The sequence below is a fragment of the Malania oleifera genome, chromosome 1 (assembly GCF_029873635.1).
Source record: "Malania oleifera isolate guangnan ecotype guangnan chromosome 1, ASM2987363v1, whole genome shotgun sequence".
Lineage (NCBI taxonomy): Eukaryota > Viridiplantae > Streptophyta > Magnoliopsida > Santalales > Ximeniaceae > Malania > Malania oleifera.
This window is the reverse complement of record NC_080417.1, coordinates 72714261-72858439: the sequence shown is the minus strand read 5'-3', so window position 1 is coordinate 72858439 and position 144179 is coordinate 72714261. Positions and strand designations below refer to the sequence as shown.

At 36.2% G+C, this 144179-nt stretch overlaps 1 protein-coding gene across 1 annotated transcript; it reads left to right on the top strand.

Annotated features, from left to right (window-relative positions):
• The first annotated feature begins 31295 nt into the window (after positions 1-31295).
• LOC131143450 (uncharacterized) lies at positions 31296-78993 on the top strand. Its single transcript, XM_058091753.1, has 19 exons — positions 31296-31652; positions 39587-39739; positions 40230-40408; positions 52989-53096; positions 56973-57143; positions 57222-57767; positions 57863-57937; positions 58037-58165; positions 58232-58306; positions 58402-58611; positions 58821-58973; positions 59058-59272; positions 59418-59535; positions 59655-60067; positions 76725-76830; positions 76913-77053; positions 77137-77262; positions 77368-77482; positions 78376-78993. The coding sequence occupies exons 1-19, from the start codon at positions 31454-31456 to the stop codon at positions 78726-78728; spliced, it is 3585 nt and encodes a 1194-aa protein (XP_057947736.1). The 5' UTR covers positions 31296-31453; the 3' UTR covers positions 78729-78993.
• Positions 78994-144179: the final 65186 nt, after the last annotated feature.

Genomic DNA, 144179 nt, shown 5'->3' with positions numbered 1-144179 from the left:
TGAGGAATTACCGAGAGGGCTATTTCAGGGCCTAAAATTTGTCGACGAAGGTTATGAGTTCATCGACGAACTCCCTTCCTGACCTTGTCGACGAAGTGACGTGTCTCTTCGACGAAGGCAAGTGTATAAGTATGCCAAATTCGGATTTCAGCGCAGAAAATTGGCATGCATCCTCTTCCTCTCTCTAGAATTTGTCCCCTCCACCTTCTCTCTAAGTTTCTGGCTTGGGTTTTCACCGGTTCGACAATCTAAAGCTGCCACTCTACTCCTAGGAAGTTTCTCTTCATTGCTACAGGAGTGGCTCGTTGGTTAGGCTAACTTGAGAACCATACCAAAATTTGGGTAAGTTAATTTCAGTATTATTGGGTATTTGGTGTTTCTATACTGAGGAGGATATGTTAGGAAAGGAAATACTTAAGTTTTGTTGGGGAAAATGTTAATTTCAAGGTGTTGTGCTGGGAACACTACAGGTGTAAGAATCGGGGGTTTTGTGGGCTTCTCAGTAAGCCAAGTTCCATGAAATTATTTATTATTTTACAACATTAAATTTTAGGAAAATATGTATATTATATAATTATGTTTGGTAAATACTGTTATGAACAGGAATATGATTTAAATATGTTTAATCAGAAAGTATGATTTTTGAATAAATTTTACATTTAGGAGATTACCCTAATTATGTGTGGCATGAGTTTATTTTTCATATAATTGTGTATATCAAAATAGAATGTTTTTCCCAGATCAAGCATGATATGATATTTTTCATGGCAATTATAAAATAGTACAGGAATCATGATTTTACATATTAAACAGTACAGAAAAATAATGTTCATTATATTATGTTATGCCAGCGCAGATGCCGTGATTCACGTTATATTATGCCGAAATAGATGCCGTGTTTCATGTTATGTTATGCCGGCACAGATGCCGAGCTTTATGTTGGCATAGATGCCATAATCAAGTACGATCAGACATAATTTATGAAATATGTACATGACAGTTATTATTATGAAATACAAAACAACTATGTTCAGTATATGGAACTTATCATATGATATCAAAGCCCGGCTGACATGGTTTAGTATAGTTTCAAGAGCACGGTATTGTAGCTATATGTTCAGAATTATGATAGTGCTATCACACGACCAGTAGTGTAGGAGATGGCAGTCGATGTGGCTTCAGTGTAGAGTGGAGTAGTCCCCCTGGTAGTCCGGGACCAGTTAGGGGCGGGCCCATCGTACTTATAGACTTATGTTTGATCTAACATGGTCGGTCAACCATTGCTAGGTCCCGCCTTCGGGTTGCACAACCTAGTCATGTGGGGGTAAGACATGACATTAGCTAGCTATCCATCCTGGGTATTATTTCAGTATTCTACAGTTATATAAGATGATTTTCATGTATATAAATCAAGTATGTCTTATTATGATATGACAATCATGTTTTACACAGCTCTACTATAGACATATTTTACCAAATATGCTTATTATACTGTTTATATGTATAACACGAAAATGCTCATAACGTCACACACTAATATTAGTTTATTTCCCTTACTGAGAGGTGTCTCACCCTAGCTATATAAACATTCCAAAAAATCTAGGTAAAGGAGCAGATAGAGCTACGCGACAGTGAAGTCCGACCGAGCTAACCTGTTAGAAGGGTGAGTTGTAGAGCTAGGGTTGGATTTATTTTTGGGAAGTGACCCTAGGCTACCTTTGGTCTTTTTAGTGGATGATTGTATGTATATAATAGTTTTAGTAAGACTCTGGTATTTTGGTTGGTTGTATGGTATGTTGTAATTTACGTTTCCTGTTGCTTAGGTATTTGAGTTGTATTTTGGGTATCCCTGGTACCCATGGGTCCAGGTTGATTATGTTATACAATTGTATAGGATTATTATGTTAAATATTATTAAAAAAATAAAATATATGGCAATTAGGCAGGTCGTTACAGTTTGGCATCAGAGCTTAGGTTGTTAGGTTCTGTATACTCTAGAGTGCAGCGGAAACAATACTAAAGTATAGGAAAAGGATTTAAGATTTTGTTTTGCAGTTTAGAGATAAGACTTCCGTGGTGGTTTCTATGTCTTTCCTAGGGTGACGATTTCAGGAAAGCCATAATAAACTATTGCCGAATTGTCTTTCTAAAGTGTAGGACTGGATCTTGAAATAAGATAAGGATGTCAAGATAAGGGATTTTGGTTAGGTGCATAAGTTATAAGGATAGGGTCCCTAAGTCATGTTTATTGTCTTTTCAAGATGGACCCTGGAGGAGGTAGCGCCCATGTGAGCGGTAGTAACGATGCAAGGCCCTCGAGTGTAGGCGAGGCTGATTTTGATGTTGTATTACGCAGTGTGGCTCAGCAGGTTATGATTGAGATCACTAGGAGCTCTAGAGAGCAGGGTGGTCCATCTGCAGGTCATGGGTGCACGATAGAGAAATTTACCAAGATGAATCCTCCGGCATTTTTAGGAGGAGTTGATCCTACAGCTGCCGAGAATTGGATACAAGAGATCGAGAAGGTTTTGGCAGTATTGCAGTGCATAGAGGAGCAGAGGGTCCTCTTCGCCACGTATAAACTGATATGGGAAGCCGAGAGGTGATGGACTGCGGTGAAACTTCTAGAGCAGCAGAGGACGGCGCCGATAGTTATGACATAGGACCGGTTCAAAGAATTATTCTTTGACAAATATTTTCCAGCCACTGTCAAAAAAAGCTAAAGTAGAAGAGTTCCTGAATTTAAAGCAAGGACAGTAGTCAATCCAGTAGTACGTGGCGAGGTTTTATCGAGTTGTCCCGTTTCGCCCCGTATATTGTTCCTGATGAAGTATAGAAAGCAAGACAATTTGAAAGGGGATTGAGATGGGAGATCTACAGGTAAGTTATGGTGTTGAAAATACAAGACTTTGCTGAGTTAGTGGATAGAGCAGCTTTGGCTGAGGCCGGTGAGCGATTGGGTGTAGAGGAACAGGGACAAAAGAAGAGCTCCACACTTTCATTCTTTCAACAGGGTTTTTGTCAAGGTCAGTGGAGGAGAGGAAACTGCGGCAGGGGTCAGAGGTAGAAAACTGGGGGTCGTGAGGTTCAGGGTACTCAAACCTACCCTGTATGTTAGATATGTGGAAGGAGGCATGAGGGGGAGTGCTGAGCCGAGAGAGGTGTATGTTATCTTTGTGGAGGATCAGGGCATCTGGCACGAGATTGTCCTACACCTATTGGTATTGCTTCTGCTCCCAGGAAGTTCAGGGGAGGTTACCAAGCACCTTGTGGAGGTTAGTAGAGGAATGTAACCCCGACAAGAATTTATGCTCTGACGCCAGGAGACACTAAGACTACCACAAACGTAGTGACAAGTACCCTTACTGTATTATCATGCCCTGCTATTATTTTATTTGATTTGGGTGCTACTCATTCCTTTGTGTCTACGAATTTTATTAAATTATCTTAAGGCAAGACCCAGTTATTAGATGTAGAAATTCCAGTAGCTTCACCTTGCTGGTTTAGGAATAAAGTGTCGTAGGGTGCTCAGGGGCTATCCTGTAGAAATACAGGGGAGGGTGCTACCTACCAATCTAATTGTACTAGATATGCATGGGTTCAATGTAATACTGGTTATGGATTGGCTAGCATATAACTATGCTAATATTGACTGTTATATGAAAGAAGTAATTTTCAGACCACCAGACAAGCAGGAATTTAGGTTTGTGGGGTCGCAGGTGTGTTCCTCGCCTCAGTTAGTGTTAGCTATGCAAGTGAGAAGGCTACTCCTGGATGGTTGTTAGGGGTTTATGGCTTTCGTAAAGGGGGTGTTAGGAAATGAGTTGAAGCTTAACAATATACCAATGGTTAAGGAGTTTCCAGATGTTTTCCTAGAAGAATTGCCAGGATTGCCTCCTTACCACAAGGTAGATTTCCCTATTGATCTACTTCCTAAGATGACACCGATCTCTAAAGTTCCTTACAGAATGGCTCTAGAAGAGTTGGGAGAGCTAAAGGTTCAGTTGCAAGATTTGCTGGATAAGGGTTTTAATAGGCCCAGTGTATCACCGTGGGGAGCTCTAGTGTTATTTGTAAACAAGAAGGATGGGTCTATAAGGATGTGTATAGATTACAGGGAAATTAATAATGTGACAATCGAGAATAGGTATCCTCTACCCTTTATAAACGATCTATTTGGTCAGCTTCAAGATACACGAGTCTATTCCAAGATTGATCTCAGATCAGGCTATTACCAGGTGAAAGTAAAAGCAGAAGATGTTTCGAAGACAGCCTTCAGGACCAGGTATGGACATTATGAATTCCTTGTTATGCCTTTTGGTTTAACGAATGCTCCTACAGTATTCATGGATTTGATGAATAGAATCTTTCATCAGTATTTAGACCGGTTTGTTGTAATTTTCATTGATGATATACTGATCTATTCGAGGAGTTTTGAGGAGCATGAGGCATACTTATGGCTGGTACTTCAGATGCTCAAAGAAAAGAGATTGTATGCCAAGTTCAGTAAATGTGAATTTTGATTGGAGAAAGTGGCATTTTTAGGGCATGTCATATCAGGGGATGGAATTTTTGTGGATCCCAGGAAGATTGAAGTAGTAATGAATTGGGCCAAGCCAAAGAACATTCAGGAAATCAAGAGTTTCTTGGGGCTGACAGGTTATTATCGTCGGTTTGTTGAGGGATTCTCAGCATTATCAAGGCCTCTAATGCATCTGGCCAGGAAGAATGTCAAGTTTGAATGGGATGACAGCTGTGAACAGAGCTTCCATGAACTGAAGAAAAGGCTCGTCACTGCACCAGTGTTGATCATCTCATCAGGGGGGTGATGGTTATATTATCTAGAGTGATGCATCCTTGAAAGGGCTTGGTTGTATATTAATGCAGCATGGTAGGATTGTAGCTTATGAATCTCGACAGTTGAAAGAGTATGAAAAGAACTACCCTACCCACGATCTAGAATTGGCTGCAGTAGTAAACAGGTTAAAGATTTGGTGGCATTACTTATATGGTGAGAAATGCGAGATATTCTCTACTCACAAAAGTTTGAAATACTTTTTCACTCAAAAAGAGCTGAACATGAGACAGAGAAGGTGGTTAGAACTTATTAAAGATTACGACTGCACTATTAGTTACCACTCAGGGAAAGCAAACGTGGTACTTGGTGCTCTAAGCAAGAAATCAGTGGGACCAGCACTGGCAGTTATGGAGGTTTAGCATCTAACCCAGATGGATCTGGAGAGACTCGGTGTAGAGTTGGTAGAGAGTGATCCATAGGAATTTACTGCCAACCTAGTATTATAACCTATTCTGCAGGAAAGGATTAAGACTGCTCAGAGGGATAACGCAGAACTAGCAGAGCTAATAGCTAAGGTGCAGGATGGATAGGGAGAGGAATTAAGTATTTATAATGACAGGGCTTTGAGGTTCCGATCCAAGTTGTGCGTGCTTGTAGATATGGACATCAGGAGGACAATCTTAGAGGAAGCTCATAGGTCCTTGTATACGGTTCATCCAAGTAGTACTAAGATGTATAGGGATCTGCGAGAGTCTTATTGGTGGAGCGACATGAAGAGGGAAATTGTCGAGTTCGTACAGCAGTGTCTGATGTGCTAGTAGGTAAAAGCTTAGCACCAGAGGCTGGCGGGCCAGTTGCAACCACTTTATATCCTAGAGTGAAAGTGGGATCATGTATCTATGGACTTTGTGATGGTTTTTCCACTAGCACCGCATGGTCAGAATGCTATTTGGGTGGTCGTTGATAGATTGACGAAGACCGCTCACTTCATTCCTATTAAAGTTAACTACTCCATGGACAGACTGGTAGAATTATATATTTGGGAGATTGTAAGATCACATGGAGTGCCAATGTCTATTGTATCAGACCGAGACCCACGATTCACGTCACCATTTTGGAGGAGCATGTAGGAAGCTCTGGGGTCTCAGTTATCTTTCAACACGGCGTTTCATCCTCAGAAGGACGACCAGATTGAGAGGGTGATTCAGATATTAGAAGATATGTTGTGGGTGTGCGTGCTAGATTTTGGGGGTAGTTGGGCCTAGTATATGATGCTGGTAGAATTTGCATACAATAACAGTTATCAGGCTAGCATTGACATGATGCCTTATGAGGCGCTCTATGGTAGGAGATGTCGATCTCCTCTTTACTGGGATGAGATTGGAAAAAGGTGAGTTTTGGGACCAAAAATTGTGCAGCAGGCATACAATAAGGTTTGGCTCATCAGAGACAGGATCAGTGCAGCTCAGAGTTGGCAAAAAAGTTACGCCAATACGCGCTGCAGGGAATTGGAATTTGAAGTTGGGAACCATGCATTTTTGAAGATAGTGCCATTGAAGGGAGTTATGAGATTTGGGAGGAAGGGTAAGTTAAGTCCTAGGTTCATTAGCCTTTTCGAGATTCTTGAAAGAGTAGGGTCAATTGCCTACTAGCTGGCTTTACCACCAACATTATTTAGAATTCATGACGTATTTCACATTTCCATGTTAAAGAAATACGTCCTAGATTCCTCCCATATCATCAGTGATGCCGAGTTAGAACTTAGTGATACTTTGGCTTATGAGGAAACTTCAATGCAGATTCTGGATTGGAAGGAACAGGAATTACGCATAAAGGGATTCCACTAGTAAAAATCTTGTTGAAGAATCACGCAGTGGAAGAAGTTTCTTGGGAGCTCGAGGAAGGGATACAACAGAAATACCCGCATTTGTTCAGCGGGGAATAGCAGTAATCAGGAAGAGATACAAGTAGATATGTAAGTTTCTTTTATGCAGGTTAGTCAGTATATGTAATAATTTTCAGCTGTAGGTAGTATTTTGGTTTTGGGAGAATTTTATTTTATGTGTTTGTAATCTCCTAGAACTCTGAATGTAATCACGGTATTCCTCCGCCACAAGTGAGGGTAAGTAATAAAATAAATAGCCCATTTTTTTTTAAGGGATGGTGAATTGCTCAAATAGTAAATTTTGAGGTCAAAATTTTTTATAAGGAGGGGATAATGTAAAGACCTGAAGAATTATAGTATTTAAATAATAAAATAAAGGAGAGGAAAAAGAAATTGTAAAGGGGGTCACAGCAGGATCTCGTCGACGAACGCTTCGGGTTCATCGACTGGGACACGTATCTCGTCGATGAGGAATTACCAAGAGGACTATTTCAGGGCCTGAAATTTGTCGATGAAGGTTATGAGTTCATCGAAGAACTTCTTTCTTGACCTCGTTGACAAAGTGACGTGTCTCGTTGATGAAGGCAGGTGTATAAGTATGACAAATTTGGATTTTAGTGCAGAAAATTTGCATGCATCCTCTTCCTCTCTCTAGAATCCGTCCCCTCTACCTTTTCTCTAAGTTTCTGGCTCAGGTTTTCACCAATTCGACGATCCAAAGCCGCCACGCTACTCCTAGGAAGTTTCTCTTCATTTTTGCAGGAGTGGATCGTTGGTTAGGCTAACTTGGGAACCATCCCAAAATTTAGGTAAGTAAGTTAAGTTGAGTGTTATTGGGTATTTGGTGTTTCTAGACTGAGGAGGATATGTTAGGAAAGAAAATACTGAAGTTTTGTTGGGAAAAATGTTAATTTCAGGGTGTTGTGTTGGGAACACTGCAGGTGTAAGAATCAGGGGTTTTGTGGGCTTCTTAAAGCCAGGTAAGGGGATAAATTAAGTTAGAATCTTCCATGAAATTATTTATTATTTTACAATATTAAATTTCAACAAAATATGTATTTATATAATTATGTTTAGGAAATATTGTTATGAATAGGAAGATGATTTAAACATGTTTAATCAGAAAATATGAATTTGGAATAGACTTTACATTCAGGAGATTACCCTAATTCAATGTGGCATGAGTTTACTTTCCATATAATTGTGTATATCAGAATAGAATATTTTTCCCAGATCAAGCATGATATGATAGTTTTCATGGCAATTATAAAATAGTACAGGAATCATGATTTTACGTATTAAACAGTACAGAAAAATTATGTTCATTATATTATGTTATGCCGGCGCAGATGCCATGATTCATGTTATGTTATGCCAGCGCAGATTCGTGTTTCATGTCATGTTATGCAGCGCACAGATGTTGAGGTTCATGTTGGCATAGATGCCATAATCAAGTATGATCAGAAAAAATTTATGAAATATGTACATGACAATTATTATTATGAAATACGAAACAGCTATGTTCAGTATATGGAACATATTATATGTTATCAAAAGCAGGATGACCGTGCTTCGTGAAAGCCTAAACCAACTCATCCGGGTTTTGGTAACATATAGTAACTCTCAAATAATGATACATATTTTAACATGTAAAACCACGGCTCTTACACCGACATACTATATCATGTAAAAAAAAATCACGGCCCTTATGCCGGCATATTATATCATGTAAAAATCACGACCCTTATGCCGGCATGTTGTATCATGTAAAAATCACAGCCCTTACGCTGGCATATTTTAACATACATAGTTTTGAAATCCCTATACTGTTTTAATACGATACTTTAAACATAGTTCCTGCATCGTTTTCATGATTTTCCTAAAAACTAAGTAAAACATGCCTATTCTGGGAAAATCCCAATATTCTAAGATAATACAATTTCATGAAAATTATACTCATGCCACGCAAATATGGATAATTTTTTTAAGCATAAAAACCTGATCTAAAATCATATTCCCTGATAAATAACATTAAATTCATTTTCCTGTTCAACAATAGTATTCTCAAACACTGTGCTAATACGTACATAATTTCTGAAAATAAATGTTGTAATATGGTAAATAATTTCATGAAAATTTCTGACTTAATTTATCCCCTTACTTGACTTATTAAAAAACCCACAAATTACTCCAAAATTATACCCGTGGTGTTCCCAGCTCAAAACCCTGAAATTTACATTTCCCCCAACAAAACTTCAGTATAAACCCATCTAATACCTTTCTTCAGTCCAAATATACCAAATTCCTTAATAAATATTAAAATAATCAACTTACCCAAATTTTGCGATGGTGCCCAAGTTGGCCTAACCAACAAATCACTCCAGCAGATTTGTAAAGAATCTTCCCAGGAGTAACGTGGCAGCTTCGGATAGTCGAACCGGCGAAGAACGGAGCCGGAATCGAAGAAAGAAGATGAGAAAGACATAGGAGAGAGAGAGAGAGAGAGGGTTTCTAAAAATTTTCTCACAGGAAAAATGAATTCTTGGCATTTTATAGAATTGTTGTCCATGTGACCTCGTCGATGAGTCACATTTCCTTATCGACGAGTCCAAGCGATAGTCTCGTTGATGAGTTTCAGGCTCTGGAAGAAGTTCTCTATGTAATTTCTCCTCGATGAGGCACGAGTTCCCATCAACGAGCCGAAGGCCCTGCTCGTCGATGAGCACTTCTTCACTCGTCAACGAGACCCTGCTGAAATCCCTTTTGAAAAATTATTTTCTCCCTTTTCTTTTATTATTTAATTAATATAATTCTTTGGGTCTCTACATTCTCCCCTCCTTATAAAAATTTCATCCTTGAAATTTACTATCTGTATTGACACCATCCTTTAAAGAAAATGGACTACTTATTTTATTACTTACCCTCACTTGTGATGGAGGAATACCGTGGTTACATTCAGGGTCTTGGGAGATTACAAATACATAAACTAAAATTCTCCCAAAACCAAAATACTACCTATTCTATAACCTACAATACTACTCATACATATATCATCTTGCTTTTCATAACCTTAAACCATACTACATTTACTTTACTTGTATACCTAGTGCTGATCTTCACTAAATAAGTGTGGGTATTTCTGTCACATCTGCTCCTCAAGCTCCCATAAGACTTCCTCTTCTGCATGATTTCTCCACAAAACTTTTACTAAAGGAATTTTCTTACTGCACAATTCATGTTCTTTTTTGTCCAAAACCTGCACTGGTATTTCTTCATAAGCCAGTGAATCTCTGAGTTCTAACTCTGCATAACTGACCACGTGGGATGGATCTGGGACGTATTTCCTTAGCATGGAAATATGAAATACATCATGCATTCTAGACAAAACTGGTGGTAAAGCTAGCCGGTAGGTAACTGATCCCACTCTTTCAAGTACCTCGCAAGGGCCAATGTACCTAGGGCTCAACTTACCCTTCCTACCAAATCTCATAACTCCCTTCAATGGCACTATCTTCAAAAACACATAGTCCCTAACTTCAAATTCTAAATTTCGGCGGTGAGTATCGGCGTAGCTCTTCTACCGACTCTAAGCTGCACATATTTTTTCTTTAATGAGTCGAACTTTGTCGTAGGCTTGCTACACTATTTCTGGTACCAAAACTCGCCTCTCACCTATCTCATCCTAGTATAGAGGAGAACGATACCTCCTACCATAGAGCGCCTCATAAGGTGCCATGCCGATGTTGGCCAGATAGCTGTTATTGTATGCAAACTCTACCAGCAACATATATTGAGTCCAACTACCCCCAAAATCCAGCCCACATGCCCGCAACATATCTTCTAATATTCGAATCACCCTCTCAGTCTGGTCATCCATCTGAGGATGAAATGTTGTGTTGAAAGATAATTGAGACCCCAAAACCTCCTGCAAGCTCCTCCAAAATCATGACATGAAACGTGGGTCTTGATCTGATACTATAGACACTGGCACACCATGTGATCATACTACCTCCTGAATGTATAATTTTGTCAGTCTGTCCATGGAGTAGTTGACTTTAATAGGAATGAAGTGAGCGGTCTTCGTCAATTGATCAACGATCACCCAAATAGCATTCTAACCATGCGGCGCCTGCGATAAACCCATCACGAAATCCATAGATACATGATCCCACATCCACTCTGGGATGTAAAGTGGCTGCAACTAGCCCGTCGACCTCTGGTTCCGCCTTTACCTGCTGGCACGTCAGACACTGCTGCACAAACTCAGCAATTTCTCTCTTCATGTTGTTCCACCAGTAAGACTCTCGCAGATCCCTATATATTTTAGTACTACCTGGATGAACCATGTACAAGGACCTATGAGCCTCCTCTAAGATCATCCTCTTGATGTCCAAATTGCAGGAACGCACAACCTAGAACGGAATCCCAGGGCCCCATCATCAGAAATACTGAATTCCTCTCCCTGTCCATCCTGCACCTTAGCTATTAGTTCTACTAATTCTACATCATCTCTCTGAGCGGTCTTAATCCTTTCCTGTAGAATAAGCTGCACCACTAGTTTGGCAATAAATGCCTAAGGATCACTCTCTACCAACTCTTCACCGAGTCTCTCCAGATCCATTTAGATCAAATGCTGAACCTCCATAGCTACTAGTGTTGGTCCCACTGATTTCCTACTTAGAGCATTAGCTACCACGTTTGCTTTCCCTAGGATGTAACTGATAGTGTAGTCATAATCTTTAATAAGTTCCAACCACCTCCTTTGTCTCATGATCAACTCCTTTTGAGTGAAAAAGTACTTCAAACTTCTATGATTAGAGAATATCTCACATCTATCACCGTATAAGTAATGCCTCCAAATATGTAACGCGTGTACCACTACAACCAATTCCAGATCGTGGGTAGGGTAGCTCTTTTCATACTCTTTCAATTTTCAGGAGGTATAAGCTACAATCCTACCATACTGGATTAATACACAGTCGAGCCCTTTCAAAGACGCGTCACTGTAAATTACATAACCATCACCCCCTGATGGAATGATCAACACTGGTGCAGTGATAAGCCTCTACTTTAGTTCCTGGAAGCTCTGCTCGCAATCATTATCCCATTCAAACTTGACATTCTTCTTGGTCAGACGCATGAGGCCTTGATAAAGCTGAAAACCTTACAACAAATCGACGGTAATAACCCACCAGTCCTAAGAAACTCCTAATTTCCTGAACCTTCTTTGGCCTAGCCTAATTCAACATTGCCTCAATCTTGCTAGGTTCCATTGAAATACCATCCCCTGAAATAACATGCCCTAGAAACGACACTTTCTCTAGCCAAAATTCACATTTACTAAACTTGGCATACAATTTCTTTTCCCTGAGCATCTGAAGTACTAGCCGTAAGTGCGTCTCGTGCTCCTCAAAGCTCCTCGAGTAGATCAGTATGTCATCAATGAAAACAACAACGAATTGGTCTAAATACTGATGAAAAACTTTATTCATTAAGTCCATGGACACAACAGGAGCATTCGTCTGCCCAAAAGGCATAACAAGGAATTCATAATGCCCATACCTGGTCCTGAAGGTTTTCTTTGAGACGTCTTCTACTTTAACTTTCACATAGTGATAGCCTGATCTGAGGTCAATCTTGGAATAGACCCGTGTACCCTAAAACTGATCAAATAAATTGTCTATATGGGGTAGACGATACTTGTTCTTAATGGTTACCTTGTTTATTTCCCTATAATCAATACACATCCTCATAGACCCGTCTTTCTTCTTTACGAATAACACTGGCGCTCTCCAGGGTGAAACACTAGGTCTGATAAACCTTTTATTCAATAAATCCTACAACTGATCCTTTAATTCTCTCGATTCTACTGGAGCCATTCAGTAAGGAGCTTTAGAAATTGTTGTCATCCCCAGAAGTAGATCAATAGTGAAATCTACCTCACGGTCGAGAGGCATCCCAGGTAGATCTTCTAGTAAAACGTCGGGAAATTCCTTCACCAGTTGTGTATAACCCAACTTCAATTCATTTTTTGACACCTCCTTTACAAAAGTCATACACCCTTGACAACTGTCTAGGAGTAATCTTCTCGTCTGCATGGCTGACACTAACTGTGGCGGGGAACTCACCTACAATCCCACAAATATGAATTCTTGCTTTCTTGGTGGTTTGAAAATCACCTCTTTCAGATGACAGTCAATATTAACATAGTTAGTTGTAACCAATCCATACCTAGTATTACATCAAATCTATGCATGTTAAGCAAAATAACGTCAGCTGATAATAATCTCCGTTGAATTTCTATCGGATAACCCCCTAAGCACCCTACAACATTGCACCCCTGACCCTATCGGAGTAGCAACCGACAACACTACATCTAATAACTGGGTCTCGTTTCTAGACAATTTAATATAGGTTGCAGACACAAAAGAGTTGGTGGCACCTGAATCAAATAAAACAATTACTTGATATGATAAAACATTAAAGGTACCTGTCATGACGTCGCCTGCAGTCTCAGCATCTCCAGGCGTCAAAGCATAGACCTTTGCCAGAGCTACATTCCTCTGCTGGCCTGCACGAGGCGCCTGATAGCCTCCTTGGAAAGGTCTGGGAGCAGGAGTGGTACTAGGTGGTGTAAGGCAATCTTGCACTAGGTAACCCTGCCTACCACAGCGATAGCAGATGACTATTCCCACTCAACATTCTCCCAAGTGTCTCTTTCCACAAGTTTGACAAACAGGGAAATTCTGCACCGCCTGAAACTCACGACCTCTAGTCTACTACCTTTGTCATGTACCATAGTTTCCTTTCCTCCATTGACCCTGCCTAGATCCATGCTGGAAGCCTGAAGGCGTAGATCTCTTCTTCTGTCCCTACTCTTCTACATCCATGCGCTCACTAGCCTCAGCCAATGCTGCTCTATCAACCAACCCAGCAAAATCATGTATCTTCAACACTACCACCTGCTTGTATATTCCATGCCTCAATCCTCTTTCAAACTATCTCGCCTTCTTTATTTCATCAAGAACAACATAAGGGATAAGGAATACTGCTGGACTGACTGTTGTCCCTACTTCAGATTCAGGAACTCTTCCACTTTGGCCTCTCTGATAGTGGTTGGAAAATATCTATCAAAGAATAATTCTTTAAATCGGTCCTATGTCATAGCTATCGACATCATCCTCTACTGCTCTAGGAGTTTCATAGTAGTCCATCACCTCTCAGCCTCCCCTGTCAACTTATAGGTGGCAAAGGGGACCCTCTACTCCTCCGTACACTACAATACTGCCAACACCTTTTCAATCTCCTGCATCCAATTTTCGACGACTGCAGGATCAGCACCTCCTAAAAATGCTAAAGGATTCATCTTAGTGAATTTCTCTATCATGCACCCATGCCCTGTAGACGGGCCTCCTCGCTCCTTGGAGCTCCAAGCGATCTCAGCCGTAACCTGCTGAGCTACACTGTGTAGTACTGCATCTAAATCAGCCCATCCTGCACTCGAGGGCCCTATACCATCACTACCGCTTGCATGGGCACTACCTCCTCCAGGTTCCATCCTAAAAAGGCAATAAATATGACTTAGGGACCCTAGCCTTATAACTTACGCATCTAACCAAAATCCCCTATATTGACATCCTTATCTTATTTCAAGATCCAATCTTACACTTTAGAAACACAACCCAACAATAGTTTACTATGGATTTCTTGAAATCGACATTCTAGGAAAGACACAGAAACCACAATGGAAGTCCTACCTCCAAACTGTAGAATAAAACCTCAAATCCTTTTCCTAAACTTTGATATTGTTTTCCACTGCACTCTAGAGTCTACAGAACCTAGCAACCTAGGCTCTGATACCAAACTGTAACAACCTACCTATTTTACAATAAAACTTTTTTTATAATAACATTTAATATAATAATCGTGATATCCAACTCAACTGATAAAACATAATCAACCTGAACCCATGAGTACTAAGGATACACCTGAAATGCAACTTTGATACCTAAGCAGCGAAAAACGTAAAATCATATACAAATCAATCATCCAACCAACACAATACCAGAGTTTTACCAAAACTGTTATATACATATATACATCCCAAAAAACCAAAAAGTGCCCCAAGGTTATAACCTAAAAATCCATCAGACCCTAGCATAACGATTTACCCTTCTAACAGGGTAGAAAAGTTGACCTCTAACGCTGCGGAGCTCTGTCCGCTCTTCTATCTGGGTTCCTTGAAATGTTTATATAGTTGGGGTGAGACACCTCTCAGTAAGGGAAATAAACTAACATCAGGGTGTGCCCACATGAGTATTTTCGTGTTATACATATAACAGTATATAAATCATATTTAGCAACACTATCTGTATCATAACTGAATAAAACATAATTTATCATAACATGGTATAACATATTGAGTTTCTATAGATAAAATCATCTTATATAACTGTACATGAAATAACCCCCTGGATGGATAGCTGGCTGGTGTCATGTCTTACCCCCATATAAATAGATTGTGCGGCCCGAAGGCAGGACCTAGTAATGGCTGGCCAACCACGCTAGATCAACATAAGTCTATAAGTATGATGGGTCTACCCCTCCTGGTCCGGATTACTAGAGGGACGCCTGCACTACCATAAAACCACATCCACTACCGTTCTCCCACAGTCCCTTACGACATGTGGTGGCACTAACATATACATAATCGTGAACATATAGTTACGGTACCGTGCTTCGTGAAAGTCTAAACCGGTTATGATAACATATAGTAACTCTCAAATAATGATACATAGTTGTTTCATAATAATATTTGGCATGATAATATTTCCATGAATTTTTGCATAACATATCATGTAATCACGGCCCTTGCGCCGGCATATTTTAACATGTAAAACCACGGCCCTTATGCCGGTATGGTATATCATGTAAAAAAATGACGACTCTTACGTCGGCATATTATATCATATAAAAATCACGGCTCTTACGCTGGCATGTTATATCATGTAAATATCACGGCCCTTACACCGGCATGTTATATCATGTAAAAATCACGGCCCTTATGTCGGCATATTTTAACATACATAGTTTTGAAATCCCTATATTGTTTTAATACCATACTTTAAACATAGTTCCTGTATCGTTTTCATGATTTTCCTAAAAACTAAGTAAAACATGCTTATTCTAGGAAAATCCCAATATTCTGATATAATACAATTTCATGAAAATTATATTCATGCCACACAAATATGGATAATGTTTTTAAGCATAAAAACCTGATCTGAAATCATATTCCCTGATAAATAACATTAAATTCATTTTCTTGTGTAACGACAGTATTCCCAAACACTGTGCTAATACATACATAATTTCTGAAAATAAATGTTGTAATATGGTAAACAATTTCAGGAAAATTTTGGACTTAATTTATCCCCTTACCCGGCTTATTGAAAAGCCTACAAATTACTCCAAAATTATACTCGTGGTGTTCCCAACTCAACACCCAGAAATTTACATTTTCCCCAACAAAACTTCAATATAAACCCATCTAATACCTTTCCTCAATCCATAAATACCAAATTCCTTAATAAATATTAAAATAATCAACTTACCCAAATTTTGGGATGGTACCCAAGTTGGCTTAACCAACAAATCACTCCGGCAGATTTGTAGAGAATCTTCTCAGGAGTAATGTGGCAGCTTCGGATCATCGAACCGGCGAAAAACAGAGCCGAAATCGAAGAGAGAAGGTGAGAGAGACGTAGGGGAGAGAGAGAGAGAGGGTTTCTGAAAATTTTCTCATAGGAAAAATGAATTCTTGGCCTTTTATAGAATTGTTGTCCACATGGCCTCATCGACGAGTCACATTTCCTCATCGACGAGTCCAAGCGATAGTCTCGTCGATGAACACCTTCTTCTCTTCAACGAGTTTCAGGCTTTGGAAGAAGTTCTCTCTGTAATTTCTCGTCGATGAGGCACGAGTTCCCATCGATGAACCGAAGGCCCTACTCGTCGATGAGCACTTCTTTACTCGTCGACGAGACCCTACTAAAATCACTTTTGAAAAATCATTTTCTCTCATTTCTTTTATTATTTAATTGCTATAATTTTTTGGGTCTCCACACCATTAATAGGGCTTTTTTTGATTAAGGTGCTAGTGTGAACATCCTTTTGTACTCAATTTACAAGCAATTTAACTTAGAAGAGTTGAAGCCCACCCCGGTCACCTTGTGTTTCGTCGACCGATTAGTGAAAAAACCATAGGGTGTGATTGAGGACATATTGGTCAAAGTGGAAAAGTTCTACTATCTTGTTGATTTCATTATCTTGGATATGAAACCTTCCAACCTAGACAAGACTCCAATCCCTATCCAATTAGGATGACCTTTCTTAGCTACAGCTAATGCCTGCATTCAATGCATGATAGGGATTATAGACATGTCCTTTGGAAACATGCAGCTTTGGTTGAACATATTCCATGCTTCCCAACATCCACCCAATGTTGTCCAAGCTATGGACGTTGACATGATTGATAAATATGTTGAGGAAGCGACTCCCTCAATTTTGTAGAGGGACCCTTTAAAGGATACACTTCAGCCAGAGAGCCCCTCTATATCTAACTTGGAGGACCCATACGAGTAAATCGTTTCCATTCATCATTTGGCCTCCAGTTTAGAGGGATAGTTGTGGGTATGCAAGATGTGGTTTAATTAGGAAATGAGGGAGGACACTTTTAGCTTCTAACCAGGGTGAGTTCGACATGAGCTTTCATGCATCTAGCTAAAGACGGTAAACTTAGTGCTTCTAGGAGGCAACCTGAGTATTTTTATTTTCTTTTTGAGTCCCTAGATTGTACATATTAGAGTAAAATGGGGTTTAGAGTCTTAATAATAGGTTATAGGATAGTTGCGGGTATGACTAAGGTGCGACCAACATGCAGAGGTACGACCTGATCGGGCCATGAAAGTTTTTTGAATTCCCAAAGTACTGAGGAGTTCGACTAGGGGCGTGACCATCACTTCATTTGCGTGACCTGGTCTAGGCACTGAACTCTTCTAAACTTACAAATTACTGAGAGTTTTGACTATGTCCGTGACCAACACTAAGCTAAGCATGACCTGGGTGGAAGAGCAGATTTTTTCGGAATAAGTTGGGGTGCAACCAGGCGCAACCGGCACTCTGCTGGTGAGACTTGGCTAAAGCAATTAAAGGTTACGTTTAAAACCCTTTCTCTCACAAAGATTGAATCACTCTCACCACTGTTCTCTTAGTCTTCCCTCATCGAACCTCCCTCCGACCTAATCGCCCGACCTCCCTCACCACCATTGGGCCCCCGGCAACCCTCTAGCTGTTAGATTTGGCTCTGGTGATCTTCTTTTTGCGCGGAGCCCTAGTTGGTAACCTAGGGTTTTCCACCATTCGCTGTCTTTGTAGTTGTACCTCTTCGTCTTCTCCATTTTCCTATCTCTCCACTTTCAGAGAAGATGCGTCTCCGTTCAGGGTCCCAGACTGATGAGAAGCAAGGCTAGTCACCACGGTCCACAGCTAGGCAACAAAGGGCCTAAAACCCATAGAGGGGAGAGTTTTCGTTAAGGGGGCAAGTCACCTCAGGGGAGTAGCAACAACCGCTAAGAGAAAATAGAGCATTAGGGGTGAATCATGAAGAGAACCGATTACCCTAGGCGGGTTTTGAAGCGCCACGCACTACAGTGCAAACACCGGATGTTACCCCTAGGCATCCAAATGTCATGCGCCCTCCATAGTCATTCAGTTCCACTTGGACAACTACGCCACTGCCACTTCTAACTCCTAAAATCCATGGCTTGATGGTGGCGTTGGTATAAGTGGTGGCAGCTGAGGTGGCAACCTCCTCTGGCCCTGACAATTCTCCTAAAAATCCTTACCCTATTTCTGATTCTGATTCTAAGTCGTACTACGATAGGAGACTTGGGATCCCTTTTGTGGCACTCTTTTTGCATATGTACTGTGCTTAGGCATACTTTGGTTGTTTCTTTTCTTTTTTTTTTTCTTTTCAGTTGTATTCCTTTTGGTATGTATCACCAGGTTTTTGAAAGGGATGTACCTATGCTTTGACTTATTTTTCATATACATTGTACTGCATTTTTATATAAATGTAAATACATGGTGCTTTTGTGCTTTTGCCTTGTCTTTTGTGCTCCAGTGCATCAATGTATGTTATTTCTATTTCTGCATTTTATGTGTTTCTTACTGAACATTGATTGACTTCCTTGCACCATGTTGTGTTTCCTTCCCATGCATTCTAGGTTCTTTCTTTCCACACTGTAGTAGGGACACTGAAGTTTTAAGTTGGGGGTAGAGGAAGGAACACTACATGGCATATTTCAAGCACAAAAATGACACAATTTTCAAAGTTTTTAGTGACATTACCTGAGTTATGTCATGTTAACACTAATTATACCCTTTACATACCTTTATATTACCTATATGCTACATGCATAGGCTTATCATTTATATGACCTAGTTATGCTCACTAACAATGTAGTGAGCTGCTTATGTGTAGTTTCGCATAATATAGAAAATACATTACTTTTCTCACTCTATGAGGATTGACTAATGATTCATTCATGTTAATATGGCTGTGTAAGTTCTTTTATTCACATGATACTTCACGAGGCTAGGACGCACTTTCACATGATTTGTAGCACTTAGGGTTCCTTAAGAGCACCGAGAGAACAACTGTGGCGACTATGACACCTTGTGAGATACTGTTGATCCTTTCGTTTATTTCTTAAGGTTTTGATGTCAAACTCTGAGTTCATGGAACTCAACTTTCCTTTTCTGGATTTTCTTTGCCCACTAATCTCGGTTATTGATTTTCTAGCATAGAGGTGATATCTAGTGGGGAGATACAAAACCTAGGTCTTGTAGCCTACTCAAGACGTGAATAATTAAGCCACTCCTAGATATAGACTTGTTTCATGGACTCCTTTTCAAGCCTAATTTTCTTTCAGAGATATGAAGACGTAAAAGTTGTGAAAATTGTCCTAGCTGACCATGACAAAAAATGCATAAAAGAATTATCAAAAGGAAGAAAAAAGAAATGAAAAATACATAGAATACCTGCTCCAAATGCCAAAGGGTCGAGCTAGGGACACAACACACATATTCATGCAAGTATGAAAATTCTTTAGTAGTTTGATGCATAAGATGTACTCACGCCTAGTCTATGAATAGGTCAATTTAGGGTGGTCTTGGTTCGATGTGGCGAGTAGATGAGAAGACGCTAGAGTGAAGGACTCGACACCTCATTAATAGGCTGGATCCCATTCTTATGAGACTAGTTCACTCCATGCTTAGCATCAGTTCTTCAAAATATGTGGGATGTTTGATCGTAACATTCTTCCTCACATAAGAGAGTGAACCCATTTTCTTGAATATTTTGTGGGTATACCAGTGAGGCTGAGTCAAGACAACCGTTCTGTAGGTGACCAAGGGTATGTTGAGTGTAACGAATCATTCACCTCACACATGCCTTGTGATGTGGCCTATCCATACATGAATTTACATGATGATATTAACTCTGAATTGCAATTGCTGGTTGATTCTCTATGAGTTATGCTTTTCATGATGGTTGTACACTGTTGAGACTTGCATGGGTAATTTGTTGCGGAGTTGTGTGTATGATGAAGTTATGAATGGAGGAGCCTACATGTAATTAGTTTATATTCCTGTATGTAAAATGGCATAATTGTGTTACATGCAATCTTATCTAATGTTCACTGAGATTGGTGTTTGTGGGTATCTCCCTGGAAACCTTCACGAGACTACAACTCGTCCACTAGGGTCAACCTAGGGATTTAAAGCCTTATTGCATATGGTAAATGCAAACGTGTTTCACGCGAAAGAGGAGGTAGATAAAATTTTGTAGTTTTCTTAGTTTTTGCTTTGCTCGAGGACTAGCAAAGTGTAAGTTGGGGATTATGATGAGTCCCTAAAATGCACTATTTTAGGGCCCCATTTACCATTGTTTTGTCTTTTTTTATCTTGTATATACCCTTTGTTAACATAGTTCTGAGTTAGGCAAGGTTTATGAGTGTTTTAGGAAAAATAGGTTAAAACCGAGGACATAAGCATTACGAGTAGCCAAGGGAGTAATTGGAGTGCACAAAGCTCAAATCAACTACTCAGCCAAACCCCCAAAGCCTTAATGTATCAAAATAGAAGAAGACATTGTTCGACCATGTGGTGCGACCAAAAACATAAGGGGCGACCAGGTCACACGCTGTAGACTCCAAGGTTTAGACCGAAGAAGAAATGCTGCAAGGTTCGACCAAGTGATTGACCAAGTGACCTTTAGGGGCGACCAAGTCGAGATACTGAAGCTGACTGAGCCAGAGATATTGAGAGTCTCAAACAACTGCTTGACCAAGGAGACCTTAAGGGGCGACCAAGTCGAGTTCCAGTACTACTAGTAGAGGTGGAAATCCCTTTACTGTGAATATTAAAGGAGGCAGAAATTTAATAGGATGAGTGGGTTTAGAGTCAAATGGATCACTTAAACCTCATTGATGAGAAGGGGATGCAAGTTATATGCCATGGACAACTCTTTCAGCAGAGAATTACAGAATTGTCTAAGCATGCAATAAGAAAGTATGCCCTCCACACTTCAGGGATGGTAATTTGGTGTTAAAGAGAATCTCGGCTAACCAGAATGACCCTAGGGGCAAGTTCATGCCCAATTATGAAGGGTTATATGTCATAAAAAAATGTTTTTTTTTAGGGAAGATATTATTTTTTCAGAGATGGACGAAGAGACATTTCATCAATTGATCAACTTGGAGATCATCAAGAATTTTTACGCATAGTAATTTTGATTTTTGTGATTAGAATTGACCATTCAATGTAAAATAACAATCAATGACGGATGACCATGTTTGATTAGCCACTTCCCTTTATGTTGACCTTAGTAAAGATTTTACCTAGTGTTAGCCATTCGAGCCTAAGTATAGTTTGTTTCAATGGTCCTAAATCAATTATTTTTCTTTGCTTTAATTATATGACTTGGCTTTTTGTGATTATGCTCTAACTGGAAAAAATGGAATCCTAGGATGATAAGAGACCTTTTCAAATATCTAGTATGAAAACATCACATTACTTATCGCTATTGAGCATAAAATTTTTTTCATGAAACCTAATCTAATTATCACTGAAGATCATAACGTCTTGTGCAAAAGAACCCTTCCACAGTAGGGTAGTTTTGTTTTGAAAAAAAAAAGGGAAAATAGGTGAGAATGGAAATTTTTTAAAAAAGGAAAAGGTTGTGAAAACAAATTATCAAAATAAAGAATAACCCAAAAGTTGAAAATAGAATGCAAGAAAAGTTAGACATCCTAAATGTCCTAAGTAAATGGAACCGAAAGTGATCTTTGACCATCCAAACAACTTCTAACATTCATTTTTGAACATACTATATCATTTCTTGATTTACCACCAAACCTTGGTGCCGTTACAACTAAAAAAAAAAGTTCTCTTAGATGAGATTTATCATATTTTCTAGTTGAATCAATGATGAACTTCGCGAAGACTTGATCCTCATACGGGGTACATAGGCAACTTATTACTCAAACGTCAGGTTTTGTCAAAACTGCCAAAGTTAAATAGAATCAAATAAATAAAAAAAAGGAAGGTTTTGAGCCTATTGAACCATTTTTAAGAGTGTTTTAAAACTCGTGGCCACATTTTGTCCTAAAAGAAAGTTCATCCTAAGATTGTTGTTTTTTGTATAAGTTTTGTTCTACTCACAAGGTCCTTTACACACTACCTTTTTGGCATAACTAAGTTGGACCGGCATCCAATGTTGCCCTACCAAGGCCAACTAGGGACAATGTCGGAAGGAAGGCTAAAAGGCGTTATCGACATACTAGTAGAAGAAATGGAGGAAAGACAGGAAAAATGAATTGTACCAATACTAGGGTAGTTTTTAGATGAGGAAGATTATTGATTGCATCTCGTTCAATTGCAAAGGTTATCCTGAGATTGGACTGTCATCTTAGCTAAATCATGTGCTCTCCTAACATGATAAATAGGTTCTCCCACATGCAACGTTTGGATAGTTATAGGTCATTTTGGAAATAATCATGGGTAGTCATTAGGATTTGGTTTTTGAAATATTTATGTGTAGTTACAGGGGCATTTTAAGTTAAAAACCATATCAAGAAAGGGGAATCCCCTTTTGATTTCCAGAGGCACTCCACTTTTTAATAAGGGGATCAAATAGGAGTTGGATTAGGCAAATTGGATTTAGTTCGAATTAATGGATTTCTATTTATTTTGCTAGGTCTACAATTAAGGGTGGTTTTAATGGATTTACTAGTAGTTGGTCTTTTTGGGAAAAAAAATAGCAAAAGCTGAAATAAGGCCTTTTCCATCTATTTCTAATTGGGGGGCCATTAGGGGGCATGACACCTTTTAATTGTGGAACTAGTATGCGGAGGAACAATTCCAGAAGTATTTCTATTTGCTAATATCTTTTTTATGTAAAGAATTACTTGGAAGCAACCATTTTTTATTGGAATTGAACCCCCCAATAGAATGTTTTCAAGTATGACTAATAAGCCACAAACTCTAGAATGAGAACTTTATTATATGTTTAAGGGAAGCTATAGATATGAATTTATAAAGATTTGAATAAAATGTAATATAAAATTGTATAAAATTTTATCTAAATTTACTCAAATTAAAATTTAAAACTCAAATTCATACTAACAAATGTAGCGTTATAAAAAAAATTGTTAACACTATTCAAAGGATAACTATTTTAGAGTGGGAAACTTTAAGCTTCTTCTTTAGGACTCCATCCACAATTGTGACAGCACAATAGAAGAGAGGAAGGAAATGTTATAAAATATAAAACATAAGTAGCTAGCCCTTAATCATTTACACTTTATGTAACAAGAAAAAAAAAAAAAAAACATTAGCCTCCTTGGGAAAAAAAATCAGTAGAAGATAAAATCTAAACTTCCATCACCACCCACAAAAGTTTGCAACACAAATATTTAAGTCAAATTATGACTTTTCTTCATCAATTTAGGGAGCTCCTTCATCATGGGACAAATGAAACTAGGTTTTTATTTTGAGGATAAGAGCACAATGTCATGTCGGATCACTGGAGATTTAGAAGATGAAGCCTACCGATGTAGGCTGAAGAGACAAATCATTTTTCAAAATTGGCCTTCCGTCTGTTTTGTGAACAAGGTATTATAGCAATACTTTTTTTTTAAGTATCTTTTTTTTTTTAAGTATCTTTTATAACTCATGTTTGGTTATACTTAAGATCAATAGTATTTGGATAATTACTTTTATTATAGGGTATTGTTAGCCCTAGTGGCTAAGGTTCTTCATTCTAACTTGTTTTGATGATAATAACCCATTAATGGTTCTTAGGTTAGCTAATATTTTTTGTCAAGTTTAATTCAAATAAACAGGACAATACCAAGGCAAGCATAAGGGTCAAACGTATATCAAAGAAGCAACGAGCAAAGGGTTATAACCAAAGCACATCATGGAACACCCAAAGCACAACCAACCGGAGCATATGTAACGCCACAAACCCTTAAACCCAGGTCCAGCGCATTATACTTGATAAAATCCCTGATAATCCATAATCAACGTATACGTAGCGGAAAACATAAATATAATCTCCACAAATATAATACCAGAGTTTTCTAAAATCTATCTACACACGGTAATAAACCATGCTTCCACCTGTATTCAACATATATACATATTTCTAAAAAAACATCCAATATTCACAATCATTCCTTTCTTATCATTCTTAAAACATAAGACATAAAATATAAAATATTAACATTCCCAAAAACATCATTAAAATATTTATACCCTTTTTCTTATATCTCCCAAAAATACTATAAAACCTTGAGCTCTCTAAGCTCAATCTCAAGGAGGTCCTGAAAAAAAATACATTTATATTTGGGTGAGACACGTCTCAATAAGGGAAGAAACCATATATTAAACATAGCGTGTAGCTAACATGAGGTATATAACAACATAATATTTAACATATAAAAATCGTTAACACAATTTTTGAAAACCATTCTCTGAACCTAATCAAACACATGCAAAAGATTTAACCCATGAGATTACTCGAGGATAGGGGTGATTACCTGCCCATACAAGTAGTACCCCTCTGCTCTGATATTTAGGTAACTCTAAGGTCACTAATAAAGCATACCAGGGCACTCACCTTACTCAGTAAGTCCTCAAGTGTTAAATTGATCTCGTACTCAAATCGTTCAACAATAGCTTACCGACAAAGGCCTTAAAGATAGGAAAATCTACCCGCCCATACAAGTAGGTTCCCTCTGCCCTAGTACGTTATGCAGCTACTGCCACATCTGAAGCTACTAGTGCACTCGCCTTACTCAGCAAGCCCTCAGGCGAAGAGTGCGCCTCGCCCAAACGTAACATGTTCTACATACATAAATACTTCTAATATCATAATACATTATTCTTTTCTATCATTATTCAATCATACACATTCGTTCATGTTCATAGCTTAAACATTGCATTTCATTTCACTTTAAGTGACTCTTTCCCATTTTACATTATTCAAATTTCACATTTCATTTCCATTCCATTCATTTCCCTTTTCATTTCATACCCAGCATCTTTCAGCTATTTTACCCAGCATCTTTCAGCTATTTTACCCAACATTTTTCAGCTGTCATACATTTACCTAGCATCTTTTAGCTGTTTTACCCAGTATTTTTCAGCTGTTATACATTTACCCAGCATCTTTCAGCTGTTTTACCCAGCATTTTTCAGCTGTTACACATTTACTCAGCATCTTTCAACTGTTTTATCCAGCATTTTTCAGCTGTTTACCCAATATTTTTCAGCTGTTTACATGGTTGCATTAACACACACAAGCAGCATAGTCCATATCATGTTTTATTCACAATGCATTACTTACTTAACCTGCATCTCATACATTTAACATATATTTGCACAGAATCTCATGCCACACAGCTTAGCAATAAAATTCATACATTGCCTGTAAAATAAGCCAACTAACATTTAATGTTTATATACTAAAAATACCTTTCATTTCTTACATAATTATCCTGAAAATATTTTTTCACTTTCATCAGTTCATTTTCGTATATACATATCTAATAAACAACCCTAAACTCAAAAAAATATAATTTAAACAATTGGCATTTTACCCATACCGAAACATATACACATATATATAACAAAATTTATTTTTCAATTAAATTCATAAAAATTCTGGTTTAATATATATATTTTTTCCCTTACCTGATTTCTTGAACTACGCCAACAGGGACCCCAAAAAGATGTCTGCGGCGCTCACCCAGACCCTGAAATTAAAAATTCTAGTTCCATGTAATTAACCCCGAATAAAATATTATTTTAATATTTTCTAGACCCATAAATTCTAAATAAATAAATATACCCTTAAATATAGTCAAATTACCAAATTTTCCAAATCCCACTCTTGCTTTGGAGTAGGGCCTAAAAAACCTTATTGAAAAATTACCTACGCCAAAATGACGACAACGATGACTAGGACCCTGTGATGGTATTTAATTGTCAATTCAACGGCAAATTTAACAATAAATTGAGAAATTAGAGGAAATATACTTTTCCTCAAGAATGGTGCCTACGCCGCTCCCACGAAAAATCCGCTCTAATAGAAATGTCGGTGGCGGAGTTAGGAATCCAATGACACCTTCCATTTCCCGATCGATCGAATATCTGTCGAGAAATGAGGGGAGAGAGAGAGAGGCGGAGACGGAGAGTGTACGAAGCTTTCAGGGTGGTCACTCTCCTCTGCGCTTTGGATAGATCCAGAGTTCTTCTTCTTCTTCTTCTTTTTTTATACTTACTTTACATATAATATAATAATATATTTTATTATTATTATATATATATATATATATATATATATATATACATACATATATACTTTGACCATTATATATATATGTATATCATATTATTTATTCAATATATCAGATTTAATAATACTTAATTAATTAATTAATCCATAATAATAAATTTTTTAAAAATTTTTATTTATTTATTTATTTATTTCAATAATGATTAATTAATTAATAATTAGTCTTAATTTTTTTTTTCATACTATTTCTTTTTATTTTTACTTTTATTTAATACATTAATTTAATAATGTTTAACTAATTAATTGATTAATAATTTTAATTTATTAATTTTTTAAATTTTAAATTTTTTTCACAGGTTATTACAGCATATATAAAAGCTTGTATTCTTTACATGTTTGTTGGGTTGTGTGGGAGGTAGGAATTATGTTGTAACTCTTGTGCGTGTGATGTGTATAAGAATACCTTGCAAAAGCTGAGCAGTTGCATATGCATTTAGTTCATATTAGTTTAAAACATTAAAACCGAGTTTAACACATGCATACCGAGTCACATAATTGCATAAGATGTCAAAATGAACTTTCAAACATGATTTATCAATCAAGACATCTTATACATGGTCAAAATTAGTTTTGGACGAGGTTGGATTTTAATTAGAACAAACACACTTTATTTAAACTTGTCCTAGGACATTTAAAGACCTTTTTGTGTAGTAAAACATAGTGACTCGTCGACAAGAACAGGGGGCTCGTCGACTAGTGTAGGCACTTGTCGACTAGTAGATATTGAGACCACTTGAGATTGCAGAGGTGACTCGTTGACGAGAACAGGGAACTCATCGACTAGTATAAGAAGGTGACTCGTTGACTAATGCAGGGGGCTCGTCGACGAAGAGATACCGAGACCTGTCTGAAACTTGCAGAGAAAACTTGTCGATGACAACATGGCACTTGTTGAATGGTGCATGTGAGTGAGTCATCGACTAGTCCACGAACTCATCAATGAGTGGCCTCAAGCAGACTGTAATAAATGCGCGATAATGGTTATTTTTTGTCTTGTCTCTTCTCCATTAATGTTCGATGGCCTGCCAGCGACATGCTCGTCTTCTTGGCCATAAATATACTTCATTAGCATTCATTAGGTATATTGATTGAGCATTGGTTGTTAAGATTTTTATTTGATGCATTCATTGTTAGGGTTCATATTGCTCAAAGCTCTCTTGCACTCTATTCTTGTTATACATCATTTGCAATAGAGAGTAGTGTGAGGTTTACACTTGTAATATTAGCTTAGAAAGGAGTGTCTCATATTGTATCTACTTGCTTTTGAACTATTATATTTGAAGGTTCGTGGTGAATCGTAGGAAGGTCGTTCTTGGTGAACACCTTGGTGTAGCTCATGGTGAGCAGCTGGGATTGATTCTCATATTGTAAAGATTTCTCTGTTTTGAAGGGAGATCATATAGTGGATTCAGGAATCCTTGAGTTTGACTCAAGGCATGGACGTAGGCTTGCAGTCGAACCACATTAACATCGCCATGTCAAGTTTTCTCTTCTTATCTTTACTTTGCTTGCTTGTGTTTTATTTGCTTTGATATTTATACTGTGAAATAATCTTCTTGTTTCTTACCAAAGAATTTTTGTAATTGTAGAAAAATTCAATATCTACGAAAAGCCTCTATTCATCCCCCTCTAGATGCACATCCAGACCGACAAATGATATTATATGATTATTTTTAAACATATTTTAAAATTATAAATATTAATATTTTTAATTAATAATTTCATTAATATATATTTTAATTATTTATGATTTAAATTTAAACATTTTCTATTAAAAATAATATAAAATTATTATTTTAATGAATAATAATCTTATTATTAATGCATATTTATAACATATTACTATCATATTAAATAATGATAAAAATAATATTATTAATTAAATCTAAAATTTTAATTTATTTAATATAAATATAAATTTATAAATATTTCTTATTCTTTTGGTTTGTAATAACTAATATGTATTTTAAATATATTTTAAAAATATTAATATTTTTATAATTAAAAATTAAATGATAATTACATTATTTTTAATTAAAATTTAAAATTTTCTATTCGCTAAAAAAATGTAATAATATATATTAATTAACAATAATCTTGTTATTAATGTATATTTGTAATATATGATTATCATGTTAATTTATATTAAAAATAGTACTAATAGTTAAATTAAAAATTTTATTTTATTTTATTTATTGATAATTTCAATTTATAGATGACTTTTTTTTTATTAAAGAATTTAATTATATTTATTAATAATTAATAGGTTATAATACATAGTAAAATAATATATGATTAATTTTTAATTAACAACCTATTAATAATTATGTTAAATTTTATTTTTAATTAATATTTAAATATTTTTATTGAATAAAAATAATATAATATTATTTTTTGATTAATAATAATCTTATTTTTGATTTATATTTATAACATTTGATTATCATATTAACTTATGTTAAAATAATTTTATTAATTAAATTTGTATTTTTAATTTTTAATATTAATTTAAATTAATATATGATATTTTTCTTCTTCATTTCAGAATTGAACTATGATTTATTAATAATTAATATATTATATAATACATAATAAAATAATATATGACTATCTTCCAATGTATTTTTTAAATTATAAAATTATCACTAAAATTTTTTATATTTACAAAATTGACGTCGCTTATGAACACTCCCACTAATAAGTCATGGAATTTTTTTAAAATTCACTTAAATAATTTTAAAAAATTAGTTATGAAAAACACTCTTTGTAATAAGTGTTTATTTTAATACAAGTCCAACGTCACTTTTTTATTTTTTTAATATTCATTTTAAGTGATAAATACTATGAGCTATTAGCACTTTATTAATAAGTACTTCCAAGGCTTAAATGGTTCGACGGCTCGTTCCCCCAAGTATTCTCTTTTATCCAATTTTTGGTCATTTGTACCCGTGTAAGCTCAAGGAATCGAAGCACCATGGGTATCTGCACTGCTGCATAGCGCTGAAACCTTACACCTTAGAGTCTTCACTGGGGTGGTCATGAACATAACTTTTTCGAGTTTTTTCCTGATTTGTCTTTATTTTAAAATAATATATAAATAATACCCTATTCGAAAAAAGTGGTTGCTCAACTCAACACAATTAATTAATCTTGAATAAATTACTTAAAATATTTTTTACTCTACTATCAACTAATAATGTGTACCTTTCCACTACATATGATAGTGAGTAAAGAATTAAAATTTAAATAAACTAATTTAACATTGTTTCTAAACAAAATTTATGTATAATTAACTATCTATCAATCCATAAATGTATCTTGTTTAAAAAAGAGTCCAATAAATATATATCTTATATAGTGTCACTCATTATAGTAAATATGTTATTTGCTTTTTTTTTTTTTGTACAAAAAATGATTCTTATAATATTATTTTTATTTCAAGTTTTCTATTTTTATATAATTAATAAATGTCTATTTTCTATTTTTTTCTAAATTTGATCACATTTTTGACAATTAAAAATTTACTTTAAATACTCAGGTGAGTGTTTTAAACATATTTTATTATTTAATTAAATCCATAATAAATAAGAATCTTATTGTATGTAATTCAACCTAATCAAGAAGTAAGACTATTTTTCAATAATCAAGAGATTGATTTAAATGGGTACTATTCTCATTATCAATTATAAATTTAATCTATAGTAAATAACGTAAAAAATATTATTTTGAAAGAATTACGTAGCTAATTACTGAATTATTAATTTAAATTGATTATTACTATCATATTTTACTCAACTAATCATTTGTTGTAAATAATTTAATAAATTAACTTAAATTATTTTGAATAATAATATAATTTTACTAAAAAGAAGTTAAAAGTTGAGAGTTGAACTCTTGCTTATGGTGTGGAATTTGGGTTCACAATTTTTTTTTTAAATTGAAATATATTTAACATTAACTCTTTGACGTTCAAGAAGGAAAGCAAAATTTCTATTTGTTCTTATCTTTACAAATTTCTTTAGATTAGGTTAATTAAATTTTGATAAAAAATTTAAAAGTTAAACAATTTAGTTTAATTCAAATTATTTAATAAAATTATTATTAATTCAAAAGGTAAAAATAAAAAGTAATCAAATCACGAACATGCTCGTCTTTTTAGTGCCAGATTCGGTGAATGCTCGTATGCTACTCTATCGTCATAATTTTAAAACTTTAAATGTTAATTAATTTGAATTTAACTAAATATAGTAATTACATATTTTTCGTACATAATTATTTTAAATTTAACAATCTTGTCAAAAATTTTACCGGCCCACAAATCTTTCTTAATTATAAAAAAAAATTGAATGCACAGTAAATCTCGCTAGACTAAGCAACAAGATTTGTCACGAGCAGCTCAAATGACAATTTTAAATGACATCCATTCGATTGAGTGATACATGACAAATCTCACTACTTGGTCTAGTGAGATTTGCTGTAACACGTGCAAATCTCGCTGCTTGGTTCAGCGAGATTTATTTAAATTTCGCTACTTAATAGCGGGATTACGAGTCATTTCGGAAAATATTTTTCAGGTATTATTTAATATATTATTTTAAAATAAAGGCAAATCAGGAAAAAAAACTCGAACTTTCTCCCCAGTCCTATATTTTCTGATATCTTCCCGAATTGCAGATTTCTAAATAACATTCAGTGTCGCGGCGAAGAGCCTAAGAGATTCGAGATCCGAGTACACCATTGATCTGCGCCAGCCGTTTGGCCCTTAGTCACCGCGTGATCGGCGATGGACGTGGAGAGATCATCCCTGTGCAATTGCGTGGTGAACTTCCTCCTGGAGGAGAACTACCTGCTGTCGGCCTTCGAGCTGCTTCACGAGCTTCTAGACGACGGTCGTGATGCGCAGGCCATTAGGCTGAAGGAGTTCTTCTCCGATCAATCTCACTTCCCGTCAGACCAAATTTCTCGCTTCAATTCTCTACGAGGTTGCTCTCTCTCTCTCTCTCTCTGCTCGCGTGTAGACAAGTGCCCTGTGCCTGGATTGAATATTTGAAGTTTGTGGTCTGATGTATGATTGATACGTGGTTGATTATCTACAAAATTGGTTCATATTAATTTGTGAGGCACTATTTTGTCTGAAATTTACTTCTACTTTTCTTGCAGAAGAAAATGTAAACTTTAAATTTTAGTTCTATCAAATGCGCGTGGTTCTCGGTTGCATGATAATTCACTTGCTGTGTCTTTTCGGAGGCAGTAGCTGTGTCCTGTAGGAGTTGTACTGACTGATTAAGTTCTTCATATTTCCGATTCGGATTTGAGATATTGCGCATCATTGCAGACCCGCAGCCAATGTCAGCGTAATCCTAGTGAAATTAGAGATGCAGCGAAATGATAGCCGTTTTTAAGTGAATGTAGGTTCAAAGAAATATGTAAGTTTTTATGCACGGTTGAAAGGGATCATTAAGTTTATATGATCCTTGGCCATTTTATGAAAACATCTGAACCAAAACAGTATTTTTCATGTCTTTCAACGTAGCATTTGAAGTTAGACAATTAACTTCTTAATTTTGAGTCTTACAAAAATATGCTTGTTTCCTTTTAAGTTTTGCAGATTAGCAATAGCGAAAAAAGGCTTTAGGGGATTTCATATTTTTGAGCTATTATGCATGAGGAGAGGTATTAGTTGTGCATAGAAACAGCCTCTTCGAAGATAGCATGCATCATGCTCTTCCCTGACCCAATATGTGCACTGAATGTTACATTTACTTATGCATGCTATGTGAGGGATTATCTTAGAATTTCCCCTTGGACGATGTTTGATGAAAATAAAATATCATTTCATTTTGATTAGAATCTTGCTGCTTGTTTATTAATGGACCTGTGAATCTTTTTGAAATAAAATCAGTCAATGGCTGCAAGCATAAATAATTGGATTGACATGCTTTCGTGGACAAATCAAAGAAAAAAGAACATGTGTACCATAACATTTGTACTAGGGTGGTTTTAATGTTATAAGATCCACTAATGAGAAATTGGGAGAATGGGAGGATCTAGAATTACCTCAAGCATGAGGGGTTTTGATACTTTTGTTAGGGAGTGTGATGTATGGGATATTCCACTTTGGAATGCCTAGTTTACTTGGTTCACAGATTTCATTATGTTAGTGGCTATTAGGATTGATAGGTTTTTGTTTACCACTAAATGGGAAAATACATTTCTCACCCTTACTCAAGAAGTACTCCATAGGGTGCTTTTTGATCATTGCCCTTTGTGATGTGAACCTCAATCGACACGTGCAATCATGGTCCTCTTATTTGGACATTGTGAAGCTATGTGACCTATTCCCAAACAATGAAAACACTTAATATCACGATTACGAGTTTGGGATTCGGTTTTACCTTTGTTGACAATGGGAACTTCATCTCTCCTTTTTGGTGGTTCGGTTTTGGACTTTAAAACAACCCCTTTGTCGTTCCTCCAATTTGACCTCCATTAAGTAGCGGAGCCCGGATTTTGAAATGACTGAGTTCCTTTCCTTTTAAGTTGCCGTTCCACCTTTATTGCCATGTGCACCATGTCGTCTAACTCCACGTAGTGTTGCAACTCCACCACGTTGGCAATGTCCCGATTCAACCCATTCAAAAACCTCGCCATGGTAGCTTCTCTATCCTCCTCTACATTAGCCCGAATCATATCATGGCAATCTCCATCTCCTTGTAGTAGTCATCCATGCTCCTATAGCCTTGAGTAAGACTTTGTAATTTATGATACAAGTCCCTATAGTAGTGACTAGGGACAAACTGCCTCCTTATGATGACCTTCATTTCCTCCCACGTCTCAATAGACCTCTCATGGTTTCTCCTCATGTTCGCCACAAGTTGATCCCACAATATAATAGCACAGTCAGTAAACTCAATGACAACGAGTTTTACCTTTTTCTCCTTGGAGTAGTTGTGACACTCAAAAATCAACTCTACCTTCTTCTCCCATTCCAAGTACGCTTCAGGATCGTTTTTCCCTTGAAACGATGGTATCTTCATTTTGATGTTTCCTAGGTTTTTGTCAGTCTCCTCTTGCCATCTCAGATCTCTTCGAAAATCTCTACCACACCTTTTTCTCCTTGGCATGAACCTGCCCTCACCATTCAATGAAGCTTGATCCTCTTCATCTTCGAACTCATCCTCGTGGTCTTTATTAGAATCATCCACGTGCGCACGCCTTTCTTGCCTTCTAGCATTAGGGACGCCCCTCGTGCCAAGTCGCAATAACAGTGTCTTGCGTATCCATTCGATTCTGAATCTCATTAAACGCCACGTTCATGCGTTCAAATTGTTGTTGCATTGCCTGCAACATGAAAGATGACTCCTCCCTTCCTTCTTTGTTTGATGTGTCACCCTTGGAAGACATGTTTTGAAACCATAGAGAAATGTTAAAAATAATTCCTCGCAACACTTCCTCACGTGTTTGCACTCAAATTATGTCACTCACACTTGTGTTTCACTCTTACATTGGCTTTTTCCCGATATTAGTCTCGCACCCTCTTGCCTTTTTCCACTCGTAGTTTCCCCTTTTTAGATCCTTATTAAACTAATATACTTGATCAAGGAATTCAACTTGTAGTATTTAAACCAATACCGACGGCAAGAAAATATTATAGAAACAACGAATCAAAGGAAGAGGACAAAAATCAAATTTTTTTGAGAGAACTAAAACCACTAAAATCACGATTCGAGAAAAAAAATTAACTTTGATAAGTGCGGTGAATGATAGTATCTGTTGCTTCAGTATCACCTTTTTTTATTTTTTTATTTTTTAACTTTTTTTTTTCTTTTAACTTGCTGAACATTACAAGAACAAGGAATAATGAACACAAATTGAACAAGATAGGATGATAACAAGAAACAAAAGATAAAAGGATAATAAACCTGATTTTAGAGCCTAAGCTCTAATACCAAATGATGCGAATCTTAATTGACACTCGTTGAGACCCAACAATCAATATTGGAATACTTGCCTAAGAAAGCTAAAATTCAGATTTTGATAGAAAACTCCGACCCAACGTTTATAAATAAAACGCGAACCGAAGGTATAAAGTAACAAACCTCGACTCAATGATTATAATTGAATCACGAACCGAAGGTATAAAATTTGAATGCCACGATGAATCCTTGATAAGTTCACAAGTTCTTTGAAGAACAAGTGAAGGAAACTGAAAACTTGCTACTGAAAACTTGCTATGGAGAAAACTTTATCGAGTTCCACTTCTGTAGAATGTGGCTACAAATCTATTTATAAACCCCTCCATTTAACCCTAAACGCCTATAACTAATAAACATAAAATAGGCCCACACGCCTATACTTATTGAAATAAAAAGTCTACACTAAACCACTAGGCTATGCCACCCCCCTCAGCTTGTATCACATGGATTAAAGCCGGTTCTTCTTCTTTCAAGCCCATCTTGAATGTTGGGGTCTTGCTCGATAAATTTGAATCAAACATATTTGTAAGATAATGTTAAACATATTCAGTTAATAAAAAATGAAATTCATAAATCATTTGAATATTATTTATTATACAAATAATGATAATTTAGACATGAATGATTAAATAAAATGTTGCTATAGGTTTATTTTTTCATATATTTTCAAAAGTTCTTGTAATAATTTTTTGTTTTGATAAAATAAATAAAATAAATAAAGAGGGAAATTTCACTTAACCCCTAAATCTGTCATTTGAATTCCGAGGAAATTTGATTGTATAGTTAAAATTTTGACAAATTTCACTAAACTTTTGAGATTTCAATAAATTTAAGATGATTCATTAAGATTTCGATGAAAATTATGCAAGATGGAAATCAACTGCAATTTTGATTTCGAGGGTGACAAAAACTAAAAATTTCGACCGAAATTTTGACAATTTCGTGGAAATTTAAGACCATGATTCCATCGAGAAAAAAAAAGAAGGTATTTTCAAGGAACTAGGTGCAATTGATAGATTGGCTGAGGGGGTACCTCTTTTGGAAGGCATTAGTGGTAGACAAGTCCAAGTGTCTAATGAGTTTGAACAAGTTGTTTTTAGGGAAGAGATGAGTTGGAAGCAGAAACCTAGAATGAATTGGGTTAGGAATGGGGATTGTAAGTTTGTAACTCTAGGCTTTTCCATAGGGCTGGAACTGGTAGGAGGACGAACTTATTAAAGAACTTGATAATGATAGGGAGAAGTTATTAGGGATCTTGATCGTATTGCTGGCCTGATTACTAAATTTTACAGGAACCTCTATTTAGAGGAGGATGAGGGTAGAATTATGCTTGAGGGGCTAGATTGGTGTCCTAGAAAATTGCTTTGTTAGAGAGACCTTTTGAGGAAGAGGAGATTAAAAGCTCGGTTTTGAGATGGATATAGAAATGGCTCTTGGGCTAGATGGCTTTTTTATGGCTTTCTTTCTTGATACTTGGGAAACCTTGAAGGGAGTCCTCAAAATTTTTCTTGAATTCTTTGACAATGGGCTGGTAGGGAGGAGTTTGAATTCTAATTTTATTAACCTTGGTGCCCAAAAAGGATTTTGGTTAAAGTCAAGGACCTTAGACCTATTAGCTTGGTAACTAGTGTTTATGAGGACCAAGGTGTTATCTAAGAGGTTGGCTACAGTTCTAGAGGACAATATCTCTTTTAGGCGGAATGCTTTTATAGATGACTGACAAATCCTAGATGCTACCTTATAGCTAATGAGGCAGTTGAAGATGTTGTCTGAAGGAATAAGGGGGATCTTTTGTTGAAATCGGATTTTGAGAAAGCTTAGGATAGGATGAACTGGAGTTTCTTGGACAAGGTTTTATGGCTAGAAATGGTTTTGGCTTGAGGTGAATGAAATAGATTAGAGGGTTTTTATATTCTGTGCTCTTTTCTATCTTAGTAAACAGCAAGGCTAAGTCTTGGTTTCGTGCTTCTAGAGGACTAAGACAAGGAGATCCTCTTTCTCCCTTTCTCTTTATTATTGTTGTTGATGTCTTGAGTGGGATGATTGAGAGAGGTGTAGATAGAGGGTTGGTGGAGGGGATAAAGGTAGGTCAATGAGAATTGCATCATTTTGCATCATCAGTTCGCAGCTGATACTGTTCTCTTCCTATCGGATAACATGGGCTGGTTCTCTAATCTATTGACTATGTTTCAGGTGTTTGAGAAACTGTCCGGCTGAAAATTAATTTCTCTAAGAGCAGTCTGGTGAGTTTGGGTGTTAATATGGATCCTTTTGCTAGGCTAGCTGTTTATGCTGTTTTGGTTTGGCCTATTACTTATTTAGGTGTCCTCCAAGGTGGTCATTCCAATGCAGACTCTTCGGGGACCTTGTCTTTTTAAAGAGTGGCATCGTCCCTTTGTATTACCTCTATCTTTGTAGAATGCCTGCAAGATTGGTGTGTAGGCTTGAGAATTTAATGAGGGATTTCTTATGGTTGAGTCATGAGTGGGGGTAATGGTAGTAGAGTTCTTCTTGTAGGTTGGGGGACTGGTTGTAGGCCTAAAAGGGAGGGGGGCTTGGGTCTTAGTAACTTGGTGTCCAAAGGCATCTATTTGGTGGGGAAATGATTTTGGCGCTTTCCGTTAGAACCTAATTCCCTTTGGCATAAGGTAATTCACAGTAAATTTGGAATATTACAAAATGGGTGGGATGCTGGAAGTGGGAGGAATTAACATTACTTATTTGAGTCCTTGGAAGTTTTGTATCTCATATTGATGATTATTTCCTCCCTAAAGTCTAGTTTACAGCAGCTGGTAATGGTAAACATATTTGCTTTTGGGAGGATCATTGGGCGGGGGAGATGCCTTTGGCTAGTACATTCACTTGTCTTTTTTCTCCTGCTTGACTCGTGATTAATGCATATATATATAGTGTCCTTTGATTTAGAAGGCTGGAGCTCCCTAAAATAGAAAAGCTTCTATTTGGATTGCGATACTTGACGGAATTAATACCAATGATTTTCTTTGGAGGAGAAGACCTAATAGGCCTGCCCCCTGATGTTTGTGCCATTTGTTTGACGAATGAAGAGACTTGTGCATTCCTGTACATTGTCCTTTCACATTGGCTATTTGGGACAAATTATGTGGTATATTTGGTGAAAACTGGGTCTGTCCATGCTCTTTGAATGTCTTCTGTTACATTTAGGTGTTTTTGCTAATTAAGGAATAGGAAAGCTTTATGATGATGCACTGTTATGGCTATTATTTGCTGTGTTTGGTTGGAGAGGAATGCTAAAATATTCAAAGTTGTTGCTATTGCTAACAATTTGCTTTGGAGTACAGTGGGACTGTGGCCGTCCGCGAATGGTTTTTTTTTTTTTTGGTCATGTTTCTTGGGAACACCTGCTGCAGGATTGGTTGGCTCTGCTTCATTGAGATGGTTTTCAGTTTAGGCTGTGATCTTTGTAACTAGTGTCAACTGATGTTAAGGGAGGATTTCTTATTCTCCATGTTTTTTATTTCCTTTTCTTTTCTACTGTTTTTTTTTCTAGCTGACATTCTTCTCTTTTTCAATACATTTCTTTGTTTATAAAAAAAAAAACAAAAATGTGCTAGTGTGCACGTTCTATTAGTTGGGCATCTCACAGAATGAGAAGAATGCCAAGGAATGACCATATTTTATTAATAAAATATGGATTGTATGAAGTACTTATATATAAACTTCTTCTATTATTGTGGTGTATCCTGCAAATGCAATACTTCTTTGTTTATTAAAAAGAAAAAAAAATTGTGCTAGTGTGCACATTCAATTACTTGGGCATCTCACAAAATGTGAAGAATGCCAAAGAAGTACCATATTTTATTAATAAAATGTGGATTGTATGAAATACTTATATATAAACTTCTTCTATTATTGTGGTGTGTCCTGCAAATGCAATATCCAACATGCAAAGCTTTCAATTCCGTTCCCAAGACTTGCTTTTGTCTTAAAATAAATCTTGGAATGCTATCTCTGTTCAGATAGCATGTATTAGTGAAATAAATGTACTGATATCATTGTCATTTATTTCTATTGATGTGAAGGGAGGATTTCTTATTATCCATGTTTTTATCTCGTTTATTTTCTTTTCTTCATCTTTTTTTTTTTTTTTTTCTTTCCTGATTTACATTCTTCTCCCTTTCAATACATTTCTTTGTTTATAAAAAAAAAAAAAAAAAAAAATTTGTGCTAGTGTGCACGTTCTATTACTTGGGCATCTCACAAAATGAGAAGAATGCCAAGGAAGTACAATATTTATTAATAAAATGTGGATTGTATGAAATATTTTTATATAAACTTCTTCTATTATTGTGGTGTATCCTGCAAATGCAATACCCAATACCCCATTTTGTTAATAAAATGGGGAAAGTATGAAATACTTATAAACTTATTCTATTATTGTGGTGTACCCTGCAAATGCAATACCCCAGACTTGTTTTTGTCTTAAAATAAATCTTGGAATGCTATCACTGTTCAGACAATATGTTTCAGAACAATGTACTGACATCATTGTCATTTATACAAATGCTTAAAATACAATATTGGATTGCAGAAAAATGAGCCAATGAATCAACAGTGATCTCTTGGTTAATTTAATGGATCTAATTTGTAAATTTTTTTCATGCACGTGAAGTCTAGTCCAATCATATTATGTTTTACATTCTTCTTCTTGTTCCATGGACCGTAATAAAGCACATCCTTGGTAATGTTGGTTCTCAGTATTTGATGGCAATGTAGCAGTTAGCAATTCCCTGCATAGTTTTCATCTTTTCCTTCTTTTGCTTAGTGAATTTGTTGCTCTGAACTTGCTCTGCAAAATGCAAATTGCCAGCTGTTCCTTTTTTTTTTTTTTTTTTCCCAGCCCATGCTAAGTATCCTGTTGTAAATATTAATATGACTTCCTTTTCATTCATGGAAACCAGTTGCGGACCCTCAGAGTTTGCTAGAGGAGAAAGAATCAATAGAAGAAAAAATGGCAATCACAGAGTATGAGCTTCGTTTAGCCCAAGAGGATGTTCTGAAATTAAGGACTGAATTGCAGAAGAAAACTGAATCTTCTCAGGATGAATTGGATGGTATATTTTTCAAGATCACTTGACTTCAATATACGGTCTGCTTTTTGTGTGATTTGTATTTTCATCTTGTGAGATGCTCACAATGCTTTATTTCTTTGTTTTTCTTTTCATTGTTTTATTATTTTAATATGTGTGTATTTCATTCTTTTTTGGTTTGTGTGCGGTGTGAGAGCTTTTAACTTATATGGATACACTTATTTTTTTTGCCTTCTTCTTGTGGACATCTAGACATTGTGAAATGTGTCTGCATCCTTAGTTAGTAATTCTTTTATCTGATGCATTTTATTGAGTCCATATCCACACTTTAAATGGCACCCACACTTGTTCTCTTCTCACTAACATTTGTTCTCTCTGAAATCAGCAATGCTATTATTCAAACAGTGATGCATTATAAAATACTGTTTCTTTTCCTCTTTTGGAGTTTTTGAAGACAACTGCTAACCTTTGCTATATTTTTCGAGTTAATTTATATGTTAAATGCATTTTTCAGGGTCAAATGTAGATGTTTCCATAAACCATGGATCCAAATTTCAACGGAAAAAGGCTGATTCTTCATTCTCTGATTTAGGCCCTTTGAAGGACAGTGAGCGTTGTGATCTTAACTGTGCTGTGAAGGAATATTTGCTCTTAGCTGGATATCGGCTAACTGCAATGACATTCTATGAAGAGGTCTGTTATGTTTGGGGCTGTGAATGCTTGGTTATCTCATTTCCTTTCACTTTCAATCTTTTTTGTCCCTTGAGCACATAAATATGTGTGGTTTCTTTTTGCACTAGTAGGATTAAAGCTCATTTAACTGTGTTGAAAGCTCACCTAAACCCAACCCTAGGGATAAAGGAGGTATCCAAATTGAGACCTAGGATGGAGGTTTCCTACCCCCGTCTGGATCATTTTGGTGTAGACTTGTTAGTTTTGATACATTTAATATCATTTATGCCCTTAAATACCTTTGTAATAGTGTTGCATCTAATGCGTATAAAATGAGGGTTAATTGCACCTTTTTTCCTGGCCATAGGCCTGGTTGCACGTATGTCCCAGCAGTTTAATTTGTTGCTCTGGTTTCAGAACTTTGTGACTCAGTGCAATGTGGTCCTGGTCCTAAATTGCCATGTAAGAGGGGAGATTTGGGGATTTTGTTGACTGGCAGCCCACTCAGCAAATAAATGGCGTGAAGTTTTGCCTCTCATATACCCGCCTAAAAAATTCAGCCTCTTCAAAACATATTGTTCCCTCTTTTTCTTCTCCTTGCTACCAATGGTTCTATTGGCGAAGGCAGCTTAAAGGGTTTCAACTGCTACTTCAATTCAAATTTCCCATTACATTCACCTTTTCTCGAAAATGGGTCCCCATCATTTGTTTCAGATTCTACATTTCCCTTGAATTTAAAGTTAAATGATATCCCTATGTCATTTGCATCTGAGAAGAAAGAGGGACTGAGTGGTTGACCTGTCTCTGTTTTCATAAGAACAGGATCTATTCAATAGATGAATTCCATAAATATCCGGCCCTGTTCTTGTGCCTGTACTCATGAATGAATTGAGTGCCCGTTTGTTCCTGCAGGTGCTTGACATCCAGAACAATATGTATTGAACAGATGAATTCTGCATGTTTTCATTCAAGATCCAGCCATGTTTGCGTTTCTATTCTCATGATTGGAATGAGTGTCTGTTTGTTCATTTGGGTGAAAGTTCTTTACATGGTTTTAAATCGTGATCATATCATGTCATGGGTTGAACACTTCACACCTTGTGATGGGCTGCGCGGCACTAGCTAAAAAACTCTTGTTTAATTAGTTAGCCAAAGTATACCGCAGTTTACCACAAGAAAACATTCACAACAGCTGACTGAAAAGTAAGCGGGAGCAGTAAGCAATTCATGAAACAAAACGAAAAACACATGGTAAACATTGAAGTAACATAATTCATTAACAATACCTCTATGGGAAATGTGTGTTTAGCGAGGGAGGCAAGTAGGCTAAACACATTTACAAAATGCTTGTGAGTTTTACAAGACTAATGGACAATCTCCCTCCTCTATCGAGCTTTATATGCTATTTTAGCTCTAGCATTAGGAAACATCAAAATGTCTGAGGAGTCATACTCTTGTTTTACAATAAGGTGACTCACTCAATTAATAAAACCTCTACTACTATTACATAATGGTAGCTTGTCCCATGCACACAAGACAAGTGGTCAAATGTAAACATAATGCCCTAAACAAGCTTGACTCGTGGCATTCTCCTCCACTTATTCAGTCGATGACCTTGTAGACTTTGACGCTAGGTACTCTTTAGCTTTGTTCATGAATGGTTGCAAGTCTTTCACTTTATATCCAGCTGATTTCTTCATCTCCAAAGCCTTTCCATTCGCTAAGAACTTGTGCCACGTCTTCCTTGATGATGTAAACTCTCTGTCTATGAGGAGATTTCAACTTCTCTTCTATTAGGTTGTGCTGTCTTGAATGGTGCTTTGGTTTACTGACTTTTGGTTGGATATTCAATATCGACATTGAATGGCTTGAGGTAGTTGACGTGAAACATAGAATACACTTTCATCCAATTAAGAGGATCAACCTTGTAAGCCGCTTTTTCGACTTTAGCCAAGATGGGGACTGTTCCTTCATATTTTCGAAGTACTCTCCTAACTTGACCCTGTAGTGACTTGATTTGTTCAGGATGGAGCTTAACAAGTGCTAAGTCACCTATGTTGAAGTGCAACAATCTACTCTCCTGATCTGCCCACTTCTTTATCTACTTGGAAACTTTCTTTAGTAAGCTTGGGTGATCTCTGCATTATGTCTCCCATTCTTTGGTGAAGATGTATGCTCTTGGACTCTTTTGGTCTTTCTTGTATAAGGCTTTTCCATTGGTTCATAGTGACTGCTAGGCTATAACAAGTTCAAAAGGAATTTTGTTGGTTGTTTAGCCCCTTTGGGTGTTGAAACAAGCCTAAGCCATGCTGAGTAGTTGCACCCAACTATTTTGATTGCCGGTGACAAAATGGTGCAAGTATTCCTCCTATAGCCCATTGAATCTCTCATTTGTCCATCTGTTTGCGGGTGGTAGCTTGAAGAGATGTCAAGCTGTGAATTGAGGATTCTGAAAAGTCTTGTCCAGAAGTTGCTTGTGAATCTAGAGTCTTGGTCACTAACAAAAAAGTGGTCTAGTATAAATAATATTTGGTTGTAGTAAAAAAGCATTTATCGTTGTCAAGCAATCAAAGTAGACTATATATATGCTAATTTCAAAATCTTTCTAAGCAATTTAGATGGGAAATTCAACTCTCGCGATGACCTCTCTTTATTTCTCTCATGAAGCCTACCTTATATCTCGTTTCACTCTTTCTGTATCTTATGTGGTGTATGTTCATGATTGTAGGGGGTTAAATTTGGATCGAAGGAAGATCAGCGATTTGAGATTGGATTAAGTATGCTTTGGTTGTTCTTGAGAAAAATAGGTATGCAAAAAATTGGCGAGTGAGGTTTTCGTCAATTGCGGAAAATTGGTCCTTTGATGGGTTTTCAGCACATCTTGGAAGTTTGGGTAAGGGTTTTTGAAGCTTTCAGCTGAGCTGTATGACTAGTATGGCGATTCGTGTGACAAGGGTAGGAAAGTTTTTAGAGCCAAGGCATGGCTGAAGAGGTAAGGGGCTTTTTATCTTTGTTCCTCAAGGTTACAAAGGCGATGATTGGCTTCAGTTTGGGGATGAATTTAGTGCAATGGTGAGATATCTTCTTCTTGACATTGATAGTAAAAGTAACAATAAGATTAGTGATAATTGTTCTTGGAGTCGAGTGGTTTCAGGAAGAAATGAAGTTGTAGGAGATCATCTAAACAACTTGTTGGAGGATGGTGCATCTACAAATTCTAAGTAGGTTTGTGGTTGTTGCTGGAGGAAGATGCAAGAGCAAGTCCTTTGGCCTTCCTCGTAGGGAGTGAATGACGACTAGTCGAAGTGGAAGAGGGCAAGGATTTTGGATGGGGAGATGATGGTTTTAGAGCGGCTAGGGTTTCTTTTGTGGAAGATGAGGCATTGAAGGGGTCTTTGATGATATGTTTAGACCCGGACTGAATTTTATATAAAAATTGGGCCTCATAAATCACTGCTGGGTGAACAGGCCCATGATTAGATTGAAGAAATAATCTGGGTTTGTTTAACGAAAAGGAGAAACCTTCAGTTATTCCTTGTCTTGGCCATCTTAATAGGCAGTCCTAAAATCCTATTCTTAAAGTCCAACTTATCTTGATTGTTTCTTAGTCTCCCCTTATGAACAAAGCCCATACTCATTCTTTAAAAGCCCAAGAGGTGGTAGGATTTGATCAAGGTCTTAAATTTCGATTTTGACTCAAATTTTGAAGCTCCAAAAGTACAAAAATTTCAACGGAAATTTCAATTTCAATGTCAATTTCGATTTCGATTATAAAAAATTACAGAAATCAATAGTAAAGCATGGAATTTTTTGTGAAACTTTAGAAATGGTTAACATACGTAATCATGTATGTTTTAGGACTAATATATTACAAGTTAAATGCATCTATGTTGTGTATGAGGTGGAAAAGCTGTAATATAGTATGTGTATCAAACGTATTTGTAAGACAATGTGCATTAAACATATACAATTAATACAAATGAAATTCATAATCATTAAATATTATTTATTATACAAATGATGATAATTTAGACATGAATGTAAATGTTGTTGTAAGTTTATTTTTTCATATAATTTCAAAAGCACCTGTAATAATCTTTTGTTTCAATAAAAATGAATAAAATAAATAAAGAGAGAAATTTCACTTCACCCCTAAATCTCTCATTTGAATCCAGAGGAAATTTCATTGCATAGTTAAAATTTCGACAAATTTTGCTAAAATTTTGAGATTTCGATAAATTTTAGACCATTTGTTGAGATTTAGACGGAAATTATGCAAGATAGAAATCAACTGCCATTTCGATTTCGAGGGCGAGGGAAACCGGAAATTTTGACAATTTCATGGAAATTTAAGACCATGGATTTGATCAAGCCTCTAGCAGAAGAGAGAAGTTAACTCAATGGTGCATTGCTTATCTTCGAGGGACATTCATGGTGGCCAAGAGAATAGAAGCAGCAGCTTTGGGAATATTTGAGGGAAATAGTCAAATTTAGAACTATTAGTTTCTAAAAAATTCATGATGTTTATAAGAGGGAGTATTTTCTTCAGAAAAGGAGAGGATCGTTAGTGGGCTGTATGCTAGGGATGAAAGAGGGGAAGGCTCCATTAAGAAATATAATTTTTGTGAGGATGAAATTCAAGGTATTATTGCTGGTTTGGAGGGAAATACTTTTGGTAAGGAAGTCATTTTGTTAACTTTAGGAGTCAAATGGTATATACTTGCCGAAATGAAGTGCAATGAGGAAACATTTTGAAGGAAATCGAATTCTTTCAATGAGAAAAAAGAAAAAGAAAAAAAGAAGCTATTAAAAGAGATGCAAAATGGGTTCGAAGTATAGTGGATGAGTCAATTGATGAGAAGGCTAGCATCTGCAAGGAAAGAAAGAAGTTGGGGGGGGGGGGGAGATGTTTTGGAAGATGATAGGTAAGGCCTTAGTGATTTTGAATGTCATGGGGATTTACTTTTGGACGAGATTTAGGATCAGCATGGTATATTTCTAACTCTTCGGCTGATTTTCTCTGGGTTTTGGCTTATGCGCCATTGCTTCCAATGGAAGTATTGGAGGGGATTAGTGTTTTTGAAATGATGGTATGATTAAAGAGAAAATGGGTAATGATGGAATATTGCCCACCCTAATTCAAGAGATTTCTAAGTTGGATCTTCATGCTGAAATTTTGTTTGATAAATTAGGGCTTCAATTGTATGGTTGTGGAGGAATTGAAGTTTTTCTTGATGGTGTGGTAAATCTAAAGTGAACAAGGGTGAGAGGGAATTAGTAAAATTGAAGTGCTCTGCGAAGTATGATGGGAAGAGCTTAAAGAGGGGGTTTCTTGGTTAATTTTAGTTTGTTTTTTTATCTTTATTTTTATTTTATTTTTTAATTTGCTTTTTGCTTTCATTTTTTGTTTTCTTTTTTGCGTACCTTCAACCAAGTTTTATTCTCTCTCTTTTAGTATATCTTTTTTTAAATCCAAAAAATAATTACCATAGACAACTATGTTGTCAAGGCATCACTATTCAAACTTGTTTCAGTAGTCATGAAAATTCATCAGCATATAGAAATTCGCTGATCATTTTTTAACCCAAAAGGCATCACCAAGAAATCATAAGCCTCGTATTGCATTGCCTTTGGATTATCACCTTCTGTTATATTCGATAGTAGTCTGTCCACAAGTCAAGTTTGGTAAAGTACTTGGCATGATTTAGCTAATCACACAAATCAACAATGAGTGGGATGAGATACTTGTTGTGTCGATCACTTTGCTGAATGGATGATAACCTACATGAATCTACATGCTCCCATCATGTTTCTTTTGAAACATACTTGTTGTGCGCTGTTAGTTTGTTGAGTGCATGGTAATCCACTCAAATCTGTGTGCTTTTGTCATGTTTCCTCTAAAACAACATTGGTGCTCCAAATGATATTTTGGAAGTTTGTATGTAATAAGCTTCCTATAAACTCATGAGGTTGCTTCCATAATTCTGTTAACTTTGAAGGCGCAATTTGATATGGCGCTTTAGTTGGGGCTTCACAGCTAGTAGCAACTGAATCTCATGTTTTACACCTTGTTGTGAAGGCAAGTTGTGTGGTAGCTTATCTAGTATCATAACTTAATACTTAAATAGATGTTGGATGCAGTAGGCATTAGCTTGCCTTATGCCTTCATCCACCACTAACAAGGTGATATAAATTGGTTCACCACTCTTAATCCTCTTGAGTTGCATGCTGGAGAGGAATTTCTTTTCGTCCCTTTCTTCTCTATAGCTTGAACCATGTAAGGGTGATTATCCATCAGCTAGAGGGAAACAAACGACATTGGGACTACCCAGTCTCCCGTTATAATTCCAAGTATCACTTATGTTGTCCTAACAGGGCTTTCATATCTTGTTTTGATGGTAACAAATAAAGGATGGTTTAACAAGTTGGTGTTCAAGTGATGATATTTCAGGAACTCTAAAGTAAGAAGTTCAAAGAGATCAAAAAGGAATATTAAAAGATCTCCAAGTGCTTCAAGACATACTGTGAAGTGATCAAATGGAAGCTCAAGGAGACTCAAGATAGTTAAAGCAAATACAGCTCATAGAATTATCAAATTCAAGAAAAAAGAAAGGCGATTCATGAAGACTTCAAAGATCAAAAGAGTTTTTTAGTTTTAGGAAGCTTCATGTAAGTACTTCAACTCAAAATATCATTTTGAATGAAATGAAGCTCATTAGGGGATAAAATGGACTTAGAGACCTTATTTTAAAAACCTCGGAAAACATATGTTAGATGTAAGAAAGCAAGAAAGTCAAGAGTTTTGAAAAACAAAAAACAGTTTTTTTTGTCTGTCCAGGCGATTGGAATGAAAGATCAGGCACCTGAAGAATTTTCTTAGGCGACTGAAGATTAAGTACAGGTGCCTGAAGATTTTTCCTGAAAGAATTCTGAAGAGACAGTGTAACCGCAGGCGACTGAAGTTGACCTCAGGCGCCTGACCCTATTTTCAACAAAAAAAATAAAATAGTGGGATGAAGACTCAGGCGACTGAACTTCGGCAACAACCATATTTTTTAAAATATTTTGATTTCAAATTCAAATTACTTGCGCCCCAATCTTTCTAAAAACTTGGGGGACACTCCAAGTAATCTTGGGCAGCACGAATTTGACTCTTACTAAGCCTATAAATACATGGTTTATGAAATCAAATAATACCAAGAATTAAAAATCATCTCTCAAAGCTCTTGCTCTCAAAGCTAACTTACTTACTACAAATTTACTGAGATATTCTGAGATTCTAACTTCTTCTCTGAGCAAAAGTTCTGAGTTCTTGAATCTTATCAAGAGAAGAATACCAGTGATATAATTCTTGAGCTTCATACTTCATTCTTTTGATATTATGATTGAAGTATATTAGTGTTTGAAATTGTACTAACCAGCTTTATCTGAGAGCAATCTTTGTACACACATATTTGTTCTTCTTCTTGTAGATTTTGACGGTTCAAGATTGTCTGGATCGTTGGACCAAGCGTGGGGTATCGCTTGGAGAGGGGGCTCTACCCTTAAGGAGGCTTGTAACGGTTTGTTTTGCCCGGAAAGGAGCGATATAGTGGAAACCTTAGGTGGTATTGGCTTAAGGCGAGGAGGTAGGCTGAGGATAAGCCGAACCTTGTAAAAATCTCAGTCTCACTCTTAACCTTTCTCTTTATTTTTTGCATATATAAATTGTGTGGAGTATATTCAAAGTGCAGGAAGCCAAAACCGAGATTGAGAAGACTTTTGACTTAAGAAAGTACGTTGATCTTTGCGGAAACCTTAAAGGAAGTACGTTGATCGTTTGCGGAAATCTTAGTTAAAAGAAAGCAAACAAATTTCATTCTTAACAGGGCTTGAATCAAATTCACAGGGCTACAAACAAACTCTACCTTGAGTTCTTGCTGAAGCTGAAAATTGCAAAAGTGCTACGTCTCATATTTAAATGAGAATATTGTGGTTGATTGGTTTAATGTTTGTTTGATTACTATTGCTGTGAATAATTGGATTGTGTTGATATCTAAGTTGTGATTGAGTTAACTAAGTATTAGAAGTTAGATAAATCTTGTGTGATCGCTAAATTAATAAAAGGTTGTGGATTTGTAAAAAGAATTAAAAGAAAATTTGATTACCTAATTCACCCCCCCTCTTGGGACTACACCTTAACTTTCAACTTAGAAATCATTAATCGGAACGACCATGATATTCACATGTCTCGCTCATTGATGAAGCTTCACAATCAATTTCTCAGTTACTCCCACTGTAATTTGTCCTGAGTTCATCATTTTCAATTGTTCTAAGTCCTTATCTAGCTTCAAGTTGAGTCTTGTGCTTTGCCTTGAGAGATAAAGTTATGGGTACCCCCATATCCACTCTAGCATGAGTGCTCTTCCTATTGATCTGTAGATCCACAAACATTAACCCTTTAGCTTGGGCAACAATTCTTTTGCCTCTCCAGTGCATTGAGTAACCACATTGCACCCATCCTCGGGTTTTCTTCCTCATTCTTATCTTGTCCTTGTGACCCCTATGCAATGGAAGTTTGCAAGGCGTTGAGCGATGATTTCTTAGGGAGCAACTCTATAAGGGCCTTGGCATAAGAAACACACAATCTTGTTCTACCACCTGTTGAAGGCTTGAGACTAGGTTGCTTCATTTGAGGTTAGTGCCTTGGTGTTGATACCCTCCATTGTTGGGTTTGCCTTTCATGACTTTGTGCTGTTTCCATTCGATGAGTCACTCTCTTGTGCAATAGGCAAATACTGAACTCTTTGTTGATGAATTTCAACCCCTCCCCAGAGCTCCAAACCTTCAAAGAAATAGATCAACTTGTCTTTCTAGGGCATGTCTTGGATACAACAACAACAACAACAAAACCAAGCCTTAGTCCCACTAAGTGGGGTCGGCTATATGAATCCTTTTCCGCCAATTTATGCGATCATGGACCATTTCTTTTGATAGATTCAAAGATATTAAATCCTTACTCACTATCTCCTCCCAAGTTATTTTAGGTCTGCCCCTACCCCTTCTACTACCCCCCACAGTAACTAACTCACTCTTCCTCACAGGTGCACTATAAGGCCTACGTTGCAAGTGTCCATATCATCTGAGTCGTCCTTCCCTTATCTTATCTTCTATAGGAGCTACACCTAACTTACCACGAATATTTTCATTCCTTAATTTATCTTTCAATGTTATACCACTCATCCATCTAAGCATCCTCATCTCGGCAACTTTTACTTTTTGGATATTATGTTTCTTCGTCGCCCAACATTCTGATCCATATTGCATAGCTGGTCTTATAGCTTTCCTATAAAACTTCCCTTTCAATTTTAAGGGTATTCTACGATCACATAGAATACTTGAAGAACTTCTCCATTTTACCCAACCTGCTTTAACTCTATGCATTACATCATCTTCAATTTCTCCTTCAGCTTGCATGATAGATCCAAGGTATCGAAATCTACAAGTGCTATTTATTTCTTCATCATCAAGTTTAACTTTGTCTCCAATATTCCTCCTATCATTACTAAAATTACATTTCATATATTCTGTTTTATTTCTACTTATCTTAAAGCCTCTAGATTCCAAAGCTTCTCTCCATAATTCTAACTCAGCCTCTACTCCATCCCTAGTTTTGTCAATTAATACAATATCATCTGCAAACAACATACACCATGGAACCTCCTTTTGAATACTCTTAGTCAATTGGTCCATCACTAAAGCAAAAAGATAAGGACTCAAAGCAGATCCTTGATGTACACCTATGGTAATTGGAAATTCTCTAGTTTCTCCATCTATAGTCTTTACACTAGTCATTACTCCATCGTACATATCCTTAATGACATCGGTATACCTACAACATACACCTTTTTTTTTTTCTAAAACCCACCATAGAACTTTCCTAGGTATCCTATCATATGCTTTCTCAAGGTCAATAAATATCATATGCAAGTCCCTCTTCTTTTCCCTAAACTTTTCCATTAATCTTCTTAAAAGATAAATAGCTTCTGTGGTAGATCTCCCAGGCATAAAACCAAATTGATTTTTTGAGATCTTCGTTTCTAACCTTAATCTTTGTTCAACTACTCTTTCCCATAGTTTCATCGTATGACTCATAAGTTTAATTCCACGATAGTTATTACAATTTTGAATATCTCCTTTATTTTTGTATATAGGTATTAAAGTACTTTTCCTCCATTCATCTGACATTTTCTTAGTTTTTACAATTGTATTAAATAAATTAGTTAACCATATAATTCTGTTATCACCCAAGCATTTCCAAACTTCAATTGGGATGTTATCTGATCCCATAGCTTTCCCATTTGGCATGTCTTGGATATTCAACATTAAAGTAGAGAACTATTTAACATATTCTCGTATTGTCCGAGTGTGCTTAAGATTTTGCGCTAGGCGTTGTAGTCAACAGTCTCAAGAAAGAATTGGACCTTGAGATCTCTCTTTATGATTGCCCAAGTATCAATTATACACAAAGTCACCAACTTTTCTGAATCTCATCAATCATTGTACTTGGTATGCCACCACGGCGTGGCATCCCCACTCAAGTGCATGATAGTTACGGATTCTTTTGCATCCTTGGCTCAGCCCCAACCTTATGAAAGTACTGTTCCATGTTGAATAAGTTCTCTAACTTTTTAGCATCGCAAGCACCACCAAATGCCCTTGATTTTGGTACCTTTGTTTTGTCACATTCTACTTAGGATTGGCATTCTGAAGGGCACAAATTAGGTTCATCTTGGTAGTAAGCTCACATAAGCTTCCACCATCCCATAGAATATCTTCCAACAGTTCATTGAGGAGCCATGTTGTTGTCTTTGGGATCTCTCCAATACATCAACATGTTCCATGAGTTGGGCCACCCCCATGGTTAATGGTCTCAACTTGTGCCGCTAATTATGCTTAAGCAGTAAGCAAGCGTAAAAGTAAACATGAGTCAAGCTTTAAATTGTGAAGCAATGCAATTCATTTCGTTGTGTTTAGCGAGGGAGGCAAGCAGCCTAATCATGTTGATAAAAACTAGTGATTTATACAGTGATTGATGAACACTCACTCTCTTATTCTAATTTCACTCTGGCACAAGGAAGCATCAATCATACTCCTCTTTTTCACTGAGGTACTCTATCCAAATCATTAAACCAACACTAGTATTAACATGATGATGGTTACCCACCCAATGTGTACAAGACAAGCAGTTGCAGGCAAGCGTAACGTCTTGAGCAAGCTTGGCTTGTGACACCTCCACATGTCTTTGTGGCCAATCCCCATGCACACTGCCAGTTCAAGAATGTTATCGTAATATATTTTATTAATTAACTTAAAATTTTGCACATGCAACATTTGTCAATTCCACAATCTAGGGCAAAGCCATAGTTTTATTACACAACCTAGCAGAGAGTTACAGACCTAATAAAAAATTTAATTTTGATGCAAAAATGGGATACATATTAAAAGACAATCTGTAAAATGAGAATAACAAACAAGAATTATAAACGTTATTCAAAGATAAAAAGTATTGTAATGCTAGGTTGATGCAAAAATGGGATACATATTAAAAGGCAGTAGGAAACATGAGAATAACAAACAAGAATTATGAACACTATTCAAGGATAAAAGGTATTGTAATGCTGAGTAAGTATTTTTAGTGACAAAGTTAATTCTATATCATGATATTTATATGCATTTGGGTACTCATCAAGGTCATTTCAGAATCCAAAAACCTGCAGAAGTGATTTCTTTTGGGTTGATGCCTTTTTTTTTTTTCAAATAATACATTTGATTTAGTTTGTTCTTATTAAATGCATTTCCGATCTAGAATAGGGACATCTTTATATTGCAGTCACAATAAAGTCCAAGCATGTATGAAATCAATGTTTTAAAAGCCTCAATTGACGCTTGCTTTAATACATGACATGCATAAAACACATCGAGGCTCAATCAAAAATGCCAAATCCCAAAAAAGCCAATGCATTAGACACTGATGCTTATGTTTTGTACCTAGCACACCTTTTGCGCTTTTTTAGTTGAGGCTTATGCATTTTGGATGTATGAATCTCAAGTTAGGTTTGGCTAGAAAAATTTAAGTACATGTTCATATAAAAGGAATGTTGTAATATGAATTGATTTGTAAAACTCTTGAACCTCAAGCTTTCCAAAATGATTGAGGGTTGAATCTCAGATCTTGAAAATAATTTGAACTTTGTAATGTTATAGGTATCTCTTGGCATGATTTACTAAATCAATTCAAGTAAGCATTTCTTGAATAGCTGACAAAAAATTTGCAAATTATATTTATGCTTTTTAACATTTTATTTGTAATTTTCTTTATTTTTAAAAATATATGCAATTTATTTACATATTTTAATCTAAAAAATAAAATTCTGAAAAGGTTTACGCCTCAATGACTCGAGGCTAATGCCTTGCCTCTTGAAGGTTAAAACACCTTGCCTTTTGTCTTTGCTGTTTAAAACATTGTATGAAATAAATAGAATGAGGGGGAACCTGCAGGAAATTTTTTTTTTTGTATAAAATGAGACTAGACTCTCAGCTGTCAGTATCTTCATTGCAGGTTACCAACCAAAATTTAGATGTTTGGCCGAAAACACCTGCATGTGTACAAGATGCTTTACGCCATTATTATTATCAATATCTCTCATCAACTGAAGAGGCTGCTGAGGTACTTCCTGAAACTCGTGTTGAGAAAGGTTACTGCTCTCCACATACCATTTGAGAGTTTTCTGATATTATATGCTTTAACCAAGTGTTGCCAAGTTAGTGATTTTTGTGCCTTGTCAGTGCCCTTCTCATTCTTTTAGAGATTTCTGATATATGCTCTAACCAAGAGTCACAACGTTGGTGCCTTTTGTGGTTGCGTCCTGTCATTTAGGGTAATTTGAAAGAGCAGTGTTGTCCTTGTTTAACTTTCTACTTCTTGCTGTTCATATGCAGATTCTTTGTCCATGAACTTGAAACAAATAAGCTGCTAACTTTTTTCATTTTTCGTAAGTGAAGATGATGTGTTATTTATGTTTGCATATTGGCGACGTTTAAAATTAAGCAATGCTGTTAATAGGATTGTTGCATATCCCATCCACATGATACATGAATTGCTTGAACTCAATTCACTAGTGTATTTTTTTTGGGTTTCATTTCAATGTTTTAGCCAGCACAAACATTGTTTTACTAGATGCATTTGTTTTCTATGGCTTGAGCTATTGGCAATCAGTCACATAGAAAATTGCTTTGTGTTAGAATGTCTTAGAGGAGTTGGGAAAAAGAGAAAAAGGAGAGAATAGAGTGGGCAGAAGAGAATTTGATCTCCCAGATCAGCACTATTAAATATGTATTTTTGAGAACAAAAATGCGCCCCTGAACTAATGAAACAAATATAACCCTATGCTAAAAACTATGACTAATTGAGGGCAAAAAGGGGGAGGGGGGGAGGAAGGTATGTGATATCACCCAACCCCAGCTTTGTACAGGCAGCTGAAAGCAGGTCCAAACATGGGCTTGGTGAATAAATCTCCTTGATGGTTAGGACATCATGCTGGAGTAGCTACAATTTTTTCATTACAACATTTCTTACAAGTTAACAATTGACTTCAATATGCTTAGGCTTCTCATGAAACATAGGTTTACTTGCCATGTATATTTATTAAAAAACACATCCAGCTTTGTTACTTGAAATTCCATATTTGATAGAAGAGGCTTTAGCCATTGCCATTTTAATTTATTGACAGTGTAGGCCATAATTTTGTATTCTGCTTTACAATTGGTCTGCAACTCTAGTTTTTTTCTTACTTTGCTGGGTAGCAAGATTACCACCGATAGACATACAGTACCTGGTAATAGACCTCTGATCTTCAACTACACTAGCCCAGTTGACATCAAACTACCCATGACATCAAAGCTCCTCACACCTCAGCACTGAACCTTTACTAAGAGAGGTTGCATGGTGCCGAAGGATCCTACGCACAGCATCCCATCATGGGATTCTCCATAAATTAACTGACCCCCAACCAAGGAACGGGCATGTTTGGTCTAGTGACTGTCAAATAAATAAGTTTTTCAACCAACTTCCTGTACCTGATGCGGGCCTTTAAAATCAGGTCAATTTTCCCTGGATAACTTTACATTCAAGCGTCCATGAGATTCTTGGTTTGACATACTGTCTTCATCTAGGAAGTCTTGTTTTTTTGTTAGGTTGTTGTGGTGACGAGTTTAATCCTTTGCTACCTGTTGGACACAGTAGATGATGTATTTCTCCGAAGAAATCATAAAGTAGAAGGGCCAGGTGTGCTGGAGGGATCAACTTTAGAATCTCCATGGATGAAGAACTTGTTGGCCCAGTCTGGTTTTAATGGAGATCCAACAGTTACCAACAATGTAGTTTTTTTCTTCTCACCATGGTGGCCAACACGAGCACCACCACAGCCAGAACCTCTGACCAAACACCACACTACATTTTTTCTGCGACCTGCTGCTGAACTTCGGTCTCTAAAACGAAGGCCTCTACCATCAATAATGTCTTTCCCATGACCAGTGGTAGCACCAACCGTAGCTAAACTGTCATGAGAAGCTTGAGATAAGGAGCTGGTTCCATGTTTTGTGATTGGTGATCCTCTGGATTCTAGCACACACTTCATATGTAGAGATATGAATTCTCTAGTAAGGATCTGATCATGACTATTTGGAGCTTACCCTTTAGAGTTGCATAGTACTGACTAATAGATCTACTGCCTTAGTTAAACTTGAAGAACTTTAACTAATCAAATATATAAGTGTGATTCTTATCCTGGGAGATACTTTCATGGCGATCATTGATCATTCTACAGAGCTGTGGCTGGTGAAACATTGCATTAGCTGCAACCTTCAGTTCCATACTGCTCCACAACAACAGAAGAATAGTATCATTTTTCTTCATCCACTCATAATCTTTTGAGTCACGAGATGGAAGATCCTGCACCAAATGTCTAGTCTTGTCTTTTGCATTAATATGTAACCTCAAGCTGATAATTGGAAGAACCAACCTATTTATGGCTGTAATATGCAAAATGACACTATCAATTGAACTTTTTTCTGTTGAGGCTAAACCACATGCTGAATTCAGCTCAGAACAAAAAAATATGATGTCCAGTCAAGAAAGTTACCATGCAGCAAGAATACCAGCAGAAAACATGGACCACACCAACCAGCACAAGTCTGCAACAAGATAAAGACTAGTAGCAGCACACAACAGCAGAAAACAACACATAAGACCAGCAGCAGCACAAACAGTGACCTGGGATGAGCCGAAGGCAGAAAACGAAGCACTCCTGAAATCTCAAGAGGCAGCCATGACCACAGAATTAACTACAGAACAGTGAAAACAGATTAATGGCCATGACCACTGAAAAGAAAGCATTCCAGAATGTTCAACACGCGGTTATGACAGCAAAATAGTAGCTACTGCTCTGTTGAAGGATTTGCAGGCAGGAGTGAGAGCACATAAGCCTTTCCAAAGTCATCAGCATCAACAACAGAGTAGGGACTTTATGAACATCAGCCACAACTACAGAACTGCTGCTCCTGCACTCTGGGAGTAAGCACAGGCTTGAATAAAGGCCTACAAGCCCTTAAAAAATTAGCCACAACTACAATAGGAGGGGCGCATCACAAGCTCTAGGATAGGAAAGAGACTGCTTGTACATCACAAAAAAAGGCACAACTCCGCATGGTACCGAGAGCAAGAGGCCCATGACTGAGCAGCAGGAAAAGGGGGGGCTTAAATTACAATCAAACTAAGAGAAGATCTCTGACTCAATAGCTGACAGAGGAAAAGAGAGGAGGAAGAGAAGGAACCAAGCTACGGTCAGATCCCTTTGATTTGAATGTTTTTGTTACTCTGATACCATGTTGATTCTGAGCAATCTGATTGGTTAACCAAGTACGTATAGAACAAGGATTAGGATGAGGGACACTTAAAAAGTAGAGACAAAGTAGAGGACACAGTTAGCCAGAGAAGAATTGGGTTTCCCAGATCTCCCTTACATTTTTCTATATATTTATGAGGATGAAAATGCTCCTCAATTAATAAAAAAAGTAGAAACCTATACAAAAAAGTAAAGCTACTCTGAAAAAAACTGGGTGGGGTGCCATTACCATTGGGAACTGGGTGGGGTGTTGGAAGGCATACACATGTACCTGACTGGATTCTTGGTGTTTTTGGTATGGAAGAGAGAAACCATCAAGCAAATGCTCTAGTGTCTGATCCTTCAAGACTAAAAATGTATCACTCTTTCCAGGCTCCATCAACCATACACCGTTTCAAATGTGCTTCCTGAATTGAGGTTCCTTCCTGATTATTGATATTAATTGAACTCATCTGTGATTTGGATGTTTTTGCTTATGTTGAACTTCACAAATATTGACCAAATTGTCTGTGAATTTTGAGTTAAATGTTTCTGCTTATACTGAACTGTACAGTTTAATCATGAAAATTATCTGCACATATTATACACATGTTTCTGTGTCTGCTCAACTGTAATTAATGAGGAAGCTTCATATGCTGCAGGAGAAAATTGCCATGCTTCGAGAAAATGAGTTATTAGTAAAGGATAATGAGAGGCTTAATCATGAAAATGAATCGTTGCGGAAAGGAAAAGATCTGGCTGATGGTCAAATAATGGCATTAACAAAATCATTAGAAGTTCTTCAGAAAGATTTGAAGGATAGGGAGATTCTGGTTGTTCTTTTAACTACCATATGTTTCTCAGATTAGATTGTCAACTCTTAATATGCATACTGATATTAAAATTTTCAGGTTCAAGATTTGAAGCAATCTTTGGAGCACCAAAGAAAGGAACTAAATGATTGCAGGGCTGAAATCACTTCACTTAAAATGCACATTGAGGGATCTCGATCTGGAAGGCGTTTGGTACTTGGTGATATTGAACATGCTCAACCTGAATCTTTAGAATGCTATAAGGATGAAATAGAATCTCTGAAAATGGAAATTGAAAGTTTAAAAGCAAAAAATTCTGTTCCTTTGGATTCTGTGGACTCTATCAATTGTAACAAGGAGGATACACACTCAGATACTGAAACTGTTGAGATTCATCAAGAGAAAACTGTATTCTCTCAACCAGTTGATATGGTTTCAGAATTGTTAGATGTTCAAGATACTCAATCAGTAACTGCTCAAATGATGGATGAGAACAACAATAAGGAAATCTCACAAGAGACATTAACAAGTTTTTCAAATGATAACAGCAATGATGATGGTGGGAATGTTGTTGACCAGAATGAAAAACTGGGGCTACTCTTAAAATCAAACAATTTAGGTGGTGAACCTGTTTCTGAGAAGATGGCAAGTTCCTATGATTCTTGTTTGTCAACATAGTAATCTTACCATCATAACAGTTCATTGCACCTAATTTCTGAGATTGAATTTTTGTTTGACAGGGTTTAGAAACCATTCAGATCCTTTCTGATGCCTTGCCTAAGATTGTTCCCTATGTTTTAATCAATCATCGGGAGGTTTGCTTTTCACTAATTTATTCTTATTTCTGGGTCCTCTCTTGTATTTACTGCAAAGAAAGGATAGTTGTTTACTTGATCATTACTACATGCCAACAGGAACTTCTTCCCCTAATGATGTGTGCAATCGAGCGTCATCCAGACAGTGGCACACGGGATTCCCTGACTCATACTTTGTTTAATTTAATTAAACGTCCAGATGAACAACAGAGACGAATTATAATGGATGTACGTTAATGTTGAGTTGCTGCATATAAGAATTTCGTGATGCTAAATCTGTTCAACTTATTTCAGGCCTGCGTCAGCCTTGCTAAGAATGTTGGAGAGATGAGAACAGAAACGGAATTGCTTCCCCAGTGCTGGGAACAAGTAAGATTTCATCTTGATTTCACAGGCTGATCTCTAATGACTATTATGTCCATTTGTATTAATGACAAGGTTATCATTACTCTGAATTGTTGCAGATTAATCACACGTATGAGGAGCGTAGGCTGCTTGTTGCTCAATCATGTGGAGAGCTTGCAGAATTTGTTCGACCTGAGATCCGTGATTCTTTAATTTTGTCTATTGTGCAACAGCTGATAGAGGATTCTGCAACTGTGGTTCGAGAGGCTGCTGCTCACAATCTGGCTTTGCTCCTTCCTCTCTTCCCAAATATGGACAAATATTTCAAGGTCAGCCTCACTAAATATGCTTCGGGGCAAACATGGAGAAGATATCTGACTTGACAGAATTGGATGCAATGTAAGCTCTAGAACAGGTTGATGGCACATGGTCTAGGGAATGGAGCCTAATATGATAGACTCAAAAGAAATTAGCAATAAGATTAAAAAATAAAAAATAAAAACAAAGTTTCTCCAATATCATTTCTGTTTGTTGATAGGTTGAGGAGGTGATGTTTCAATTGATCTGTGATCCCTCTGGAGCGGTGGTGGAAACTACTCTCAAGGAATTAGTTCCTGCAGTGCTAAACTGGGGAAACAGAATGGATCATATTTTACGTGTTTTACTTTCTCATATCTTGGGTCCTGCTCAGGTATGTGTTTTTGTGGTTAATGATCTCAGTAATGACCGAATATTGCACAACCTGATCTCTAGTATATTTGTATCAATATTTCAGCGCTGTCCACCTCTTTCTGGGGTTGGAGGTTCTGTTGAGTCACATCTTCGTGTTTTAGGTGAACGAGAACGCTGGAATGTTGATGTTTTATTACGAATGCTGGTAGAATTGTTTCCTTTTGTCCATCAGAAAGCAGTTGAGACTTGTCCATATCCTTCTGTATCAGAATCATCCGGAATGATATTTTCTGTCTCTTTGCTTCAAATGTATGCAGGGTAAGCCCTGCTTTCTGTGTTTTTCTTGCTCATACTGTGTCCAGTTTTATATTGAAGTTTATTTCTTTCAATATGATTTTCTTTTTAACATTTTAGGAGTGCCATTCATAAATATGTTTTCTGAAAGCGATTGGTGCCTTGCCAGGGGAGGTGTACAGTGGCCTGCTTTTGAATGGATGCATGCTGATTGCCTCCCTGATCTGATTCAGCTTGCCTGTTTGTTACCTCAAAAGGAAGATAATCTGAGAAACAGGATCACAAAGGTAATGTTGTCTGCCTGAAATATGTTGCCTATAGCTATTTTTATTTAAGCATTGCTTTTGGTTGAAGCATGAGTTTGCCGCTCTTACAGTTTTCACTTACCTAGATGTCTGTTATGCAGTATTTATTGGCTGTGTCTGAAGGGTTTGGGGATTATTATTTGACGCATATAATGCTTCCAGTTTTCTTAGTAGCAGTGGGGGATACTGCTGACTTGACATTTTTTCCTTCTACTGTCCAGGCAAGAATCAAAGGTAATGTTTCTTTCTGTTTTAGTGTTTGGAACAATGTATTTATAATTTCTTACTATTTGATTTTTTTCTTGATTGCAGGTTTAAGACCAAAAACTGCTGTGGCTGAGAGAATTTCTTCTATGTGTGTCCTACCACTTCTCTTGTCTGGTGTTTTAGGGACCTCTTCCAAACATGAACAGTTGGTGGAGTACTTAAGAAAGCTGTTAGTTCAAGGTGCTGTGATGGAGAGTCAATCAACGAAGCACAAAGCAGAGATTTTTAATGCAGTCCGGTTTCTTTGGTTGGTAGTTTGGACTTGCTCTTAAAAACTTCTCCTAAGCTTTTTTTATTTTTAATCGTTTGATAGAACTGACAACCTTGCTGCGAAAGCCCAAAGAGATGACCAAAGCAAAGGAACAGGCAACCCCTTTTGCTAAAAATACAACTCTGTTCCAACCAGGTGCACCACAAAGCATAAACACCACACATCTCCTTGAACAAACAGTTTCTTTACTCCCCAAACCTCTCAAAGAATTAGACAAAAGATCTTCCACCAGCTTCGGCCAAAAGACCAAAGAACCTATGCCATCTATCCGGTGTAAACAAAGTGTAAGAAGTGATGGGAAGCAGTTTCTCGGGACAATGCCTTTCAAAGCCTCTTAATCTATTATTAGCAACCTACTAAACAAATGCTTTAATCTTAGAAGAGTATATACATGTATGTGTGTGTGTGTCTATATATATAACATCATTAATGCAGGACAAGAAAAAAAAATTTGCTTTGCCGCAAAATCAAAAGAAAAAATAAATAAAGTATTTATATCAATGCTGCCTTCCAATCCCTTTGGATTTTGGACAGCGAGACAACCTTAAAAACCCCAAAAGAATAAGCTCAAAATGCAGCTAAAAATGAAGCTTTCTCCCAAATCAAATGCGTTGGAATCTTCTGATCTGTGAATGTCCTAGCATTCCTTTCAAACCAAAGAGCCCACAATATAGCAAAAACAACACAAAACCAAAATATTTTCTTTTTTCTCTTCACTCCAACCCCCAAAACTGTACTGAGATGAAATCATAAGTAGTCTTCAGAGCCACTCAATCCTTACCACTGCAGAAAAACAAATTATTCCACAGTGCCCTTCCACTTGACAATGTAGGAATAAATGACAGTTAAGTCTCACCTTCCTTGCCACACATCAAGCAGATGTCAGGACTAAGAGCCTTGTAAGGCCTCCAAATCTGAAGCAAGTCATTTGTATCAACCCTGTTGAAAGTCAAAGTCCATCTGAAAACTCGAATCTTGAAAGGAGCTGCCGTCTTCCACACTATTTTATTGAGATGAAAAGGACTGGGAATAATAGTTTTGGTCAGATGAATGAAAAAAGACTTTGAAGAGAATGAACCCGAAGAGTCCCCAATCCATAGTCTACTATTCCCCGTAGCTTTGGGAATGAATGAATTCAGAATGCTCAACAAGCAAGCTCTTCTATCTCTCTCTCATTGAGACTCCTAAAGAAATGGAAGTCCCAACTCCCAAGACCAATGACCCCTCTTCAGAATAGTAGAATTCAGAAATAGGAGCACCACACAGAGATAAAAGTCTATACAATCAAGGTGCAAGGTATTCCATCGAAGTCTCACCCACCCAAATATCTTTCCAAAAGCGAACCCTATTCCCATTCCCCAAAACCAACAGAAAAATGAATGAGAGGAAAGAAAACACCAGAAACCTGAGAGAGAAATTTCTGAGGGCATGCATGAGAATCAATTCCACTCCCCTTAGTAACCCCCCTATTCCTATGAATACCATACTTGTTCTTTATTACTTTATGCCATAAGGAATCAGTCTCTAAGGAGAATCTCTGTAACCATTTTCCTATCAAAGAAATGTTTCGAGAAACCAAACAACTGCTGCCCAGGCTGTCCTCTTATTTTGGTCTCCTCACCACCTCCCAACCAGCAAGATGATGATCCCTCTTATCCTCCTGAATAACAGACCATAAAATATCTCTCATTAGCTTCTCTAAACTCCCAACTACTTTCATAGGAAATTTAAAAAGAGTGAGGTAATAGGAATATTGGAGAGACAAGCACAGGAAATATAAGCCTTCTTCCACGCTTCTAGTCTCTTCCCTACCCTCTCAAGCACTGGATCCCAAGAAGTGGACAAAGAATTACTCCCCACGAGGAAGGCCAAGACAACAAATCACACCCTCCAAGAGATCTAAAACCCTCCAACTCCCTACTGCTCAAATTAATACCAGCCAAACCACTTTTAGTTAATTTTCAGTCCTTAAATCTTCTAAAATTTTTAAGAGCACCTTGCGAAATTTCTCAGTACTATTCTCTAAAAATAAAATTGTATTTATTAGATCACCATTTAACCTAAAAGCTTAAGCTCTTAGATTGTGAGCCAACAATGTATATCAAGATTTAACATTCCCCCGTACATGCAGCCTAACAGTGTGTGGAGTGATACGCAATAAATACCCATTACAGGGACTACAATTATTATTATTATTATTTTTAAACACCACACAATAAACACGGGCAACAAGATTAGAACTCAGGGCCTCCTGGTCGCCTGCTCTGATACTATGTTAGATTACCACTGTACCTAAAAGCTTAAGCTCTTAGGTTGTGAGCGAGCAATGTAAATCAAGCTTTAACAGTACCATAAGAAAATTGTAACTGAGATCCTTCCACCTTATCCCTACCTACCTCCAGACCCCTACTCACACCATAATCCTAAGCACTCGATACCAGCCTACTGAACCATCTACAGAAAACAACAGAGATGGCGTATCCCCGTGTCCTAACCCCCTGGACATCTCAAACCGTTCCCTAGGTTTACGATCAATAAATAATAATCATAGAAAATTTGGCAGAACTAAGGCAACCTTTGATCCATTTATGCCATAAGAACCCAAAGCCCTTCTTAACTATCACCTTATCCAGGAATCCCCAATTAACCACCATATGATAAGCTTTCTCAATGTCTAATTTAAAAATAAATCCCTGATCAAATCTCTTTTAGCATCCTCTACCACTTCATTAGATACCAGAACCACATCCAGAATTTCTCTCTTTTAAAAAAAAAAAAAGACTGGGCTAATGAAATAATATCCCCCAATACCTCCCTAATTCTCCTTGACAAGACTTCTGTAAGAGTCTTATAAATGCTAGTGACTAAACTAAATGGTCTGAGATCTCTAACCTTCCTTGACCTCCTTTTTTTGGGGCATGAGCGCAATAAAAGATGAATTAATGCTCTTACATACTAGTATATTACACCAGTTTTATGAAATTCCCTGAAAAAGCTCATTATATCATCCTTCAAAACATCCCAACAAAAGCCAAAGTAAAACCATCTGGACCTGGAGCTTTATACCTATCTATCTCCATCACTGCCTTATTATCTCTTCCATTTCAAACCGCCTCTCAAGCCATTTAGCTGACTCTTCCCCAATGGGTTCTTAGTCAAGGGCTCCCCCACCACCCCCCCCCCCCCCCCCCCCCCACCATCAGCTTGTTCCCACAATCCTCAAAATAAAAGGATTTAAAAAAAAAATTGTAATTCCTTCCTCAATCTGCAACTGATTCCTTAACATCATATCCAAATCCAAATCCAATTCTTTAATCAAACACTTTCTGCTCATCCCATTAACAACTTTATGGAACAATCTAGTATAACAATCTCCATCCTTAGGCCCAAAGGACCCTACATTTTTGGCACCAACTTCTTTCTTCTTTGAACAAAAGAAAATTCCAACTCATTACAGAGATGAGCCCTCCTTACCCTCTCTTCCTTTCCTAGTAAACCACACTCTCTAATTTGTCTAAATCCTTTAAAGTATTCAAAATGTTATTCTTCTGATCCCCAATATTCCCAAACACCACTTTGTTCCACACCTTAAGCCTATTTTTAATGAAAGTCAGCTTTTTCATCACTCTAAAACCAGTCCATCCCTGAACCTGACACTCCTTCAACCATTCTCAAATTGTTTCCCAAAAAGATGAATGAGCCAATCACATATTCTCAAATCTAAAGGGAATGGGTCTGACATTAGAATCCAGGAAAATAGGGCTATGATCGAAGGTAGGTCTGACCAGCACCTCTTGTACAATGTTTGGAAAAAATTCTTCCCAAACATATGTATGAGAGATCTATCAATGTGTGAGTATGCTCTATCCCTCAAGTCCACCCACGTAAAATTGCCATTATTTAAGGGAACATCTCTGAAACCACAAACAAAGAAAATTATCAAATCTTTGCATCCAAACCCTACAGACCCTTGACCTCTCCCTCATATTACGAACAACATTAAAATCACCTCCCCACCCACCCACCTTGGTTTACAAAGACTGAACAAACTATACAACTCTTCAAAAAAACTATTCTGGTGTGAAGAAATAGTAGGGCCGTAGACATAAGTAAACCATCACTTCCCAACTCCCTTAATGTCTAACAAGACAGACAGGGAAAAAGAAACTAGTAAATAGTTATCCCAGGCCACTAATTGATCCCCAAGGCCTCAGAAGAAGGAAAAACCGCCCACTTCGTAGACCTTGAATCCCAAATACTCCTAAAATGCTGAGGGCTAATGGCCTCCAATCTGGTTTCCTGGTGAAGCACAATATTATGGCCAATTCTCTTAATCAAATCTCTAACTACTGTCTTCTTACCCAACCCCTTACACCCCTAAAATTCCAAGAAAAGATCTTCATTTAGCACCAGCTAAGACCCCTGAGCCTTCCTCCTTTATCGTAATTAATTGAGGATGCTAATCTACCCAATTCCCTAACCAATTTTTTGTTTTTTCTTCTCTCCAGCCCTCTCCAAACAAGTACTAAATTCCTTCCTACCCGGACACACCAGCTTACCTAAATAATTTAAAAGAACCTGGGCATCCTCATTTTTCCTCTCATCCCCAAAAAGGCTTATGGTACTGCACTTCCTCCTAACTGCTGGTTCCTTATTACATAAAGATCCAGAATTATTATGATAAGAGTCAATAAACCCAAGAATAGAAGGTTTTTTTTTCAGTTTTGTAATTATATTCCTGTCCTGCTCTCGAAAGATGCCTTTTAAGCTTATTGGCCAAAGCTAAATGGCCAAAGCTCCTTGAACATAATCCATCCAAGACTTTTCAGATTGTTGAGGACTTGAAATATCACCCTCAGTTGCCTCCTTATCTTTGTGCCTCACCACCTCTACTTCCTTGCTATTTTATTCCCCTCCCGCTCTTCTAAGATTTTCAATAAGTAACTCAGCATCCTTGGAATCATATGAAAAAGAAAGTTTCTTCTTCAGATACCGTTGGACTCTCAATTTGATTGTCTGGAAGCATTACCTCCTTTACTTTTCCTATTTGCATTTACTTCGTCCTATCTTTCTCTGCACCCAGTCATAGACATCCTCCAGCCTTCGCAATGTTTATGCTGGAATCCCTTTGCCATGCTCCTCAATAACTCCCCTTGAAGCTTCTTTAAGCATTTTCTACCACTTTCCTTCTTCTCCATTTGCATCCTCCATCTCCTCTATTTGCATGTTGTTAGGCTTCTTGGCTATATTTCTTCAATCCCAGAAAAATCTTTTTCTTGAGGGAGAGGGCTTTTGGTTGTTTAAGAATCCTCAAGCCCGAAAGCCATGAAACTCTCTCCATCTGGGCTGAAACATTATTTTCTGTTTGGGCTTCCCTTGGGCCTGTGTAATTAAGCCCATTTTTAAGAGCTTGACTAGTAGCCTTCGCTGGAATGGGTTTCTGATTTCTGCCTGGCAGCCCCTCTTGTCTAAACCTTGGTACCCATGACTTCTTGTTCCCCCCATACCCAAAGTTCCCATAACTACCCCACTCTAATCTCTCACCATGAATGTGCTGAAAATTCCTTGAATATCCTCCGCGAAAATTCTGAAGTCAGAATCTTTCCTTTTCTGCTGAAAGCTCCCTGAACATCCTCCCTGAAAGTTCTGTAACTCAAAATCTTTCCTTCTCTGCAGATACAACAACAACAACATCAATAACAGCAAGCCTTGAGTCCCACTAGGTGGGGTCGGCTACATGAACCCTTTTCCGCCAATTCACCCGATCTAGAGCATTTTCCTTTATTAGATTAAGGACTATTAGGTCCTTCCTCACTACCTCATTCCAAGTAATTTTAGGCCTACCCTTATCCCTTTTCATGCCATAAACCATTACTAATTCACTCCTCCTCACAAGTGTTCTACTAGGCTTGCGTTTTAAATGCCCAAACCATCTTAGTTGCCCCTCTCTTATCTTGTTTCCAACCTGTGCTATGCCTAAATGTTTACGTATATGTTCATTTCTTACTTTATCTTTTAATATTAGACCACTCTTCCACCTTAGCATACGCATCTCAACAACTTTCATTCTTTTTATGTATTGTTTCTTAGTTGCCCAATATTGTGAACCATAAAGCGTAGCTAGTCTTATAGCCGTCTTATAAAACTTTCTTTTTAATTTTAAGGATATTCTTCGATCACACAACACACTAAACGCGCTCCTCCACTTTACCCAACCTGTCTTAATTCTATGTACTACATCTTCTTCGATTTCCCCTTCACCTTGCATTATAGATCCAAGATATCTAAATCTATCAATGCTATTAATCTCTTGATTATTCAGTTTAATCTCTGTTGCTACTCCTTACATTACTGAAATTACATTTCATATATTTAGTCTTATTCTTTAATGTGACTTTCCAAAGTTCTAGCTTAGATTCCACTCCGCTCCTACTATCATCAATCAACACGATATCATCTGCAAATAGCATACACAAAGGGATCTCATCGTTGATATTCCTAGTAACTTCATCAATTACTAAAGTAAAAAGATAAAGACACAAAGTAGAACCTTGATGAACACCTATTGAGATTGGGAACACTCTAGACTCTCCTCCTATGGTCCTATTGCTAGTCACTACTATGTCATACATATCCTTAATGACCTCTGTATATCTACTGCAAACTTCTTTTTTAATAACTACCAAAAAAGTTCTCTAGGTACTTTATCATAAGCTTTCTCTAGATCAATAAAAACCATATGCTAGCCCTTCTTTTCCTTAAACTTGTTCATTGAACTTCTTAAAAGATAAATAGTTTCTATTGTTGATTTCCGAGGCATAAAACCAAATTGATTTTCGGAAACCTTCGTTTGTAATCTTATTCTATGTTCAATTACCCTTTCCCATAATTTCATCGTATGACTCAAATCTTAATCCCATGATAGTTATTATAGTTTTGAATGTCGCCTTTGTTTTTGTACAGAGGTACTAACATACTTTTCCTCTATTCTTCTAGCATTTTCTTGATTTATGATATTATTGAATAGTAATGTTAACCAAATAAATCCTTTATCTCCTAAGCATTTCCAAACTTCAATTGGTATTTTATCCGGTCCTATAGATTTCACACTTTTCATCTTTTTTAATGACATCTTATTTTCAAGGACTCTTATTTTACAAATAAATCTTTTATTTTTAATCTTTCATCACTTGTCACTTCCAAGTTCAATCATTCGTTTTGGTTTTCATTGAACAACTTATCAAAGTATCTCCGCCACCTTTCTTTTGTGTCTTCTTCTCCAATTAAGACATTATCATTTTCGTCCTTTATACATTTTACAAAATCTAAATATTTGCATTTTCTTTCTCTTACTCTAGTAAGTCTATAAATGTATTTTTATCCTCCTTTTGTGTCTAGCTTAGTATATAAAGTATCATAAGCTCTATGTTTAGCTTCATTGATAGTATTTTTCGCATTTTTTCTCGCTTCTTTGTATTTTTCAAGATATTCTATATTTCTACAATTTTGCCATATCTTATACCAATTTTTTTTTTTTTTTTTTGTCTTAACAGGATTTTGGACTTCTTGATCCCACCATCGACTTTCTTTACTACCCAAGTATCTTCCTTTGGATTCACCTAAAACCTCTTTTGCTATCTTTACGATAGAATTCGCCATTTTATCCCAAACAGTATTTGCATCAACCTTATCCCTTATTGTCCAATCACACTGTTTGTTCCTTTTACCTTTGAATTTTACTATATTATCTCCCTTCAAGTTTCACCATCTAGTCCTCTTGTGTTGATTTATGCTACTCTTCCATTCTTTAATATGTATATCTAATACTAAGATTATGTTGTGTAGCCAAACTTTCACCTAGGATAACTTTACAATCCTTATAAGATAGACGGCCCTGTTCTTAGTTAAAAAGAAATCTATTTGGCTTTTATTGTACCCACACTTGAAAGTTATTTAGTGTTCTTTTTTTATAAAGCTAGCATTCAATATAACCAAATCATAAGACATGGCAAATTCTAATATTGTATCATCGGACTCATTTTTATCTTCATATCCATGGCTTCCGTATCCTCTCATACCCTATATTATCCTTCCCAATGTGACCATTCAAATCAACTCCTATGAATGTCTTTTCAAACCTCGGAATCCCTTGTAAAATTCTATGCATATTTTCCCAAAATTATCTTTTTAGATTTTTTGCCAAGCCTATTTGGGGAGCATATGCACTAATGACATTCACTATCTCTAAGCCGAAAACTAATTTGATTGTAATGATCCTTTCTCCTATTCTTTTAACATCTACTACATTATCTTTTAGGTCTCTATCTAAAAAATACGCACCCTATTTTCATGTTTCTCTTTGCTCGTGTACCAAAGTTTCAATCCCAATTATTCAAATTTCCTGGCTTTCTCTCCTACCCATTTCGTCTCTTGAAGCCAAACTAAATTAATTTTCCTTCTAAATATATTTCCACTATTTTCATACTTTTTCCTGTAAGAGTCCCTATATTCCATGTTGCTAATCTTATTTTAGTTTCTTGTACTAACTTATTGGCCCTCTCACTTTTATACTGACTCAGTCTATTCCCTTGATCTACGTGATTTTGGTAAGAATTCATGATAAAAAAGATTTGACAAAGTTTTATGTTGGCTGTCAGCTACCTAACACAACCCTGTTCGTTTATCTGGGCTTGGGACCGGCTGTGTGTACAAAGATTTTGTGTTACACAGGCGAAGTACACCTATTTTTTTAGCAAGCTTATTTCACAAAGATAGTTTTCTTAGCTACACCCTACAACTAGTAGAAACTACTCACATAATACAATGCATTAAAGAAAATTTTAAAGCATACAATTTTGAGTGTGCATCCAAGCTAGTCTCACACCCTCTTGCCTTTTTCCACTCGTCGTTTTCCCTTTTCAGTCTTTCATCAAACTAATAAACTTGATCAAGGAATTCAACTTGTAGTATTCAGCAAGAAAATATTATAGAACAACAAATTAAAGGAAGAGGACAAAAATCATATATATATATATATATATATATATATTTTTAGAGAACTAAAACTACAAAAGTCACGATTCAAGAAAAAATTAACTTTGATAAGTGCGATGAATGATAGTATCAGTTGCTTCAGTATCAACTTTTTTTTTTTTTTTTCAACTTGGTGCATGTCACAAAGCAAGAACAAGGAATAATGAACACAAACGGAACAAGATAGGATGATAACAAGAAACAAAAGATAGAAGGATAGTAAACTCGATTTTAGAGCCTAAGCTCTGATACCAAATGATGCAAACCTCAATCGACACGCGTTGAGACTCAACAATTAACATTGAAATACTTTCCCAAGAAGGCTAAAATTCAAATTTTTAGATAGAAAATCCCGACCCAATGTTTATAAATGAAACGCGAACCGAAGGCATAAAGTAAAAAACCTCTACCTAATTATTATAATTGAATCACGAACTGAAGGTATAAAGTTTGAATGCTACAAGGAAGAATCCTTGATAAGTTCACAAGTTTTTTGAAAAACCAATAGAAGAAACAAAACCTCACATTTTTATTCAATGTTCTTCTTCTTGCAAGCCCATCTTGAATGTTGGGGTCTGACTTGATAAATTTGCAAACTTGGCCCAATTGGATTGCACCAATCCTTGCATTGCTTCCTTGATCTTCTTAGCTCTTGACCTTGTGGTTGGCCCATATGGAACTTGCAATGGATCCTTTAATGGTGTTTGTCGATTCTCATCACTCCTATGTGCAAAGTAAGAGTTAGAAATCCAAAAAAATAGTAAAGTGACGTTTTCCAACTTTTCTATATAAATTTGGAAAATTGGAAAAGAAGGTTATTTTTGTGATTATTTGAAAAATTAGAAATGAAAAAGAAAACTATTTCCATAAGCAAATAGTGCCGAAACTCTTTATTCTTGGTCGTTTATGTCATACAAATATTCTAAAAATGAAAAATTAACTAGCTTTTTTGTAATTTTTTGGAAAACTAAGATGGAAAATACTATTTTTCACAACTAAATGGGCATTTAGTATTCTTAGGTCATGAAATAGCACCAATAAAATTATATATTTATGTATTATGTTCTCCTGGATTTTATAGGCCACATAGTGAGCGAGTGAGGAAAAGTGAGTTAGTTACTATGGGAGGCAATAGAAGGGTGTTGAAATCCCGAGTATCTGTGGGGAATAGTGAGTAAATTAGGAAAGTGGGTAAAAGTAGAAGATTGTATATTATTCTGTAGGGAGATTGTTTCCTTGTTTAGAATATTTGATTGTATTATATATTGTAAGATTGGGATGTACATAATTTAGAATTCAAGAAATACAGAAATTGAATTCGTTTGCATGGTATCAGAGCTAGGGTTTCTCAACCTTAGCTATAGCCAGTGGCACCGTCAACAACAGATGGTCGACCTTTTCTGAAAATATTGACGGCGACTCAGAGGCCACATCCGTCGGGGGTTCGAATGTGCTAGAAAACACAGCCTTTCCACTCTCAATGGAGAAATTAAACGGAAAAAATTTCCGTGAGTGGGCTCAATCCATAAAATTGGTAATTGAAGGAAAAGGGAGGCTAGGGTATCTTACCGGAGAACGGAGGAAACCAGACTCTACCGATGTTGTAGCCTTGCAAAAATGGAGGTCCGACAAACTCCATGGTCACCACTTGGCTTGTCAACTCGATGCAGCCGTCAATTGGGAAAATCTACTTGTTCTTGCCAACGGTGAAGAACGTCTGGGATGCCGTTCGTGAGGCATATTCCAACGTCGAGAGTTACTCACAGATCTTCGAGATCAAGACCCAATTGTGGCAGATGAGGCAAGGTGAGAGAGGCGTTACTGAGTATTTCATGGAGATGACTCATCTCTGGCAGGAGCTCGATCTGAGCATCGAAGAGGAATGGGAGTGCTCTGGTGACAGCGCACGATACAAAGAACGACTTGAAAACAAACAGGTATTTGAGTTCTTGGCCGGCCTCAATGGAGATCCGGACGACGTACGAGGAAGAATCCTTGGCCGACGACCTCTGCCATCATCCCGAGAGGCGTTCGCCGAAGTAAGGCGGGAGGAGAGCCGACGACATGTGATGTTGAGGTGACAAGCGGATCGTTTCGGGCCTGAAATACCAGCCCTAAATTCGAATGGGCCATACGTCTCGGCCTTAACTTCAAAAAGCCCTGCGGGATCTGGGCAGAAGTCACAAAGAGGAAAATTATGGTGCGAGCACTGTCATAAGCTAGGTCATTCAAAAGATACTTGCTAGGAGATTCATGGAAAGCCTGCAGATTGGAAGCCGAGACAATATCAAAAAAATCGTGGCTATCAGGCTACTATTGATACTTCAACTGAAAGGTCACAAGGTGAGAAAAACAATAATACCACTCCAAGTGGTGTAGTCAATCCTGAGCAGTTGGATCAGCTATATAAAATGTTTTCTTAATTCAAACATCGGGTCAGTCTTCCACTGGTTCTTTAGCTAACCAAGGTAATTTTTTGTCAGCCCTAAATACTATATCCCATTACAAATCACCATGGATAATTGACTTGGGTGCATCTGATCATATGACTGATTCTTATCAATTGTTCTCATCCTATTCACCATATGTTAGAAATATGAAAGTTAAAATTGCTGATGGATCTGTCTCATCAGTTGCCGGAAAAGGAAGTATTCACATATCTGATTCTATAACTTTAAAATATGTACTATATGTCCCCAAGTTGTCTTGCAACTTGTTATCCATTAGCCAGTTAACAAAAGATTCCAATTGCTTTGCTAAATTTGTTTCATCTCACTGTATTTTCCAGGACATATCATCGAGGAAGACGATTAGCAGTGCTAAGGCGTATATGGGACTTTACTACTTTGAGGAGGCAAGAACGAGTGAACAATGTAATGCTGCAATTTGTTATTCTGCATCTATTTCTAGAGATAGTGAACTTTTGTTCTGGCACCCTAGGATGGGTCACCCAAATTTTCAATATTTAAGACGTTTATTTTCTTTTATTTGTTTAAATAAAACGTCTTTTGATTTTCAATGTGAAGTATGTGAGCTTGCAAAACACCTGCATACTTCTTTCTCAACATCCACATACAAACCATCCTTCCCATTTACTACGATTCACAGTGATTTGTGGGGGCCCTCAGATCCCCCAATCGCACCCATACGAAATGGTTTGTTACTTTTATTGATGATCATACTCATATTTGTTGGGTTTACTTGTTGAAAGATAAAACTGAAGTCCTTCCATTTTTGTCAGTTTTCACTCCATGACTCAAAAAAATTCCAAAATGGCATTCAAATTTTACGTACTGATAATGGTACAAAATATTTTAATGATATTTTGGGAAATTATCTTTAAGAAAATGGGATTGTTTACCAGAGTTCTTGTGCGGGATACCCCTCAACAAAATGGGGTCGCTGAACGAAAAAACAGACATATACTTGAAGGAGCTAGGGTATTGATGTTCACTACAAATATGAAAAACTATTTTTGGGGAGATGCTATCTTAACAGCTACACATCTCATTAATCGAATGCCGAGTTGAGTTCTTTTCTTTGCCACTCTCCAGAAATTCCAGGAAAATTTTCCTACCTCTAGACTCCACTCCAGTCTCCTTCTGAAAATCTTTTGATGTACTACATTTGTTCATGTTCATGTTGACAATTGGGATAAATTGGAACCTCGTGCCGTTAACTGCGTCTTTATTGGTTACTCTCCTATCCAGAAAGGCTACAAATGTTATGACCTTGTCTAAAAAAAAATGTTTGTTAGCCTTGATGTCATGTTCTTTGAAACCACTCCTTATTTCCAAAAATCCTCTCTTCAGGGGGGAGAAGTGGAGTGAAGATCGGTTCTTTGATTTCTTTACTATTGACTCTGTGCCATTTACTGCGTCTCCCATTCCTTCATTCTTTGACCCATCTACTGAGTCTCCCATTGCATCATTTCTTGACTTGTCATACACAAAAGATCACTTAACCTCAGGGGGAGATGCAGAAAAGCAAAACGACACAGAAATACAGGTTTACTCATGAAAGCCGAACACAAAGAACAGGGAAAATCTTATACCTGAGGCACCAAGAGCGTTGGAACCGGTGATAGCTTCGAGCAACCATGAGTCCATGCCCAATCCCGATCTGGTAATAGATAGTCATGAGCTCCTTTTTGATAAGCCTGTACATGATGACATCAATTTACCTATTGCAGTTAGAAAACAAACCAGGTCGTGTACTAATATCCTTGGTTTAAATACATGTCTTATAAAAGCTTGTCTACATGATATCGTGCTTTTACCTCTAACCTTGACAGGATGAAAATTCCAAAGAATATTCTGGAAGCCTTGGAAATTCCTGAATGGAGGGAGGTTGTCATGGAGGAAATGTTGGCCTTGGAGAAAAATGGAACTTGAGACGTAATGAATTTTTCGAGAGGGAAGAAGCTGGTTGGTTGTAAATGGGTCTTCACAGTGAAATATAAAGCTGATGGGATAATTGAATGATATAAAGCCTAAATGATATAAAGCCAGACTCGTTGCAAAAGGATTTGCACAGACTTATGGCATTAACTATACAGATACATTTGTATCAGTGGAAAACTTGAATACAGTTCGGGTCCTCTTGTCCTTGGCAACCAATTTAGATTGGCCACTACAGTAACTCGACATTAAGAATGCATTTCTAAATGGCAAGTTAGAAGAATAAGTCTGCATGACAATACCACCAGGTTTTAGTAAGAAAGGTGAAGAAAACAGAGTATGTAAACTCAAGAGGTCCTTGTATGGACTCAAGCAATCTCCTAGAGCTGAGTTTGGCAGATTTGCAAAAGTAATCAAGAACAAAGGATATCGACAAGGGCAATTAGATCATACTCTGTTCTTCCAATAGTTTGAAAGTGGTAAGAGAACGATTCTAATAGTGTATGTTGATGATATAATCCTAAGTGGGGATGATACAATAGAGATGGAAAGATTAAAGAAAGTCTTAGTTACTGAGTTTGAAGTTAAAGACTTGGGACAAATGCGGTATTTCTTGAGCATGGAAGTTGCTAGATCAAAAAAGGGTATTAGTGTCTCTCAGCGAAAGTATATTACTAATCTCCTAACTGAAACTGGCATGCTTGGATGCAAACCTAGTGAAACCCCAATTAAAGCAGTGAAGAGGGTCGAAGATTGCGGAATACCAGTTGAAAAGGAGAGGTATCAGAGATTGGTTGGTAAGCTAATCTACCTATCACATACTAGACCCGATATTGCATTTGCGGTAAGTGTGGTAAGCCAACACATGCATTCACCAAAAAAGGTTCATCTAAATGCTATGTACAAGATCGTTAGATATCTCAAGGGCTCTCCAAGCAAAAGACTCTTCTTCAAAAAATGTGAAAGCAAGGTAGAAATTTTTACAGATGCAGATTGGGCAGGATCAGTGGAAGATAGAAGGTCTGCCACCGGATATTGCACCTTCATATGGGGAAATTTGGTAACTTGGAGAAGCAAAAAACAAAATGTAGTGGCTTGAAGTAGTGTTGAAGCTGAATTTAGGGCAGTTGCTCAAGGAATATGTGAAGGACTGTGGTTACAGAAACTCTTGGAAGAGCTACAAATTTCGATGAAATTTCCTATCAAATTCTATTGTGACAAAAAAGCAGCCATCAGTATCTCTCTCAATCTAGTTCAACATGACAGGACTAAACATGTGGAAGTGGACCGACATTTTATCAAAGAGAAGGTTGAAGAAGGAACTATCTGTATGACTTATGTACTATCAAGGAACAAACTGCAGATATCTTTACTGAAGGGTTAGCACGACAGAACTTTGATGGTCTCATTAGCAAGTTGGAGATGATTAATATCTATGATCTAACTTGAGGGGGGGAGTGTTCAAATCCCGAGTATCCGTGGGAATAGCAAGTAAATTAGGAAAGTGGGTAAAAGTAGAAGATTATGTATTATTCTGTAGGGAGATTGTTTCCTTGTTTAGAATATTTGATTGTATTATATATTATAAGATTGGGATGTACATAATTTAGAATTCAAGAAATACAGAAATTGAATCCGCTTACAAAGGGGTAGGGGTAGACCTAAAATAACTTGGAAGGAGATAATAAGGATTTAATAGCTCTGAATCTATCAAAACAAATGGTTCATGATGACATAAATTGGCGAAAAAAGATTCATTTAGCCGACCCCACCTAGTGGGATTTGTGGCTTGGTTTTGTTGTTTGTATGTTCTCCTGGCTTTTAGAATTGAAAGAGTTTTTGTGCATTATTTTTTTCAAGCTTTTAAAAATATATTCTCCTACAAATATAGGTTTATATTTTTATTTTTGAAAAATAGTGGTTCTGATGATAATTGATATGAAAATATATTAGTTTGCATTCAAATATGAAGCCATCAAATTTTATGATGTGTGTTTTTTACTGTTCTATTTATTAATTCAAATGCACATTCTTACATTCTAAATTTATAAATTGTAATTTAATTATGGTGAATATTCAACAGTATGTTACTAAATTTAATGAATAAGTCAAAATCCATACTCGGGTATTTGGCATGCACATTCACATTATGGGAACGCTAAAAAATTTTATTTTTTGACCTAACTTCTGGGCCTGTTTTTTGTTCCTAGGTCAATTGTAATGCCATGACATTGCAACACTTTTCACTTTTGACTGCTAAGTTAATATTGCTTATCTATGTTAATATTTTAGTTGTTTTATGCTGTTAATTTATGTTATATTCTCTGTTTTTAATCTGCGTTAAAAATAACGACATTTTGAAGCAAATATTAATGTTTATATTAGGGTGCTAGTATTTTTTTTGTTTAAATTTTGATTCTATGTTAAATATTAGACGAAAAAATACAGTTTATGTTATGTTTTCTATTTTATGAAAGCATTCACACAGACATGGATATGACACAACATGGATGCAAAGACAATAAATCTTAAAAATATATGATACAACATGGAAGGGACACACTAACTAATAATTGTATAATATTATTTTTAAATATATTATGTATGAAAAAATAATATGTTTTCAATACTTCTTTATATCACTTTTTAAAAAACCAATACAAATAAGTATGCATCTTACTATTTCTTTTTAACTTGTAAATATTGTTAAAATGTCTTCTTTCATTGTAAACACTGACAAGTTAATTTTTTTTTTTTTAGGTTTTCATTTTCATAATTATCATTTTTATGGATAAAATAAAAGAAAATCATATTACAATATCTCATCATTTTAAGAGAGGAGACTTCTAGGAGTATCTGAGAAGCATCAAAAAAGAGTTTTGACCCAAAAATACTTCTCAATGTTGTTGATGAGTTTATAAAATGTTTGGTATGTCTCAGAAGAATGCCCAAAGATTATTTAAATCCAGACACAACACCCTTATAGAAGTGTGAGTCGTACATTGTTATTTTGTGTGTTACATAACATTTAAGAAAAATTTGAAAAAGATAATAAATGTTAAAGATTTGTCTTATTTTTCAAAAGATAGGGAAATTTTTATCCCACAAGGATTTACCCTATTCGTACTTCTTGCACAAAGTATTGAAGTATAGATAGTATAGATAATAGATTTGACTGACGCAGTTTTTCCCTGATGCAGTACATTTGAAGAGCATCATGGCATGATTTTTAACATTTTGTGGGAAATGGTTGTTAGCTCCAACATAAATATGAAAATCAGTGCTGCTAATCTGCTGAAAGTCATTGTAAGTCCATTTATTCTCCAGGAACCAGCATCAAATTCACCTTATGCTGTAGTTATAACTCTATTTTCCTCTTTCGTAATAGGTAGCTTATATTGATGTGAAAGTTGCCTCAACTCATGTTTTGCCTGCCCTCGTCACTCTTGGGTCTGATCAAAACCTGAATGTAAAGTATGCAAGCATAGATGCATTTGGAGCTGTAGCACAGCATTTTAAGAATGACATGGTACAGATCCTTTTCTGTTTCTATTGATAACTTGATCTCTGGTTATCTTAAACATTTGGCTGACCACATTTAGGAATTATTAGATTGTTGACAAGATACGTGTTCAAATGGATGCATTTCTTGAAGATGGATCACATGAAGCCACTATTGCAGTGGTCCGTGCATTGGTGGTGGCTGTTCCACATACCACAGATAGACTCAGAGAATATATCCTTCTTCTGGAGGATAAATTCATGCTTCTTATTCAGTAATTTAAAATGATTTTTCTATTGCTTAGTTACTGGGTCACTTGATTTCTTTAATGTGGTATACATCTTTTGTCCAAGATATTCCAATTTACAACTACAACAATCTCTGCAAGTGATGTGATGCGTCGGCGTGAAAGGGCTGACGTATTTTGTGAAGCAATCCGTGCTCTTGATGCTACAGGTTTGCTTCTATAGAGGATATTACTTATCCTACCTATTCCTCTCTGTGTGGGCATGCATCTGCACCCAGATACAATAAAGCAAAGAAACGGAATATAAAGTAAATCATTGACTTGAGCTCATTGGTTAATATTTGATGTATGATGATGTTTTTCTTCACATATTTTCTAGAAGGGATTAAATGATATACCGCTGGATATGAGGGATAATCTCTAGAATACTTTAAACATCATTTCTTGCATGGTTTGGCATTGGTGTAGACATTTAATCTGGTGGGTTAGATAAACACACCTTTCAGATGCTGCCGATTGTTACCTTTAAGACAGTCAATCATTTAGAATTGATTTTGGAAATTTGTACCAAATCTTACAATTTGATTTGATTCTTGGTTCCTGATTCCCAAATTTGGAATTTTGATTCATGATTCAATTCCTGATTTGTCAACTATGGTTATAACGTATTAATGGTGATAGTCACCTTTTCTTTCAATGGAAAATGATCTACAGGCCTTGTTCATCTCTTTTAAATCTATTTCCTGCTGGGTAAGTTATTTTCAAAAGGTTTGGCTGGAAAGAAAACCGTGCTTCTATGACTTAAGTTACTATAATATGCCCAATTTTTTGCTTCATTTTCCTATATAAAAGTGTAAGTAGGTTTTACTGGATTTTTCTAGTGTGCAAAGAACCTCGCTGCTCATGGATATTGTTGCTTTGTTATGCCATGCTTAAAAGCTCAACAAAAGTAAATTTGAGTACAATCAGAGACTTTATATTTTTAAAGCTTAATCAGCCACACTGCATATAATTTTTAAGCAATTTTCTTTTGTTTTTTTTTTTGTTTTTTTTTTGGTGCATGCGCGTTATATAGTGCCTGATCTTACTCTGCTTGCGACAGATATTTCTCCAACTAGTGTTCGCGAAGTTCTCTTGCCTGCGATACAGAACCTGTTAAAAGATACTGATACGCTTGATCCAGCACATAAAGAAGCATTAGAAATTATAATGAAGGAAAGATCAGGGGGCACTTTTGAGGCCATCAGTAAGGTGATGGGTGCTCATCTTGGACTTGCATCATCAGTTACAAGTTTATTTGGTGAAGGAGGGCTGCTTGGCAAGAAAGAAAGCGGAGACCAGCCACAGGAGCAGGTTGAGTCCCCAAATGCTCCCTTGCAGCCCCAGGCAGAGGACACACGGTTTAGAAGAATCATGAGGGGTAATTTCACAGACATGCTTAAGAGGCAAAGTTAATAGACATGGAAAAACTTCCAAAGGGCAGTAATTCAATATTTCGTCCGATAATTTTGTAAAAGTTTTCTTGCTTGTTCTTATATTTTCTATTGTATTTTTTTTTTCTCTTGATTAGAAAAAGAACGTTTTTATTCTCTTCTCTTGCTAATGTAAGATTGTCTTTCTAGCACATTAGAAGTCTCTAGATGATTTTGGTTACTTGTACTAATTAAAACCTGCGAATTTGCGGGACATTCTAAATCTTAGCTTACCTGTTTCCAGTTAATAGAGAGGATCATTCCAAGGATTCCTTTTCTTTTGAAGTTAACAAGAGTAAGACCTAAGGTGTCCTTTACCTGTTGGAGGGCCGTGGGTTGGCAGTGTTTTGTGCTGCTTTTTTGGATGGTATATGGATTGAGGGTTTTTTTGCTTCCCCTCTCTCTCTCTCTGTGGTTATGCTATTTAAATTTCCATAAAGGTTAGTGAATCAAAGTTGTGTACTCGATAAATTTAAATAGCAATCATGTTCAGGGTTACGTCCATCGAGCATTGTTTAGTGCTAGTGCGAAAACTAGAAACGTAGAGAATGTCGTTGCAAAAGTAAAGCGTCAGCGGCAGCTTTTATTTTTTATTTTTAAATAAAAGAGGAAGAAAGCTTGGCCAAATCCAGTGAATCCTGTTTTTTCTTTTTTAAAATATCTTCTAATCTACGGACTGATTAAAGAAGCCGGCAAAAATCAAAGGAAAAAAATTAAAAATTAGGAAAAAAAATTAAAAATAAAAAATGGACAACCTATTTAGTTAATACTGTTAAAACTAAAATAATTACAAATTTGATTGAATAAATATTTATTTTTGTCTTGAATTAAATAACAATTTTGAAAGTATTCTTAAAATAATAAAAGTATAAACTTATAAAAATTTAAAATATAATAATAAAATAAATTATTAATAATTAAAATAATAAAAGTAAATTAAAATTATTATAATAGAAATTAGTTATTATTGTTATAAAATATGCAAGAAAATAAATAGAGATGAAACAAAAATTTATGTGGTTCGGTTATGTCTACTCCACGGGCGAATGTGATAAAAAACTTTATTATTTCAGGAGGAATTACAAGATGATTTGAAACCGACCTTATATAAAATATCTCTCTTCTCTCATCCTTTTTATATGTCTATTTCAAGCATGCAATGTATCTTCAAGCATGCAAAGTGTAAGTCAAAATGAGAGGGAAAGGGTGCCCTTTCATAGGGCAATACATGGTAGATGAAGGGGTGGGAAGATGAAGGGGAGACAATCATATTTTTCATAAAACTACCCATTGAATGTCACTCATATATTAACTCCTTATGCTAAGATATTTAAGATGTCTCATTCCGATGAGATGAACCAATTTCTTGAATGTTGTAGTAGGCAAAGCTTTGGTGAACAAATTTATTAGATTATCACTTGATCGGATCTGCTGAACATCTATATCACCATTCTTTTAGAGTTCATGTATATAATATAATTTTGAAGAGATATGTTTCATTCTGTCACCCTTTGTGTATCCTCTTCTTAGTTGAGCTATACATGCAGCGTTGTTTTTATATTAAACTGTTGGAATATCTTTGATTGATTGAAGACCACAATTTGCTTGGATATGAGTATTGATTTTTTGAGCATTATCCTGTTTGGATAATGACAAACCAAAGCACCCCAATTGTGTTTCAAGTATGTTCATAGGAATGACAATTTGAGAAAGCGCAATGACCGATGCAAAGTGGAAGCCATGTAGCATTCAAGATCATATTACTTGGCAAATTCCATGGAGTATTTGAAGATCAAGATTGAAGACTTAAAGAATTTTCATGTGTAATTGCATTTAGGATTTTTGTAAGTACATTTCTAAATGAATCTAGTGTGAAGCTTATACTTGACCATGGTTGGACCTTAGACACTTAAGCTTTTCATGGAAAAACATTTTATTAAAGTGCTAAACTATTTCAAAAGGCCTAAAATGAGTTAAAAATGAAAAGCCCAAATATTCAAGATTGCAAGGCAAGTCGGGGGACCAAATCTTCAATCTGGGCGACCGAACATTGCGAGCCATGATTTGGGCGATCGGATCATTAGGTCGGGCGACCAAAAATCATGAACCTAAGAGTCGCCTGCAATCTGGGCGACCGAATCCCAATCTGGTCGACCGGATCTCTCAAGAAAAATTAATAACGACTAGAAAACAACTATATTTTTTGAAATAAAATATATATTAACTTGCCCAACAGTAATATAACGGCTATAACTCAACTTTGCTTATAAATAGCAGGTCTCTAGAGTTATTCTAAGGTTGATTGATCATTGATTCACTTTGAGAATATCATTTACATAATTTCCAAGTTCTCTCACTCTGATAATTCTCAAAAACCCTAGAGAACACCTTTCTTCTCCTTTGAGCTTTAATCATATTCATTGGGAGTGTATTAGATTTGCTTTTCTATTGTACTCATTTGCTCTACTAAGGAGCATTCATTTGTACACCATTTAAATCTTCATTCAACAACAACAGTTCGAGTGTGAATCATTACAAGTAAGGGCATATTGCTTGGAGAGGTATCTCCACCTATAGGCAGGGATTGTAAGGGTATCTCCGCCCGTGTGAAGGAGGGATTATAGAGGTGGATCCATCTGATTAAAGGAGTGGATAGTGAAATCCTCAAGTGGTTATCTTGAGGCAAGAACGTAGGCGGGTATAGCCAAACCTTGTAAAATCTTGGTGTTGTTCTCTCTTTCTCTACACTTTTATATTTCCAAACTTTTACGATTATAAATATATTATGAGATTGCATTTACATATTTTGAGCATAAGTTTTTTTAGCTAAATTGATTATTGTTCAAATACTTGATTAATTTTTTAAAATACCCAATTCACCCCCCACTTGGGATATCACCAATTCTAACAATTGGTATCGGAACTCAGTTACAAAAAGCCTAATCGTATTTGTACAAAGATCATATGGCTCAAGTTGGTGTATCCCATTTTGGCGAGGGTTAATCCTCTACACGGACTCCAATCTTCTGTGGGTGTAAACTATATGTTTTGAAGACAAAGAATGAGAATATTCATTCAAACCACGGATTGGAGAGCGTGGAGAGTAGTTGACCAAGGAGATTATGTACCCATGAAAACTATGTAAGAAAAAGACGTTCCTAAATCTGAAGATGAAATGACTGAAAATGATATGAAATTAATGTAGATAAATTCAAGTGCTATGAATGCTTTGTACTGTGCATTAGATTTAAATGAATTTAATAGGATCATGACCTGCAAGAGTGCTAAAGAGATTTGGGAGAAATTAGAAATTACATATAAGGGAACTAAGGATGTTAAAGATAGCCGCATTGATATGCTCACGAGTGAATATGAAGCTTTCAAAATAATTTCCAATGAGTCTATATCTTTGATGTACACCAGATTCACACACATTATTAACTCTCTTAATGCACTTGGGAAAACTTGCCCCACTTATGAGATGATTAGGAAGGTGCTAAAAGGATTACCTTCCACATGGGAGCCAAAAACAACGACTATCACTGAAGGAAAAGATTTGAAAGCCATGACACTGGATGAGCTCATTGAATCCCTTCTCACCTACTGCTTTCAAGGCTTATACAAAAAGCTATAGTGATGAAGATGATGAGGATACTAATGAGGACATGGCCCTACTGACTAAAAGATTCAGTAAGTTCTTTAAAAAGAATAGAAAATTTGCTAGAAAATTCCGAGGCTCAAGGATGGAAAAAAGAGAATCATGCAAGAGAGAATCAAAGTCAGATCCTCCCACTTGCTACAACTGCAAAAAGGTTTGTCACATCGAGCCAGAGTGTCCTTTGCTTAAGAAGGACTCTAAGAAGAAAAAGAAGGCAATGAAGGCCATCATGTGGGACAAGTTGAGCTCCAGCAGTTCAGACAGTGACTCAAGTGATATGAAGTAGCAAACCTCTGTTTAATGGCACTTGACGATCACGAGGTGCAGTCTTCTTCTCCTACCTCATATGACGATTCCAGTGATGATTTAGTCAATGATTGCATGCCTTCGTATAAAGAATTGCAAAAATAACAACTTCATGCACATAGGATTCTTGTTAATATTACTAAAAGGAACACTTTGCTGAAAAATGAAAATAAAGATTTAACAAAGGATTTAGAAAACATGAAGGAATCTTATTCCTTTTTGTTAAAGGAAAAGGATTTGAAAATTGCAAACTTTGAAAAAAAACTAGAAGACGATTCCAAAATTATTTACAAGTTTACAAATGGAAAGAGTAATTTTGAAAAACTTATGGGTGCTCAAAGGAGGTCTTTAGACAAAGAAGGAATTAGTTTTAATGGCAAGGAAAACAAGAAAAAGAAAAATTTGTATATGGGTTATTTTGTGACAGAGTCAAAATCTTATACTCCTTCAAATAATTCTTATACATATATACTACGTGTTACTTATGTAAAAAGAAAGGCCACATTAAATTTGACTGCCCATTCAAAAACAAAGATGCTAAAACAAAAATGATTTGTAAAGTAAAAGGTAAATCTAATGCTAACCCGAAAGGACCCAAGAAACTTTGGGTACCCAAAGAAGTCACCTAAATTCCTTTTGTAGGTATGCTTCAGGTCATCCTCCTCAAAAGATAAGTGGTACATGGATAGTGGATGCTCGAGGCACATGACAGGAGACAAATCAAAGTTCACATCCATTATGCCAAAGCAAGGAGGATATGTCACCTTTGGAGATAATGCCAAAGGTAAAATCATTGGAGTCGAGAATGTCGGTAAGGAACCCTCCCTTATTATTGATAATGTATTTCTTATTGAAGGATTAAAGCATAATTTATTGAGTATTAGTCAACTGTGTGACAAAGGCTTTCATGTACCTTCAAACAAGATAGTTGTATTGTTGAAAATTCAAATGAACATAAAGTGTTTTTTTTTTTTTGTTGCAAACCATTTTGAAAATGTCTACACCATTAGCTTTGAAAATTTAGCTTCACAAGATATAAAATGTTTTTCAACAATTAGTGAAGCTAGTTGGTTATGGCATAGGAGACTAGATCACGCTAGCATGGATCTTCTTTCAAAACTAGTCAAGGGTGACTTAGTTAAAGGCCTACCTAAAATTGAATTTGTAAATGACAAGGTTTATGATTCTTGTCAACTTGGTAAACAAACAAGTCAAAATTAAAAAAAAAGCAGCAACAAACAAGTCAAAATTCAAAAAAAGCAGTTTATCTCCACCAGTAGGCCACTACAAATGCTTCACCTAGATTTATTTGGTCCAACTCAAATCCAAAGTCTAGGAGGAAAGTCTTATGCTTTTGTTATTGTAGATGACTTCTCTAGATTTACATGGGTTTTATTTCTAGCATCTAATGATGGAGTGTGTGAAAGGTTTGGAAAATTATGTAGAAAACTCCAAAATGAAAAAGTCTATACAATCACACATATCCAAAGCGATAGAGGAGGAGAGTTTAAAAATAAGGATATGGAAAAATTTTGAAATATAAATGGCATATCACATAACTTCTCAGCACCGAAAACTCCTCAACAAAATGATATAGTTGAAAGAAAGAATAGGTCTCTGCAAGAAATGACTAGGACAATGATAAATGAACATAACTTACTAAAATACTTTTGGGCCGAAGCGGTAAATACCACTTGCTATGTTATGAACAGAGTTTCAATTAGGCTAACTCTCAACAAAACCCCATATGAGCTATGGAAAGATAAACGACCCAACGTATCACACTTCATTTTTTTGGGTGTAAGTGCTTTATCCTAAAAGACAATGATAATTTAGGAAAATTTGATGCAAAATTGGTAAAGGAATGTTTCTTGGATATGCTCAAGACAATAAAGCTTTTAGAGTTTATAACACAAGAATCAATCAATGTTGCGTTTGATGAATCTAATCCCTTTTCCAAGAAGAACATTGATGATGATCTTGACATAAGAAAGGGTTTAGAGAACTTAACAATCAATGATGACATGAAAGAGAGCATTAAGATCAAAGTGACATCCAATGGTGATAGAGAAATAGAAAGCGAAGCTCATGATTTGCCTAAAGAGTGAAAATTTTTGAGAGGTCACCCAAAGGATCAAATCATTGGTGAACCTTCACGTGGGATAACCACTCATTCATCTATTAGAAACATGTGTAGTCACATGGCATTTTTATCACAAGAAAAACCCAACAATATTCATGATGCAATAAAAGATGAATCTTGGGTATTATCAATGCAAGAAGAGTTAAATCAGTTTGAAAGAAACAAATTCTAGACCTTATTTCCTAGACCAAATGATCACACCATCATAGGAACCAAATGGGTGTATCGGAATAAGAAGGATGAAAATGGAGTGGTAGTTCATAAAAAAGCTAGGTTAGTGGCACAAGGCTATAATCAAGAAAAAAGAATATATTTTGAGGAAACATATGCACCAGTTGCTTGGATGGAAGGCATTTGCAATTGCTAGCTTATGCATCCTTTAAGGATTTCAAATTATATCAAATGAATGTTAAAAGTACCTTTTTGAATGGCTACATAAATTAGGAAGTTTATGTTGAGCAACCTTTAGGTTTTGAAAGTCATAAATATCCCAACCATGTTTTTAAGCTATCCAAAGCCTTGTTCGGTTTAAAGCAAGCTCTTAGAGCTTGGTATGAGAGGCTGAGTGGTTTTTCTCCTGAACAATGGTTTCTCAAAAGGAAAAATTGATACTACCTTGTTCATCAAAACCAAAAATGAAAACATGCTTCTTATCCAAATATATATGTTGATGACATCATATTTGGTGCTACCAATGAGGAGATGTGCAATGAGTTTTCCAAATGCATGCAAGAGGATTTTGAAATGAGCATAATGGGAGAACTCACTTTCTTTCTTGGGTTTCAAATCAAACAAGCTAAACATGACACATTCATTAACCAATCAAAATATGTGAAAGCTGCTTAAGAAATTTAACTTGGAAGATGGCAAAGTATTTGGAACCCCTATAAGCCCTTCCACTTGACAAAGATGAGCAAGGTATACTGGTAGATTTTAAGCTCTACCAAGCTATGATTAGCATTTTGCTTTATTTAACAGCCAGCAGACCATATATAATGCTCAGTATGTGCATGTGCGCAAGGTTTCAAGCCATACCAAAAGAATCACATTTAATTGTTATTAAACGAATACTTAGATACCTGATTGGAACCATCGACTAAAGTTTATGGCATCCTAAGCTCACTTCGTTTGACATAATCAGCTACTCTGATGCAGACTTTGCCGAGAGCAAAGTTGATCGAAAAAGCGCAAGTGCAACATGTCATTTCCTAGGTCAAGCTCTTGTCTCTTGGTTTTCCAAGAAACAAAACTCGGTGGCCTTATCCATAACCAGGGCTGAATACGTAGCTGTAGGAAGTTGTTATGCCCAAGCCTTATACATGAAACAACAACTTACGGATTATAAATTGCACTATGATACGGTACCGATCAAATGTGACAATACTAGTGCCATTAATATATCCAAAAATCAAATATCACATTCACGAACTAAACACATTGAAATTAGATATCATTTCATTTGTGATCATGTGCAAAAAGGAGATATAACAATTGAATTCGTATGCACTGATGAGCAGTGGGTCGCTATATTCACTAAACCGCTTCAAGAAGAAAGATTTATCACAATAAGATGTGAATTAGGCCTATTACAAGCAAGGGACGTTGCCTAAAGACATTTGGCTAAGCAATCAAGGCAAAAATGGGTCAAAACTGGTCAAAATATAGAAGAACAACCCAATTCGGTTGACCACAAGTGTAGCCTGGTCGACCGGATGTTTCTGTTTGGAGATCCAGGTGACTGAATCCTATGCCCGGGCGGGTAAAAGTTTCTTCCGAGAATTCGGGTGACTGAACCTTCAATCGGTCGACCGGATCGTTGAGTTTTTAAATCCCTTTCTACGTTCAAAACCGTAATTTTTGGCCTCCTTTGCTCTTAAACTCTCTCCCCTCCTCTTAAAACCCTAAATCCTTGTTCTCCTCTCATTTTTCGCCTAATCCTCTTCCAAATCCACAAAATATCTTCCTCAAATTCATCTTCTCACAATGCCAAGGGAGAAATCCACAGGAGACAAGAGAAAAGCCTCTAGCCATGAAGAAGGAGAAAGCTCTGGCCGGTGGGTTGTGTCCTCAAAGGCCAAGAAACATTACCACGAGAAGCGTCGGGTTCTCAAACCAATTTTAGGTAAAGTTCTCAACCTAATATTCATGAATGCTTATTTTCCCAATGTTTGTGAAATGTTTAGACATCTAGATTGGCATCATTTTCTATATTACTAGCCTGAGGGTGTTTTCCCACACCAAGTGCATTTGTTCTATGTGAATCTTGACCATAATGGAAATGAGTGTTCCTCCCAAGTTTTACACAAACCCTATAGTTTTAATGCTCAAACCATTGCTGACACCTTTGAGTTAAGTTGAGGAACCTTTGAATGTCCAGCCATAGGAACCTCGTAGGTGATGGAACAAGAGTTTACCCCCCCCCCCCAACGATTCCTACCTCTTGTGATGATGGAACTAGTATTAAATCTAAGACATCCTCCAGCCTATAAATTACTCACCCACAAAGCTAAGATAATTCACCCCTTCATGTCCTATAACATTCTTCCTAAGGGTAGATCCCAAGATTACATCTCATACTTAGAATGCTTCGTTATGTGGTGTCTGTATACTAGTAAGCGCCTAGATTTGCCAACTCTAATCATTTGATGGATATTTGCAAAAGAGAGTAGCAAGAGAATCATTCTTTCTTATGTAGGAATGTTGAATTTTGTATTTGAGTGTCTTGTGTTTAACCATGCATCCTCCTTGTTTATTCCATGCCATCCCAGAGATTTCTTCACATCCATCACTATAAAATTGATGGGATATCAATTAAATGCTAATAGTAATTGGGTGGCTAAGCTTATTTTACATAGAAGGATGGAAGAACAAGCACATGCTCAACAAGCCGATCCTCATGATAAGCCACAAATGCCTAGACAAAGCCACACATATTCCTCCCGAACTCATTGCCTCCATGACGCAACTTGGTGGAGCATTCAATGAATTTCTACAAGACGTTGACTTCAAATTTAGCACACTTCGTGAGGACATTGATACGTTGAGTGAATCCATGCAAGCTAACTTTTAGATCCTCAACGATTGATTCAACACTTGTGATTTTTGGTGTAATCCCAAGAGGGGGGGGGGGGATGAATAAGAGATTTTAAAAATTCTAGGTCAAGTGTGTTCTATTTTATACCCACAATTAGTATCTCATAACCTAGGGTCTTTTCTAATCTATCACAAATCCAGTAGATATATGAGTGTGCAATAAATTAAACAGGTATGGCAGTTTTAGTATATTCTCAACCAATCACAAATTTGTATTCAAACACATAAGCAATAATATCAACAAGTAAATATAAACATGCAAATACAGAAATGTAAAAAGTATAGGGAAGAGTGACATAATGATTTTATGAGGTTCAGCACTCCAGCTTACGTCCTCGCCTCAAGCCAACCCGCTTGAGGATTCACTATCTTGCTCACTTAATCGGGTGGAGCAACGCCGTTTACAAACTCTGCTTACAGGCTGGAGTTTCCCTAACTCACTTAACCGGGTGGAGCCAAACAGTTATACCTTACAGGATGGTGCCCTCCTAGCTCACTTAACCAAGCGGAGCTAAACTGGTACACATCTTACAAGATGGTGCCCTCCTCTTCCGGTGATACCCCACGCCAGGATTGCAAATATATGAAAATTTTTTTGTACAACTAAAGTGCTTCTACAATAATAAAATGTGTGTAATATTAAACTCAATGCACTCATGTGTGATGGGATGCTCAATAGAGCATTTATAGTTTATCTATCAAAAATATATTTATGAAATAGTCTGAGAGATGATAATGAAAATGATATTTGATTCAAATATGAAATGTTCACTAAGTGTATTTCAAAGATCTAAAGACCAAAAAAAAAAAAAACTCCAAATATGTTTTTCAAAAAATGAAGTGTAGGAGATGTTGGAGATTAGCTCACAAATATATTTTGCAATAAACACAAAATGAGCTTTTGAATCTTGCAATGTATATGCACAAAGATTCACTAGCTATAAGGAGTTTTCCCAAAAAACTATTTATCAACAAAAATAATATGGGAAGAACTCAAAGCTTACTCTTAAAAATGATTTTCAAAACAAATGTGTGAATGCGAGTAAATGCTTTTAAATGAAATGAATAATGCCCACAAGAACGAATATTCAACAATTTTCAAGTTGCAATAAATGCGAGAGTATAAGAGATAGGGCACAAAATAATTTTAGAGAATTTTTCAAACTAATCAAAAGTACTAATTAAGCTTATGAGTGGGCTATATATAGAGTTCTTAAAAAATTTGACTGTTAGAGACATGCTAGGCATTTTAGAATTGTTTAACTAAAATATTAATGAAGTTTAGTGTTGAAAAATTTGGTAAACCCGAGAGGTCCAGTCGACTAGGGAATGTGTCGGTCGACTGGCCTAAGGCAAAAATAAACTTTCTCGAGAGGTCCGGTCGACTAGGCAAGGTGCTGGTTAGCTGGACAAAGGCGATTTGCCAAATCATCGAGAAACGGTCTGCTGACCTAATGATCCAGTCGGGTGGGCTTTGAAGGCCAGTTGATTTGGAATTTTAGTTATAGATTGGGCTGGTTTTCTAGGGATTTGATCTTGGCCGAAGAACGTGGTCTAGTCGACTAGGGAATTCAAGTGAAAAATAGAGCAGTTGGCTGGGCTTTCGAAAACATGTTAAAATAATAGACCGGTTGTAACGACTTGCTTAATTTTCACACATTTTTTTTCCTTAAATAATACAAATCAGTATAATAAATCCACCAGATCATGATCAACCTGAACCTGTGGGTACCAGAAATAAAACAGAAACACATAACAGAAGCCTAAGCAGCAAGAAACATAAAATCATAATATCATAATCACAAGATCATCCATCTCATTACCAGAGTCACTACATCCACTGTATTTAAGCATATACACAATACAAAACCCAAAAGATGCCCTAGGGTCACTTCTCAAAAGTCCATCTGACCCTATCAAAACTTACCTTTTAGAGAGGACAGATCAACAGTACTATCTCAGCGGAGCTTTATCCACTCTCCTATCAGGGGCTCCTAAAAATGTTTATGAAATTTTGGGGTGAGACACCTCTCAGGAAGGGAAATAAACTAGTACTAGTGTATATAACATGAGTATTTCCATGTTCTATATATAATTATACATAAACATATCAGTATAACTGCTTGTATAATATTTGGGAAACATATATTCTCATATCATGGTAGAACATACAGGATTTTCATAAACATAATTCATCTCATATAATAATAATAATACGAAAACAACCCTGGTAGATTAGCTAGATGTTGTCATGTATTACCCTCACATGACTGGGTTGTGTGGCCCGAAGGCGAGACTAGACAATGGTTGGCCGACCACTGCCAAGTCAAAAGTATAGTCTGTAAGTCCGATGGGTCTGCCAGACCTGGTCCGTACACTAGAGGCGCTCACACTTCTTAAAACCACATCGATTATCTGTCCTCACGCTACTCCATACAGCAGCATTAACACAATATCATGATGATCACGAACACATGGCAGTGGTACTATGCAAGTGCTAGCCTATACCAAGTCAACCGGATTCTGCTAACATAAAGCATATAATGAAACTGTAATACATGGATATTTCATACCATTAATTATCAAATCAATCATATCATTTTGCATATATATGTATATCATGAAAATCATCGGCTCGTGCGCTAGCAAATCATATCCATAGCTCGGCCCGTACGTCGGCGAACATATCCATAGCTCAGCCCGTACATAGGCAAACATATCCATAGCTCGGCTTGTATGCCTGCAAATATATGCATAGCTCAGCCCGTACGCCGGCAAATCATATTCATAGCATGGCCCGTACGCCAGCAATACATGTAAAAATTCTCGGCCCGTACGCCGGATTAATTATAAAAATCCACATCATTATCATATTCCTAGAAAAAATGGTATTTCATTATAAATTCTACTCATGCCACATGAAATAGGTTTTATACATATTTAAACATATCATCTTTTACAACAGTATTTTCCAAACATAAAGCATATATAAATATATATTTATTTTCTTGAAATTAGATGCTGTAATAACATACATACATTTTCATAAAATAACTAGTTTAGTTTATTCCCTTACCTGATTCCTGAAAAAACCCTTGAAATAGCTAGTCCTGCACCCTCTGGGTTCCCCATTCAACACCCTGAAAACAACATTTCCCAAAATTAAACTTCAGTATTTCTACGTGTACTACATTGTCTAGAACTACAAGGAAAGCCAAATATCGAGTAAAAGTATTACCTTGAGTTTGGGATGAATTTCAAATTTGTCCCACCAACGATCCTCTCTAGCAGATATGTACAGAACTTCTCTAAGAGTGTCGTGGTGGCTTCGAATCGTCGATTCAGCTACAAATGGGCCCAGAAATTAAGAGAGAAGGGTGAAGGGACGAAGGGAGGAGAGAGAGAGAGTTTGGGCGTCGAATTTTAGCTTAAAAATGAAGTTTGGCCTATTTATACACTGGCCTTCATCCACGAGCCACGTCACCTCATCGACGAGGTCAATAGGCAATTCGTCGATGAACCTTTCACTCGTTGACGAAATTCAGAGATGCCCAAAACATCCTCTCGGTATTTTCTTGTCGATGAAATGCTCCCTTGTCGATGAGCCCCTCATGCTCTCTTATTGACGAACCCCCTGAATTCGTTGACGGGGCTCTATTTTCTATTTTCCCTTTTCCCCCTTCTTTGTTATTTAAATATTACAATTTCTCTGGGTTACTACATTCTCCCCTCCTTATAAAATTTCGTCCTCGAAATTTTCTATTCACGTGGTTCATCATCCCTTAAAACAAAATGGTCTACTTATTTTATTACTTACCCGTACTTATGGTGGAGGAATACTGTGGTTACATTCTGAGTCTTGGGAGATTACATAAACAAAATAAAATTCTCCCAAAACTAAAATACCACTTACTAATAAAACTATTACATGTACCTGCAAAAGAAATATTACCTAACTACCTAAGCTTCTTGAAATAACTGCGGGTTCTTCTACTTCATTTGCTCCTTGGACTCCCATGAAGCCTCTTTCAACGTATGATTCCTCCACAAAACCTTCACTAGAGGAATCTTCTTGCTACGTAACTCATGTACTTTCCTATCTAGAAGCTATATTGGCACCTCCTCATACACTAGTGAGTCACTAAACTCTAATTCACCATAACTGATAATACGAGAAGGATCTGGGACATACTTCCTCAACATTGAAATGTGGAATGCGTCATGCATCTTGGATAATATAGGTGGCAAAGCTAGCTTGTAGGCCACCGGCCCCACTTTCTCTAGAATCTCAAATGGACCAATAAACCTAGGTCTAAGTTTACCCTTCATTCCGAACCTCATAACCCCTTTCAATGGAGCTATCTTCAAAAATACATGATCACCAACATCAAATTCCAAATTCCTATAGTGATTATCAGCATAACTCTTTTGTCAGCTCTGAGCTGCACTGATTCTCTCTATGATGAGTTGAACCTTATCTCGCCCTTGCTGAACAAGCTTTGGTCCCACTACTCGCCGCTTACCCACTTCATCCCAAAATAAAGGAGAACGACATCTCCTACCATATAGAGCCTCAAACAGTGCCATGCCAATGCTGGTCTAATAACTGTTATTATACGCAAATTTCACCAGCGGTATGAACTGAGTCCAACTACCCCCAAAATATAATACGCATACTCGGAGCATATCTTCTAGTATCTGTATCATCCTCTTAGTTTGGCCGTCTGACTGATGATGGAATGTCGTACTAAATGATAATTGAGACCTTAAAACTTCCTGCAAACTCCTTTAGATATGTGACGTGAAACGCGGGTCTCGATCTGACACTATGGATACAATCACTCCATGAGAACGAACTATCTCCGTAACATAAATCTCTGCTAAACGGCTAAGGGAATAGCTAATCTTGATAGGCAAGAAATGGGCGGTCTTAGTCAAATGATCAACAATCACCCAAATGGCATTTTGACCGTGTAACGTCGTCAGCAATCCTGACACAAAATCCATAGATATATAATCCCACTTCCACTATGGGATAAATAATGGCTACAATTGCCCTGCCGGCCTCTGGTGCTCAGCTTTTACCTGCTGGCACGTCAAGCATTGGGCTACATACTCAGCAATCTCTTTTTTCATACCACTCTACCAGTATGACTCTCGTAGATCCCTCATCTTTGTACTTCTGGGATGAATCGTATACAAAGATCTATGGGCCTTCTCTAAAATAGTCTTCCTGATCTCAGTATTAGTAGGAATGCATAATATAAAATGGAATCGCAAAGCCCCATCATTTGCAATACTGAACTCCTCTCCCCAACCACTCTGCACTCTGTCAATCACCTCTGCTAATTTTGGGTCTTCCTTCTGAGTAGCTTTAATCCTTTCTTGCAGAGTAGGTTGCACTACTAGAAAGTGATACGTACCTGAGAATCACTCTCAACTAATTCAATGCGGAGTCTCTCCAGATCCATCATAATCAGATATTGGATCTCCATAGCCGCAAACACTGATTCCCTAAATTTCTTAGCTCAACGCATCAGCTACCACGTTTGCTTTCCCCGGGTGATAACTGATGGTACAATCAAAATCCTTAGTTAGCTCTAACCACCTTCTCTACCTCATATTCAATTCCTTCTATGTGAAAAAGTACTTCAAACTCTTGTGGTCGGAAAAGATCTCACACCGCTTGCTATACAAGTAATGCCTCCAAATCTTCAATGCGTATACTACTGAAGCCAATTTGATGGGTAGGGTAGTTGTTTTCATATTCTTTCAACTGCCTGGAAGCATATGCCACCACCCTACCATACTGCATTAATACATAGCCAAGTCCTTTCAAGGACGCATTACTGTAAATGACATAACCCTCACCCCCTGATGAGATGATCATATTGGTGCTATGACTAGCCTTTGCTTCAATTCCTGGAAACTCTGCTCACAGCCGTCGTCCCACTCAAATCTAACATTTCTTCTAGTCAGTCATGTCAGAGGTCCTGATAATGCTGAGAATCCCTCAATGAAATGATGGTAATACCCAACTAGCCCCAAGAAACTCCTGATTTCGTGGACATTCCTCAGTCTAACCCAATTCACAACTGCCTCAATCTTACTAGGATCCACAAAATTATCATCTCCAGAAATAACATGCCCCAAAAACACGACCTTCTTAAGCCAGAAGTCATATTTATTGAATTTAGCGTACAACTTCTTTTCCCAAAGCGTCTGCAGAACCTATCTCAAGTGCGTCTCATACTCCTCATAGCTTCTCGAATAGACCAGTACATCATCAACAAAAACAACAACAAACTAATCTAGATATGGATGAAAGATCCTATTTATCAAATCCATAAATATAGCAGGAGTATTCGTTAGACCAAATGGCATAACAAGGAACTTGCAATGCCCGTACTTGGTCCTAAAGGCCGTCTTTAAGACGTCTTCTGGTTTCACTTTTACTTGATTATAGCCAGATCTAAGGTCAATCTTTGAATACACTAGTGTGCCCTGGAGCTAGTTAAACAAATCATCTATATGGGGAAGATGATATTTGTTCTTGATTGTCACTTTATTAATCTCCCTATAATCTATACACATCCTTATAGACCCGTTTTTCTTCTTTACAACAAAACTGGAGCTCCCCACAGGGATACACTAGGTCGTATGATGCCCTTATCAAGCAGATCTTGCATCTGATTCTTCAATTTTACCAATTCTGCTAGTGCCATTCAGTAAGGTACTTTGGAAATTGACGTTGTACCTGGAAGTAGATCAATAGGAAAATCTACCTCGCGATCAGGTGGCAAGCCTGGTAACTCATCTGGGAACACATATGTAAACTTTTTTACTATAGGCGTGCTAGCAAGTTTCAATTCATTCTCTGACATCTCTTTTACATTTGCCACAAATCCCTGACAACCACTCAGCAGTGGTCTCCTGGCCTGGATAGATGAAACTAGTTGAGGCAGGGATTGCACTCGCGACATTAAGAGTCTGCTCGTCTCGGAGGTCTGAATATCACTTCTCGTGAATGACACTCTATGCTAGCAAAATTAGCTGCTAGCCAATCCATGCCGAAGATCACATCAAACCCGTGCATATCCAGCACTATTAAATTAGCAGACAAGATTTCCCCTTGAATATCAACTGTGCAATATCGGAGTACCCTACTACACCTCAGTGCTGACCCAATCAGTGTAGATACCAATAATTCCATATCTAACAACTGTTTTTTTGCCCCACATAGTCTAGTGCACCCCAAGGACACAAACGAGTATGTAACTCCTGATCAAACAATGCAATAATTTTAAAAGAAAGTATACTAACCATACCTGTCACCACTTCGCCGGCTGTCTTAGCATCTCCTGGCGTCAGAGCGAACACTCTGGCTGGAGCAATATTCCTTTGTTGGCCCCCATGTGGCACCTGATATCCTCCTCGGTACGGTCTAGGAGCAAGAGCTGCATTTGGTGGTGTAGGGCAGTCTTGCACCATATGACCCAGTCTATCATAGCGGTAGCAGACAACTCCACCCGCTCGACATTCTCCCCAGTGTCTCCTTCCACAAGTCTGATAGACAGGGGGACCCTGCATTGCCTAAACCTTGCGTCCTCCAGTCTCCTGCCTCCGTCCCCTGCCATGGTTTTTTCTCCTCCACTGATTATGTCTAGGACCCTGGTGGTAGCCTGAAGATGCAGATCTCTTCCTCTGTCCCTGCTCCTCTACATCCAGATGCTCACCAACCTTTACTAAGGCTGCTCTATCAACCAACTTAACAAAATCCTGGATCCGCAACACTGCCACCTGCTTGAATATACCTCGCCTTAAACCTCTCTCAATCTGCCTCGCCTTTTTCACCTTATCAAGTACTATATACGGTGCAAAACGAGAGAGCTCAATGAAACGCGCCACATACTGTTGGACTAATAGCTGGCCCTATTTCAGACTCAGGAACTCCTCCACTTTAGCCTCCTTGATAGTTACTAGAAAGTATCTATCGAAGAACAATTCCCTAAATCGATCCCAAGTCATGGCTATCGATGTAGTCCTCTACTATTCTAGAAGCCTCACAGTTGTCCACCACCTCTCGGCCTCTCCTGTCAGTCTATAGGTGGCAAAGAGGACCCTCTGTTCTTCCGTACACTACAGCATGGCCAAGACCTTCTCGATCTCTTGCATCCAATTCTCAGTAGCTGCAGGATCGACTCCTCTTGAGAATGCTTGAGGATTCATCTTCGTAAATTTCTTTATAGTGCACCCATGGCCTGTAGATGGACCACTATGCTCCCTGGAGTTCCTAGCGATCTCAGCTATAACCTGCTGAGCCACGCTACATAATACTGTGTCAGAGTCAGTCCCACCTGCACCTGAGGGCCCTGCCCCATCACTACCACTCGCTGGGCACTACCTCCTCCTAGATCCATCCTGAAAAACAAAAAACGCAACTCAATAATCCTATCCTTATAATTTACCTGCTTAACCTAACCTCTTATCTTAACATTCTTAACTTATTCCTAACCCCAGTCCTACATTCTAGGAATATAACCCGACAATAGTTTACTATGGTTTTCCTGAAATTGTCACCCCAGGAAAAACTACGGAAGTCCTACCTTTAGACTGTAGAACAAAACCTTAAATCATTTTCCTATACTCTGGTATCATTTTCGCTGCATTCTAAAGTCTACAGAACCTAACAACCTAGGCTCTGATACCAAACTGTAACGACCTACTTAATTTTCACACATTTTTTTTCCTTAAATAATACAAATCAGTATAATAAATCCAGCAGATCATGATCAACCTGAACCCGTGGGTACTAGGGACCAAACAGAAACACATAACGGAAGCTTAAGTAGCTGGAAACATAAAATCATAAAATCATAATCACAAGATCATCCATCTCATTACCAGAGTCACTACATCCACTGTATTTAAGCATATACACAATACACAACATAAAAGATGTCCTAGGGTCACTTCTCAAAAGTCCATTCAACCTTATCAAAACTTACCCTTCAGAGAGGGCAGATCAACAGTACTATCTTAGTGGAGCTTTATCCGCTCTCCTATCAGAGGCTCCTAAAAATGTTTATGAAATTTTGGGGTGAGACACCTCTCAGTAAGGGAAATAAATTAATACTAGTGTGTGGTAACATGGTATTTCCATGTTCTATATATAATCATACATAAACATATCAGTATAACTGTCTGTATCATATTTGGGAAACATATATTCTCATATCATGACAGAACATACATGATTTTCATAAACATAATTCATCTCATATAATAATAATACGAAAACAATCTTGGCAGGTTAGCTGGCTATTGTCATGTACCCCCACATGACTGGGTTGTATGGCCCGAAGGAGGGACCTGACAATGGTTGGCCGACCACTACCAAGTCAAAAGTACAGTCTGTAAGACCGATGGGTTTGCCATACTTGGTCTGTACACCAGGAGCTCTCACACTTCTTAAAACCACATAGACTATCCATCCTCATGCTACTTCGTACAGCAGCGTTAACATAATATCGTGATGATCATGAACGCATAGCAGCGGTACCGTGCAAGTGCTAGCCTAAACCAAGCCAACCAGGTTCTGATAACATATAACATATAATGAAATTGTGATACATGGATATTTCATACCATTAATTATCAAATCAATCATATCATTTTGCATATATACGTATATCATGAAAATCATCGGCTCGTATGCCGGTATTTTATAGTTTACCATAACTCAACCCGTACGCCGGAAAATCATATCCATAGCTCGGCTCGTACGCCTGTAAACATATCTATAGCTCAGCCGGCCTGTACGCCGAAAAACATATCCATAGCTCAGCCCGTACGCCGGCAAATCATGTCCATAGCATGACTCGTACGTCGACAATGCATGTAAAAATTCTCAGCCCGTACGCTGGTTTTATTATAAAAATCCACATTATTATCATATTCCCAGAAAAAATAGTATTTCATTATAAATTCTACTCATGCCACACGAAACAGGTTTTAGACATATTTAAACATATCATCTTTTACAGTAGTATTTCCCAAACATAAAGCATATATAAATATACATTTATTTTCCTAAAATTAAATGTTGTAACAACATACATACATTTTCATAAAATAACTAGCTTAGTTTATCCCCTTACCTGATTCCTGAAAAAGCCTCTGAAATAGCTAGTCCTGCACCCGCAGGGTTTCCCGTTCAACACCCTAAAAACAACATTTCCCAAAATTAAACTTCAGTATTTCTATGCATACTATGCTGTCTACAACTACAGAGAAAGCCAAATATCGAGTAAAAGCCTTAGCCTGAGTTTGCGATGAATTTCAAATTCATCCCACCGATGATCCTCTCTAATAGATATGCAGAGAACTTCTCCAAGAGTGTCGTGGTGGCATCGGATCGTCGATCCAGCGACAAATGGGCCCAGAAATTAAGAGAGAAGGGTGGAGGGACGAAGGGAGGAGAGAGTTTAGGCATCGAATTTTTGCTTAAAAATGAAGTTTGGCCTATTTATACACTGGCCTTCGTCGACGAGCCACGTCACCTCATCGACGAGGTCAATAGGCAATTCGTCGATGAACCCTTCACTCGTCGACTAAATTCAGAGGTGCCCAAAACATCCTGTCATTATTTTCTTGTCGGCGAAATGCTCCCTCGTCGACGAGCCCCTCATGCTCTCTCGTTGACAAACCCCTTGAATTTGTCAGCGAGGCTCTGTTTTCTTTTTTCCCTTTTCCCCCTTCTTTATTATTTAAATATTATAATTTCTCTGGGTCACTACACCGGTCAATTGGGGCATATAAAACAGTTTGGGGCCCGTCAACTTGGCTTAGTTAAAATCAATGTTTAAGCCCTATTTTTGACCTTAAAATTTTTCAAACTTTTAGTGTATGAGTATGACATTTTATGAAAAGTTTTTCCACAAAAATTTTTAGTTCCCTAAGGCCAATCTATGGTTTTTGTTTGAGCATTCAACCACATCATGCATGATATGCATTATTACAAACCAAACTTAATGCAATTACAATTCAAATGAGAAATGTCTTCAGCTCTTGCTCTTTACTTTGCCATGCCACATGCCAAGTTAAGTAAGCTTTCAGTTTCTAATGGCTTCCATTGTACCTCGACACTACATGCCTTCTAAAAGAATTATCTACTTAAGCACTAGATGCACAAGTGAGATACTTTGAATTTGTCATTATCAAAACAAGATAGGACTCATAAAGTTAACAATCCCCCCCCCCCTTTTTGATGATGACAAATACAAGAGCAAAAAATGGGTACAACCTGAAAAGGCTCCCCCTATGAATATGTATAATTTAAAATTCTAGTACAGTTTGAGCATATCCAGGAAAGAAGACATTACAAAACAAAATGCATTTAAGTTTGATATTGAAGCTTAGATTCCAAGTGTGAATTGATAGTTAAGTTCAAATACAGTATGGATCCTCTAATATTTATTTCTCAAGTTTGCACTTTATACACCTAATTGTGCAAGAATATTTCTCTACCTTTTGACATCAACAAAAAGTGCTAAGGTAAAAATATAAGCATTGAAATGAATTCTTAGCTTAGAGAAACTCCCCAACATAGTTAAAACTAGATAGCATGCATTTCTAAATATGATAAACTAATCTAGACATGCTATACATAAATTCTACAATAGCCTTGCAAATGGCGTTCCATATAGGCATGCAATCTAGTATTCTCAATCAATATAGTCAATAATAGTTCAGAGTACTAATTAATAAACATGTGTTGTCCTAACAAGGTTTGGAATCTTGTTTTGATGATAACAAATCAAGGGTACTTATCATGTTTGGTTAAATTAAGTTTTAGGGCTCAAATGCTTTCATAAAGATCAAGATCAAGTGTTTGAAGAGAATGAATGGTGATTATGCTTAGAGACATGAGTATGATGAAGCTAAAGTTAATTGAAGAAAGAGCTCAAAATAGACACAAAGAATGGAAGAAAATTCATGAAGACTTAGTTCTTAGAAAGTTATAGTTTATAAGAAGTCTCATGAGTACTTCACAATTTCAACATGGATGTTTGAAGCTCTTAGGAACTATAGTTGACTTAGAGACCTGTTTTTGAAAACCATGGAAAATATTTTTAAAATTTTCATTTACATTTTCCAAGGTTAAAAGTTAAAGTTTTGGAATCAAAAATTTTAAAAATATCTAAGCTGCAAACAAGACAGGCGACTGATGGTTTTCATCAGGTGACTGACATTTTTATGCTGTTAAATTTTAAGAAAATAGAGCCGAGGCAGGCGACTGACCATTTAGAGCACAGTTGACTAACTCAACACTAAGTTTTCAAAATACGCTGAACTTAAAAAGCTCAGGCGACTGACTCTCAGGTCACAGTCGATTGAAGTTCTTGTTTTAACTTTTAAACAGCGTGTGAAAGTTTCCAAAACTAATTTCATGACTTTCAAACTTGGGAAATACTTGGAAAATACGACAAGTAACTTGGGGAAAACGGCAATATGATTTATTACTCTATAAATATTTGTTATTTTCACAAATTTCATGCAACAATCAAGCACATACAAATTACAAATTCAAAGTTCTTTTGCTAAAATCGTCTATGAAGTATTGTTGTGCTTTTTTATTGATACAACCCATGGTTTTCTGATATTTTCTACTAATAATTTCAAATCTAATTAGAACCCTAGTGATATTCTACTGAGCTTCATCTTCTATATTGATTATTGCTAAAGTATATTGAATTTCAATTATACAAATCTGCTTTAACTAAGAGTTTTACTTGTACAAACAAAAGTTGTTCTTTGTTTCTTGTTTTCTTGACAATTCAGGATTGTTGGATCATTGCCTAGCAAGTGGGGATTCTCATTAGAGGGGCAAACTCCACCTTTGAGGGAGAGAGGTTGTAACTTCACCTGATAACGAAGTTAGAAAAAGGAAAATCCTCACAGCGTGTTGCCTGGGGCAAGGACGTAGGCTTCTGGCCGAACCTTGTAAAAAATCTAGTCTTTAGCTCTTCTTCCTTAATCTCTTTACTTTATTGCAAGTTTATAATCTACGTGTATGCTTATTGAGAACTTGCTGCATAATGGAAGTTGCTGAAAAACTGAGTTTTGTTCATACTTGAAATCAAGAAACTATATTGTTTGTCATTGGTTGGTTTAACAAATTCAGAATAGAATTGAATACTGATTTTTGAATATCACAACTGAAGTTAATTGTGCTACATTAATTCCATTGAAAGAAAGTTGTAGGATTTATAAAATCAATCTTTAATATTGAAGTTCTAAGATTTTTTATCAATCTTATCTTAATATTTGTTATTGGAATTCAACAGCTGATCTTTAATATTATTCATTCATAAAAGATTGAATTTGGATTGTACAAAGGATTGTTGATTGAACTTGTGAGGTTGTTGATTAATATTATTGTGATTGTGTGGTTGTTAGAAATTAAATTTAAAAGGGTAATACTTAACTAAGGTATTTACAAACCTATGTTACAAAGATATTTTAAAAAACCCAATTCACCCCCCTCTTGGGAGTGTACCTAAATTCTCAATTGATATCAAAGCCCTATGTTGTAGTAAATCTTAAACTAGAAGCTACATAATGATCCCTATGGCACACCTAGGTGTATCTCCTTTTGAAGAGGACCAATCCTCATCTAGACCACCTATCTTTTATAGTGTTAACTACACCTTCTGGAAACAACGAATGAGAATATATTTGCAAACCATGGATTGGAAAGCCTAGAAAGTAGTCACACATGGTGACCTCATCCCCACTAAAAACGTAGATAACAAAGAAGTACCTAAGGATGAAAAAGAGATGACTGACAATGATCTAAAGACGCTGTAAATAATTTTTAGTGTAATAAATGCACTATATTGTGCCCTAGATGTCAATGAATTCAATAGGACCATGGGATGTAAATCAGTTAAAGAAATCTGGGATAAGCTTGTAGTAACTTATGAAGGAACGATTGACGTAAGGGATAGTAGAATTGACATGCTCACCAGCAAGTATGAGGCATTCATGATGAACTCTAAATAAACCATCTCTAGTATGTATACTAGGTTTACCCATATAATAAATTATTTTAATGCATTAAGAAAAAACTACTCTACTTATGAGATGATTCGAAAAATCCTTAGAGGACTTCCACCGATTTGGGAACCTAAGGCCACTGCCATAATGGAAGGAATAAATTTGAAAAATACCTCCCTTGATGAATTAATAGGATCGCTCCTCACATATGAGATGACGATTAATGAAAGAAATTCTGAAGGTAGAAAACACAAGAAATCAATAGCTCTTAAGGCTACAAAAGAAAGTTCTAATGAAGAAAAAGACAACGAACTAGATGACGATAATGTAGCCTTAATTACTAGAAGACTTGGAAAATTCTTCAAAAAGAACAAGAAATTTACTTGAAAATTCAAAGGCTCAAAATATGATAAAGGATAAACTAGAAAAAAGGAAACAAAGAATGAACCTCCTACATACTATAATTGCAAGAAAGTTCGACATATAAAACCTGATTGTCCACAACTTAAGAAATATGCTAAGAAGAAGAAAAAGAAGGCGATGAAAGCTACCATGTGGGATGACTTAAGCTCAAATGAATCAGAAAATGAATCAAGCGATCAAGGTATGGCAAACCTATGCTTCATGGTGAAAGATGACAAGGTAAATTTCTACTCTAGCTCACAAGAAGAAGAATCTAGTGATGAATTGTATAGTGACTCATGTGAGAGCATGCCCTCATATAGAGAAATGCAAGTTGAATTTTTTTTCTTTGCATAATAACTTTATAAAATAACCAAAAGAAACATAGCATTGAAAACAAAATCAAATGCTAAAGAACCAACTAGAGACTTCAATATCAGTTGATAAAGAAAAGGACCCACTTATTGATGAACTTATGAGTAAAATAAACAAGATGTCTCAAGACTTAGTAAAGCTTCAAGTAAATGGTGAAAATATAAAGGACTCGGAAATATGTGACCTTAAGAGTAAAATTGAAGATAGAGAAAAAATCATCTACAATTTCACTAAAGGAAAGGAAAACTTTGATAAACTAGTTGGATCACAAAGAATGTCCTTGGATAAAGAAGGAATAGGATTCGATGGAGTTGAAAACAAAAAAAGAAAAAGAACCTCTACATGGGGTATTTCGTAAAGGCATCAAAACACTTTGCTAGCACATCTTCCACAAATGCATATGAACATACTACTTGTTTCTTGTGTAAGAAAAAGGGACATATAATGTTTGAATGTCCATTTAAAAGAAAAAAAATGTTAAAATGAAGAAAGTATGGAGATTCAAAACTGAAGCTAAAAATAAAATAATATTGTCTTTGAATTTTTTTTTGTTTTTTCTTTTTGTTTTAAGGAAAAGGTATGTGGGGTCAACCAAAAATAGTCAAATATTTTAGAAGTTCCAAAAATACTAAAAAAATTTACAAAAAAAATAAGAATTTTTCCATAATTTTCATATAAGAAGCCAAAATTGTAGTTTGATCCCTCCTTCCCATTTCAGACTACTTCGAATCACTTGGTACAATTAGATTTCGAAAAAAAAAAAATCCAAAAAACCCAAAATAAAGGGGCTTTCATCTCAATTTTTGTGTAGGAGAGCAAAATTACAACTAAACACTTTTTTATCGTTTTAAATTGCTTTGAATCACCCAGTATGGTCAGAATTGGGAAAAAAGGATCTAAAAAAAAAAAAAAAAATGTTAAGGTTTTGCCTTAATTTTTGTTCCTAAAGTTAAAATCACCTTCAAACCTCTTTTTAACACTTTTTACTGTCTTGAATCACTCAATGTAATCAAAATTAGTAGAAAGAGAACAAAAAAACCTAGAATGATAAGGTCTTTGCGTTAATTTTTGTGCACTGTTAGACCCCACCTTGCCATTTTGGATTGTTGCAAATCACTTGGTTTAGCCGAAAATGATAAAAAAAATAGAAAAGTTAAAAAAATAATTAAAAGTTAGAGAAATGCAAAGGACTTGTCAATCTTTGTTTTAGTCATTTGGTCAAAATATGTTGGCCTAACAAGGCTTAATCTTGTTTTGATAAAGACAAACCAAGGTATCCGATTGTGTGCTTTCAAGTGAATTTACAGGTATTATATCTTACAAGGACAATGAGCCTCCTTTAAGTTAAGCCATGAAGAAAACAAGCAAAATGAAGAATGGCTAAAGCTCGGATGAAGATCAAGCTTCAAGACATGAAGACTTAGTTAATCTTTCATGTGTAATGTAATATAATATAAGTCTCATGCAAGTACTTCTCAAACTTAGGTCTGTTTATGAAGCTCTTAGGATTAATGATTGGACTTAGAGACCTGTTTCAAATCTTGGAAAATATTTTTACAAAGTCCAATTGTTATTTTAAAAGGCTAACCTAAAACATGTTAGGGCAACAAAATAGAATCAAAGCACATTGATTTTATCCTTCACAAGCAAATGTGCGCCATTCCCCTTTTCTAAAACATTTTTCTGATTTTTACACTTCAAGTTCATAGTTTTTCAATCTAGAAAACCTAGAAATATCTTGAGCTTCATATCAAATTTATTTTGAGAGTATTATAGTGCTTTTATATTGTACAAATCTGCTCTTTTGAGAGTGTTTCTCTTGTATGAAAATCAACTACTACTTGTGTTGTAACTTGACGATTCAGGGATAGAATCGTTGCCTAGAAAGAGGTGTGTTCTTACCAGAGAGGGATCTCCACCTATTGAACGGAGAGAGCTGTCTCTACCCACTAAAAAGAGAGAGGGAACTCTACCTATTGAACAAAGAGAGTAAAGGAAATCCTCATAGCGGGTTGCTTGAGGCATGGACATAGGCAGGCCGCCGAACCTTGTAAAAAATTAGTGTTATTTTTTCCTTTATTTATTTGAATTTTTTGCATATATTAATTGATAATTGTATGTTTGAATGATTTATTGATTTGGGATTGGTATGAATGCTAGATAGATTTGTGGATGTTTTGAATGACTGAAATACATATTGAGATCAAACACTGCTACAGTTGCACATTCTGAATTGATTTAATCGATTGAGAAAATTTCATTTTGGTTGATTAATTGTTCAAATACAAGAAGAATATTTACTTGGTTAAATTTGTTGGAATTTTTTGATATTGACATATTCATTGCTTAAACAAAAGATTAATACTTGTATGGTTAAATGTCTATTCACCTATATTAATTTGCTAGAAATAAAATAAGCCTTGTATTTTGATTATATATATTTAGGATTGCTCATTGGTATAGTCATTCATTGTTTAGTTTTTTCACTGGTGATTGTAATAAAAAGGGGACATGATAAATAAGCTTCAAAATAAATCAAGCTTTCGTGCGTTAAAAAATTAAAATATCCAATTCACCCCCCTCTTGGGATTACACCATTACTTTCAAAATGGTCATTGAAATCTAACCCTCTTTGGCCGACACCTTTAAAAAAAGGGGTTGGACGAAGATAAAGATGTCCATTTTGACTAAATGTAAAACAGGGAAACAAAACAAGAAATGAGACCAATGGGTAAAGTGATTGACCACAATAGTTGTTGATCCTTGTCGACGCTAGATTTTGTCCAAGGTGCCAAAAAAAAGGGAATCACAGTCACCAAATGAGAAGAGTTTGTAGGAAAAGGGGGTAAAGCAGATACAAGTACATAATATGGAGTCACCACCTTATTAATTTTGAAAAAAATGGGGAAAATAAAGAAAAAAATTGAAAAAAATAAATTCTACAAATACAAGATTTTGAGTCTGAGAGTACATTTGTGCATAGGGAAGATGATTAACCAACCATCTTAGTGATGATTAGCCATTTAGCACCCCTAATGATATCTATTTGCAAAACTATTACCGCAATTACACCAGTGTTGCCTTCAAAAAGAAAGAAATAGAAGATAAAAGAGAAAATACCCCTTTTGACACTTTAGTGATGGTATCACTATCTGAGTACACCAACATGGCTTCGAGAAGCCTAGACTATTGCTCTAAAAAAAGGGGATGGCTTTAGAATCCTAAGTTTAATGAAAACATGATGGAGAATGTGATAGATGATAGGTGAAGAAAGCATTTGGTTTGAAAACGTTGAGCTTATATTACCAACATGAAAAATCAAAGTTTGAGAAATGGGTAGTGGGCTTGTATTACCAGTTTTTAAAGGAAGTGAAAATGGTGAATTTAAAAAGGTTTTAAGTTGAAAGTGATGAAATGTATTAGTTTTGAAAAAGTTTAGGATTTCATCATCGACCTTTTAAATTCAAGAAAAACATTGGAAAAACTTAATATTTTTAAGTTTTTTTGAAATCGTTTTTAAACAAGAAAATTCTAACTTTTAAACAAATAAACATAGTTCATTTGGTCTAATTCTATTGGTCAAAGCCATAATCTCTTTCAAATCATACGATTCTCAAAGGTTAAAAATAACCTTCGCCATGCCTATGGATAAGGGGACAAAGCCCTATATAATAGAATCTTCCCCTTTACCCCATCATTAACTATTATCGGATTTTGGGAGCTAATAGAATATTTTTGCGACTTTCCACATTTTTATATTATTTTGGAATTTTCAATAATAATAAGATAAAATACACACTAAAACACACACATTAAAACCTGCACAAACATATGTACACACAGCTACACATCATATATATATTCATGCCCACACACACTGTTAGCTTTGGTGCAATCCTAAGAAGGGGGTGAATTGGAGATTAAAAAATTTCCTCCTAGGTTCAACTAATCTAGCAGCAGTATTACGCAACGTAGGGGTAGTCTAAATGTATATGAAATTGCACATATGATATATTAAACAATTTTCAGAACATGCACCACGATTTCAGTATTTTTCAACCAAAAAGTAATTTTGTGCCAATCAGATATGCAGTATATTTAGTAGGAAATTTAAATCAAGCACAAAGTAGAATATAATGAAGGAAATGTAAACTTGACATCGAATATGATATTGGGGTTCATCCAATCCTGCCTACGTCCCCGCCTTGGCACACCCGCACAAGGATTACACTATAAGCTCACTTAATGGGTGGAGCGGCACCTAAACAACTAGGTCAATTAGTATAGGGCTAACCTCAACCTTTACATACAATCCTTACCGGGCTGGATTACCGCCCCCCCAGACCACGCCTAGAATACAATAGTATTTTCACAATATAAATAGGGTACAATGATTATTCTTCTTAATTAAGCAACAGATATGTACCAACTGTAATCAATCAACCACACATCAACAATATAGGAATCGTAAACTCTGTGATGTGATTTTTGTGTAAGCAACACTCAACAAGATATAATCACAAATATGCTTAAGAGTGTTCTAACAAGATATTTCTTTGAAACTAGATATATCAAATCTTAATGCTAGATTAGGGTTTCAAAGATGCTGCAAACAATATTCAAATCAACTCAAAAATATTTCCCTCAAATGAAATAAACACGAGTTGTTTGAAAAATATAACTTGTAAAATATTTTGGCCACCAAAAATATTGCTATAGGAATCTTGCAATTACAATGTAAAGATCCACAAGCTAACGAGTTTTTCCTAACACTAGATTTATCAAATAAAATATGTGGGATAATTCTTTGCTTAACTCTCAAAAATCAACAAACGATCAAGCACAATGTTGAGAGTATTAAGCAATCAATAATATAGCTATAGCACACTAAGAACTCTCACAAAGCAAGGATGAATCAAAAGAATGGATGTATGAGAGTATTTTGAGTAGAATGGGCTAAAATGAGCTTTTGAGTTTGAGAGGATTTTTGCACTAATGATTTTCTTAATCTCTTACTAATCCACACAAATACGGCCCTATATATAGAAGTTGGGCAAATTATAATCGTTGGGGACATAGGGGTTTGTATTAAAATTGTTTTAAAACAAATTAGGAAAATTAACCATGTTTAATAAATTTTAAACCCGATAAAAAAATAAGCAACCCGAGAGCTTTTGGGTGGCTGAACCAAGGTTCGGTTGCCCGAATAGACTCAATAGAAAAAATCTCTTTTGAATGTTCGGGGGTGCCTGAGTGTATGTTTGGTTTGTTGAATTGAGGCGATTCCATTCTGTCCTCGTTTTGGTTGCTCGGTTTATGATTTGGTTAACCGAACTCATGTGTTCGGTTGCCCGAGGCCCAATTTGAACGTAAACGTTCAAATGATTGAGTTGGTGGAAAAATTCAGTTCAGGGGTTCGGTCACCTGTAAACGGTATGTTCATATTTCATTCGATTTCCCAAAACCAAGTCAACCCGCTGACTTCTCAGCCGTTCGGGTGCCCGAAGTGTTTTGAACACAACAGGTTCGGTTGCCCGACCTCTTACAGATTCACCTATTTTGTCCAATTCATTTCAATTCTTTCCCTTGATAATGTAAGTGATTATGGGGACTATTAAATGCATTTGTGTAGGGACCTAAGGTTTTTCTAGGGTCATTTTGAAATGACCCCAAAAATCCGGTGTCAGTCGATCGAATGCCCTAAGATCATTCGGCCCCTATGGTCAATCTACGGTAATGTTGAGCTTACAATTACCTACATGCATGACATGTAGAGATTATTACAGGCCGATATAAATTATTACAGACCAATGTAAAAATGAATGCAAAAATAATAGAAAATAGGTTTTCATTCTTTCGATTCTTCAAACGCCATAAATGAAGCTTGATCTTCATAGTCCGTATGGCTTGCTTAAGTTCCTACCAACAGTGCATACTAAGGATAAACCTGTTCAAGAAGCTCAGTGCACAGGTGAGAAACATTGGTTTGTCATAATCAAAATGGGATCAGACTCATAAAGTCAACAAACACACACACACACACACACTAATACCCACCATATGCATACAAATACATACATATGCTAAATGCATACACTCGCATACATATAGTATATACATACATATATATATATATATGTGTATATATATAAACATATATAAATACATATACTAATATATCCTAATGATATATATGTATGTATACGTATGTCGTATGTGTGTATACAATATATATAGGTATATGTATGTGTGTAGTACATGTTGGAAATGGTGTGATCCCAAAAGGCGGGGGGGGGGGTGAATTAGGTTTTAAAAATATTTTGGCTAAATTAAACATTTGCCGATTCACCACAGTTCATATCCCATTCATAATACAAAAGTGTATGTAAATTAATAAAACGATAAATGTAAACATACACATAGAACATATCTCATTTAAAACAGAGGTGTGCATGCAAATAATTAAACTATGAATGAAAGCATACACATGCAAAAATTTAAGTGCAGAAATATAAAAGAGATAGAGAGATAGCAACACAAGATTTGTTATCGAGGTTTGGCCAAACCAGCCTACGTCCCCGCCTTGGGCATATCCCCCAAGGATTACACGAACCCTGCTCACTTAAACGGGCAGAGTAGAAGCCATTACAACCTCTCCTTATAGGGCAAGGTAAACCCCAGCTCAATTACAAGACTGAGCCCAACTTGTCTCTCTTACGGGGTGGAGACACCCCAGTTCAATTTTCGGGCTGAACCAAACCGGTCTCACTTACGGTGCTGAGACTCCCCAATTCAATTTATGGGATGAACCCAACCGGTCTCACTTATGGGGTTGAGACTCCCTAGTTCAATTAACGGATTGAACCTAACCATTACATAAAAATATTTTTGTACATATTAATACGCTTCTAAATACAAGCATGAATGTACACATTAAAACCTCAAATACATGCACTTTCTAATCATATGTATTATGCTTAATAGAGTAAGGGTGTTAATCTAAATAATTATTGCACAAATAAAACATATGAAAATATCAAAATGATTATTATGTTCTCCACCAAAGATTTTTGCTAATAAAAATGTTGGGAGAATTTGGAGTTTAGGCTCAAGAAAAATATCTGTGCAATAAAGGATTTCTTCCAAAAAATGTTTATTAAGAAAAATAACTAGAAGAAATCTTAAGGCTACTCTAAAAAATGATTTTCAAGATAAAACCTAAAGTAAGTGCATGTGACTAAAAATAAATGCCCAAAATAAATATACTCTCTTTAAGAATAATTTTGAAATGAAAGATTGAAAGAGAGTTGGAGAGTTTTGCTTAAAAGATTTTGCCCCAAAAGAATAATTTTAGCAATAAAAATGATTTTGAGGAACTTTGATTAACAAAGTATTTGAGAGAAAATTTAAGCTAATCAAAGTTGCTCATATAGACTAATGAAGGGGTATTTATAATTTTTCTAAAAAATATGATTGTTAAGGACATATTGGGGATTTTTGAAATTATTTGATTAGAATTTAACCGCAATTACTGCGGTTAATTTTAGTGAACCCGAGAGGTTCAGTCGTTCGGTTCATAGGGCCGGTCGCCTGAACAGACTCATAGCCAAAATTGGGTTCGATTTTTTATGGGGAGAATCGGTTGGCTGGGACAAGGCGATTCCCAAACCTTTATAGGTTTGGGCGCCCGATGCATTATTCGGTCTACTGGTTCATAAGGTGTGGTCACCCGGGGCCTTTTTGAACTACAAGTTCGATCGCCCAAGGAAGGTGGAAAAGTCAATGACCAGGGTTCGGTCGATCATGGAAGCTACATTCATTTTTGGTTCGGTCACCCGAGGCTTCAGTCAACTATTTGACTTTTTGGCCAACAACGTGTTCGGTCGACCAAGGGCTATAACAAATAAATCGGTCGGTCGCCCTTGAGGCTATTAATTAAGCCTAAAAACCCATTGTTGGTCGACCATTTTTGCCCCAATTTAAACCCTAAGGACATTTAAAAACCTTTGTATGATGTTAACTTTTATAAAAGACGTTTCCGATGAAAAATTCAGTGTCTTAAGGTCTGTCAATGACCTTTGGTTCCCTACGGTTAGTCTACGGTTCTGTTTAAGCATTCAAATCATATCATGCATGATGTATGCATTATTACAGACCAAATAATAAAAATTAAATGCAATCACAATAAGAAATGAACGTTTTCTTGTTCTTTTTACTCTTCCGACTTCATGGAATGCACCTGATCGTATAGGATTTAAGCTGTGCAAGTTTCAATCGCCGTTTCCTTACGTGTGTGTTAAATTAATGGACCTGTTCACATGCTATATACACACATAAGAAACATGTGTTTTGTCAACATAAAAACAGGGATCAGACTCAAAAATTCAAAAGTACACACACACACACACACACACACATATATGTACTACACACATACATAGACCTATACATACATATTTAGACACACACACACACACACACATAAACACATTAATATATATTAAAATGTATTTATATACATAAATATGTATTAAACTCCTACTTATTCAAATGCATATTAATATATAATATATGAATACATCGTATACAAAGACACATAAATAAATACACACACACACACACACACACATATTTACAAATGCAAATGCACATATATTTATACATATATACATATATCTATATATATATATATATATTATGCACACACACACACACACACACACTAATACACATACATGCATACATATATTAATAATAAATATATACATATAACATATACAAATATACATACTAAATATACATATATACATGTCAACATAGATATAAATATACACATAGTTATGCATATCTAAGTGCATACATACATATATATATACTAAAACAAATATACACATATATACATAACAGTATTTAAATAATAATAATATACAAATAAGTATACAATATACATAACATAATGCATTATCACCCACGCACACACATATACATACATCATCATGCCTATGTGCATCATCATGCATTTTAATGCATCCTATGTATCCATGCATTGATCCATGTGTCCCTACATGCATGCATTGTAATCATGTTTACATGCATATTCACATCCATGCATGCATCAAACATCTACCCACATATGTTCACATACATCTAGACATCCATGCATGCATCATACATCGACACATATGCTCACATGCATCTACCCATCCATGCATGCATTATACATCCATATACACATGCTTACATGCATATGCACATCCATGCATATGCATATATACACATGCATACCTATAAATCTACCATGCACATACACATGCTTACATATACATCTACCTGCATCACCATTCATACATGCATACATCCATCATTCCATTCATGCATACATGCATTTATGCATTATAAACACATGCCTACATGCACCTACACATGCCCATGCACTCAGAAACCCATAAATGTCACATATGCACCATGTATGCATACATGCACAAACACACATGCTCGTACATACACACGTTCATGCATATATCATACACACTAACATACTGTCACACACACACATGCACCCACTACAATGCATGCACAGAAAGTAGAGAGCATAGAAAAAGATAAAAAGAGAAATAAAGAAAGGGGGAGAAAGAGAAGGCTCACCTCTGGGCTTCGAGCTAGAAACGTAGTGGAGAAATGGAAGAAGAAAAGGGGAAGAAGAAGAGAGATAGAGTGGGATGAGAGCAAAGAGGTAGAGGGAAAAAAAGAACGAGAATAGAGAGAGAGAGAGAGAGAGAGAGAGAGAGAGAGAGAGAGAGAGAGAGAGAGAGAGAGAGAGAGAGAGAGAGGGAGGGAGAGAGGGAAAAGGCCTCCCATCAGCCTAAGCCCTAAGAGCTTAAATAGGCAAGGAAGAGAGGGAACAAGTGAGGAAGAAAGGGAAAGGAATTTATTTCTATTTTAAAAAGAGCCAATCTGTCGGTGTAGCCACACTGGACAAGACAGAGAGTGGAGGAGAGATAGGTTGAGGGGAACTTGAGGGGATGGAAATGGTGCTATTCTACTAAATTGGTAGGTGAGTGCATGCAAGCACCTATGCGTGGGTACCACACATGATTGCATGCACTCATGTGCCCGCCTATTTTTAATTAATTTTTTTTTATTTTTTAAAAATCAAAATGGTGTCATTTTGGAGTAGGCATGCGCATGTCCGCGCACGCATGCGTGTGGTATCCCATATGGTGGAATGTACAGCCACGTGCTAGTTTTTAAAAATTGATATTTTGTTTTTTGAAATTATTTTAATTTTCAAATTTTTTAAGTTTTTTAAAATATTATAATATTAAATTAATTTCTTTTGAAAAAAAGTTATTTTATTAAAATAAGGAAAAAGGAACATGGAGTCCACCAAAATGGCCAAAAATTCTACAAAGATCCAAAAATGCTTGAAAATTACAACAAAGTTAGAGATTTTTGTCTCAATTTTTGTGCAAAAGGAGTCACTAATATTCGTTTTGGTCATTTGGTCAAAATGACCATCAACAATCCTGAACTATGAAATCACAAAGACTCGTTTATAAGGAGGGAAAACTATCCATGGGGATCCTACCCATTTCAAGCCAAGTTTAAGGGGAGAAGTGTTTGATGTTGGGATTTGTCAAGACCCCTAAATTGTCAAGACACTTGGAAATGAAAGTTTGCCCATGGAAACACTACCCATTTGAGACTAGTGTGAGGAGAAAAGTTCTTGATGTGGGAATATGTTCAGATCACTAGAAATGAAAAACTATCCATAGCTACACTACTCATCTCATACCAGTTTGAGGAGAAAAGTGCTTAAAGTGTGGATTTGTCAAGAGCCCTTAATTTTCAAGTCACTTAGAAAGGAAAATATTTCATGGAGATACTACCCATCTCAAACTAGCTTGAGAAGAAAAGTGTTTAACATTGGAAAGGAGAAACTATCCATTGGAACACACCCATCTCAGACTAGTTTGAGGAGAAAAAGTGCTCGATTTGGGAATTTATCAAGACCCCTAAAATTATCAAGTCACTTGAAAGGAAACTTATTCGTAGGTCACCATCCATCCCAGACCAATTTGAGAAGAAAAGTGTATGATATGGGGACTTGTCAAGACCTTTAAATTCTCAAGCCACTTGGAAATGACAAACTATCCATAGGGACACTACCTATCTCAAACCAATTTTGAGGGGGAAAGTGCTTGATGTGGGGATTTGTCAAGACCCCTAAATTTTCAAGTCACTGGAAAGGATAAACTATCCACGTGGATACTACCTATCTTGGACTAGTTTGAGAAGAAAAGTGCTAGACGTGGGGATTTGTCAAAACTCCTTAATTGTCAAGACACTTTGAAAGGAAAATTGTTCATAGGGACACTGCCCACCTCGAACCAGCTTGAGAAGAATATTCTTTGACATGGAGATTTGTTTATCCCCCTAAATTGTCAAATCACTAGAAAGGAGAAATTGTTCATAGGGACACTACCCATCTCAGACCAATTTGAAGAAAAAGTGCTCAATATGGGGATTTGTCAAAACCACTACTTTGTCATGTCACTTTGAGAGGAAAGCTATCGATAGGAACACGTATCGAACTAGCTTAAGAAGATAGGTGTTTGATATAGGGCTTTGTCTAGACCACCAAACTATCAAATTAATTGGAAAGGAAGACTATTGATGGGGACATTACCCATCTTGAATTAGTTCGAGATCGAAAGAAACAAGATTTACATGCACCTTACACAACCTAGAATGATTGAAAGGAGACTAAACTTATATGCATTTCAAGGCCTAGATTAAGAGGATACAAGGCTTAGATGCACTACATCACTTATAATAATTGAAAGAGGACAGGACTTACATGCATCTTGTACAACTTGGGATGATTAAAAGGAGATAGAAATTATGTGCCCTTTTCGTAGCCTGGAATGAGAGGAGGTAAGAACTATAGTAATTTTGGACAACCTGAAATGATTAAAGGAAATAGGACTTACATGCATTTTGCATAACCTGGACTAATTGAAAGGACATGGGACATATGTGCTCCTTACATAGCCTGGATTTTTTGAAAGAAGACAAGAATTACGTGCATCTTGCACAACTTGGAATGATTAGCAGAAAATAGGACTTATGTGTGTCTTCCATAGTCAAGAATGATTGGAGAAAACAAGTCCCTTCCTAATCTCTATTTTTAGCGATGGGTCATCTTTGCACCTCTAGTCATTTTGTTTTAACAACTATGAATACTTCAACTTCCAAATTGAACTTATTGGTTTCTCAATTTTTGGTATTAAAGTATCTTGGCTTTTGAAACCTCTTCATGATTCAAAGTTAGGTTATGGATTGCCTCATTGCACTCAAAGGATGGTTGAGAGAATCTCTTATTTCTTTACCAACTTGTGCTCTACCTAAGGGGGAAAGTGTTTATAGGCTCAACTTAAATCACTTCTTTTCTTTCAAGATAAATAATGGTTAGCACAAATTTGTGTTAATTCAAATCTTAAAATGCAAATGATCTCAAAATTATGCATTTATTTTGAAAATGTACTTCTAGAAAGAGGTTAGAAGGAAATTTTCAAGAACAATTAGAATTGGCCTAGGATTTGGAATTGGAATTGGTAGCAAGGAGAAAAGTACAAATATGGGTTATTTTAGAGGATAAGATAGCAACACGCTTTGGGTTGTTTCATAGACTATAACATTGGTCCAATTGTAATTTAAGATCCAAATCAAAGGATTTTTAGGTTATCTTAAAATTTCTTTCACCCATGCCTTGATAGATTACTTTAAACAAAAATTGTTCCAATATTGGGAAACAACTACATATCTGCTCAAAATATGCCTTATTGTCAAAAGTTGGTGAATAGAATAAATTGCTTCGATTTGGAAACATTTTCACGTGACAAACCAAAAATAAATCTACCCCAAAATTAGAGTTGGGGAAAAAAGTTGTCTTGACCTTGACACTCAATTCCTTTGTTCAAACTACTCCGATTTGGAAAGGAATGTGTCTTTCCATGTATTTGGGGCATTGCATTTTTTTTTTCTTCTCTTTATTTTGTTGTCTTCTTTTTCTTTTTCTTTTATTTTTTCCTTTTTTTTCCCACCCTATTTTACTTTTTTTTTATTTTTTTTATCTTTTGTGCCTATGTTCCTCGCTTGATGTCATTTTCGATTTTCACCAAGGGTTAGAACTGCATGTATATTGCATTTTCAGGTTTTTTTCCATGCATGCAGATATTTAATTATTTGAATTGGTCTTGAAGACTTGTCACTCCAAAGGATCATGTGTGAATCTATTTCTTCTCACCAAGGAAAGTTGATTGAGCTTGAAAAATTCTTCTGATCAAGGGAACTTGATTAATCTTGAAAAATTCGACCTTGGTTATCCTACTTTGACCTTGAATTGTGATTTTTGAGCAAGTATTCTAGAGTACTATACCTGTGATGTCGGGGTGGACTTAATGACATGGGACAAAACATACTTCAGGTTAGGGATTCAAGAAATGATGGGAAACTAGGCTTGAAATCCAATGTTAAACCCAAGTCCCCTAGTACTTATGATTGATTGACAAAAAGTTGGTGAATAATTGGACTAAGGTTGGTAAGAGTGGGACTAAACTTGGCAAAAGTTAGACTAAACTTGAAAAAAAAAAAAAGGTTGGTAAGAGTTGGACTAAGCTTACTGTTGACTTTTTGGTCAGATCCCTGTTTTGATTATGAAAAACCACAATATCTCATCTGTGTGCTTTCAGTACTTGAGTAGGTTTATGTTTTAGTTAGCACAGATGATGATGCAATGTGGAAGCCATAAGAGCACCTAAACGAGCATACCTTGGCGTATTCCATGGAGTTGCAAAGAAGCAGCGCATGAAGATTGATTTGTGTTTCAAGTTGTGTTATATTTTTATATTTATCACTCGAGTCTATATTAATTATCCATCGGTCTGTAATATTCCACATATCATGCATGGTAGGGACTATAAGCTCAAGATCGTTGAATGACCTTAGGGATCTTCCTTCGGTCGACCGACGTTGGATTTTCAAGGTTAGATCAAAGACCATAGATTGACTTTAGGTGCTAATTTTTCACATGAAAAGTCCCTATAAATTAGAAATAAGAATTATGTGAGAAGGAGTGACTTTAAATAGAAATCTAGACTTGAATGCACAAGTTTAGTGTGTTTGGTCGACCGAACCTGAACCTACATAAGCTCTCGGTCGACCAAGCCTCCCTAGGGTCAAAAAGTTGACTAGTTGGTCAACCATTTCTAAAATGAACTGCAATGCCCTAATCGACCGAACTAGCACGTGGGAAATTCCAAAGCTCTGGTCGACCGAACTCCCAATTGTAAAATGGCCCGGTAGATCAAACGTTCAACTTCGGTCAACCAAACTTAGCACGATTGACCGAACCTCGGAGGCTATGAAATCACCTCAAGTCTGATCGACCATCTCCTCAATTCAAAATCACCCTGGTCAACTAAACTGAGCAACCCGATCGATCGACCAAAACTTAAAAATCGTTGACCAAACCACTCGGGTTGCACAATTTTTACCAAGGTTATTTGGGATTAAAATAGAGTTAATTTTCTTAAACTCTTTTAATTTTTTTTTTTAATAATTCCCCTAGTGTCCCCAACTGTCATAATTCTTCCCATGTCTATATATATGAGCTCATTTGCAAAACTTAAGATAAGATTAAGGATTTGATTAAGGGAATATCCTTTGAATTGTTTAGAGCCTTATTCTTCACATACAAACCAAGACTCTCATCCTTTGCTCATTCCTTTGAAAAATCTTTTTGAGTGAGTGCATATTGAGATCACCTACATTCCCTTTACAAGCTATACTTTATTGGTTTTGATTGAGTGTTGATTTTGTTAATGAGAGTAAGCTATAAATTTTCCCCATAGATTTAACTCATAAATTTATTGTGTGGGGAAAATATTGCTAGTTTGTGTGCCTTTGCATATTGATTGCAAGACTCTTGAGCTTGTTTTTTGTTCTTGTAGAAATCATTTTTGACAAGCTTGGTTTTCTAATATCTCTTGCACATGATTTTATTTTCGCATCTTACATTTATCTGCGCATTTGGGTTTATGTGTATATAAACAGACCCCAGGTTGAGTATTATTGCTGCTAATTTGGATGTACCTAAGAATAATTTTAAATACCCAATTCACCCCCCTTTGGGAATACAACAATTCCAACAATTGGTATCAAAGCCTCACTGCACTTGGCTTAATAGCTTTTGTAAAAGATTGCAATGGCTCTCATTGGTGTGTCCCCATTTGGAGAGGAACGATCACCTTCCAGTCCTCCATTATTTTGTGGTGTTGATTACACAACTTGGAAAATTATAATGAGCACATTTATAAAATCAATGAACTGGAGGGCCTGACAGGTGATTGTCAAAGGAATTTGTATGCTTGTAAATAGAAATGATATTACTTTGATGCATGAAAATTCGTATGCCATGGACATGTTACATCTTGCATTAGATTCTAATATTTTCATTCGGTTTGTGGCATGTCAGGGTGCACAAGAATCTAGGATGAACTCGAAAAGAAATATGGAGAATCCTAGGGAAAGGAGACCACATCTCTAGAAGTGTGACACTCAAATAATCATAATGTGGTAAATAATGGGGTGATTACATTAACAGAAGTTGAGGTATATGAATCCAAATCTATATCTATTGATGATTCTTGTGCTAATTTTTGTAGTATATCATATGATGAATCATCTGATGCCTCATGTGGAAATTCTGTTAAAACTAGTAATTATACTAAGAATGATGCATGCAATGATTCATATGATAATGATTGTAATAATTTATGTGTTGAATTATGTGCTAATTTGATATATGAAAGCATGCCATTTTATGAAGAACTAGAAAATGATTTACTTAAAAAATGCATAAGCTTCTAGCTCGGATGTCTAAGTAGAAAACAGTCATGAAGAAAGAAAATAAAAGGGTGGCAACACAATTAGGCAATCTAAAAGATCATCATGCCACACTAGAAAAAAGAAAGATTATAGAGGAGGAAATAGAAGATTATTCTAGAACTATATTCAGAACTAAAAATAAAAAGAATAATCATAATAAACCCTTTGGAATCAAAAAGAAAATTCTTTTCAAAAAGGGTTCAGGCTTGATTCATAAATCCCATAGTCATTCATCTGCGCCTTTTTGTAAAAATATAACAAATAAGAAAATCCCTTCACGCATATACAAAATTTGCTTATTTTATAAAGTGATGTGGCACATTCAATTCACTTATCTATCTAGATGTGCCAGAGGCTTAGATAAAGAAATGATGTGGGTTGTCATGATGGTGAATCCCGTAGAACCAAAGGAAGATCGAGTCTCTATCGGAATTAAATAAATATTTTTAAATTCTTCCTTAGTTCTTAGGGTTAGGGTTAGTGGTGATTAAAAGGCTTAGGAAGTGGTTCGGGTTTAAAATGTAAAAACTTAGTATACACATCCACTTCCAAATGGACACAACATCTTTGCTAGGTGAATAATTTTTAATGCTTAACCAATATCTAATTAGGGATATCTTAAGTTAAGCACATTTTGTCCATCACACAAGTTTGAAGTTTAGGGGATCCATCTTTCACTATATATCATTTAATCCTAAACTCACTTGATTGTCATAAAAGCCTTGATCAAAATTCAATCATCACTCCAAGTTTAAGCACTAATGATCATAAATGCCTATTATACAAGTGCAAATTAAAAGATGTCCTCCTTGTAATCAAAATTAGAGGCATCCACTAAGATAATCAAGCTCCTCGTCAAAGTAAATCAAAATATTCTGTGAGCTTAAAATATAGAAATCCTCTATTTTGGTTCACCATCCCATCCATAGGACTCTTTACCAAACCACGATCATATGTGGTCAAGCTTATACCTATCCATCAGTTTGTATCCTTGCTACAAATCATGATCACATCTAAAGAATACCTTTCATCCTCCAAAGAGCATTGATCAATATATTCACATAATCCTTAATGCTCTTTGCCTAAGTGGTTTGGACATATTCACTTGCATTAAAATATTTTGAATTTTTTCTACCCATAATAAATACTCTTCTAAACTAAACAATAATTTTATTTGTTGAGAATATTTAAATTATCTTCACAAGCTCTCAAACTTTAAATCAAATAATTTAGAGCATCATCTTTGTAAACTAAGTTAAATGGCTAATATAATTGCTATAGGTTTCAACAAATATGGAAACGCAAATGACTGAGAAACCTATAAATGATTTTTAAATTTGAAAAGCCATTTGAACTTAGGCTTCTTACATATTGATATTCATAAGAAAAGAGGCAATGTAGGCTTAGTTTATTTAAAGAAATTTTCATTGTGACTTTTTGGTCCTCTAAGCCTAAGTATGATAAGCCAAGATTAAATCAAGAAAAATCTAAAACCCTTAACTAAGTAATGGGATAATGAAAAAGGCATAAAATGGTTTAGCACATAACTCAGGGCGAACATTTCTCTTTCGTGGCTATATACTTTGAATGCCTTCATAATACTTATATCCATATGCCCTTGTGATAAATGTATTGCAAATTACTATCCTTAACATACTGATTGGTTAAATATCTTTGATGGATAGCTTATTTTTCTTGAACTATTGATTACTACTGGATTGCATGCTTGTGTCGAATGCCTCCTGCATGGCAGATGCAGTTGATGTGTATTGCATACTGGTAGTAGTTTTAGGTTCTTGTCTTCCTTGAATAGAATTATAAATTGCTTATTTGAACCTACCAGCTATAGGTTTTATGGGAAAAATTCCAATTTACAGACGACATGCTTTCGAAATTTCGACAGGAATTTTCTCAGAAGTAAAACCTTGTACATAGATGATTATAATAAAATTAATTTTAAAATATTTTTAAAAGGATGAGTGAAAATAAAATGAATATTAAATTTCTTCCTTACATAATCATCAGGTATTTAGGGAAGCTAAGCTCCATCCCTAGAGAAAGAGCATAAAGAACTCATATGCATCATGCTTTGATTTTTGAATATTGAGGCTCTTCTAAGAACCCTGAACATCATATCCAGCTTTTAAAGCTATATAATTAGATATGGAATGTTATTGGTTGTGAACACAAAATCATGCCTTAATATATCTTTTCTGATGCATGTGTAATCCATAGGGATTGTTATATTAGTTGCATAAAAGAGTAAATTAATCTTTACTAGTATATTTATTTTAAGAGATTTAAAATGAATGGCTTATACTCTTGACATACTTTGTGAAATCAATCTTGATGAGTATAAGTAGCTTATTTCATCTAAGCTATAATTCAAATTGAAAGGGGGAGCATCCAAACATAAATTCCCATCATGTTATGCTTACCAATATTTTCAACTTAGATTTGATTTGAATTCAATGTGGCATGTGCTTAAATGAAATGATCTTTGTGAAAATTTTAAGTTGATATATATTGCTTTGCCACATGTTGTTTGCGTTTGCCATATTATCTTGCATGTGATTGTTAAATGTTTAGGATCATAATGGTTGTGGTTTTCGGGTTATATTTTAGTATGTGCTTAATTGGCAAACCAGAAAATTTAACTGGCTTGATCTTTAAAGTTTCATTTTCAACAAGCACACCCCTAGTATCTCTTAACAACATCCTAAGGGGGATATATATTTATATTTATTATTATTATTATTATTATTATTATTATATACATATTTTTTTTAATTGCATAACTGGTTTGGTAACTTCACAAGAAAATGCATGTGAACTAGTTAGATCATATTCATGCTTAAACCTATTTTTTTATATGTCGCATGTCTTCAAATTCCAAATTTCTGTGGGTCTTATGAAATGCTTAAATTGAAATGGTTTGAGGATATTTCTGGTTTGACTATATTTTTCATGTTATTTAAATCTTTTAATAACCAATTATATTGGCTATGTGCTTAATTGCTATACTTTTCAAAAACCAGTTATATTATTTTTTACATGCCCTTTTGCTGATGACAAAAGGGGGAGATATGTTATAAGAGCAAAATTAGTTCTTTCTTCTTTCTCCCTGAACTTTGTTATTCAAAATGGCAAATGATAACTAAACTTTAATGCAAAACTTGAGTCATTCTGAAGTCTTCATGCTTGGCTGTGAACTTTATTGAATATCATTTTGTATCTGTGCATACTATTAGGGGAGCTTTGTCAGGCGAATCCATATTTTGCTCTTGTGTTTGTCATCATCAAAAAGAGGAAGATTGTTGACTTTTTCGTCAGATCCCTGTTTTGATTATGAAAAACCACAATATCTCATCTGTGTGCTTTCAGTACTTGAGCAAGTTTATGTTTTAGTTAGCACAGATGATGATGCAATGTGGAAGCTGTAAGAGCACCTGAACGAGCATACCTCGGCGTATTCCATGGAGTTGCAAAGGAGCAATGCATGAAGATCGATTTGTGTTTCAAGTTGTATTATATTTTTATATTTATCATTTGGGTCTGTATTAATTATCTATCAGTCTATAATAATCCGCATATCATACATGGTAGGGACTATAAGCTCAAGACCATTGAATGACCTTAGGGATCTTCCTTTGGTCGACCAATGCCGGATTTTTAAGGTTAGCTCAAAGACCATAGACTAACTTTAGGTCCTAATTTTTCACATGAAAAGTCCCCTATAACTTATAAATAAGAATTACGTGAGAAGGGGTGACTTTAAATAAAAATCTGGACTTGAATGCACAAGTTTAGTGTGTTCGGTCGATCAAACCTGAACACGCATAAACTCTCGGTTGACCGAACCTCCCCAGGGTAAAAAAGTTGACCAGTTGGTCGACCATTTCTAAAATGAACTGCAACACACTGGTCGACCGAACTGGCATGTGGGAAATCCCAATGCTCTGGTTGACCGAACTCCTAGTTGTAAAATGGCTTGGTCGACCGAACGTTCAACTTCAGTCAACTGAACTTAGCCCAGTCGACCGAACCTTAGAGGCTATGAAATCACCTCAAGTCTGGTCGATCATCTCTTTAGTTCAAAATCACCCTGGTCAACCGAACTGAGCAACCCGGTCGAATGAACCTTAAAAATGGTTGACCGAACCTCTGGGGTTGCACAATTTTTACCAAGGTTATGTGCAGTTAAAATAGAGTTAATTTTCACAAACTCTTTTAAAACAATTTTAATAATTCCCCTGGTGTCCTCAACAGTCATAATTCTTCCCATGTCTATATATATGAACTCATTTATAAAAATTAAGATAAGATTAAGGATTTGATTAAGGGAATATCTTCTAAATTTTTTAGAGCCTTTTTCTTCACATACAAACCAAAACTCTCATCCTTTGCTCATTCCTTTGAAAAATATTTTTGACCGAGAGCATATCTAGATCACCTACATTCCCTTTACAAGGTATACTCTCTTGGTTTTGATTGAGTGTTGATTTTGTTAATGAGAGTAAGCTATAAATTTTCCCCATAGATTTAGCTCACAAATTTATTGTGTGTTGAAAATTTTGCAAGCTTGTGTGTCTTTGCATATTGATTGCAAGACTCTTGTGCTTGTTTTGTGTTCTTGTAGAAATCATTTTTGACATGCTTGGTTTTCTAATATCTCTTGTGCTTAAAGTTTTTAAAAGTCTTTTTGAGATATTTGGTCATTCTCTTGGAAATATTTGAAACCCTATTTGTGACTGAGATATATTTATATATATTGTTTCAAAGACCGATTGATAATACACTCTTGCACTTGATTTCTTAGTGACATTAACTTGAGCGTTATTACACTCATATTTGCACTAAGCTTATAGATCTTACCATCTTGAAGTGCATTGATTATTACTTGTGCGCATTGGCACAAATCTGCTTGTATTAGAAGCAATCTGGTTATACGAAATATTTCATTTGAATATTTGTTGCATTTCCTGATGTGTGGTTGGAAGAAGGAGACTAGCCCTGTGAATAGTCTCAGATTGGTTTTTATCTGGTTAGGAAAGCTAGATGCACCATCTTGGTAAGGTGTTGTATTAGGTGCCACTCCACCTGTAAAGTGAGCCTTAGTGGAATCCTCTTATTTGTGAGCTTGAGGCGAGGATGTAGGCAATATATGTCGAGCCCCGATAACTTATTGTGTGTGCACTTTATATTTTCGCAATTTATTTACTACACGTGTACGTTATATTTTAAATGTTGCGTATGATTTTATTTCTGCATCTTACATTTATCTACGCATTTGGGTTTATGTGTTTATAGACAGACCTTAGGTTGAGTGTTACTGCTACTGATTTGGATATACTTAGGAATAAATTTTAAATACCCAATTCACCCCCCTCTTGGGAATACACCAATTCCAACACTTACCTTCTGTAGTAAGCTTCCTATATACCTAGTGCGGGATAAAGTCCTTATGTAGTTTGAACTATGAATGTTATTTTTTCTAAAGATAAGATAGATGTCTTAATTTGAGAGGACTTTCTATTTGGTTGTAATGAGGTTAGACTATTGCGGTTAATAAAGAAAGGATCATTATGCTCAAATTCATTGCATTTCGGGTCGAATATTTTTAGTGATTACCTTTTCATTTTCCTAATCTTCTTTTTTAGTTTTAATTATTTCCTTTATTTTACTAATCTTCTTTACCTTTTTTGTTGCTTTCTATTAGCCTTAGCGACTACGTAATCCTAATTGTCATGATTTTATTATAACAACTCATTAGTGGTCCAAAGTTAAACTAATCTTTGCATACTAAGCTGTGACAAGTATAAGTGGCAAAATCATACCGATACGAGTTTTATGTGCAAAGATCAAGCAAACACTCTCATAGGCAAAGATCAAGTGAATACTCAAATAGGCGAAGATCAAGTGGACACTCACTCGGGAGATTTCAAGCACACACTGATGGAAGTTAATGTAGAATCATATGTAATGGGGAGTGTTTGAAGTAGTATTTGATGTAACTCTTGTAGTTTTGATTCATGCATGTTTATTGAGCAAGAGTTGAGCAATTGAATGTGCATACTAGTATATAGGAAATCACTAAATCATAAGTTTCATACTTATGAGTTTTCAAAGACGAAACAATAAGTTTTATGAAAATATCCTATACTCAAATGTATTTTAATATGGGACAAGTTTTAAATAATCTTAGTGTTGTAAAATTTTATAGACTTGGTCTCGATTGGGTTAAAACCATGATTAAGCACCTAAATATCAAGTTTGTTAACAAACAGGGCAAACCGTTGATGGTTTGGCCTAGGTGCTTTGATGGTTTCAGGTAGAGACTTAAATGGAATTTGACTTGAATGAAACCGTCCACAGTTTGAGTGGAATCTGTAAACGGTTTGGAGAATTCGTTGATGGTTTGCAACAGGATTCAATATCCAATGGCTATAAACGACAAATTTTCAAATTATTAAATTATTTTCTAAAGCCAATGACCATAAAATGGCTAGTACTCCAAATGGCTATAAATACAAGGCTAAAGATTTGTTCTATGATTGATCTTAGTGATTAACATTTATTGAATATCATTCACAAGCACTTTGCATTTAGTTCATCATCTCAAGTGCTCAATATCTCTCTTGCTCCCAATCTTGTTATGATTCATTACTTTGAGAGATTTGTGTGAGGTTTTTATTGTATTAGATATCAGCTCATTCAAGGAACTTTGTTTGTAAATCATCTTCATCTTGTAAGGGTTCTTTGTGAACCAAGTGTTAAGGGATTCGTTCCCTTGTAAAGTCTCTGTGTGAGCAAAAGGGATTTGTTCTCATGTGTAGGCTCTGTGTGAGCAAAAGAAATTTTTTCCTATGTGAAGGCTCCAGGTGAGCATTAAGAGATTTGTTCCCTTGGAAAGGCCCTAGGTAAGCATAAATAGATTTGTTCCCTTGTGGTGTAAAGGCTTCTCCATCCTTGAAGGAGATCGTGATAGTGGATTGAGAATCCTTGAGTGTGTCTCAAGGCTTGGATGTAGGCATGGGGCTGAACCACGTTAATATTGTTTGTTGAGCTTTTTTTCCTTACTCTTTAATTTACATCTTGTGCATGATTACATTATATTATGATATAATCATTTGTATCTTTCCAAGATTTCATATTTTGTAGAGAAAAGTGAAAATGCGCAAAATAGTCTATTCACCCACCTCTAGACTTGACTCAAGGGCTAACACTTTCTTTGAATTTTCCTCCACTTCTTTGTATTGTTCTTACTATTTTCCTTACTCTTCTATCATTCTCACTTTTATTCTCCTATTCCTTATCTTTATTTCTCTTTTTCTATCAAAATAAGAATAAAATTCCCTAGTTTAGGGATAGATCAATTATAACTTGCCCCCTGTGTGGGAGCTAATCCTTTAACTAGGACTGAAAGAATAGTTTTAAGGCTCAAAATGGGCGAAGGAAGGGATAAGATTTACTTAAAAGGTATTTGAATGATGGCCTCTCTTTATCTTTATTATTTCCTTAGCAAAATGAGGTACTATGGGGCATTCCCAAGGTCATTATATGGATAGGGCTAATGAAACAAAGGCTAATAAAAGGCTTGACGAGTTAGCAAGTTGTGACTCTATGAGGTTATTATTTATCCAAATAATGGCATTCCATCACTTATACACAATCTTAATATGACACTTTTGAGCTTGCTTAAAACATTGATGTGTAAAGGCCTTAAGGTTTGAGGAATCTTGAAATACTAACTTGTAGTTTTGCTGGTATGTGTAACATTTTCTCATCCTAAAAATTCTTGCATTTGTACAACTAGTGTCACTCTTGAGATCTTATTTACCTCGATTGAAACTGTATTATTGAATGAACTTATTGTTTAAGTCTTTCCAATTTTGTGTACTGTCTTTATCCAAATACGCATACCATTTCAGCATTGGACCTGTAAGGCTTTCATGAAAAACATGCATAAGCGGCTTCTCATCCTCAAAATAATCATGCATTTTACTCTCATACATCTTCAAATGGATCCTTGAGCACCCAATTCCATTATGTTTCTTAAAATTAGGCATTCTGAATTTGGTAGGGATCTTTAAGTTAGTGAATAGGCACAGATCCTCAAAATCTACTATCTCCAAATTTTACATGTTTTGTACTACTCTTAATCATTCTTCAATGAAATCTATGCATTCCTTAGTGCTTGCCTGCGCATCCTCTTTATCTTGCTTTCCTTGTTCCTATTAGATATTATGTCAAACTTGGTCCTTGGCCTCTACAGGGAGGATTGAGGATAGAAGTGTATCTGATGGTGGACGGGGACCCTTGTAGTTCAATGGTGTCTTACCTTTGCTTAACAAAACCAAATCATCCACTACTTTCTCCAATGCTTCAAAATGTAAATCATCAACACAAGAATTCTCACCCTATTGGGATTTTAGAAGATCCATACTCGGGACTTAGAATTAGAGAATGAAAGGTTAGCAAGGACAATATGGGATTTTCTAGACACTAAGAGTCTTAAGAGATTATGAATTAATAAAGAGAATGTACAAAAGGAGAAGGGATTATCACTAATTAACAAATATGCATTAAAGTTAATTATGAAAAATGAATGAGGTTTTGGGGTCATTATGTTCACTTGGATTGCATAATATCTTGGGTTTTTGATTTTGAGTACAAGAAGAGCTTGTGATACCCTTTCAGGACTTCACTAGTTCAATCTATTATGTAATATTAGGATATAATGACTTCAACCTTTTTATTACAAGTAAAAAAGCTCCCTAGTGTCCTAATAGTGTGAGGTTATGTACGAATGTGGATAATTTACTACCTCCTTATGTTATGGATGTTAGGGGTAAAAGGTAACTATTGCAGAGTTCTACCTCTTCTTAAGGTTCTAAAGGTTCCTAGATTGTCCTCGTTGTAGCTAAGATAGGTTGGTAAGGCCCCCAATACTCACCCATTATAGGCTTCATATGGAAAGGGTCCAGTCTAAGTGAGGAGATTTTCATAAGGCCTATATGGAGAATGATGCCCCATGAAGGTCTCACTACTTATCACCTCTTTTAACCCTAATAGGTGATTATCTAGGTATAGAACTCGTGCAATGTTGGTCTATTGTGTGTGTGGGGAGTGAGTGAATGAGTAAATGCAGAAAAATGATATTAAAATAATAAGATAACTTTGCAATGTTAAGGAATGGTTGATCTATAAAGAGTAACATATAGTGAAATGCAAAGCAAAAACATACTTATGCTATAAGACAAACAAAATTAGAGTCAATCAAAAGTACTATAGATTAAGCTAATGAAAAAAAGCTATCTACAAAGCGAGTCACATAATTATTCACAATAGGAAAAAACAAAGGAAGGTAATACATACATGTGACTCCACTCTCTAAGTGTCCCTAGTGGAGTCTCTAAGTCATCGACACCACGTTTTTTTCACAGTGCCGCTAAGAAGGGAACAACAACCCCCAAACAAAAAAGTGTTGGCCTAACAAGGATTACAAATCTTGTTTTGATGATAACAAATCAAGGGAATTTAACATATTTTAGTTAAAGTGATGATATTTCAGGAATTAAGCATTAGATTTCAAGATAAATAGTGCATTGATAGCCTACATTCCAAACAAGTGATCAAAAAAAAGCTCAACAGATCAAAGTTTGACAAATCTTATGAAATCTTAAAGAATGTTGAAGCTCAAAGTCAAGATGGACTCAAAGGAAGACATACATGAAGACTTCACACTTCAAATGTTTAAGTCTTAAGAAAGTCTTATGTAAGTACTTCAATTAAAATCAATATGGATGCTTTGAAGCTTTTAGGAATGATTATTGACTTAGAGACCCATTTTAAAGATACTTGGAAAATATTTTTTTAAGGTCAAAAGTTATTTCAAAAAGGTTAAAATTATTTTTGAAATGAAAAGCACCATAACATTTTTTTCCCTTTTTTTTTGTTTTTACATCTACATTGATGAGCAATTTTCTCTATCAAAAACTCCTTATCTTAAAAAGTGTCCAACATAAAAATTATGATATTTTCTATTAGCTTTCTATTAATAACATGAAAGTTCAAATATGAGTTGTATACTGAAAGTTATACCCAAAATACTGAAAGGTGGTTGAAACTGACAACACCTCGTTTTAAAAGGCGAGTGACTTTCCAAATTTAAGATAAAGTAGCGTAGGAATGTTTTCAAAAATGTTTTATTGGGCTCCAAACTTTGTATAAACTTGGGAAATACTCCAAGTAAACTTGGACAATAAGAAATTACTTTTAGAACTCTATAAATACATGAAAAACCAAAGGATTTTCATATACAATTACTTACAATCTAGTAATCAAAGCCTATAATTCTCAAAGCTCTTTTGCTCACACATCTTTGCTGACGTTTTACTAAATTCCTACTGATACAACTACTTGTTTCTTGTGCTCTTACTAAGTTTCATTCAATCTAAAGAAGAACATGGTGATTAATTTCTTGAGCTTCAAATTCATTCTTTATTGATATTAAATTTGAAGTATATTAGTGCTCTAACTTGTACTAATAGGCTCTATTGTGAGAGTGTCTTGGTACACAAATTTTTTTTCTTCTTTACTGTTGTTTTGATGATTCAGGTTGTTGAATCATTGGTTTACCAAGCGTCAGGTATCACTTAGAGAGGAGGGCTCTTTCCTATTTGGAGTGTGTAAAAGGTTTGCTCCATCTAGTTAAGGGAGCGGTATAGTGAATCCTTCGGGTGCTGTACCTAAGGCGAGGACATAGGCGGGTATAGCCGAACCTCGTAAAAATCTTGGTGTCATTCTCTTCCCTATTCTCTTTAAATTACCACACATATAAATTGCATGGATGCTTATTTGAATTGCTGGATATTAATTTTCTTTTAAGAATTGCGAAGACCGTAAGGGAGTACGTTGATTAATCAATATAATTGCGGAAACCACAAGGGAGTACATTGATTGATTAATACCAAAGCTCTTTAATATATTGGTTGGTTACATAATTAAAATCAAGATACTTATTTGATATCGATATTTGAATTTTGGAATCTTGGTTGAATTTTCTATTTTTGTGATATCAAGCTAACTTCATTGATTGGATTGAATATCAATTATACTTGTGAAGTTGTTGTGTTTGAAGAGTGATTGAAAATTAACTCAAATTAAAAAAGGGGTTAACTCTTCAACTAAAGGAACTTGTAAAACAAAGGGATTTCAAAGAAAATTTTAAAAACCTAATTCACCCCCCCTCTTGAGAGTACACCTAACTTTTCAAAAAGACTTTTTGAAGAAAATGGGTAAAACAAACAAAAACATGGGACAAAAAGTTACCATCATTTTTCTTTTTGAAAACACAAGGAAAACAAAGAAAGCCCCTAAAAGGGTCTGCAAAACCAAATTTTTGGTTTTGAAGTACATTTGTGCATAAGAAATGTGATCAACTAACCATCTTAGTGATGGTTAGCCAACCAGCACCCCTATCAACACCCTTTTTGGTTCTCTAGTGTTAGTATCACCATCCAAGCACTCCATCATGACTTCGAGAAGCCTAGAGCATTTGCTCTAAAAGGGGTTGGCTTTAGAATCATAATTTTTATGAAAGCTTGAGAATGATGATGGATGCTAAAAACAAATGGTTTGAAAAAATGACGGGCTTGTATTACTAGTTTGAAAAATCAAAGTTTGATAAAATGGGCACCAGGCTTGTATTACTGGTCTTTGAAAATGGTGAGTGAAAATAGTGATTTTAGAAAATGAAATTTAAGTTGAAAAGTATGATAAAATGCATGAGTTTTAGAGATGTTAGGGCTTCATATCATTGGAAAACTTTTTTTTTTTTTGGATTTTTGAAAGCACTTTTGACTCTCTCAAAAAATGAGCAACTCGGAAGCTATCCCAAGTATAGGAGTTACGTCGTGTAATATTTAGCCCAAGGGCTAGATCGTCTCCTCAAGGAATGCATTTAATCTCAACTCTCACTTTCTCCCAATCAAAAAATAAAAGTTACTGAACTCAGTTCAGATTCAGGATTTTAAGATTGGTTGAGTTTATTCTTAACAAATTAATTAACATGCACATTAAACCCTAAAACTAGCATTCACTAAATTAAACAGCAAGAATGGAAACCCTAACCTACTTAGGAAACACTGAAACATGCATTAATTAAAAATGGCAACTTAGAACATGGAATTAAAAATACGCAATGGAAACTCATCCAAACACACACACGCGCAATAAAAACCGAACCTTTAACGAAATTAAGAACTCGAAATAAAATCATAATTTAATGCAAACGGAGCACGATAAAAATATGAACTTTAATAAAATGGACCCTAACTAAACCAAGCTTTCAACAAAAATTAAATCTTTAGAAAGAAAGACAACCAAATTGATTTTCTAAAATAAAAATAAATTCTTTTTTTTTTCTTTTTTTCTAATAACCAAAGCGGACCTCAACAAAATTAACTAAATACTCTGAACAATAATTTAATCTTATGCTAAGTTTAATTGAGAAAAAAGAAAAAGAATAAAATTAAATAAACCTTAACAATAACAATAACACCAAGACAAAGACCCAAACTTCAAACTTCAACTAAAACTCAATAAAAAAAATACAAGGATTCATATCATTATTTTATAGCAATAGTAAGATGAAACAACAAAACAAAAAAGTAAAAACAACTAAAGTAAAAGACATGAAAGAAAAGAAAAAATAAGAAAGAAAAAGAGAGAGAGAGAGAGAGAAACTAGAGTTGTTGTTGCCCTTGGTGGTCTCCTCGGAAACTCGTGGCTGTGCTGCTGTATGGCTGTGCTAGAGCAGCAGGGTGGCTGAGCAGGCTATGGGAAAGTGGCCGGAGAGGCGGGTTCGCAGGTTGGTTCTGCTGGTGGCTATGGCCGGAGGAGGTTGCAGAGGGGGACAGGGGAAGAGAAAACAGGGAGCAAGAGAGAGGAAACTGGGAGAGAAAAGAACAAAGGAAGGGAAAGAACAAGGGAGAGGGCCTAAGAAATAGAGAATGAGAATGGAGAAGAGAGGGAAGGAACAGGGGATAGAGAAGAGAGGAGTTTAGGGAAGGTGAAGAGAAGGAGAGTGAAAGAGAGTAAAGGAAAAGTGAAGAAGAGTGGTGCAGGGCACAGCCTGAGAAGAAAGAAGAGAAGAAAATAAATAAGGCGGAAGGGGAGTTGCCCTATGACCCAACGAGGAAGGAACTCGACCCACTTGGACAATTCGACCAGCCCATGCATGGCCGGGTCACATCAATATCCTTTTATATATATATATATATATATTATTTTATTTTCTCATTTTATTTGTTCTCTGTGTTCGCAGCCAAATTTTACCTTCCTAGAGCCTATTTTGCTCAAAACTCAAAACATGGAAGTTTTAGATAATCCTTTCCTCTTTCTCAAAAATTTTAATCATCTCAATCGAAGCTTGGACGGGAAAGTTATATGCGATTTACAAACAGGTGCTGGTTTTGGTTCCCGAGAATTTTCCAGAGATAAAAAATTGCCAAAAATTCATAAATTGTACAATAAAACTCAAGAATGATAAATTCAGAACTTTGTTAAAATATTAGACATAATTGGACATTTAATTAAAAATAGAAGTCGTAAATCCCGGTTTAAGATGCCCAATTACGTAGTTTTGACGCGTAATCAACTTTTTAGAAAAATAAAAATAACAAATAAACATGGTTCTTTTGATCTAACTCTATTGGTCAAGCCATAATCCTTCTCAAATCATACGATTTTTGAAAATTAAGAACTCCTATCATGCCAAATGATAAGGAGAAGAAGACACTATATAGTAAAACCCTCCTTTTTATCCCATCATTAGGCAAAGTTAGGTTTTGGAGACCAAGAGACATTATGGGTCATACCCAGTTTTGATTATGACAAATACTCAAGTATTTAATGTCTATTAAGTTTGTGTGCAGGTTCATATTTGCAAGATCACTTGATGGCTGAGAAGACTTAATGTCTAAAGACCCAGAAGACTTATTCTTGTTGTAATTTATTTTATGCTCATTCGGGTCTGTGATAGTAATTTAGGAAAAGGTCTGTAATAATCATTGCATATCATGCATGCAGATGCAATAAGTTAAAAAGACCTTAGAAATACCTTAGGTCCTTGCACATACACATAATTTGTCCCAATATCACATATATTATCAGGGGAATTAACTAAAGTAAAACAGGACTTAGAGGGATAAATTAGTGAGGCTTCGGGCGACCGAACTGTTGTGTTCAAAACACTTCGAGCAACTGAACCATTGACCAGTCAGAATATTGACTTGGTCTTGGGTGACCGAACCAAAAGGTACGTACTGTCCTCAGTCAACCGAATCATAATTCTGACTTTTCCCACCAACTCGGCAGCCTGAACTTCACATTCAAAAATGCCTTGGGCTACCGAAAACATGAGTTCAGTAAACCGAACTCAGGACCAGGCAACCAAACTTTGAACAGAATGGAAATTGCCTTAGTTCAGCAAACCAAACCCACACTCACACGATCGAACTTCAAAAGTCACCTTTTTCCATTGTGTCTGTTCAAGCGACTGAACCGTGGATCAGGCGCCTGAAACTCTCGAGTTGTTTTAATTTTTACCATGGTTAAGAAAGGTTAAATAGGGTTAATTTTCTTAAACAGTTTCAAAATAATTTTAATAATAGCTCTTATGTCCCAAAAGGTCAAAACTTAGCCCTTCTCTATATATATACGGGCTCATTTGCTTGGATTAGCAGAAGATTAACAAACTGATTAGCAAAAAAACTCTCTGGAAAATATCAAATCCTATTTTCTCATACTAAGCCTATACATTAAAAATAATTTAATTCCTTTGATATATCTATTATTGTGAGTGTTTTATTCATTGAGTATTATTGCTAGAAACCCTCTCTTGCTCTTGTGCATTTGATTTTTATTTGAGGGTTAAGCAAAGATTTTTTTTTCCTTAATTTTATATAGTAAATCTTTGGTTGGGAAAACATCTCACAGCCTTGTGGGTCTTTGAATAATCATTGCAAGACTCATTAGGGCTTGTATTTTAGTGTGCAAAAATATTTTCTACAAGTTTAGATTTGAATATCTCCTTGTGCTTGATATTGAGAAAAACTATTTTTGAGATATTCTAAAATTTCATTGGCTTGAATCTTTAAAATCCTAAACTGAGATTGAGATTTTATCATTACTTAGTTTCAAAGATTTGCTTGTAGATACACTCTTGTGCTTGATTTGAGATCATCACTATTCTGAATGTTGATTGCACATTTACATCATTGAGCTTATTGTTCTTTCATGATTGGTGTGTCTTGATTATTAATGGTACAAATCTTCTTGATTGAGAAGCATTTTATTTGTACACATCTTGTATTGAAATACTTTTATATTCCAAGCGTGGCCTGAGGGGGCGGTAATGCAACCCGGAAGGATTGGTTGTAAAGGTTGAGGTCAACCCTTTGCTAATTGACTTGATTGTATTAAGGTGCCGCTCCACCCGTTAAGTGAGCCTATAGTATAATCCTTATGCTTGTGAGCCAAGGCGAGGACGTTGGCAGTTTTCTGAACCTCGATAACTTTTCTGGTGTGACGACCTGCTTAATTTTCCCATATTTTTTTTATAATATAATAAATTCAATATCAAAAATCTCAGCAGATCATAATCCACCTGAACCCGTGGGTACCAGGGATACATCAGAACATATAACGGAAGCCTAAGCAGCAGGAAACATACAATCACATACATCTCATTATACCATACATCACAATAACAGAGTTACTACAATCATTGTACATATATATATATATATACACACAATACTCAACCCAAAAAAAGATGTCTTAGGGTCATTTCCACAAAACACATCCGACCCTATCAAAATACTCACCCTTCTGGAAGAGAAGATCTACCGTACTAGATCAGCGGGGCTTTACCCGCTCTTCTATCAGGGGCTCATGAAAAGTTTATAAAATTTTGAGGTGAGACACCTCTCAATAAGGGAAATAAACTAATACCAGTGTGTGGCAACATGAGTATTCTGTGTTATACATATACCATACAGAACATATTCAGTAACTGTTTTGTCAAATCTGGGAAAACATATATATCATCAAAACATGGCAGAACATATTGCATTTTCATAAACATATTTCATCTCATATAATAATAATACAAAACATTCCTGGTAGATTAGCTGGATGTTGTCATGTATTACCCCCACATAACTGAGTTGTGTGGCTCGAAGGCGGGACCTGACAATGGTGGGCCGACCACTACCAAGTCAAAAGTACAGTCTGTAAGTCTGATGGGTCTGTCAGACCTGGTCTGTACACCAGGGGCGCTCACACACTTCTTCAAAACCACAACCACCATCCAATCTCACACCACTCCATACAGTGGCGTTAACACAAATATCATGATCATAATGACCATGGACACATAGCAACGGTACCGTGCAAGTGCTAGCCTAGACCAAGCCAACCAGGTTCTGATATCAAATAACATATACTAAAATTGTGATACATGGATATTTCATATCATTAATTGTCAAATCAATCATGTCATTTTACATATATACGTATATCATGAAAATCATCGGCCCGTACGCCGGTGTTACACATTTTACCATAGCTCGGCTCGTACATCGGTAAATCATAGCACATCTCGTACGCTGGCAAATCACATCCATAGTTCGGCCGGTACACCGACAAATCATATATATAGCTCAGCCCGTATGCTGGCAAATCATATCATATAAAAATCATGGCTCGTATGCCGGTTTCCCATTATAAAAATCCATATCATTCACACATTCCTAGAAAACAATATTTCATAACAATTTTTACTCATGCCACACTAACAGGTTTTTCGCATATTCAACATACCATCATTTTCAACAGTATTTTCCCAAATATAAATCATATATAAATAGATATATTTATTTTCCTGAAATCAAATGCTATATATACATATATTCTCTTAAAAGAACTAGCTTAGTTTATCCCCTTACCTGATTCCTAAAAAGTCCCTAAGAAAATATGTCCCGCACCGGCAAGGTTCCCCGTTCAACACCCTAAAAATGGAATTTCCCAGAACTAAAGTTCAGTATTTCTACGCGTATAACACTTTCTACAACTTCCAAAAATCTAAATATTGAGTAGAAAGTTTTACCCTGGATTTGGGATGGTTTCCACTTTAGCCCCACCGACGATCCGCTCCGGTGGATTTGTAGAGAACTTTTCCAGGAGCGTCGTGGCGGCTTCAAATCCTCGAACCCGACAAAATCTGCGCAAGATTTCCATAAAAAATATGAGTTTTTCACTATTTATAGGGCTGGATTCGTCAACGAGCCACGTCATCTCATTGATGAGTCCTTTAATAATTTCATCGACAAAACCCACTCCTTGTCGACGAAATTTAGACTGCCCAGAACCCCTTTCGACATTTCCTCATCGACGAGACACGTCAGCTCATCGACGAGTCCTGTAGAAAGTTCATCGACGAATCCTATCCTCGTCGATGAGCTCTTGCTATACCCTCGTCGACGAGTTCCCTGTATTCGTCGACGAGGAGCTGAAAAATTTCTCGGGATTTCGCGTTCATCGATGAAGCCGACTGCCTCCTTCTGTTTTTGGTTTCCATTTCCTTTTCTTTTTATTATTTAAATACCATTATTCTTCGGGTCGTTACATTCTCCCCTCCTTATAAAATTTTGTCCTCGAAATTTACTTTTTACGTAACTCGTCATCCATTAATAAGAAAAGGGTCTACTTATTTTATTACTTACCCTCACTTATGGCGAAGGAACACCGTGGTTACATTCCGAGTCCTGGGAGATTACACATAAAAAAAAAGAAAAATTCTCCTAAAACTAAAATGCTACACTAATTAAACCATTACATGTACCTACAAAAGAAATACTACCTAACTGCTTACATTTTACCCAATCAAATTTCTTGGAATAAATGTGGATACCTCTGCCTCATCTGCTCCTCAAACTCCCAAGAAGTCTCTTCTATTGCATGATTCCTCCACAAAACTTTTACCTTAGGAATCTTCTTGTTACGTAGCTCCTGTACTTTCCTATCCAGAATATGTATTGGTACCTCTTCATACACCAATGAATTACTAAGCTCTAATTCATCATAACTGATGATATGAGAAGGATCTGAGACGTATTTCCTCAACATAGCAATATGGAATACGTCGTGGATCCTGGATAACATAGGTGGGAAAGCTAGCCTGTAGACTACCAACCCCACTTTATCTAGAATCTCAAATGGACCGATAAACCTAGGACAACGTTTACCCTTCTTCCCAAATCGCATAACCCCTTTCATCAGAGCTATCTTCAAAAACATATGATTACCCACATCAAATTCTAGATTCCTGCGGCGATTATCAGCATAACTTTTCTGTCAGCTCTGAGTTGCACTGATCTTGTCCCTAATAAACTGAACCTTATCACACGCTTGTTGCACAAGCTTCGACCCCACTACTCGCCGCTCACCCATTTCATCCCAAAACGAAGGAGAACTGCATCTCCTACCGTATAGAGCCTCAAATTGTGCCATGCTAATGCTGGTATGATAACTGTTATTATACCCAAATTCTACCAATGGCATGAACTGAGTCCAGTTTCCCCCAAAATCCAATACCCACGCATGGAGCATATCCTCTAATATCTGTATCGTCCTCTCAGCCTGCCCATCTGACTGAGGATGGAATGTCGTGCTAAAGGACAATTGAGACCCTAGTGCTTCCTACAGATTCTTCCAAAAACGCGACGTAAAATGCAGGTCTTGATCTGACACAATCGACACTGGCACCCCATGAGAATGAATTATCTCCTGAATGTAAATCTCAATTAAATGACTGAGGGAGTAACTGATCTTGATAGGTATAAAGTGGGCGGTTTTAGTCAAACAGTCAACAATCACCTAAATGGCATTCTGGCCATGTAATGACGTCAGCTGTCCTGACACGAAATCCATAGATATATGATCCCATTTCCACTCTGGGATAAATAACGGCTACAACTGCCTTGTCGGCCTCTGGTGCTTAGCCTTTACCTACTGGCATGTTAAACATTGAGCTACATACTCGGCAATCGCTCTCTTCATACCACTCCACCAGTACGACTCTCACAGATCTCTGTACATCCTTGTACTATCGGGATGGACTGTATACAAAGATTAGTGAGCCTCCTCTAAAATAGTCTTCCTGATCTCAGTATCGGCAGGAACGCATAATCTGGAACGGAACCGTAAAGCTCCGTCATCTGCAATACTGAACTCCTCCCCCTGACCACTCTGTACTCTGTCTATCACCTCTGCTAATTCTGGGTCTTCTTTCTGGGCGACTTTAATTCTCTTCTATAGAATAGGCTGTACTACTAGGCTGACAATACGCACTGGAGGATCACTCTCTACCAACTCTATGCTGAGTCTCTTCAAATCCATCATGATCGGATATTGGATCTCCATAGTGACTCACTCGAAAAATGAGCAGCTCGGAAGCTATCCCAAGTATAGGAGTTCTGTCGTGTAATATTAAGCCCAAGGGCTAGATTGTCTCCTCAGGGAATGCGTTTAATCTCAGATTTTACGTTCGACCAATAGAAAATAAAAATGTATTGAACTTGGTTCAGATTCAGGATTTTCAAGATGGTTCAATTTCACTTTTGACAAATTAAATGACATGCAATTTAAACCCTAAAACTAACATTCACTAAATTAAAAAGCAAGAATGAAAACCCTAACCTACTTAAGGAAACATTAAAGCATGTGTCAATTAAAGAAGAGAACTTTGAATATGAAATTAAAACACGCAAAGGAAACTTAACTAGACATGAATACACATGATAAAAAACGAACCTTTAACAAGAAGTAGGATCTCGAATCAAAATTAAACCATTATCGATCTAAACGAAAACAGAATATGATAAACCCAATTTTAACAAAGCCGACCCTAAACTAAGCTGAACCTCAAAAGAAAATTAAACTTGGAAAACTTCAAAGCAAAAACAATATATTTTTCTTTTTATATTTTATTAATTTTTTTTCAAGAAATCAAACTTAACATATTCAAACATAAAAACAAAACCAACAAAACACAAAAAAAAAAAAAAAATATAAATAATAAAAAAAACTTTAAAAAAAAATTAATACTCATAAAAATCAAATTCTCTAAATAATAACAATTCAACTTGAACTTTACTTGAAATAAAAACAAAAAAAAAAAAACAAAACATTGAAAGAGAATGGAAGAAAGGGAACAACAAGACAAATAATGAAATAAAATAAAATAAAATAAAGAGAGAGAGCCATGGAGAGCCAAGGGTCTGTTCTGCTGTGGGAGTTCTCGGTTTGCTGATCTGCTGGAGCTGCTGTGCTCTGCTAGGACTGCTGTGTGGTGGATGGATATGCTGGAGTGAAGGCTGGGCTGGTGCTTGGAGAGCTGGCTGAGGAGGAGAAGGGGAGAAGCTGCTCCTGTGGAAGGCCGAGACTGGAAGGAATTTTGGTGCTCAGGCTGCTATAATCTACTCTGCTGCTTACTGGTTTGGATTTGTTCTGCCGTGGTGCTCTCGGTGGTAGCTGGTATGGCAGCAGCAGAGTGCTCGGCTGGGCTGAGAGAAAATAGAGGAGAGTTGAGGGAGTTCAGGGGAAGAGAAAATAGAGAGCAAGAGAGAAGGAACTCAGAGAGAGAGAGAAGAGAACAGAGTAAGGAGAATACTAGAGATAAGGACAAAGGAAGAAAAGAAAGAGAGAGAAGAGAAGGGAAGGATAGAGAAAGGGAGAGAGTGGGGAGCCTTGCGGGCTGCCTGCACAGGGGGAGGAAGAGAAGGGAATTTAAGGATAGGGGGAAAGCCCTAGACCCGGATCCAACCAACCCAGCAACTTGACCCAATTGGAGTTAACCCGAATTGTTATATTTTTTTTTTCATTTTTTTCATTCTCTGTTCATCACAAATTTGACTCTTCTGGAGCCCGTTTCTCATAAAACTCAAAACACAAAAGTTGTAGTTAATCCTTTTCTATTTCTCTATAAATTTGAATCGTCTCAATCGGAGCTTGGAAAGAAAAGTTATACATGAAATACGAACAGGTGTTGGTTTTGGTTCCTAGGAATTTTCCTGCGACAAAAAATTACCAAAACTTCATAAATAGTGCAATAAAGTTCAAGAATGATGATTTTGACACTTTATTAAAACATTGGACAATTTTGGACATTTAATTAAAAATATAAACCGTAAAGCCCGAGTTAAGATACCCAATTACGCAGTTTTGACGTGTAATCAGTACCCTCGTCGATGAGTCGCCTCTATTCGTCAACGAGGAGCTGAAAAATTTCTTAGGATTATCCTTTCCAAAATTCAACGTCATTGACGAACGCTTCGCGTTCATCGACAAAGTCGACTACCTCCTTCTATTTCCAATTTCCATTTCCTTTTCTTTTTATTATTTAAATACCATTATTCTTCGGGTCGTTACATCTAGTGTTGTCTCTATTTACTTCTTTATCGTGCATGCTTAATTAAATCACTTGGCAGTTTAATTTTAGCTGAATATATAATATTAATATGTTTTATACGCACTAGATCGACCTTAGGCTTATGTAATACTACTGCTAGTGGATTGACCTATGAGATAAATCTTTTAAAATACCAATTCACCCCCTCTTGGGATTACAGTAAAGCTAACAATTTATATCAGAGCCTAGTTGCTTAAACTTAATAGTTATTTTGAAAAAAGATCTAGATGGCTCATAATACTGTAACCCCTTTCCCTAAGGGACCCTCTTCCATAGGCCCTCCGATTTTTAGTGGTGTCAATTACACCTTCTAGAAACAGAGGATCCGCATCTATCTTCAGAATATTGACTAAAAGTTGTGGAGAGTTGTCTTTAAGGGAAACTATGTTCCTATGAAAACTAAAGGTACAACTAGAGTTCCTAAGATTGAAGAGGAATATACTGATGATGATATAAAAGTTGTTAGTTTAAATGCTACTGCCATGAATAATCTGTATTGTGGTCTTGATGTGAATGAATTTAATAGAGTTATGGCATGTTCATTAGCTAAGGAGATATGGGATAAGTTAGAGGTCACATATGAAAGTACTAGAGATGTAAAAGATAGTAGGATTGATATGTTGACCAGTGAGTATGAAGCATTTAGGATGAATACTGGTGAGTCCATTCAGAGCATGTACACTAGATTTACACACATAATTAATTCACTACATGCATTAGGTAAGACCTATCCTACATATGAGATGATTAGGAAAGTCCTTAGTGATTTGCCTCCAGTTTGGGAAGCAAAGGCTATGACCATATTTGAGGGTAGAGACCTTAAGGCTATGTCACTAGATGAAATGATAGGTTCACTTATCACCTATGAGTTAGCTATTAATGAGAGACTAGATGAGCACAATAGAATGAATAAAGTAACTGCATTAAAAACATCTATTAATACTTCTAGTAAGTATAGTGAACTTGAATTTGGAGATGACATGGCTATGCTTACTAGAAAATTTAGCAGGTTCTTCAGGAAGAATAGTAAGTCATACAGAAAGTTTAGGGAGTCTGCATCTGAGAAGGGAGAGTTTATTAAAAGAAAAGAAAAATTGAATGCTCCCACGTGCTATATTTGCAACAAAGTCGGGCATATCAAACCGGATTGCCCTATGCTGAAAAAGGAGTTTAGGAAAAAGAAGAAAGCCATGAAAATAGGTACCTCGTGGGATAAACAAATCAGCAGCGATTCAAATTCAGATGGCAGCGACTCTGAGATTGCAAACTTGTGCCTAATGGCACGGGACGATGAGGTGTGTTTGAGATCGTCCTCTTCCAAGGACAAGTGGTACCTGGATAGCGGGTACTCATGGCATATGACACGCGACAAAACTAAGTTTGCATCCATCACTCCCAAAGATGACATTTGGCGACAATGCAAAGGGGCAAATCATTGGCGTAGGTAAAGTTGGTAAGTAACCTTCCCTAGTTATTGATAATGTACTACTTGTTGATGGTTTGAAACATAATTTGTTGAGTATTAACCAATTATGTGATAATGGATACAAAGCATCTTTTGAAAATGATAAATGCATTGTTGAGAGTAAATTAGATAATAAAGTACTTTTTTACAGCTGAACGTCATGAAAATGTGTATACAACTAGTTTTGATAATTTACCTTCTCAACAAGTTACATGTTTTTCCGCAATAGATGAAGCTAGCTGGTTATGACATAGACGTTTAGGACATGCTAATATGGGTCTCTTGTCAAAACTTGTGAAAAAGGACTTAGTTAAAGGCTTGCCAAAAACTCATTTTGTGAATGATAAAGTTTGTGATGCATGTCAAATGGGTAAGCAAACAAAATCAAATTTTAAGAAAAAGAAATTCATATCACCACTAGACCACTTGAAATGCTACACTTAGATTTATTAGGTCCAAATCAAGTTCAAAGTCTAGGTGGTAAATTGTATGCCTTTGTTATTGTGGATGATTATTCTAGGTTTACATGGGTGCTGTTCCTTTCTCATAAAGATAAATCATGTGAACAATTTATGAAATTATGTAGAAGAATTTAGAATGAAAAGGCTATAAAATCACACACATAAGAAGTGATAGGGAAACTGAATTCAAAAATGATGACATAGAAAACTATTGTGACTTAAAGGGCATTTCACATAATTTTTCTGCACCGAGGACCCCACAACAAAGCGATGTTGTAAAAAGAAAGAATAGGTCATTGCAGGAAATGGGTAAGACAATGCTAAATGAACATAAATTACCCAAATATTTCTGGGCAAAAGCTGTGAATATTGCAATGTATGTCATGAATAGACTGTTAATCAATCCTTCACTTAATAAGACTCCATATGAATTGTGGAACAACTATAGACCTAATATTTCCTATTTTCATGTTTTTGGTTATAAATGTTTTGTACTTAGAGATAATGAACATCTAAGGAAATTTGACTCTAAATTTGATGAAGGTATTTTCCTAGGCTATTCACTTAATAGTAAAACATATAGAGTTTTCAATAAACGAACCCTAACTGTTATTGAATCCATTCATGTTGTGTTTGATGAATCTAATCCATTTTCTAAAAGAAATGATGAAGATGATATTGATATTAGAGAAGGTTTAGATAAACTTTCTATTGAAAATAATGTGGACATCAATTCAGAAGCAAATGATAAATCAATTGAAAATGATAAAGTTGAAAGTGAGATTCAAGAACTACCTAGGGATTGGAAATACATTAGAAACCATCCTTTAGATCAAATTATAGGCGAACACCTTCACGTGGTGTAGCCACCCGATCCTCCTTAAGAAACCTAGTGAGTCACTTTGCTTTCTTATCCCAAGAAGAGCCCAAAAATATTAAGGAAGTCATAGAAGATGAGTCTTGGGTAATGTCTATGCAGGAAGAGCTTAACCAATTTAAAAGAAGTAAAGTGTGGACCCTAGTTCCTAGGCAAAATAATCATACTATTATTGGAACTAAATGGGTATATAGAAATAAGAAAGATGAGAATGGGGTAGTAACTAGAAATAAAGTTAGACTAGTTGCCTAGAGATATAATCAGGAAGAGGGGATCGATTTTGATGAAACCTATGCTCCTGTAGCTAGAATGGAAGCCATTCATATGTTGCTTGCTTATGCCACTTTTGAGAACTTTAAATTGTATCAAATGGATGTTAAAAGAGCATTTATAAATGGCTACATTAATGAAGAAGTGTATGTAAGACAACCACCCGATTTTGAAAAGCATAAATATCCTAATCATGTATACCGGTTGTCTAAAGTCTTGTACGGATTGAAACAAGCTCCTAGAGCTTGGTATGAGAGGCTTAGTGGTTTTCTATTAGAAAATGGGTTTACCCGTGGCAAAATTGACACTATACTTTTCATCAAATCTAAAAATGATGATATGCTCCTTGTTCAAATCTATGTTGATGATATTACTTTTGGAGCAACTAATAATGATTTGTGTAATGAGTTTGCCAAATGCATGCAAAGTAAATTCGAAATGAGCATGATGAGCGAACTAAGTTTCTTCTTAGGACTGCAAATTAAACAGGCTAAATATGGGACTTTCAGTTGCCAATCTAAATATGTTAGGGACTTGCTAAAGAGATTTAATATGGAAGATGGTAAAATTCTTGGCACTTCTATGAGCTCTTCCATCAAACTTGATCAAGATGAGTAAGGAATCTCTGTAAATGTGAAATTATATCGTGGCATGATTGGTAGTCTCCTATATATCTCACAGCTAGTCGACCTGATATCATGTTTAGTGTGTGCATGTGTGCTAGGTTTCAGGCCAATCCTAAAAGGTCTCATCTATTAGCATTCAAAAGAATTCTTAGGTACCTAGTTTGAACTGTAGAATTAGGCTCCCTAAGCATACGACATTTGAGATTGT

Coding starts and splice junctions, on each gene's coding strand:
- LOC131143450 (XM_058091753.1), top strand. CDS start 31,454: ATGGACGTGGAGAGATCATCCCTGTGCAATTGCGTGGTGAACTTCCTC. Junction 53,097..56,972: donor CAACTGAAGAGGCTGCTGAG/GTACTTCCTGAA, acceptor CATATGCTGCAG/GAGAAAATTGCCATGCTTCG. Junction 58,612..58,820: donor ATATGGACAAATATTTCAAG/GTCAGCCTCACT, acceptor GTTTGTTGATAG/GTTGAGGAGGTGATGTTTCA.